This window comes from Calonectris borealis, chromosome Z, assembly GCF_964195595.1.
Source record: "Calonectris borealis chromosome Z, bCalBor7.hap1.2, whole genome shotgun sequence".
NCBI classification, from domain to species: domain Eukaryota; kingdom Metazoa; phylum Chordata; class Aves; order Procellariiformes; family Procellariidae; genus Calonectris; species Calonectris borealis.
Window position 1 is genome coordinate 83,056,392 of NC_134352.1, and position 106,012 is coordinate 83,162,403.

The window sequence follows — 106,012 nt, forward strand, 5'->3', positions numbered from 1 at the left end:
TTCTGCCAGAAGGCTATAAAACGCAACGTTTCTTAAAAAGGTTGTGACTCACATCAGCTTTCAGTATTTCAAAGGACACCGTTCTTTCCCCCCCCCGATGAAGAAGAACACAGATCACAACGAGAGGCAGCAGCAGAAGTGACTAAGCGGCAGGGATACGAGGAGGAAAGCAGGCACTGCAGCAGGGGTAAAGAACCAAAAGGGTTCAGTTTTGCAAGGTATTGAGCATGGTGAGGTTTAAAGCATGCGGAGAAACACTGAAGGCAATGGGATCAATGGATGCTTGAAGCCCCACCTCAATCAGAGCAGATCCAAGCAAACCCGAGAGCTTTGCTTCCATCCCAGTGGCACAGAACATGTCACTGCTGCCTGCATCCACGTGGCTGCTTCTCCCTGCGGAGCCCAAGCACGGCTCTGCTTGCTCCCTGCCCAGCTCCCAGCCTCCACGGCTCAAGAAACCAGCTTCAACACCAGGTCCTACGTTCACTCAGCTTCTCCCTTGCCAAGGCACCGGGAAGGCTCAGGGGTGGGAATTTGAGCCCACGTCAAGTTATCCCATACCGCCCTGATGACCTACTGCCTGCAGCGGAGGCCAGGCACCACCCCAGCCCCGTGTACCCAACACCCCAAGCTTCCCCCTTCTCATTCCAGTACCATCTTCAACAAGGACAGATGGACAACGCAACTAACTCCGCGCCCATTGCCCTAGCCCTGGTCTTCTGCATCCCCAGTTCAGTCCATTTTTCTCTATCCAGAAGAGCAAAAGCCATCCCAAAAGTTGCCACTTCCACTGGGGAGAGGAGATTTAAAGAGAAAAAAGGGGTGGAGGGGTGTCAGATCCACACTTTCCTGTAAATTCCTACCGAAGGACCAGGCTGCATTTCCACCCATCTTCTAGCTGCATGATGAGCAGCACGTCTTTGCTACATTGGCTCATCATCTGCAGAGATAATCATCCTTTTCATTAACCTGGCTGCTCCTGGGACTAGATCTTCCCCTGAAAAAGTGCTATAAACCGAGTTACAAGCCAAAGGGCTTGTTTAGGGAGCACTGAGGTGGACAAGTCTTCTGCAAATCATTTCACTTGAACTTGCCTTCTCTTTTAAAGGCTGGAGGAGGACCCAAGAGCAAACGGTGACTGCGCTGTGTAGCTGCATTAACTTAAGATGCACAAAAAGAGGATTTTAAGGTTGGCTATGAGAAACAATAAGGTCAAGAGGGCAGAAACATCAACTGCCTGCTGTCCTTGCTACAGCAGAGGTTGCTCATAGCGGACTATGCAGAAGAAAAGGTGGGCGAAAGAAGGGGAATCAGTTAGCACTTTCCACCTCTACTTCACTGCGTATCTCTCACTTTCCCACATACCCAGTCGGCATTTCCCTGGGGAATGCAGCCTCATGCACAAGCCTACGGGACATTGCGGAGCAGAGCCAACTGCCGAGGGACAGACCCGCTCCCGCGTGTGCAGACACCCTGCTCACGGGCGGGCCAAGGAAAGAGATTCTCCCACGGATTAAGAATAAAAACACCTCCTCCTTTGAAAAAACATATTAATTAATGGCATTCATTAGGGAGCTAGCCAGGAAAGTAGGTAATTTAATTTCTCAAGTACACAATGTCAGGAAAGATAATGGGCCAAAAGCCAGTGCTGCCAACAAGGTGAAGCCTCTTTCATTTATTATCTGAGAGGTGGGGAAGTCAAGCATGAACATCAGAGTGTCACTAGAGAAACCAGATACATTGAGCAAGTACTAAATTATCCAAATGAGTCCGTTATATCTATTGCTGTCACGCACCATCCGAGGGAGATGGGAAAAGTCTCCCAGCTCACCGGCGATGCCAGCGCTCTCCTGCAGGTGAGAGGCTTTGCTGGGACTCACACAGAGCGAGTCAATAATTTTAGAGAGAGGGAAAAAAAAAAAAAAAAAACAGAAAAACCTACCAGCCAGCAATTTGCCATGGGAAATCGTGAGCAAATAAAAATTCAAATAACATTCCTCTAGAAGATGTTGATACCCATGAAATGCTGATTTAACTAAGAGCTACAATCATTTTAAATCCCCAGACTAGTTTGCAGCGTTAAATGCACAGGGAGGCTGGGTCAGTTGGCCCTGCCAAGAGATGCCCCATCTGGACCGTGTTTGGGGAAACAATGGAAGAATCAGGCCAGGTGGCTTTCTTGCCATCATCTGCGTAAAAAGTGATAGCAACAATCAAGCTTAGTCATTTTGCTGTGCATCTCTGGTTTTCTTCCAGATGTATCAGAGAACCTAAACACAAATCAATCCTTACAGCAAGTAGTCAAGCCAGAAAGCCCAGCCACCCTCCGAACAGGTAATTTGGGGCTTGGGGAGATAATGGATTTATTACAGCACTTGCCCAGGCTGATTTAGCAAAGCAGGGCTAGAGACATGAGCAAAGGAACCCAATCTCACCCCCTTCCTCAGCACAAGAGTTGAGCGTTTGCACCTTGGGCTGACGTAGCCTTCCCTTTCCAGGGACCAGGCAGGTAACTGCAAAGCACCAGATTCAGCAGAGGGAGGCACCCGGCCTGAACTAGGAGGCTTATTTTGACTTAGGAAGGCACGGTTTCATTTCCAGAAGTGTTTTATGGGAAGAGCTTTTTAAAATTTTATTTATTTATTTTAAAATACAAACTTGGAAATGGCAAGAGACTACCAGCACAGTCTAGGACACCACGACTCTTTAATTGAGACTCTGGGAGAGAAGAAAAAAAAAAACATCGCCCCCTCCAGGTGTAGAAGGTGTAAAAACAGTATACGTACACCCATCTACTGGTTCCCAGCTCACCTTGAGGAGTCCAAGACAATGCTCTGGCAGCACGTCCTGCAGTGGTCAGTGGAAGCGAGACTGTCTCAAATCCAGCAAGTACAGGGCAGTTCCCATTCCTTTCCCACCCCTAGAGAAATGTAAACACTTTTTTTTTTTCCCCCTTAAAGATCAGCCATGTCAGTACATTTTTTTTTTTTTTTTAATTAACAACATGACAGTGCACCATTAAATTCTCCCAATTCATAAAAAGGACTCACTATAACACTATATCCACCAGGGGAAATACATTCTTTCATTTAGGACAGGTTTGAAATTACTTTTGGATACATCTAACCCCTTTAAAATTGGAATTCAAGTAATTTCACTGAAACCCTGTTTGGTTTTTATACTCAGGAACAGAAACCCTATTCAATACATACCTCCGAGGGAAAACATTACCGTTATCCAAAATGGCATTAAGATTTAATACAAACAACACAGTAGTTCAGCCTTTTAAAATTCAATAATGGCTCCTCTGATTTGACACATAGTGAAGCTGATTGCAGAACTACCATTAACTTCAGTGATTTGGCTGCAAGCTTCCTGACAAATTCAAAATTACATCCAAATCACACAACACCATTTATTATGATGTAAGCTATTATGCAGTAAATTAAAAATCAAAGCTAACAGATGTTTCTACAGCTCTGTTTACTTAAAAGTTACACAACTAAAGAACACCATTTTTAATTTTTTATTTAAACCTATGCACAGGCTACTGAATCCAAGTGCATTTAATATTTAATGCAAACAGTATGATCCCTAAGAGAATTCAGGGCTGCCAGTGAAGCCAGTACCACTGTTGACATTAGATAGCAGGAGTAAGTGTTTGCAGAGTTCACACCCATAATTGATGTGACGACAGTAAATATGCAGACCCCGATGCACGTCCTCCAACTTCAACAGAGTTAAACTTCCAAGGGGCAAGCCGGAATTTCTCTATCAGATCCACGTATCAGAGACCAGAAGAGCAGCAATAATTAAGGCTTGTTGTTGAATTTGGGGACGTTTGCAGCAAACGTGCCAATTCTGTAAGGTACCTTCGCCTCCCTCGCTAAAAGATAATGATCTAATTCAATAAACCCAGAAGGGCCCAAAAGCTCGGCTGCCAAATTGGCTCTGCAATGGTCATTGATTTCCTCTCCTGCACGCCCACAGCCTCCTCAAAGCCCGCGGCAGGGGCTGCCAAAACGTCTCTCAGCATCCCTGCGCTGACCCTCCTGTCCTGGGGGATGGAGAAGCCGCGTGGCCCAACTGCACCCACGCACGTACGCGGGCAGAAATTTCCTGGCAGCGATGCCCAGACACACCCGTGTTTTATACCTTAAATACCTTCCTGTGCTGCAAATGTTTTACCTTTTAAGACAGTCATTAGCAATGTAATCAGCACCAGAGAAGCCTCTGCGTACTCTGTTCCCAGATAACGGGGGAAAAATCGTTTTTATTTGTTATTTCGTATTTGCTCTGCAGTGACATGGGAGTTCCCAGCTGAGACTGGGTCCCTGCTGTGCTGAACGCTGCGATAACCACATCGAGAGGGAAAGTCCTTGCCCCAAAGGCTCTATATAGACAGGAGCTAATAGGAAAAGGGCAGGAGCACAGCCACGATGACCACAGCCAAGCTGGGGACACCTCCTGACTCCATTACCTGCCCTGCTCCAGTAATCACTGAGTCATCAGCAACAACATCCACCAAAAACCCAAAGTTTACCGTCTTCACATCTTCCTTGCTGCGTGCAGCCACCTGCACGTAGGGAAGCAGGCTTGGGGGGGGGGGGGTAATAGATGCTCTTCACAAACAACTAAAGAACTATTCAAGCAGTGGTGGCTCGTGAACAAGGTGATCATGAGCAAGTTTAAGGTTTTCAACATCAGAGCAGGGAGGTTCTCGAACAGACCCCCAAAACCAGTAGTGGGCACAAACCCACAGCTGGATTCAGCAGCAGCTTGGGGCCTTCCTAGATTAAGTATTTCATGGGTTAAGCTGGAACTAGACTTGGTGATGGTGCCTTGCAACCCTGAATTCTCCAAAATAATCACTTTGTGAGCAGGTGACGTTACTGTGGCACGTCAAAAAATAAATGCTTCATCGATGGCCCAGAGCTCATCGTCCTGGCATTGACTTATCAGTATTGTCTGTCTTGATGGCACTTCACCATTCCCAGGGCCTGATCCAGAGATCCTTTACACCAATAACAATATAGCAGCACTTGCCCCACCAGTGGACTTGTCCCCACCAATGTGTACCTGGTCACAGAATCATAGTCATAGAATGGTTTGGGTTGGAAGGGACTTTTAAAGGTCATAGAGTCCAACCCCCTGCAATAAGCAGGGACATCTTCAACTAGATCAGGTTGCTCAGAGCCCCGTCCAACCTGACCTTGAATGTTTCCCGGTGTCAGAGTCAGGTGCTCAGACAGAAGATCGCTGGCCCCAGCTCACCTACCATCAGCCAAAACCTTGCAGACAAACACTTTGATGCAAAGGCAGGTCCTTCACATCAGTAGCTCAGCTACCAAGCTACAAGTCATGCTCTTCCTGCAGGTCCAGCTGCTTCCCTGTGACATACATGCCCATACACCTGAACAGGGCTGCCCACGTGGGGCTCATCTCACCTAAATGTGTGCTATAGGTATCCACACCCCAGCAACCCACCCCACACCTCTGCCAGGGCTGATGGATGACTGCTAAGATGAGGTGCCTCCATACATAGGGATGAATCCCATCCAAGAAAATGCAAGGGTGTCCCTGGCTTTTCCAAACCCAGGAGATGTAGAAGTGCTAATGAAGAAATTGTGATGCTGTGGTCACCTCCTGACCTTTCTGCCCATCACACACCTTCACGCTGTTCTCCAACCTACAAGAGGTTTTCTGCTATTGCTATACAGATTGGCTCCTTTCTTCCTTTTTCTCATGGACAGGGTAATATCCCACCACCGATTCGAGGCAGGCAGCTTGCAGTAACAGCTCTGATCAGAGCCAGACACAGCTGTCAAACATATTCTATGAGGAAAGTCAAAAATCCTACAAATATTTTATATACATCTGTTAGCACCTGCTGGAGGACCCAGAGTGACAGAGCTACTTTCATCTTTAAATCCCAGAAAACATAATAACCAGCTCTTTGCAGACAGGGCCTCAGAGAGGGAAGGTCAAATGTCTTGCCAAAAGTCAAAGGGTCCTTTTTTCAGTGCATGACGCTTGTCTCAGCTGTTAAAAACAATCATTTCTTTGCACAGCACCTTGGAAGTGAAGCACACCAAATATCCGGCATCTTTTCTTTCAGATTTGGGTGTTCAGCACAATGCATCAGCCATTGATCGACCACAGCTGAAAATCCTGTGCCTTAACTCTGCTCTAGGAGAGATCAGAGAGGATGGAGAGCTGAGAACAGCTGCAAAACTGCTGGGGTTTTCTTTCCTTTTAAAATAAAAAAAAAATCAAAGCTTTGTTTTTGCAATCCTGTACAAACACGTGTGTTCTCTTCACCTTTTCACCCTTTCAAACACTAATCATCCCCAGGAAGTTTATGACGCAGGTAAAGGCTGGATTTCCAAGACCTGTTGTTAGGAAGCAACCAAAACAAGCCTTTTGCAGTGCTTTTCCAGACTGGAAATGCTATCGGTCCTACAAAACCCCATCCGAACAATGATATGGGATTTCAAGTGGTAATTGTGAGTCTGCTTACACACATGTGAGCTGAGTGGGTTTATTTCTTTCTTTTTATTCACACCAAATCTCTGAGTCACCCCGGTAGCATTGCCTACCTCTCATAATGCCATCCTCCTCCTCCCAAGGATCCTTATCTCGAAGAAGAACTGAGGCTTTGCACCACACAAACTACTCGAGACAGGCACTGAAAGAAAGTCAACTTTTGGCCAAAGTTTCTTCATTCAGATATTTTTTTCACCTCCATTCTTGTATCAGCGATAAACACATCACCAACAACAATTTTTTTGCTAAGAGAATTGGTTTAGAAGATTTCTGCCAAGGAGGATTAGAGACATTGTCACAAGCTGCCAAGAAACAAGAGTGCGAGTGTATATACGTGTGTCTGGGAAAGGGTAAAAGTAAAATAATTGCAGCTGAACTTGCCCAGATAACACCAAATAAATACAAAACTTTCTATTAAGCTGACATACAAATAGAAAAGCTCTCGGGGTTACAGAGATCCAGAGCTAGCCCAAGAAATATTAATAGCCTTTTTCTGTCTGTGCCATGGATTTACTCTCAGGCTGTCAGTGTTGATCTAGTTATCTCCTGCAGGACTTGCTGCTTGCTATACCTTATCTGAATACGGCTGTAAGTAGCTGTAAGCATGCAAATAAGCTTCTCCAAAATGCACTACACCAATTCCTTCCCCGAGCATCCTTTGGATTATTTGTGCATAGGTGACTCCATCCCAGCTGCACGAGTGGTCTCCATCCCATGATGGTGAACGAGATGCAAATGCTCAGGTCCACATGTAACGTTAGGGAACCAGATAACCAGCCTGTCCTGAACTTTATTTCTGAGCCTGATTGATTTCCTGCCCCCTCTGAAATCAAACCACCCTCCACCATTACAAATCTAATGATGGGCCATCCAGAGATAAAGCTCTGCTTCAAGACAAAACATGCTTGGCGACCTCCTGCCAGCAGAATGACCAATAAATTATATTACAGCACAGGTGAACAGCAATCCAAATCTAACATCTATTTGCACTGACACTTCTACCTCTCATGGTAAACAGCTGGATTTTGGATCCCAGGTCCTACTGCTCACGCAGCATTGAGACCACTCAGATTGGATGGCAACATTTATCCTGTAGTTAAACAGAGTTGTTTTTAAAAGCAAGGTTTCCAGTATTGGAGAATTCAGCGCAGTCACAATAATGGTTCATCATCTCCCCTGGTGAGTATCTCCCGTGTCTGACTTCAGCTTCCAACAACATCCTTTCTATTGATGCCTCCTGGATTGAAGCAAGACTGACTTTGGGTGCCCAGGAAGGCACCGGCACACAGAGACCATGCTGAGATCATAGAATCATAGATTCATTAAGGTTGGAAAAGACCTAATCATTGAGTCCAACCGTCAACCCAACACCACCATGCCCACTACACCATGTCCCTAAGCACCTCATCTACATGCCATCTATACCTCCAGGGATGGTGACTCAACCACTGCCCTGGGCAGCCTGTTCCAAGGCCTGACCCCTCTTTCAGTAAAGAAATTTTTCCTCATGTCCAATCTAAACCTCCCTTGGCGCAACTTGAGGCCATTTCCTCTCATCCTATCACTTGTTACTTGGGAGAAGAGACCAATCCCCACCTCACTACAACCTCCTTTCAGGGAGTTGTAGAGCGCAATGAGGTCTCCCCTCAGCCTCCTCTTCTCCAGGCTAAACAACCCCAGTTCCCTCAGCCGCTCCCCATCAGACTTGTGCTCCAGGCCCTTCACCAGCTTCATTGCCCTTCTCTGGACACGCTCCAGCACCTCCATGTCCTTCTTGTAGTGAGGGGCCCAAAACTGAACACAGGATTCGAGGTGCGGCCTCACCAGTGCCGAGTACAGGGGCACGATCACCTCCCTGCTCCTGCTGGCCACACTATTTCTGATACAGGCCAGGATGCTGTTGGCCTTCTTGGCCACCTGGGCACACTGCCGGCTCATGTTCAGCCGGCTGTCAACCAGCACCCCCAGGTCCTTTTCCTCTGGGCAGCTTTCCAGCCACTCTTCCCCAAGCCTGCAGCGTTGCCTGGGGTTGTTGTGGCCCAAGTGCAGGATCCGGCACTTGGCCTTGTTGAACCTCATACAGTTGGCCTCGGCCCATCGATCCAGATAAACCAAGGTGCTTGACTTGTTAGTTTTCACATTTTCAAGCTTTTCACTATTCTCGTTTGAACACTCCGATATTTTGCACGTTTGACATTGGGACTATTGCAGGGCCGTTGTATCGGAGCCACCCAGAAAGGTGTTCCCACACAGGGACCCCTATTTCCACAGGGACGCTTCCCACTGCACTAGGAGTTCATGGTAAACCTGCTTTCATACCTGTGGACTTGTTTCATGTCACTACATGTATTGAAGATCAGCAGAGAGATGTTTCACCCCATAAAATGTAAATTAAGAGCCAACTGAGTGTCTGACTCAAAACACAACCCACTGAGCCTCCTGAGAAGGTTTTGCACCAGCCCTGGCATATTTTGCACGCAGAAGTACCTGGGCAGAAATCCCCACTGCTCTGTGTTGTAGTACCAGGTACACGGGTGTTAAGAAGCAAACAAGCAATGATTTTTTTTTTTTTTTCATGCTATTAACTTTGAAATTAGATACCTGGAAATACTGTTTTAAGCCCAAGCCCCAACATCCACCGCAACAATCATAAATAAGCCTTGCGTTACTACACAGCTAAACTCCAGAAACAAGAGAATGACAGTTACTTGTATTTCCTATCTGCTAGGGGAAAGGGACAACATGGCAGGAGCGAAGAGAGCTTGTGTATATGCGTATATATATATACGCACACATATATATACACACAGAGACTATACAAGCAACAAAAGCACATACACAAATAGAAAGGAGAGAGAAAAGTAACCCAGCCCAGCCAGCACGGTCTTTGCAATGGGCTACAGCACATGAAGGACAGACGTGCAAGAGCAAGGCAGATGTACGATATCAAACAGGTGACATAATCTGCTACCAAAAAAAAAAAACCGTAGAGGGCACCTTTACAATAAAAGATGGAGAGGGAAACGGTATTTACCGCACATCCCGGTGTGGGAGTCATAAGTAAGTCATAATCCACGCTGAGATCGGCTCTGCCAACTAATTGAACTGAAAAGCCAACTGAAAGCAATCTCATTCCCAGCATTTTCTAGGGGGCAAAGGCTCAGTTCAGAAAGCACTTTTGCAGCTGATCAACTCCAAGCGTGCAGGGTAAAATCCTGGTCTTAGTGGCCAGCTCTTACTGAACCGGATTGAAGCAGGATTTTGCCTGTTGGACTTTATGAGTGCTTGGAGGCTTCCCTGAATCCAGACGGGAATTTCAGCCTTTTGCAGAGAAAGCATTTTGTGAAATTTCTTTCTATTCCCTTCACAAAGAAGTTGCACAAGGCCAAAATTTCCAAATCTTGGTGTCCTAAACTGAGGCATATTTTGCATTGTTTTCACCGGGGCTGGATAACTGCAGCTCCCACCTTCTCAGATCCATCCTGCCATAAGCCAGCACCTTGCAGCCAGGTGCGGTTCCCAGCTTTAGCATCTCAGGGGTAGCTTTTTGTGACTTGGTTTGAGACTTAATTTCATCAACCCATCAAAATAATTGATTAGCTCCTTCACTGCAAACCTGAGAGCAGTCTCGCTGGAGCTAGGACACACCAAACTAAACAGCCTTTTAAGTGTTATGGTGGATGAAGTTCACTGCTGCCTCCTTCGTGGGGAGTGTGATGCTTTTTGCAGCACATAATAACATTGGATATGCAGCCACTTAATGCATTCAGCTGTTCAACCAGAAGACAAACAAATTTTTTCCCCCTTTGTGTAAATTCTTCAAGTCAGAAGGTTTTCTGGAAAAATTCCCCAGGACATGGCTGACGGATGTTTTCTTCAGACAAAGGCCACCGGTGCCTGCTCGTCTCACTAGAAGAGAGAGCTCCTGAAGGGCTCTGGGCAGAGCTGAGGACATACCTTCCCCTCATTATCCCTTACCACAACACGGAACAATCACCAAGATATTCAAAACCCATCAAAAATCCCTGCCTCGGAGGTGATAAGCAACATATGATATTTTGTGGAATTCTTAACGTTGAGCTATCAAAAAACCCTCATACTTCATTTTTGCAACACACTTAACCAAGAACCATCATCAAAGTATAACTTTAGCTAATCTAGATCATGGCACCCCACCCACCACTGAAGGTCAGTGATTAAGACTATGAAACATTGTGCCTTCTCCATCATCTGCTTAGGTTCCAGGCCAGCAGCACACCTGAGATGCGCTTAAAATTAACTCTCAGACCCCAGAGTCCAAATTAGGGATTTCAGTGGTGACATTAGAGCTGTTCAAAGAACAGGGCATTGCTCCAAAATTCAACAGTACATTGTCTCCAACACATAAAGGAGAAATCATGCCTTTATTTGAAAGGCACATCTTTTCATGAGAAGCTACAAAGCAGAATAATTTAAATATACAGTTAATAAATGGCTTGTGAAAGTATAACTCTTCTCGGTCTTTTGACAGAGACTTTTAAGATTTACTAGCACACCACTTCATGTGCAAATAAAGAGAAATAAAGCAGAGAAAGCACAAAAAGGCTCCTCACCTTTTACCATTTCACCACCAAGATTTTCAGCACAGTTCAGCCCTCATTGCCAGGACCAGATCTTCAAGTCTGTATTAGCCTGCATTATTTCATTTAAGATATTAAATAATAAACCTCTTATTTCATACTAGCCTATGTACCCCCCCAATCATATGGATTTGGGGAAACTTATTATAACCATAAGCTATCAAGTCACCATGTAAGTTTTTATTTCCCTATTAACTTACGTAAATTCAGCTCCTTTGAGGGCAAAGCTGCAGCAGAGAAGTCAACAGGGCACTCTGCTACACTTTGCCCCAATTTAGGCATATTCTTACAGATACCCTCCACCTGTGCTGAACAGCAGCACTCATTTTTGATCTCATCTGTCTTCTCCTGCAGAAGACGATGTGGTGAGACTTTAAAAAAATGGTGCCAGTTTAGGTTTTCTACCTGACTGCAAAATATTGGCATCAGGCTGAAGATAAACAGAAGCTGTTATGACATTCCTTTGCATGCCTCAAGACTTTTCATCTGCATATTTTAACCACTTTCTCCTTACAGAGATAAAAGATTCTTAAGGGTTTGGGTTTTTTTTTTTCCCCTCTGTAATTATGGCAGAAAAAAAAAGGTCACATGATAAGTTTTGGATATATCTCAAATTGACACTGTCGGGGCTCACTTTCTGGAAGGAGGGGTAAAAGGAGTCTGTGTACATCTAGATTTTGGGGTATAAAAGACAGAAAGGTGAAAATCGTTACCCTACCAGCACACCCACCAGCAGACTGGAGATTCTTCCTCCACCACACGGCGACTGCTCTCATTCCAGAGGTCCTCAGCCGGTTCCCTTCTTCAGCTGCTGCTTGCAGATTGCTAAATGAAGCCACCTGGGAGAGAAAACGTTCTTTCTGAGGTCTCAGGTGTCCTCAGAAGATGAACTGGTCGAGGCAGCCAGGAGGGGAGTCGGGGTATTTACGTGCCCAAGACAGTCAGCTGAAAGCCCCGTCAGAGTTAATGAGAGCTTTAAAAAAATATGAAGCCAGCAAGGACCTATCGACCTCTGAGAGATGGTGGGGAGATGGTAACATAAGGGGGGAAAAAAAAAAAAAGGAGGAATAACTAATTGCATATCAAGCAGATGTTCTGCCATTGCAGGCTTCACCCATAATTTCATTTCTGCTATTTAACTCACCTTGACTTTCTCCATATACTGTGGACTAGGTCCATTTTATCTTTTCGTACAAGGGAGGAAAAATCCTCCCGTTTCTGACTTTTAACATGAGTAAAAAGAACAGTAAAATCCCCTTCTCAAGGCACAGACCAGGTTTGTTTGATGGAGTCTATCCCATACAACTGAGAATATCTTCAGTCCTGAAGTTAAATAGACCTTAAGGTATTTTTTTGCTTTTCAGCATTCAGACTTGAGCACAGATTTCCTCCCTCTTTCCCAAGCATTTTCTACTTGGGCAAAGGAACAAAGGACGACTGGGGAGAGCTGTGCCCGATGGCCAGCTTCACCCGCACTCAACCAAAGGGCAGGTCACCACTGCTTTGCAATAGAAACAAAATTAGGTCAGTGCAGAAGCCTTAGGAAAATCTGATCCAAAAACCCTGGTTCGAAGACACCACCTGCAGTTCTTCCTCAGGTCACAACTCACCAGATGCGCTTTCTTTTGGAAAAGGAAAAGTTTTCACTGTATTTAAAATACTACATAAAGAATTACAGAGCTGGTTTCATGAAGATCCGGCCATTGCTGCAGGTCAACAGCAAACTAGAACAAGTGATGTCTCACAAAGTCTCTTTGGAAGAGCAACCTTTAAGGCTTAATATTAAACTTGGAAGACATCAGACATATCGACCCTGCCACAGGGCTCTTCGGTGGGTGTTAAGGGAGTTTCTGCTCAAGCACTAGCTGGGATGGCTCTGCCAGCCTGCGATGCAGCATGGACCAGCAGGTCCCAGCCAGGCATGTTCACCCTACAGCAGACCATACATCAGAGGGAAAATATTGAATTTAAGCCTTGTTTCTCTTTACTTATTATGATGGCAAAGCACTTTTCCACAAATAGTTGTTTATGAACATGCCCCAGTTTTCGGAGCTTGTGTATATGTGAGCACATATTGAAGTAGTCTTTACTTTATTGTCCTTTGTAAACTCAAAAAGACAAACCTCGAAACAAATCATGGAGTCAGTTAGTGAACTGAACTCCTTCAAAGAGCTAAAAGACCAAAGTTTGCAGGCAGCTGGGAAATTTTTTGAGTCAGAAGTTCAAAGCCTATTGTTTCAGATCTAAATAATAAGTAAAGGGGGTGATGGGAGACATATTCCAAAAGTCAGTCTGAGTTAGACTTTGGAGGTTAATAAAGAATAAGATATATTGCAACATGGATTTCTAAAGAGAGAGGATGCCTGACTAAACTGAATTCTCTCTCTGCTGACTATCTTTTAAGAAATGAAAATGTGCCAGCTCTCTTATATCTGCAAGTTTGTTATGGAATAAGTTGCAATGTGGAAAATAACTTAATTCAGCTACAGAAGGTGTGGACTGATTCAAGCATCATTGGGCAGTGAAGGGGAGACAAGGGGTTTTGCTGAAAAGAACTCGTGAAATGGAAACCCAGTGTGTGTGTGTGAATGAAAGGCATGGACCTAATTAAAAAAAAAAATTACAGGAATCATCAATATGAAAGAAAAGTTCTTTTCATGCCTTTGGATGAAAGTATGCTCCAAGCTTATGGAGCAGCTCCAAGCACATGGGACCAGCGCCAGCCTGCCCACCTCATCCTTCTCACCTTGGGCTTCCTACCCGGCAGCTGACAACTGGGTTGGGTTCTTTTGCTTTTTTAGGTGTTTTTCATATCAGTCCCACTGAATGTGATAATGAGAGGAAAAATGCTACTCAGGTGCTGTGCTGCATTATTATCCTCATTGAATAATAAAATTTTTCCTTGAGAAAGTTTTAAATGTGGTTCATTTGGCATCCTTTTGATCTGGCAACAGTTACCCCTTCCAGACATATGTGCGTCACCGGAGAAAACTCCCAGAAAAAGAAAGAAATGTGGAAAAGCATGCAGACTACCCTCGCTCAAACCTGGGAGCAAGATAACGGTGGGGTGAAGGTGACGGTTCATCACACGACCAGCAAAGCCGTTGCAATCTTGAGCTGTTGAATTCAGCAAAGAGCAGAGGAACTGTGCTGCATCACCCTCATTTACACAGAGCACCCACCTAAATCCAAGCTGACTGGCTTGGAGACAATATCTTAGATATTTTGCCATTAAAACCAGACTTTCTGCATGGTTGTGAGCTAATGACCACGGGGAGCCAAGCTCTCTGCCTGCACAGCCAGGATGGGTGGCCCAGCACCACACTGATGGACCCACAAGTGCCGTGAGACTCAAAAAGTCTCACATACAGCCAGAATAGGGCTTTTTTGAGTAGCCTCCATCCGACACAAGCATCAGTTACCTCGAGCTATAATCAAACATCTCAAACAGTGATAGAGGTGATTGCCTCCGTGTGCCTCAGGGTTCCCTGAGTAGCACAGGTGGAGATACAGAATGGTGAAGGACATGTCCTTGGAAAGATAAAGGCAGGGAAGACATGTTTAGAGCAAGGAAAACAATGCAACGGTGGTGAGCAGGGACACTATCAGCCTCAAACATGCACAGGGCAAATTACAAATGATGACCAGAAACATCTCTGCACGGCATTCTGCTGCTTTCCTTCCCTGGGCTGTTCTTTGCCCAGGCTGGCCCTGCCTCCTCTCGCCAAGGGAATGGAGAGCTTACTACATTGATATTTTGAGCTCCCGCGCTCCCCCCAGCCCATTCCAGTCTGTAATTTCACTTTGAAGAAAATCAGAGTAATCTAAAATCTCACACCAACGGTTTTCTGCAGGGTGATTTTATTATATATACAATTTCTGGACTGTGGATTGCAAAGGTATTAACCAACTCTAGTGAGAGTTTGAAGACTGACGTTGCCTCAGTCACCGTTGACCCAATCATCTCTGGTGTGCGTGTCCTGCTCTGTTTTCCCTTTCAAGCCCTTCTCCTGAAGAAACACCTAGGAAACATGTAAGACATATCTCTGTGTTATAAATAAAGCAGCAGCATTAATACTTTAAGTACTTAATAACCATCTATCAAGATATGGCAATAAAGTAAATCAATACTCCGAAGTTCTGATTTGGATCTCACTTGCATTGGTGTTACAGGACTAAATTTATTGGTTTCAGTTGGGTCATTTACAGTCGAATAACTGAGGTTAGCCTGACCTGGTGTTGCTCTAATAAATACATTATAGTAACAACAGATCTGGAATCAAAAGGAGTTTGCCGTTGGTTGCAACAGTAGCATAGTCGAAATAATACATGGATATTAGAAAAGCAATTACGTCCCAATATCAGGGCCCAGATCATGAGCACAGACTGCCCTGCAACACAAGCTGGCTCTGTTGGGATGAATGCCCTTTCTAAGTTACAGCGTTACAGGGTCAACAAGATATTCATTTGGTTTCTGTAGTTATGCAAAACAGGAGACTGCTCCGAGTTTAAGGTCAGCCTGATTTTTTTTTTTTTTTTAAATAGATCTCTTAAAGGACATGAGTTCATCTTTCATGTCCTCTAAAGGACATTGTTCATCAAACAAAACCTAACCTTGGCATTGGACAGGCGCAGGATGACGTCTCCATTTGACTCTAGTCCCGCCCTGATGCAGAGGAGGAAGAGGAAAGGCAGGACGAGGCGCGCTCAGAAAAACTGCTCTCAGTCTGATGCCATTTTGGAGGAACAAAACTAATACCTGGCCTAAGCTGGTAAATTTGGTGCATGTTTCTACAAACAGAGCCCTGGCAAGGAGCTCACCTGGAGGCTTTACTCTGGAGATGCCTAAAATTAGGAGAGATTAATTTCATGCTAAGTATTGTTGCTTTGTATTTGCAGGAGGTGCAGACTCAACATTTCTGTCTCTGTTTTTCCATCTATAAACTGAGAATATGAATAATATACAGCTAAATTCGTTAATGCTGTAGGAGATCAATGGCCAAAGAGACAAGACAAGTTCTCACCTCTTCATTTGTCAGGCTTTTATAATGTTGGGGTTGTGTCTCAGATGGTCAACAAGCAAGACCTTGTTCCCAGCTTTGGACAAAGCCGTTTGCTACTTGGCAGAGATCTCATTTGCCACTCAAAAATGATGAAGCTTAACACGCTGAGATGAGCCACATCCAGTCTTCTTGTGCAAAGAGTATGATTAGGCTTAAAAAGAGACGGTCAAGGCTAACAACCCAACCAGACCCATCTAAGTCTCTGTGATTTATGGTTGGATTACTGGGAGACTTTAACACATGCCTGTCCTTTGTAGCAAGCCCCTTTAAATAGCCATAACCTTGGTATAAAATTATGCAGCAGAAAACAATAATTTTTTTTTCTCAAAATAATATTGGCTAGGATAAGGAGGCAGGGCCAAATTATTTTAACGTCTTCTGAAGCATCCACTGTAAAAACATATATTTGATTGCTCAGTGAATGCATCTTGTTTGCTTTTCCTGCTGGTTCTTAGTATAAAATTAACAAACAAAAGGCTAAGAGATGAAAAAGTTGTTAAGCTATAGGTTAATTAATCCCCAGAAATTAAATCTTTTGCTCATGCAGCTACAAAGTTTGCTAAGCATAAAAATACATTTTTCAAGTAAAAGCTTAGCAATACCTACTAAAAATTTGCGCTAGGGGTGGTCAAAAATACTCAGCAGAAGATGGAAATGAGCTGTGCCACAAAGACCCACAGCTGATGGGGTGCATTAAAGACCCTGCAGTCAGCATCTGGTGAGCTGGTTGAAAACTCAGCCAAAAAACTTTAATACTAAAAGCTTATAAAGACACAAACGCTTGCTACTTTTCCAACCGAATCATCAAGTTACATTCGTATGTGTCTTATCAGCCTCTTCTCTGCGACAAACAGTTTAGCGTCAGCCTGGCAAAGTGTCTGCAAATTCACTGGGATGAAAAAATATTAGGATAGCAGAGCAGTTATCAGGCAAATATTTAATATTTTGGGGTCAATATTGCCAATTGTCAATCATGTTGACACGATTTGGTATAGAAAGGGTTGTGTAAGCCCCCTGCCAGCCCTTCCCTTCCGCCTTCCAACTCCTGTGCTAAATTTCAATCAAGGCTGAGAGTGAGTCAGTGCTCCCACAGACCGTCTCTTCCTAGATAGTTCATGGAATATTTTAGGGAAATAAAGAGCTATTGTGGATAGTGCACGTATACTCGTGCTTTCATTATACTGCAGAACTTGCAAAGGGGAGAAATCCCAACTAAGGTGGCAGGTCTCCGGCGTCTAATATGGCAGAAAATCTGATTTAATCTCTTCTGTTCATGTAAGCATTTGTAACATCTCTGTGCCGGATCAGTCCTACAAGGTCTAAAATGGGATAAATATTAGATAAATACCACTGCTGCACTTATTTTAAAAAAATAATCTGCCCACCATGATCCATAAATCCAGAAGGTGATAATTTTCCTCAGCTCCACCGCTCACAAAACTGTTCTGGATGTATTTTAGATGTTTTCAGCTCGTGGACACGCATGGTTCCTCCTGCGGTGATGTGTAAACATTTAATTCTGCTAGCAGGCTAAATAAAGTGATGCCAGCAGGGTGTTTTTTATAGAATAAGAGGCCTGTGCAGACACAGAGTCAAGATCTGCTCTCTGGAGAATATTGTATACGTTGATTTTTACTAATCATTCCTTATTCAGGTGAGTGAGTCAATACGCTGATCAGATATAATCATATAAAGAGAAGCAGATAGTCTGTCTGTAACAGTCGATAAAGAAACACTGAAAGGCAAAAAGGTGTTTTCCTGCCAGTGATTTGAGATGAAACAACTCCAAACCTCCAATTAAAGCAGCTACTAGATATGAGTCGTTATGGTTGTCCTTCTCTATTCCTAAGAGTTTATAATAAATAAGAATGACAAATTAACATATAGCTCCAGGAGAAGTGAGTGGTTTGGGGAAATAAAGAGTGTTTATGCCTGGGTGAGCTGGAGGGTGGGTTGTACCCCTGCAGCCTACCTGTCTGCAGCGTGCAAGCGGACAACCCTGCATCTTCATTAGAAAAGAAGGTGGCTCGAACAAGACCAGGAACCTCCTGGGGTAGGTTGCAAAGGTGCCAGGCGAGATTGGCTTTTAAGTTTTTTTAGTGGCAGGCAGCAAGGCAGAAGATCAGACCATGTCTGGTTCTGGGGTTGGTCTGAGACTGGCGCAGAGTGATGGGCAGAGGCTCTGCGGCATCCTCCTGCCTCCCTTCTGCTGCTGGGAGAAAAGAAGCAGAGAAATCCCCCAGGCCATAAACAGCAGCCTGAAGATTGCTGTAGACCAAAATATTTCTAGGGTTATGTGGTCTGGCAGAACAAGGAGGGACCCCTCGCCACTTCGATATCATCTTGTAGAGAAAGCAAACAAGATTCCCAGAAAAAGGCAGGAGGAACAGTGAGACTCATCCCGCTTCAGCAAGGGAAGGGAGGTGGTGGGCAAAGGAGCTTGCACCACACTATGATATTCCTTTGAGGGGTTGGGACTGGACATGTCACCCATCCTAAATCTCAGCAGAAGAGAGGGCATGCACATGTCAAACCACCTGGTTATGGGGGGCTCCACACACATGGGGTGGACAGGGGGGAAAAGCCATCATCACCCCTGGGGGTCTCCTCCCGCAGATGGTAAATCTGGGTCCCACCACTTGTGGGACCTTCAGTGGAAGTGAGCCGGTCATAAAATGGGCATGTCAGGTAAACAGAGAAGGATATTCAGCCAAATTCCCTCGCTGCTCCAGAGACATGGCTATCCTTTCTCCAAAACATGTTGACTTTAACCAGTTTTATCTATGGGAAACTTGGATCATCAGAATTGGAGGGGAAAAGACACCATCTCCTCTGGTTGCAAAGATAGCACCAGTTCTGCATAAGTAACGGATACTCCATAAAGGAGAAAGAGAAATATCTGATGGTGGTTATTTTTTATTCTCACCATCATTCAAAGAGCCTACTCAATCAGTTTTCCACGTAGTGCGGTACTGCAATCCATCACTGTTGCATAACCTTTCCCAAATGTTGCTATGTGAAGCAAAGTTTCTGAGAGATTTATTAAAGCCGTGATTGAGGAGACACTTCTGAAACAAAAGAAACATTCTCAGTACACAGTACTTCACGAAACACCTATACGGGAAGTCAAAAATGCCATTAATCTTTTCAAGTGAAAGGGACACATATTCCATATTTATCATCCCGCACCACATGCTCACGGAAACATCCGAAGAGCACGGCATTAGGGACTCAAACATTTTTATTTTATCGCCTGATGGCATTTGCATTGAGCAGCAAAGATGGCAAATTATTTGCAAAACTATCAGACTCCCTCGGTGCCTCAGCACTTCTCAAGGGAAATAACGTGCTTAGAAACACGGATGTTACCAAGATTAACTTCCACTGCCCAAAAGGCATTTGCCTGCCTGACCTGACTGCAGCCCACACTTTTATCAAATGCCGCTAAGTAAAAAGGCATTTTGATGAAAACGCTCCCGTGAAGCTCCAGGCACCAGCTCAGATGCCTCGATGGAATTTCATTCACCTTGTCTGGGAAAAGGATGAACTTCATTTTCCAAAAACTGACTCTAAGTCCAGCAAGGCAGAAAGACTGCTAAAACTGACAGTGTGACAGTCCTGGCTGTTAGTGCAGCTGACAAGATCTATCCCTTGCAAAAATAAACAAAAGATGCCCTGTGAAAGGGAAACAATGGATTTGAGTCCTTTTTTCTTTCCAAAGATGCAAGGAAGCCCAGGGAAAGCTTATTTTTGTTGATGACTTTTATCATTCTCTATCAGACCAGTTAAACCCGGCCTGGCAGCAAACCTTGCATCTGGGAGATCCTTCATATATCAGCAAGTCTGGAGGTCTCAAAAGGCAGCACCGAATCACAGGAACCGGGACGGACAGGGGTCCAAGAGCCCCTTGTCCTTCCCCTGCAGGACCAGCTACCCCAACAGCAAGGACCTCCATACAACCTGATTTCTGACCCACTGGTGACAGAGAATTCAGTGGCTCCCCAGGAAACATTTTCCAGTGCCAAACCCTTGTTATCCTTCTGGTAAGTCCCTGCCAGGTGCTGCCAGAGGAAGAGGGGTTGCAGGCAAGGGATGGAGCGGGCAAAGAGGTCTCCATGGGCCCCAAGGTGCTGGAGGATGCAGGTGGAGAGGGGTGAGCGCCTGGAGGGATGCTGTCAGCAAGGAGGGAGGACATTAGTGCCACGGTGGTTTTCTACAGCTTTGGACAGAAAAGAGCAGGCGAGGTTTTCTGGACTTCCAATTTCACCTCCAGGAGTTGTAATGAAAAAACAAAGCTGGTGATGATGAGCTGAAATAACTGCCCGTTGAATTTGCAGGTTTGTGAAATGATATCCGACACATCCAAAGAGGAAAAGACGGTGCCGGTGTACTGGGTAAAATTGTGGGCTTAGGTGATAAGAATAATTTGAGCGTGTTGGGGGATGCGTACATCATTTATTCAAAAGCAGAGCAAGAAAAGGATTATTTTGTTAAATATTTCAGAGTTCTGTTTTGCATCTCTGCCTTTCAACCTACAGATGACTACTTAGGGCTATCACTGTTGCTATCGAACACGTAGTGAGACACCCTCCCGTAGCATTTCTGTTCATTCAGTGGTAGGATTTGAGGTCCGTATTGTTGTCTCTGAGGTCTACATAGCCATCTATTTTCTACGCCCCCACCTTCAACAAAATCCTCACGCTCCCAACTCTTGGTTAAGACCTGAACTTGCTAACTCAATAGTTTTCAAGTGTAGAAAAAAATTAGTGGGGTCTGAGTTTCTACACATAGGAAGCTTTGGCATTGACACCCTTGAAACCAGGGTGTCTTCTCCACCTGAAAAGGTGCCCAGGAGTTATACACACTTAATGGAGTATTCTCCCTCTCTGTGATGGATGAGAGCTTCTTTATGGATTTAAATGGTTTATTCCTCTAGTCAGACCCACTGGGATGGCTTAGAGATGACTGAAGCGTTAAAGCAAGAAAACAACTAAGTGATAAAAATTACCTGACAGCTAGCACTTCACCGCCCAGGAGTAGATTCTGCTTAGCAGTGCTCATCACAGCTCTAGAGCTTTTTTGGAAAAAAAAGAAAAAAAAAAAAAAGATAAATAGAGATTCATAAAGGTTTTCTTCCAAGAGGTGATGCCTGTGATGCCTGTGGTGGAAGAAGGGAGGTCAGTATCTCCCCTGGCTCCACCTAGCAGGTCCCACAACCCAAAGACATCTTGCTGGGTGCCCTTGGGAGAAAGGAGCAGCTCACAAAAGCAAAAGGAGTCACTTTGTCACAGAAGCACAGAGCTAAAATCTTGACAGTTGGTACCACACAGCATTGCTGAGGCCAAAAATAGGCACTGGCAATACCCGTTTGAGGGAATAGCAGCAGAAGGGCCATTTATTACATTCCTTATTTCTTCCACTCTTTCCCTAAGTATCCACTCCAGGGCACTGTCAGAGACAGACTGTGGTGAAACATCTCTGTAATTCACTACGGCTTTTTATCCAGACTTTCTCAGAGGAAAGGCTGGAAACGCCACGAAGGAAAATGACGGATGCTGCAGTCTTTAGGAAATGAACCATTCTTTGATTGCTTGCTCAGCTGAGCAATTTGCAGTGTGATAGACAGCAATTATATCATCCAGTGTCAATTTGTCTATTCATTTTTCCCTCTCCACATGTTTCCTCTTCTTGATTGAATAATCACAAACAATAATCACAAGCAGCTGGGGGAAGGAAGTACATCCATCAGTTTTAATGTCAGCAAGAATGAGAACTGATTCCTCTAGCACTCACCACAGCTCTGCATCTTCAAAGTCATTTACGTTTTCCTTATACCAATGCTATTATCAAGATCGTATTATTTCTATTACCTACTCCTATTTCAGTTTATAATCTAGGAACAACAGAATGCCACAGGAAAATACCCAATTTCAAAAAATATATGGTTGTTTCATCTGCTATTCTGTATTCCCACAAATATTTCTACATTTATGTTTTAATTCTCCTGATGCTGAGAATATTGATGGAAGTGTAAGCTTGTAAGACTGCGGCTAGGTAAGATAGACCAGACCCGAGGAAGGTGAGTTTATGTAAAGGGTGAGGAGAGTAAGAGGCAGAACTGTTAGGAAGGTGTAAGTAGGCAAAACCCATGGATTGCAGAGGCTTTTCAAACTTGTCTGCATACAGACTGCTACTTCCAGTAATAAATTACCTTATTGTGCCCAAATATATTGTAGTCTACAATCCGGAATGTAACATTGAACGTCCAGTGATAAATTCTCAATTTATATCATCATATAGCCCTATATATACTTTTACATATCTGTATACATAGATGATGTTATATCATCATATAATTCTACAGTGGTATTCTCTAGTTATACGAACCAATTTCTATCAGCTGAGCTTCCAACTCTCTCTGTTCAGAGACACAGAACAGCAGAAAATACAAAATGAGTTTGAAGGCACAAAAAGTGGCCCAAAGATTGCCTTTCCCATAAAACTGTTAAAGTGGTTTATTCAGTAGAATTAAATCATCTTGCAAACACAGTGACACAGACCAAAAAAATACCCTGATTACTGTTTTAGTTATGGCTTACATCAATTGATAGGCTTTCTATTACAACCATAATACAGCTACAGAAACAATAAGCAAAAATTACAGGGTGGAAGGTTGAAAAAAGAAACGTGAGTCAATGGACACGAGGGATTAACATCAGCATGAAGCTACCATGACTCCGCTTGGATTTCTCCACCCCCACCATCACCGCCTTACAGAAATAACGAACATGAAACAAGGTTTATTTTTGTAATAGCCCAAGCTCCCCTAGCGTGAAGACACACAGTTTTGCTCCAATATTTCCAAACTAAGCATTTGTTTTCCACCAAGTGAAAACGGGGAACATATTCAACAGGCAGCAGCTGTTCAATACAATTTATATGGGCTGAACGCAGAGGTTTGATCAGGGACCTCACGGTTGACAATAAGGAGGACCCAGAAATGAAGCAAAATTCCCCATGTCCTGTCCCAGACGGAGCAGGGACAGGCAGTTTTCCTCGCCTCTAAAGGGACAGGCTCTAGTGTCACACATAAGTGTGTATCACTTGGACAACACAGGGTTAACAAACAGGGATTAATTCGATTCTGCTTGCTCCCCACTACTAAAACGGGTATAACCGGAGTCTTCATAAGCCGTATGGAGCATTGGAGATACTTCAGTGTCTTGGTCCATCAGACAGTTTCGGGTAGAACAGACATTTCAAGAACTGGCCAACACAGTATCTGATTTTGCTGGCTTAATTTGTCACCATTTTACACGCTAACACATCTTAGAGTGGTTAGTACAGTTAAAAACGTACATCAACTTACCCAAAGATCAAACACCGAGAACATTTATGGCTTCTAAAAGGAAAGTCAGACATGTCGGTAACATATTTACAGCTTTCAATCCTTGAAGCGCTGAGGCAGATTTGTCTTTCTTTAAGTTTCCCACTATGGCCCAGTCCCACATTTCTGATGTTTCTCAGATGCTCAGGGCTTCGGGGAGCGTTGGAGATGCTGGGACTCAAGCTCTCTCACTCTAACGCCTAGCGTACATTTGGATTTCCCTTAAGTTTATTTTAAAAAGCACTTAAGTACAATTGCTTGTTGATTTTGAATACCATGCAAACAACACAGGGATGCCCAGCAGCCTCACCCACGTTAGACAGGATGATAAGAAGACATAAAATAGTCTGGGAGGGTTTTTTGGGAGATGCAGGTTATTGGCTTGACTTACAAGCATTGGACCCAACGTTTTTTTCTATTGAAGCCAAATATGAACGTTGTGCTGGCTTCAAAGGGAATGGGCTGAATCCTGCCTTGAACACATTCGTATCACTGATGAATTCCACGCTGGTATTTTAAAGCAAGCAGAAAAACACCTCTTTTCTCGAGGCATGTGATTCGCATACATACAGTTAGGTCCAGAGGGTTCATTTGTGATTTGACAGGGCGATTTACACTACCACGATGAAATGCTTTGCATAGATGAGTTTGAAAAGATGAAAAGTGCCAAAATCTGGAAGGGAGAGCGACAGTCACAACATTTCTGCTTCCAGATAAGTTTGTTATTTATGCACACCATTAAAAACACAGTATTGCTACTGCACCGTATCTACAATATTTTAAAAAATGTATCTGAAATCAAGTGAGTAAGAAACAAGAGGCTGCTCTTCCTGCCCATGATCGGGGCCTGTTTCTGGAGGCTTGCTCTGAAGTACATCAAACTTTCCACAGACTTCACTGGATTTTGGGAAAGGCCCTAAGCATAAACACCGACTCCTTTATTCCTAAAACCTCAGCTCACTCCAGTATTTCCCAGGGAATTTGGCCCTTAGGGATTGTGGAATTTTGCTATGTTTCCTTCTTCATATACGTGTAAAAGCTCCAAAGTCCTCTGCATGCTCGGATACAAGCAAGATGGGGGAAAGGACCATTTCAGAGGTCTCCATTTTCACTACCCAAGCTTGCGCTCTCTACAATCAGAGCTTTGCTGACAAGCCACCAGGCCTCAGAAGATTAAAAAGGACAGGTTCCCTCTCGCTCCACGTCTCAGTGTTTTATCCACTCCGCTTTCCCTTGCACGCAAACCAGAGGTTGCTCCTTCCTGCCATGTAAAGCCGAGCACGGGCAGTCCGCCCACGTAGCTGCGTCACCACCACTGTTTTTGCCTTCAAGGTCTGAGCAACATTTCTACTGATTCACCGAACCCCCACGGAGTGGACTATTCTTAGAGCTGATTTCCTTCCGTCTACTACATCTACCCATCCCGAGTGAACATCACCTTTAATTTATCATCAGTCGAGCCTGCATGGGGACAGCTTTTGTCAGGGACTAGGGGAGCTACTCCTGGCCGTTGCAAGCTGTGAAACTTCGTCTATCGTCATTATCATGTTACTCCACAGTGGTAAAGGCTCTGGACCAGACTGATGGTTGCAATCTCCCATATTCCCTTTACATCGCTTTTCCAGGCCATCATGGACCTACTCGCCATGGTGCCTCTCCTCCTCGAGATCACAGCAGGAGGAGCTGCCACGGCATGGCTCTCCCTTTGCAATTCATGAGCTGGCTTGACAACTCCATTGCAATCACAGAAATTATGCTAAAATATTATAATGGCCTTATCACCATTTAATCCATTCTGTCCAACAGCAAAGTTGGATTTCATAAATCAAAAGCAAGCGGCTAAATTATTCTGACTAAATACTTCCTTCCCTTTGACGAAAGCACTGGCAGATTGATAAGCCTCCTCTGTTGACCTGCCAATACAGGAGAAGCAGTCCTAGTTATGTTTTTCCGACTGAATTTGCATTGCCAGTGTATGCAGATCTCAGGAACTTCTTAAGAGATTCTCCTAAATAATATGAGGAGCCAGTGATTAAACCATAATATTATAATTTTGTCTCTCCCTGTCTCAGATTTCATATCCTCAGCAACAGAGCTGGGATTACAGCCGGAGCTCAGGATGTGGCACCAGACAGCTGACAGCGTTTCTTGTTGGAGAGATCAGATTTTTGTATCGAGGGATTTCTCCGGGGCCTGCAGCCTTTTCTGTGGGAGAGCGTGACATGCTATGCACACCCTTTACTTGCCCTAACAGTGTGCAGCAAACACACCCGGCTTCCTGACAGTCACTTCTTATCACTCAGGTATCCCATTGTTCAAAGAAGGTTAAGATTGGATATTTGGAGCTTTGACCGCATGGGAGAAGGGAAAACAAAATAGCCTCAAACTCAGACAAATTCTTGATGTCAAAAGAATATTTTCTTATGCTCGGTACACAAAAGAATGATGGCAGAAAACAAGCAGGGTCCTTCTTTCTGCAACAGCCCTTCTTTTTGTCCATTTAAGCAGGACGGGCAGAAGCTCAGGCTGGTCAATGCTGGCTCACCCACCCCACAGTGTCATTGCACAGGTAGTGACCCCCGCGTAGCTAAAATCTCCTGGGCAGTATTTATTTGCTACCCACGGAGAACAGAGCAGCAGGTAGGGTCCATCCTCAGACCTTGCTCCTGCAAGCTCTCACCACGCCATTTCCACCCGGCCCCACCGACGCTGTGGTACGGCAGCAGGAATCTGATTTTCCAGCGCCCAGTGCAAGGTAAGGAAGCCAAAAAATATCTGAAAGCTTCTGCATATGGCATTTCTGACAAACGCTGTAGTTTTTCAATCATTTTTTGAGCAACACCTGAAAAATGAATCAGAAAGTAAACACGCTGCAACATGCATTTCATCTCAAGGACTATTTTATATATATTTCTTTAAGTATCTTTCTGGCTTGCAAATCACTCCTTCTATCTATCTATACACCTATGTACACCTTCACAGACATGTCTGGGCTTGTTTCTGCGGTCTCTACACAAATAAAATACCCATCCACTTGAATGGGAGCTCTTTTCAGATAAATGTGGCAAAATTGGGCCTTTGGTGCATATGTGCAAGTATCCTGCACACACATTTTAAAATCATTAAAAAAATATAGTAGCTATAGATTTATAACTGATCAAAATCTAAACACAGTAAAACTGCACTTATTACAGTATAGCCTACGTGAATTTACATTGCTCACTTATATGAAGCAAACAAAGGAAAGGAAATGTCTGTGACCCTGTAACTACAGGTTAACTGTAATTACAGTTTTGCTTATCCTTTTGGCTGTCTAAAAAGTCCAAAAGGATTTTTGCAACTAAAAAGAGGGATTTGCACCATTTCTTTCCAACATATGGATGCTTCTCAAGTGCTTTCCCATCTTTTTTTAAGTATCTTTCGCAACATATCAGACTCCTTTCAGTTGCTTTTGTTCACTTCAATCACGATAGTAAAGAAAAATCCCTTACTAAAGAAGGTAACCTTAGCAAAGCAGCAGCAGCAAAGCAATACTGAAGTCACTACTAGTCCCATACTCGGTCAGAATAAGGAGTAAGGGCTCTAGGTACAGCTTCAGCATCATTACTGTTATCATAAAGCTTAATGCACAGCAAGATGGCCAACCCACCGGGTCACATTGCTCTCTAAATAGCACTTTCATTACAGCACTTCATTATCAAAGCCCTTTGCACATAAATTTACAAAACACAGCAAAGACAAAGATCTCTTTTGCATATTAAATCAAGGAAACCATTTCATCTACAAGTTCATTCTTAGCGTGCTGCATATTTCACAGCTAGCCGATACGAGGTGGTGCTCACTAACACACGGTATAACTCTAAGACCAAAAGCACGACACCACAAATATATAAAGCTTAAGCACAGGTCCTTCACCTACCCCTGGCTGGTATTTCCCAAGTGAGCTCTGACACCTTTATCAAGGATATGGGTTGCTTTTAAAGTAATCAGACCTCTGGAGTCTAGTGTAAAGTTAAGGAAATACACTCTCACATACCATCCAGGTCACTGCGGGTTAGTAGGGACTTTTGAAATGGTGACCATCGTGCTTCACTTGCTTTTTGATCATTTTATCTGAAGCATGAGCAACTTTCACAGCTCTCAGCAGAGCACAGAGGCTTTTAAAAGAAGCTTCGTGCATTCATGCATTACAAAATTAAAATCCAAGTCCAGATTTGGATTTAAACCCTCTCCCCCCCAAAAAAACCCCAGTATCCCTCATACAAAACTAGCACTTTAAACTCCAAATCCTTGATCAAATATCGTGTAACCTAAGTAAGACAAGACAAGGCACTGGACAACAGCCCAAGTGCTTCAGACTAAGAACTTATACGAGGAAACTCTGTTCATTTAACTATGCCAGCACAGCTGAAATGGCAAACCTCACCCTCCTGTGTACGCAGTCACACCAGTATAAAAGGGCATATACCAGCAGCCTACTACACCACGGTTCAGCAGCCAAAATAAACTCCAGCAATATGTGGCATCTTTTCTGCATCAGGATTTTGCCAATATAACTGTATCAGGTGAAAAATTAAGCTTGGCATAATTGACAGAGTTACATTGGTAACTTTTTAAAGAATACACCAGCCCTTTTACTATCCTAATTACATTCTCATCACACAAAAATGCCGTGTTAAGACATCTGACATCTTGAGGTGCATAAGTTTAAAATAAGCATCATAATCCAAGCCACAAAGTATCTTCACTGTATTTTAACTTCATTTCCTGCCAGTACTTATCACAGATACCTGACAGTATTTAACTCGACCTGCACAACAGTGAATCAACATTCAGACACTCTTACAAAGTCTTTAATAAAAATCAAAGCAAAAATGCCTTTTTCTATCTTATGCTGTGATATTTGAACCAAAACATCAACTCAGAAAATATAACTACGTAATCTCCTTGCTATTCAGCCCGAGAAAAGCTTGCAGAAGTGTGAAGGAGCATGTTTCTTCAATACGGACTCCAATCTGAAGCTGAGATGGTCACTGTAGGAGGAAGTACATACATTGCTCATGCGTTAGCTAGAAGGAGAAAGCATTACAGACTATGAGAAAGAAAACATGATCAGCAGAGGAGACCAGAAATGTAAGACACAAGAAGGAAGAAGAAAGAAGCTCTAAAACAATTGCACACCATGATCAACACAGTTACCTGTTGCTGTGAATGGGAGTTTAACATTCTCTTCTATCCTGGCTGAAAAATTTCCTAAAGTGATCTTGTTTATTCCTATCACATCTATCTGCTATTTTTCACCAATACTTTGTAACATTACAGAACAAAGACCTCAAGTTATATACTTCCCCTTAAAACTATAATGCTAAAGAGTATTTTCAAAAGCCCAAATGCCAGAGAACAGTGCTTTCAATAAAATCTGGCAATGCCCAAGGTACTCGATTCAGAAACCTATGTAAAGTCATACAGTCTCTGCTGAAATTCTCCACCACTGCTTTTCCTCAAAAGTTTGGTGCTTTTATTCATAGTGAAATGATAACTATATTAATGTGCTCTGTTTATCGCTAAACCTATTGGAAATGTGCTTCTTATCTGACTTGCTTTCCAGGGCAGTGTATACCCTGGGTCAGAGGAGTTTTGCTTCTCCCACACTGTTACGGACCCAACTCTGCTAGCAGGAAAGATGCTGGTGTCCTAGATCTTATGGGATGCAATGCCTTGAGGAAATTTATATCAAACAATTATTGCATAATCTCAGGGTGTAATAAAACCTCCTACACCACACACAGGCATCGAGTTCCTGTTACACTTTTGCGTCAGAGGAAGAAGTGTCCTTGTCAACAGCAGCTACAGGTCCCTGTATGAACCCGCAGGATCCCCTTGCTGTGCATGTGGAGGAAGTTGAAGATTTCTGAGGGCATAGCATGAAAACCAGGGCGAGGTTTCACATTGTCATAGTAGTGGTGAGTTATAAAAATCCCTGAGGGGTTCATGGGGAAGGCCCAAAAGCCAAAAAGGTGGACCTCTTCGCAGAGCTCCAGGGCAGCAGTCACCAGGATCAGTCCAGTGCTAATACGCTTGGCCCGCACCCCTTGGCCGAGCCAGTAGCGTGAGACGTTGATGAGATACTGGGGATGAAAGTAATAAACAGCTTGCTGAGATTCAAAATCATCCAGGACGTATTTGACCCGGATTGAGACATCCGTGTTGCGAGTGTTGTAGAAAGCTGGCAGCAGCACGGAAGCGTTCTCGTAGACCTGGAGCACGTTGTAGAAGGGTTTCCTCCATTTTTCCAGCTTATGAAATCTAAATGGAAAAGGACGCGAGTAATGGTCAGACCAGCGCAGACCCAGTCTGGACCCAGCAGACAAGAAAACTCAATGGGCTTTTACTGAAACATTTCTGATACAGACATAATTGAAAGGGGAATATATTTACATTTGTAGCTAAAGTGTCAACATGAAATGTAGGGCAAAAATGCAGGGGATAAAAAAATTTTCTCTCCTCTGCTGGCAATACATTCAATAAACAGCGGACAAACTTTGTAGACATTCCTGATCATGTCTCACTTCTCATTTTATTATGAGAAGTATGTAATTTTTCTAAGGTTTGGTTAGCTGTATAGTGCACTATGTAGTACAGAACTGTATAAAAACTGGCAAATAGCAAAGTAGAGCAAAAACATTTCTAAAATGACATTTTAATAACATTCAAAAGAAATCCACAATGCAAGCAAATGATTTTATGTTGCTCAAGAAAAGAAACACATTCCCCCAGCAAGAAAGGAAAGCAGGAATTAGCCCCATGGTCCCAAACCTGACAGCAAGGTGGCATTAAGGTATTAACAAATTTAAAATTAAAGTTACTCCTGGCTACAAAGTTTAACTGGCATTTTTTAAAAAACATATGACAATGTGTGCTACTTTATTTAAGTATTTAGGGTGGGAATCAGTTGCTTCCACCCTAATGTGTCCAAACATTTGCCTGGGGCTTGCCAGCACGGTACAGGACTTCCAGGGGAAGGATGGCTCTGCTGTTATAATTCTAGCTCATCAGCTTCCCAATTTCTGTCACTAATGTGCAGGTCTAAGTGTTTAACACATTTCTATAAGTTGTAACTGATTCCATATACTGAATAACTTCAATTCAGAATGAAATGTATGATTCATAGTGTCAGTTTAAAGTAATATTGGGAAAAAATTCTCTGTAACAGTTAGAATTAAGTGAAAAGTAGATTTGGAAAAGCAATAGAGAAGAAAATACAAAACCCAGAAATGACCTCTCAGTAATTATACTGGGATTGACAGTCACGACATCCGTCTTTACCCCAACGTCCGTGAAGTATTTCTCAGATATAGGAGGCAAATTGCATCTATAAAGGAAAGAAATTAGTAAGAAAGTTAAAAAAATTCCTTGCACCTTTTCAGGACTAGAACGCAGAATTGATTTAAGCATTTCTTCCAAGCAACAAATCTAGAAACAGATTGAGAATTTAAAATTGTATCAAAACATGTTGATGCCCAAACTGTGCATTAAAGTAACAAGTTCTTAGGGGCTGTATGAAGACCTCTCTTCTTCCCCGAGTCTGTGAGAGATGACCCCTTTTTGCAGATGTAGCCAATGCTCACTCATTTTGCTTCCTTAATAGCAGTTCAGCTATTTACTTTGGCAGTTTAGAACGAGAAATGGGATGAAGCCCCAAGGACAATCAGCCTATAAAATCAAATATTTCCTCAGCAAGAGCTGTGTTCAATAATTAATAGATAAACTATATCTATAACATCGCCTTTAACATGCTTTGGTTTATACCCAAGAGAATTTAGGGGAAATGCTCCACAAGAGACAAATCAGTCCAGTCCTAATTAATCCAAAACTATCTGCTTCCCTTCCTTTTCCCTTTATAAGTATCTCCCAGCGCAGTGTAAGAGCAGCAATTCTGACCACGGATTCACCAAAGGATGTCAAAGCTATTAGGAGCAAACTTGTAAAGATTTGCAAACCTTGACTTTGCCCAGCCTCCACTCACCTTGGCCTTGACCTAGATTCATCATCGCAAAAAATTTAGAGCATCCCTCAAGAGATGCTGAAGTAACTGAAACACTCACACATACACACAAGCTATCACACAAGCTTCGCTTCCATAGGAAACCCAGCTAAAAAAAAGCTTCAGCGTGCATTATAAGAGGCAACATAAGTGGCCTTGCAACTGGTTTTACACTCGGTTTAAGCTAGCGTTAGATATTTGCTAACATTTTGAAAATTTTTTGAAGTGATCTACAAGCTACAATAAAAGCCATCACTGTTAAGGTCCCCACATCTCAAAAATTCTGCTGTGCCTAATTCCCAAACATCTCCATATTTTTGAAGATCAGGGCTGAAAAGGAGAAAACTGTTAAGGTGTTTAGGGTAAGTGATGCTCAGTGTTTTCACAATACTACAGTTCATCATAATTTCTCAGTCACAGGGAGAGGGCGAGTGAGGGAGCAGAGGAACGCACAAAAATCCTCCGAAGTCCTTCTCAGACCCAGGAGGTTCACACCTACGTCCCAGAGAGTCCCTCTTTATCAGGTCAGAGAATTTTTTTTAGCCACCTCATCGTTCTCATAGGCAATGTTATTTCCAGCACTTTTCTCTGCTAGGTCATGCAACGTCCTTCTGAAGTCCTCTAGCATCCTCAGTTCCACCTAGCACTGGGCACTGTGCTCATTACATTATATCTGAAAAAGGTTTTCAAATATTCAGCTTCAATATTTTCAAACAGTAAACTCCCACCAGGATTAAGAAAGAACGAATTTGTTGAAAGTGATAATTCCTTATAAAAACTTTACAATCTGCATAAGCTGTAGTTTTGTCATAGGACTCCAAAAATCCATCACTGCAAAGAGACTAGTCCCATCTATAAATGCACCCAATGTTTCATCACAGATCTCCACTTCGGCCAGTAGATGGAGATAGACAATAACAACTAGTAAGTGCAATTCATGTGTGTGCATTTTATATATTCTATTGTAATATAATTAATTCCTATCAGAATTTATTTCATAGAAAAATCTTGGTTGCATCCTGCTGGCCACAAGCTTCCTGACAATAAAAGATTTTCCCAGGTGTCCTGAAGGTATCACTGAATGTTAGCAGTGCTCCATAGGCAGTTTTTGAGCTATTTTAAAGAATTGTTTTGTTGGTGACCAAGATGGTGATTCCTGGCAGTTTGGTGAACTGGTGTCAGACTGGAAAGTCCATGTGTTCAGACCCGACCTTAAACACAAGCTTTACTTTAAAATTGATGTCAGCAGACCTTAAGCTCTTAAACACTAGCATGTCTTTGTGCATAATGCTGGTCCCATGTGTTTCAGAGGTGGTGAACCAGGGATTTTTTTGCACAAGTACTGATGTACTTATTCATATTTCAGTTCAACTTAAGCCTCTACTTAATTACTGGTACCAAAAGCAATTTCTACGTTTTGTACTGATATGATCTGCTCTTTATATGCAGTTGTGGTACAGTTCAAGAAAGACCAACAGTGGTAAAGAGGGACCTCCACTGAAAGTTCTTATACACAAATGATGACATTTGCTGCCCATATTTCCACTTCCACTCAACAGTTTGTCACCTCCATGTGTAACATGTACCTTTCATTTCAACCATACTGATAGCTGTGATCCAGCACAATAGAAGGGAATCTACAATAACTATTTAATGTATATAGGGTACACTAGGCTTTTAAGAAGCAAACTACGTGAAGCCTGGACTGTTTCACAGATTAAAATAAGGCAATAGTTTTCTATAAAACAGGCATAAGAGGCAGACACAAGGGGTCTGAATATAATCAATAGCGAAGGCAGGACTGGTAAAATTTTATTTCTCATTTGATGCCAAATTAAATTAAGAATGCAATGAGCCAAAATCTGACCTAATTTTTGCTGTTATTTAATCAGAGAAATTCATTGATTTATGCACAGTTATTCTAAACTGACAGGAACATACCTAAGATCAGAAAATAGGCCAATAGAACTAAAAAGATTTTTCTTTCCTCAGAACGTGTCATGAATCTCTGAGCTAGCTGTCATATGCCATGACCCGGGAAAAGAGCTTAACAGGATTTAGAGAGGGATTAGTCATGCATATGAATAATTGTGGTGCGTTGACACTGGCTGGACGCCAGAGGCCCACCAAAGCCACTCTGTCACTCCCCCTTCTAAGCTGGACAGGGGAGAGAAAATACGACGAAAGGCTCATGGGCAAGATAAGGGCAGGGAGATCACTCAGCAATTAGCATCACGGGCAAAACAGACTCGACTTGGGAAAAATTAATTTAATTTATTACCAATCAAATCAGAGTAGAATAATGAGAAATAAAAACTTAATCCTAAAACACCTTCTCCCCACTCCTCCCTTCTTTCCAGGCTCAACTTCACTCCCGAATTCTCTACCTCCTCCCTCCCAGCGGCACAGGAGGATGGGGAATGGGGGTTGCGGTCAGTTCATCACACGTTGTCTCTGCCACTCTTTCCTCCTCAGGGGAGGACTCCTCACACTCTTCCACTGCTCTAGCGTGGGGTCCCTCCCAACGGGAGACAGTCCTCCATGAACTTCTCCAACACGAGTCCTTCCCACAGGCTGCAGTTCTTCACGAACTGCTCCAGTGTGGGTCCCTTCCACAGGGTGCAATCCTTCAGGAATGGACTGCTCCAGCGTGGGTCCCCGGTGGGGTCACAGGTCCTGCCAGCAAACCTGCTCCAGCTTGGCCTTGGCCAGCGGCAGGTCCGTCTTGGAGCCGGTGGCATTGGCTCTATCAGACACTGGGGAAGCTTCTAGCAGCTTCTCACAGAAGCCACCCCTGTAGCCCCCTTGCTACCAAAACCTTGCCACGCAAACCCAATACAATAATAAAAAGATCTTTCCCATATATATTAAGGATGATGAAAGTGCTGCTAAACTCGGTTACCCAGGGATGCAAGCTGCGGGACATCCCAGTCTATGCAAAACCTGGATAACTCCACATATGGTGGGGAGCACAATATGAAGACACTCAACCTTCAAAGTTATTCAGGTATCTCTGCACACCCTGGAGTCTACAGTACTGATCAATGTAACTCGTATTATCCAGCACTTGAGCCCCGCACCACTTCAGAAACACACCTCTGAGGCACGTGAGCTGCACAGCGTAGAGCTGTTAACATCTGGCCAAGCTGCTTGTCACACGACAGAGGTTGTACTTCAGGTTTAGAACTGCCCCAGAAAATTATGGCCACATTCACAAGACACTGCTCCTGGGCTAATGTCCACGGAACGATAAATCCACAATCTGAGTAACAGGGGATATCCTGAATGAGGACATCAAACTTTGTCAGTAAGTCAATGATTAACCACATGGAGTTAGGGAGAAGTAATTCCTCAAAGCATAATTTTAAAATAAATATTATACAGTGAGGTGGTTTTTTTGAAACATCGCTTTTTGTGCAAGAAGCAGGCTTAATATGGCCAGTTTGGCAAATCCCATGTTTCCATGTGAGAAAGAATAGCTTTATAATCCTTTACTTGTCATTAAAACAGGCAAAAAGAAAAATGGTGCTGTGGTGATTACCGAAACACGAAGTCTGCACTGTCAATTTCCCGGCCACATCTGCTGTTCTTCAGAATTCCTCCGTTCCCAACCACCGCGCATTTCTTAAACTGGGAGCGGTGGTACGGCATATCCTGCAACATCACAGCAAGGAAACAGTTAAATATCCCGAAACATGGAGGCAACAAGTCTCTTTTTTACTTTTTCCTTTTTTCTGTGCAGCTGCATCTTGCTGCAGATGCACTAATCATAGGAAGTTGACACTGGTTCTGGCCTGCAATATTCCCATGGTGTGCATAAACGGATGGGAATGTTTTCTGTGCAGTTAGAGATGCTATGGACAACTAACTCAGAGACAAAAAAAACAATAACCTGGTTTTGTCCAAACTTAATAATGGAGGAAGTCAGTTTAGAAACTTGCTTTCCCTTCTGATTTCCACATGAGGGCATGAACCATAAAATTAGTGAAGCCCAGGTGTTGCCTTCTGAGCTGCCTGCAAACTGCTCGCTCTTCAGGCTCTGATGTCCTGCTTTTGAGAAGTCTGCACACATAGTCCTGGAGCAGCTAGTAAAGCCCAGGAAATCTCTCTAAATCAGACAGCACGTTACAGCTATTTATCAGAACCTAACCCAAGTTTTAGTGCTTGCTACCACTAATTGTATTAATAGCATTAAAGATTATTAATTATGACTTGTACTACCAGGAGTGCCTAGAGCCTTTGGTCAGGAACATTTTTGGACTCGTGTAGGACACATCTTTCTGCAATCTTCGGGCAAAATTCTGTCTTCATATGCAGACATGCAGCTGCTGCCGAAGCAGGAGAGAGTGAAAATCTCATCTCTGAGAACAGAATTGGGCCATTAGAGTGAGAAGTGACACAGAACTGAGCCGCTCTACACCTTATGAATATGTAGAGATGTGCTTATATAAGCATGAGAGCGCTCGTTTTGGTACATACATATTTTATCAATAATGTCATACAGCAAACTACAGAGAGATGCGATAGTGGCATGACATTTCTAGGTGATTATTCCCAGGATCTTTCCATAGCATTCATAAGCCATGAGGCAAAAGGGTATGCAATTACACCTGTTTCAGAAAAGCAGCAGCTGTCTAACACAGAGGCATTATAGAGTTGTCTGTGCTTTATGCAGTGACTTCTTAACACAAAATGCCTCGGCAGTCCTGAAAGGGAGATCAGAAGCCAGGTCTCCATACTCAGCACAAGGCTTTTGCCCTTAAAGTCTTGCTCCCGTGCTTTCAGCCCTTTATCTCCTACATTTGCCATGCTGCAGCCTTGCTCCTAGGTGGAGGGTGGCTTTGGCCACATAGGTGTGAATCCCAAGGGCACTTTGGCATGGGATAGAGCCGGCAAAGCATCCTCAAGGCACACCTGGATAAATACCACAGCAGCTATAGGACACTTCTAGCAAAAGCGTAGGCGTCTAGTCTTTCATGCATTCATCTGCACAATCAGGCAGGGTTTTTTGAGGATAATACTCCTGGACTTAGATGTACCCATCCTTTGCACGTCTCCAAATGCCAACGTGCTTTCCTGGATCTGAGCCTTTCCCCTGCTCTGCCCCAGTTCCCCATGTGCACATTTAGATAACAGCACTACCCTAGCTCTTAGTAGTGCTCAGAAAGCAAAAGGATTAAAAGTGGTTAGACCCCGAAGGACAACATTAACGACAGAAATCTAAGTACTTAACTTGAATATTTTTCTGACTTTCTGAAAGGGATAAATTTCAGTTATCCCCTCCAAATATGCCTTTTCAAATTCATGAGGTGTGCCCCATGATAAATCAGTAGTCACATAAGCCCATTTCTGCATATCAGTCACTACGTGCAATGGGAATTGCCCACTGGTTATAACTGTGAATGACCCTCAGGTCAAAGATTATTTGCTGAAAAGGTTTTGAATAATCATTATGATGAATATATTTAAAAATTGTGCGGCCTTTTCACAGATAAGCTGCAAACAGAAATAAGTATAAAAATAGTTAGTCACTGTGAATATGAATTATAAAATAATCATGCCCCTAAATAAGCAGACGTACCCCAAATGTTGGATTTATTGTATGTGAGTATTGTACTTTTAAAAAGTTCTGATCAGTAAGTGCCTTTTTTATTCAGTTATTTCATTAGCTACTTTGCTGCTACATCAGTAATATTCTGCAGGAAAATATATATATATTTCACACTAGAGCAGATGACCACTAGAAAACATCTAGGATAATCAGCTAAAATATCATATAAAAAATTAAAATTTTCAAAGTATATGCAATGAAGTTTGTAGAAATGTTAAACAGCCAACTGCTAAATGCTTGGCTATAGGGTACCATCTAATGCAGCAAGTAGAGTGAAATTGATTCTGCAAATGGACAGAGGCATGACGCACCTTTGGAAACATTTTGAAGATTTCTTGGTTGATATGGAAGATTCCACTAGTATCCACTTCATATTTCAGTTTAGTTCCCAAGGGAGTATTTTTCTGAGTGGTGAACAGAAAGGCAGGGGCATTGCAACACCTCGACAAAGTAGACCTGTAAAACGAAAAAGAGAGAAATAAGATCAAGGAGCTGATAGCGTGCTTTAGGATTTGCAATTACTACTACTCCTAACAAGGCATTTTTCATCAAAAAGAAACTTTTTAGCTGTAGGAGGGGTAAAATAGTGGTTTGCTGAATTTTCCTTTAGAAAATTTCAGATTCAGTGAGAATTTCCTTGATTGAGGAACTTACGATAAAAAAAAAAAAACAAACAGAAGAAATGAGATCCCTGTACCTGTCTCTCCTAGGCTGCAGGAAATACATATGCAAATTCTGCCCTGCTCCAGACCCCAAAGCTGAGTTTCTACCCCCAATATCCTGCGGAAACCATCCTAATCAATTAGTCCCTCTCTGCTTTAGGGGTCTTCCACTTTTTGTAAATTATTTACTCATGACTGGGCAGGAAATGCAGGGGTTAAAGTATTCATCTCGGGATGTGGAAGCTTGGCAGGGCAGGGATTTAAACGCAGCGATACCTAAAGACACCACCCCACTTACCAAATTACTGTGGAGCATGGCACACTTTGATTACAAAAAAACTTTTAAAGCTCTTAGTTTTAACTTTGACCTTTCATATCCGTATCAGGAGGATGATGTGGCCCCGACAGATGGGTGTCAGACAGACTGGTCATGGCTACAACTCCAAAATCTCAGACAGATGGCCAAAATCTTCTTTGTCACTGGGACAAAATGGCAGGTATTCCAATGCAAACAAGAACAGTTTTGAAATCTCAAAAATGGGATTCACGGCATGAGAGAAAAAACATTCAGCTCTGATCCCCTTACCATAAGTTTCATAAGAAATTTAAATAGGAAAAGCAGCTTTCCAAATAGGAGTCCATCTCTTAGCTCCCATCGTTCCCTGAATGCTTTTCTCCTTTTACTGGTGGAACTGAAAACCCTGACTTCAGCTTACTCTTACTCCAGAGCTGGTTTGTTTCTCAGTCAATGCATCTTACACCTTTAATGAAAAATACATGTCATGGCAAATGCACAAACATGAAGACAAAGCCAAATGGCTCTCAAATAACCTAGATTAAATACCTTGCCTCTTGGGTATGTGGCCTCATTATGACTTGGAGGAATAAGCCAGTCTTCTTTATGGGCTTTATTACAAGCACCGGAAAGCAAATACAGAATTATGCAAACATTTCAGTGATGTCCAATTACTATTATATACTTGACTCATGCAGAATGACACAATATGATGATCAGATCAAGGTAGCAATTAAGACTGAATGAGTCAATTAATAATTTCTAATAATTAAATCATTAAATAATTAAAGCAGGTAGTGGGATTGAATTGTGATATTTGAGATATGAAAAAACTCTTCATTAGTTCTGCATTAAGGAATTGAAATCTTTAATCTAATGTCCAACAGGTTTTCCAGAGGCACGTTCCTTAATGTAAATGTCTGATATCTGATGGAGGAAGACTGTCAAGGAAATTGTTTTCCTTAGTCTCCAGATAAAAAAGCTAGTGTGATTTTTGTGCTTCCTCCTTCCCTGCTGCTTAAGTAGTTACCATTTAACTTTTGCTGGATTCTCCTCATCTCACCTGATGGTCCAGAACTGGCAAAGTTCAAAAGCCCACAACTCAGTGTTGTTAGACAACCACCTTTTAGCCTCCTACTAGTCTACCTCCAAACTCAGAGACTTTGGTCTGCTTTTAAGGGACTACAGCTTCCCCACACATTCACACACTGAAGTCTCTGTCCCATAAGACAAAAATGAAACAGACTTTGAACTTTTTTTTCCTCACTAGCACGATTATTGTTCCTGGAACCAGCTAACAAAGGTTAGGTTACATCTAGGTGCCAGTGGGAGTTTCTTAAGCAGTGATATATCAGTCAGGCAGGTATAGCCAGTGACGGAAGCCTTTCATCTCTTCTTTCTCTCAATGCATTGCCTAGGATGGAGAGGGGTTCTTTGCTTAATGTGCTGGTGTTGGTGGCCTGAGAGAGAGTGATGGTCCTCCTGATGGTCTTTAGATAGTCCTTTCTCTTTGCTCCCACCTCTGGGCTGGCCTCCATACTTCAATGTGCTCCTTGCACTCTGGGCACAATCATTAGTTCTCTTACTCCAAGCAGTCTTTAAGATAATAGGCTTTAATCCTGAATGGCTCTTGTCTTCAAAATGGGCTCTGATAATTGCCCATCAAGTAATTTCCAGAAAAAATATACTAAAAAAAATCTAAAAAAACTTACGTGTGGAACTCATGTAAAAACTGCAATGAGCCTGGGACTAATAATTAGTTATTTTTAAAGATGTTAATGACTAACTCAGCACATGCATTCTCACATTCTCTCATTAACTCGTGACAGCTATTTCCTGGAATCATGCAAGAGAATTTGGGAGAAAGTTGTGCGGCCTTATTCTAAGCAACAGCTCTGAATCATGCCAGTGACTTACAGACTTAACCAGACTATATTCCACCTACTCTGAAATAATGTGGTTTCTCTAGACCTACTCAAATATGGCCCTTGAATACACCAATATACAACATTCAAATATTGTTTTGGCTTCATCCTACTATTGCCTTCACAAGACCAATTTCAAAAGCTGTATCTTAAAAGGACCATGGAGGACCTTCAGCAAAGAGGAATTCACATGAAGAAAGACAGAGAACTACAGAAACAAACTGCAGAGGTCTCCGAAGACCAGAAAAAATATCTAGATAGTCAGGGAGTAACAGCTGAGAAGCCATTAAAAAAATGGAATTGATAAACAAGGTCTGGCAGTACCTAATACACCACAGGAAAAAATCCAGTTTAAGTATTTTGTAGGTCAAATTTGCAGTGTCACCGATGATATTACCATTTTACACCAACAGAGTTAGGTTGATGTATTAGGTGCAGCCATTAAGTCTTGGCTTCATCCTCACATCTGCCTGAATCATACCTGGCAAAGTCTTTCTCATACCAAATTCCCCTCCTTTCCTGGGAAGACTGTCCCACATGCCAGAAGAGCTCTCTTTCACTCTTTTTAAAGTAGAAAAAAGTCCATATTTATTCAAAAGGATGGTACTCCAACAGTGACAGTGTTATAGTGCTTACTCTTGCTATCCGTATGAAAGTTTGTTCTCTCTACAGGAAGCTAAACTCAAACTAAAGTAAATCTTACTCAGTCTCATTAATGTGGACCATTCTTACTTGAATAAATTAGCTTCTGTGACATTCATCTCCCATTTGCACATCTGTAGGCTCTTCCATCTGTCAAACAATTCAGTTTGTTTCACCCTAAAAGATAAAAGAAAAGAAAATAAAAATCACTTTTTTACAAGGGCTTCATTTCCTAAACCAGCTGCAGCCAGGGTACCATGTAGTAGGCTTTTGATAGGGCAAACCAGTCAGTCTATCCAGTGCCAAATTTATCATTTTTATTTCTTTTTCTGTCCAGACATAGCAACTCTAAGCCATATACTGATGGAGCTTTTCGGACGTTTGGGACTGATTTTCATTTCCTGATAGGCATTCTCCATTTCTTCAGGTAAAAATTGCAATATCAAGCAAGAAGGATCTACCTGTACCAAAGTCCGTCCACAGTCTGCTGGGAAGCTAATGAGTGTCTGGTAACTACAGCGGCTTTGGGGGGAAAAGTTGCACCTAGCAGAAGGGCCCAGCAGAGGGGGTATTGGAAAAGAGGATACTTCAGATAATTTGGCCAACTACCGTTATATTTGGGTGAGGTTATCTTAATCCGTGAGATCCTACACAACTGTTGGTAAATCCATTTTATAAACTGCAATAGCACACGTGTAAGGATAAGCATCTGAGACGGTAAGAGGACATGAAAAGTTCTTTACGTAAGGATCTCTCTCTCCTTCTCTGTTAGTAAATATACTTTTAGTTATATCAAAAAACGATACCCCTACTTCCACTAGGCTGATACAGGATGACACATTTTTGGTGATATCATTCCAACCACTTCTACCTTAGAGTTCATACATATTCTTCTGTATTTGGACAACAGAGATAACAAAGGCCTTGCAAATATCTAGAGCTAGGGAGCAATGTCATAACCTGGCTGGGAAATTTTGAAGTCTGAGATTTCTTCAAGTCTGATAGGTCTTAATGAGTTTTCTTAAGGCTTGAGGGCTTTGAATGTTTGAATAAAGCGAAGACTTTTAAGATAATTATATATTTAAAGTGAGTAGAACTTAGGATTTTCCAGGCTGTGGAAGCTACAGGAAGGAATTAGGTCATATTGTACTTTCTGTAGCCCACCAAAGCACATTAACTTGGAAATCTTCCATTACCGTAAGGGCTGACTTACTTAGGAAATGTAGCACATTAGAAGAAAGCACATCAGAAGAACACAGCATAGTAAAAGAGCTTAATGTCAAATGGCATCTATCGTAAAAGTAAGGCTAACTCTATCCAGCTGAGCAGGAGTCCACTACCTTCCATGTGCCATTGACTAAGATGAAGAGAAATGAGTAATTCTCTGTACCATCTGATACGTATGCAGAAAAGCTATTCAAAACTCCCCATCTTCAGCATAACGTTGGCAGAAGTGTCACATTCTCACCCCTTCTATTTATTTTTAAGCACTGCAAGTCAGCAAGCAGTGCAAAGTTGTTACTCGTGTATCCTTCATCCAGTATAAAATACAGAAGGCAAGGACATAACCTACATTTTTCTGTGCACAATCAGTGCTCAAAATTCATGCAGACCTGGAGCAACAAATCGTATTTGCTGTAGCCCTGATTGCTTAATGCTATGCGCTTGTATAGCTGCACTTTCAATTGAGATTCTCTGTGCACTTTACAGACCTTAATAAGCCTTGTGGATTGTTGGTAAGATTACTAAACCACTGGTTTTAGATATAGTAAGGGACTAGGCATAATCTAAGCACCTAAATTCAGTGCAATGCTGAAAATGCTAAAGGGCAACACAAAAATACCCTGCTTTGCTCTGTCCAATGAGCTCCATTGGCAACCTCACTTTTTTGCCTGATTCTGCCTGATTTTGCCTCTATGGCTTCATGGATGCATCTCATTTAACTCATTAGTTTTCTGACGTACATATAGGACCGCAAAAGACAAAATATAGATATTTTATTATTTCTCAGAATCGCATTTTCCTACTTCTTGGTGAGTGTTATTAACTTGTGAAACTCACTGCTGCAGGAAATTGTGGAGGTCAAAAATACAAACGGACTCAGAAAAGATCTAAACAAATTAACAGAGAGGTCTATTGTCCACTCTGACTACTGTAGTCTAGTCACCACCTACCACTCAGCAAATCCCCACGCCAGTATGTGTTATCAGGAAGAGCTAACCTTTTTCCTTCATTTCTTAGCCTTCACTGCTGGCCACTGTCAATGACAGAGCCTTAGGACAGATGGACACTTGCTATGAGTCAGTCTGGCTGTTCTTACTCTTCAATTACCCTCAGCAGAGGACCTGGAATATAATATTACAAATAATATTACACTGTATTTCATTCTAAACAGTGACACTGGGCCTGATCAAAATGCCTCAATGTATGTAAAATGCCTCCAGTTTTTTCAAATGGACCTCAGGTCAAATTCAAATGTGACTACTTGTACATATAAGACAACCTCAGGAATCCCTGATGAGATCCCTGTTGATGGGATCTCTTAAGCCTTGCATCTTTGACAATCTTATTGGAAGTTATCATTTTCATCCAGCCTGAGAAGTAACTTTCTAGCAAACATTCATTCATACTTACATAGACAAAACCTTCACTTCGATGATGTCCTGCCGTAATTCCAGGCATTTTGTAGAATTGTATTCCAAAGGCCCTTCATAAAACTCAAAATACCTGAAGAAGGAAAAGAAAAAAGATTATAAATAAGCCTTAGACTGGAATACTTGTCTTACACATCAACGGAAATTTGCTTAAAGTTTGTCATTTATGACTTCTGCCTAACTTGAGACTACATTGTCTGGCCCATACGCAGGTTATTACTTCGAAGGAAAACACAGATGTCATTGCTGATTGTAGAACAGCCACCCATGTCCAGATTGTCCATCTCGACAAGAGTTCATCTATTTTGTAGGCACCAGCAAGGACCAGCTACCTTTTCCAGCAGTCAGCACGTAGCAGCTGCCACTGAAAGTCAGGGGAAAAGCAGTGATCACTTAAGGAACATTGTTACCATCCTTTGGGCATCTGAATGTGCTCAGAGTTTAAAAATCAGTTCCTTAAATTTTGCTTTTAGGTGGAACACAAATTGCTGGAGATGACCTGGAGGAATAGGTATTACGACCAAGGCTAGAGCAAGTTATTTTGATGTATCCTTTAAAATCTCAGAATTCATGAGGCTGTAACTCCAAACTATCTTTTGAATTTTCAATATGAAAGAAAAAGACAAGATTCCTAGAAGAGCTTTATTTAAACCATCATTGGAAATGTAATATTTTGGGTTTGTGTCATTTTAAAATAACATCAAAATTCATGTTTGACCTGAATGTCTGTTCAGGTCTGAACATATAAGCCTTAAGTAGGAAAGCCTTGTTAGTTTCCTTAGCAGTTCATGTTTATAGTTAATAACAGAATTCTGGGGGATCCAAACTTTATCTGTTCTGGAGAAGTGCTAGGCGTTCACCTCCCAGGGAAACTGTAGGAAGGGAGCGTGTCCAGAAAACAACACCTCCAGGTATCTCCAACATGGCCTCCAAAGGCCAGAAGCATCTAAAACCAAACAGCTTCTGAATTTTGCCTTGTAAGTACATCCAGAAATCAATTTGATAAAGCAGGGAAGAGAGGAACCTATAGAAGGGAGAAAGGGACGCCAGTATGTGACTGGAAAAAGCCCAAGACCTTCCCAAAGCAATCTGCTACCAACTGGGAACGTTTCTATCCTGTCAAATGCTGCTTTAGGATGTGTCTCCTTCACCTCTTCCTGAGGTTCTCACCACCTCAGCTTTGCCAAATCCCAAACCAATCATTTCTGTGACCCAGTGAGAGGCACAAATCTTGAGACTGAAAGGAAGAAGGCCATGCCTAGAAGGTGGCAGGAGAACATCATAAATTCCTAATAAAGAAGTAAACTGATTACTGTTAGAAAAAAAACAATAGCTCAGCAATCTTTAAAAAATGTGACTATTTGGAAATGTGTTTGCATAGTCTTCAAGGCAACAAATACATTTTTATGAGTTTTGTAGAGGAAATTATATACTTAAAGCACTCCATAATCAGTGACAAATCTGGGAAAAGACTTCCTCAGCCTCCAGAAGGGAGATGAAGCTCATGTAACATGAACCTTCATCTGGTCTCTCACCAAAAGGCTTGGGCTCTTCTTCTAACTCAATTGTTCACCTGGACATTCAGCCTTTACCAAAGAGCAGCTGAAATCCATTGCACTGGCACATCTCCTGCGTGCTTGGCTTGTTGAACTGGAGCTGAGCAACTTGTGTATTTTGAAAGCTGCTCCAACTGAAATTGGATTAAGAGCTCACCTGGTTGCACCAGGCCAAAGCCCCGTGTGGAGGTACTCCAGATAAATTTCCAAAACTAAACTGAAATTTCTCTCTGTGAAGCCAACACCATAGGACTTCTTGCTGGTCACAGAATTTTACAGGAGTGAAGGAGTCCCCTCTGGCTACCAGTCCAGACAACTTTTTCATCCTCCTGCAATACCCATTTTTCTTACTGTATTTTGCAGTATCCATTCTTTACTTTGGTTCTTTGAGTCAGACAAGACTGGGACCCTGAATGCGCATGTTCTACACAATAGCTAGAGGCAGGTACACATCCCCACGCAACACTCAGCACGTTACACACCACTCCTACCTCTTTGCGTGTAAGGGGCATAGAGATGGTTATCAGCCTCATCCTCACCTTTCACCTAACACTGGATTTCAGTACCTTGTATATGCCTCAGGACGGATAAGAATGGCAAAAATCTAGATTAACATGTATTTTTATCTTTTCTGCGCACTTCTGGCTCTGCTGCTAAGTTAGAGAACTGCAGCTCAGATGTCAAACAGCACATGTTATCACGTGGGAATGCCGCAGCAGGGAAAAGCTGCCTTCAGCCCGTGGCACTGGAGACAAAGATGTCATTTTATGAAACAGATGAAATTTCCTGAGTCCCAGAGATTCCCTTTGATCATTCCCTGTTTACCCAATCCACAAACCAAAAACAGAAATAAAAAATGAAGGAGGCAGAAGGGTAAGGAGGAAAGGATTAGGTAAAAAATAAACCGCTTCTGGATCTGAAAGGAAATCCATGAGGCAGCATTGCATTTGTAGGAGAGTTATTCCATTAGCCTACAGCTTTGAAAAGTACAGGACTGTCCTGCAAGTCTCTAACTCTCACAATAGCTCCAGCTTTTCCAGCAGAGTCACTGGGAGTGTCAAATTCACCATTTGGCACCTTGTGGAAGTGCAGAGGAAGGACCCGTGAAACAGGCTGGATGACACACTGCCGATGGGACACGTGCCTCCTGCGGCAAAGGCAGGGGACACCGACGGCGGTGTCACTTCTGCACCGAGTGGGGAGAAGATGCTACTGGCCACGGGGTGAGCTTGACTGAAACTAACTCAGTGTGCCTGAGCCACTGAATAATCATCATGTGGGCTGTCATTCATAAGCTCTGAACCACATCTGAAGCAAACAGCCAGACACTAAGCCTCCTTAGTGTTAATGCTACTGATGCTGCAGCACTTAGGTTGCAAGTATTAATGATGCTACAACAGCACTAAGGAATTTGCAACACAGTATCTGATCAATAAACTGGAAAAAAAGAAAAGTTTCCTCTCTTTCTCCCAGGAGTGTTCATGCTATTTATTTGCTTCACAGCAATCCCCCTTCTGCTACAGACACCGAGGCAAATTAGCAGAGGCAGTCCCTGGAGCACTGGCCAACTTCTCCCCGCACAAGTGCTTCACGTTGTACTTTCCCAGCTTTTGCACAACACCGGGCTCTAGCACAAGGAACATGGGTTCCCTCAAGCCCTGCGGTTGTCCTTTAAACCCAGCTCCTCCGCTCGGCAGGGTCTGGTCCTGCTGGGAGTGTTTGGAGACCAGCCCCCCGCGCTCTCCCAGAGGAAGCATCAGTCTCACCCACTCCCTGGGCTCTGAGTGCTGCTTCTGCCTATTAACTCCCACTCTAAACCATGTAGTTCCCTGTGAACAAAGATACATCTGCCTGTCAGAAAGCTTAATTAGCACAAATGGAAACTGTCCTCCCCATCATCTTCCTCAGTCTGATATCCAGCTAAGAAGCAAGGGTGTAGTGCAGTTTAATTTAATTTATGCTCTTGATTAGTGACAAGTGACAAACCTGACTATGCTGCTTCTTTTGCTACGGAAAAGGGCTGTGTTTCAGCTTTACAAGAATGACAGTCATGTTTTATATCCATAAAACACAGTTGATATGTCACTGCCAGAATATCCTCTCCCTGCATTGCTTTCGCTTCCCCTGCTGAAATCTAAATAACTTTTATCCCTCAAAGGTCGCAAGTCTACAGGAAAACCAACACAAGAATTCATGATTCTTTACAATAGGGAACACAACTACAACCGAATCACAACAAACAGCACAGTTGCACAGGGGATTGCGTTTTCCCAGGGTACCGGCCACTACACATGACTCACTGTCCATTCAGGTCAATTGTAGCTTTCAATTCTACCACATTTATCCAGGATCAAATCCTGTATCTGAACACCACACAAGCTGCAAGAGCTCGGAGAGAACTCTTTTTTTATGACTCTCAGTACTGCATGCCCAGAAATGAGATGCTATTCACTCTGTAATTTTCCATTTTTGACTGAGACTTTCTTCTTTTCTAACCTTCATGTCTCCCATTGCAACCTCACTTCCAGCTGAGTAGCTTACTGCGCTCGCTAGTGAGAGACAGATTTGGTTTCCCAGTACCCCAGCTAACTCTTAGGTCTTTGATCATCTGCAGGCTGGCCCCTGCTTTGATCAAAAGTAAGCTTTTCTTGATCATGCTACATGAATTAAAAAGCCTGAGACTTCAATCCTGTCTTCAAGTGACTTGGATTGAGGCACTCATTTATCTGATATATTGAACAAAAGTTTTAAAATATAATTGAGTGTAATTGTCAGGCATCTTTTAAACAAGACCATTTTCTCCTGCACAAGCCGCCTTCCCGTTTTGCTCGTCCCTGCGGTGCCAGCTCTGCACTGTTTGCAGTGAGGCTGCAGCACTTACGCTGCAAGAGAGCAGAGTATCGCAGGAAGGATTCCACCTACCCTGCAGGAAAAACAAAGATCTTTCCAAAAATATACATTATCCAGTGACTAAGAAACGAGAATAAATGAACCAAGCCCTGCAGGCTTCTACTAAATACTTATTAAGAGAACTGTCCAATTAGCAGTGCCTGCACTCATCAGTATGGGCAGATCCACAGCCAACCTTGGGTCTAGATTCACCTTCCCTACGCAGGAACCTTGCAAGTTTGCCGGAGCACGCTCCCCAAGGCACGCAGGGACTCACACTCATCTGGCAGGGCCAGCATGGAATGTGTGAAGATCTCACATGGGATCTTCAAACCCATGTAGCAAAAATACTGCTAAGGTGGAACATATCATGGCTATAGGGCTCTGGAAAATTCATCCAAACTAGCTGTTGACTTCATCAGAGAGTCCATTGTGAGTGAGCCGCCAAATCCTGCTAGCCTTTGCTTTCTATTAATATTTCTATGCAACAACATCAAAAACTACAAGATTTGGTCAAAAGGTTTAAGGGCCCGACATCAATACAGTGATCTTTTTCCCTCAAAGAGGGCATCCTACCATTCTGCACAGCATATTCTCCTAAGATTACTTTGACCCCGTTTGGAAGGCATGATCCCCATTTGGCAGATGAAGAAGATGATGTAGAGGCTGATTGACAGGTAAGTCCATGGCAGGCAGGAACAGGGATCTTGGGCTCTGCTCTCATAGACTACACAATTACCACCAAGAACAAGAGCAGCCGCTGGAGTTGATGGAAATCATAATGACCTTTCACACTATACCTTGCAAAAGAAAACACCTGTGGACATACTGATATTAAATGAGATCCCCCTGCTCTGAGAATTGGTAAGTGAAGCAGAAATGTTTGATGCCCTTCGATTAATTTACACTTCACTAGGGCTGTGGCACAAAAAATCACATTGCTGCATGTGTTATTTCTGGTGTTTGAGAGCCTGCGTTGACTTGTCCACACCAGGATGGTGCTTGAAAGACTGAACTGAGAGAAGGTGCTGTGGGCACGAAGAAGGAGGCTGGAGAAGCAATAGTCTTCTCCTATACGGGTTGGTGAAACTATTTGATTACCTCCTCCTTGGAGACAACAAATATAAAAAAAGATGGTTCACATTCCCCCTGGCTACCACCTGCTGATGTCAATGTCACTGGCATTAACTGGTTTAAATCTTTTACCACCTTCATCTCTCATGCTACTAGATGTACTAGATGTCTAACTGATCATGAACTTTCAGTATGTGGCTGTAGCTGGGAACAAGATGTGTCATTATAAATATGTAAAAAAAAAGAAAATATAAGCAAGAGAAAATGGTCATACATCTTTGTATACATTATGTGGTAACAGTTCTTCTGAATTACTGCATCCAGTTCTGATATTTCAAGTTTGAGGGTTTGAGACACTGGTAAGAGTTACGAAAGGACCTGCAGAAAGGATTTGCGTTCCAAAACGTATGAGAGGCATATGAAGCTTAATCTAAACATATGGTGACTGCGTAGGGAGACACTGCACGAGGAAGCAATTGCTAGTAGCAGGAAGCTTGTCAATACAGCATAGCAAGGAAGGAAAAATTGTATCTGATGCCTGGAAGCTGAAGATAGAAATGGCATCTTTATTTCAAGGCTGGTTTTCTTTCTAGAAGAACCGGAATAAACAAACAAAAGTCAGGAGCTGGAATTGTTGTACAGGGACTCATGCTTCCCAAGAGATTCATGTAACTGAGGTTAAAAGCTATTAACTCATGAACCTCCTGATCTTTCACCTAGGACATTCTGAAATGTTTGGCTAGATTCGTCTCCTTACAGTGTCACAAGTTTTTCTGGGTTTTGGTAATAGATGGCATCAGAAGTGTCCATTCACCAAGACAAGGGCAGTTTCCCAAGATACCCTGCCTATCTTCCAAATGAAAGATTTTTACATTAAAAAAAACCAAAAGTGTTTCCACAAGCCAGACCTAAATTCGTAAGTTTGATCTTCCACAGAAGAGGAGTGGCTTTTATATTTCTGTCCTTCAAAAGCAGTTCATTGGTAGCTCTGTGTACCTCCCAAGTAACCTTAGAAAAGCGCATGCATCCATCTGTCATATCTCAGAGGTGCTCCTTTTCGGGATTCCTTATTTGATCTGGTCCCGTGACTTCACAGACAGTTTACACATCGGGACAGTTAAGATGATAGCTGTGATACCCCGAGGATATGTTTTTCATCATGACTATGAAAGATCCTGGCAAACTGGTACTGGCTGCTCACTGCCATTCTGATTTTGATCTCCTGTCTTCACGTCTCAACACACAGATCATTTGGGATTTCTTGGCTCTTCTGTCCAATGCCACATCAGCAGTGTGAATTGACCAAACACCCACTCCAGCCAATGCCACGTTGTTCCCTTCTCATCTGTTCACTTACTTGTGACCCACGTCTCCTCAAAATTTCAGTCTAATATACTACCCAATACAACTCTACTGCAACAGCTGTGGGTGTAACAGCAGGAGCTAAAGCAGAAACAGCCCTAAATGACATAGCAAAGTCCAGGCTACCTCCTGCAGTTTGTTCACCCACCTGGGATAAGCCCACCTTGCAGACCATACTTCTGAAGCAACACCACTACCCCATGTGCTTCCTGGGTCTTCTCTCACACAGACTGCCATGCATCTTCGTTTAGAGGTTTTCCCACTGTACAGTGTGTCACCCCTAGAATGATTTATTGGAGAGTATATTGAATTCTAGTTTTAGGGACACTTTGGTGTGTCATTTCTTTCACAGTCACTGTATCAAAACAAGATTGGCTTCTGAGAAGCAGCAGTGGGGTATGCTGCAGGGAGTCCTATTTTACCAATGTAATTTCAGAACTCTTCCAATTTTTAATAAACTGCTGTTTGGTTGTTTTAATCAAGACCATTTCCATCACTCTGATTGAAATAAGCTGCTGATGTTGTTATCCATATGACCACCTGGGAGGCATAAGAAAACACATGACAACACTTACACGTCAATAACATCTCAAAAAACACATTTTGGTTTATCATTGCAAGCAATGGCTTTTTTTTTTTTCTTGTGGTTCTCAAGATTTTAGTATCTTTGTATGAAAATTTCAGCACTGTGACTTAAGGAACATCCTCAGCTACTGTCCTGGCCAATGAGGTCTGATGTCTCAAGCCCTTACATTCATTTTTGTAAAATGTGTATTTGATGAATCCAATTGATTATACTTTCTATTTTGTAGTCACTGAGGACAAAGCTCCAGATTTGTCATACTGGAGAATTCAGTGTACTAATTGACAGGTCCAAAAGTATAAAGCTCACACATCCTCTTGCCCATCAAAGGCTTCTGTGGTCTCACCACCTAAGCCCTACATTGAACTTATCTTCAGCTCAGATGGACTGCAGGTGGCAGAGAACACCATAACCCAACTAATACGGCAAATAGATCATCACATCATTAAAGCAGCTTCTTGGCAAATGCTTTAAGCATGAAGTTGCAAAACATATTAAAAGGAGAACAGAGGAATCAGGGCTCTAGGAAGTAGTTTCATATATTACTTCTCATAACCAGCATCAGATAGAACCCTTTACCTGATTCCCCACAAGGATGTTGTAAGATTTATAATACTTAGCACACGATAAAAAGCAAAAGATAGAAATCTGAGCAATGGCTGATATGTAAGAACCAAAAATAAGCCAGTATTTGACAACTGGTTGACATTGCATCTGAATGAGGGTTTCAGAGAGCCTGCAGCCCATCTAGTCCTCCTTTAGTTGAAAGTACACATCCTATGGCTGTGGGGAGCTGTTGAGTGTTTCACTTTTACTCCTTGCAAGTATTCACAACTTCTTTGCTACCTAGAAGACCTGCAGCAATGCAATATGCATCGAAATGAAGCTTTTGGTGCCCCAAAAAAACCAGCAAATAGAGATCTCTGTCAGGCATCTACCCACAGCAATATTAGATGCCACAAACATGATCCACACTCTCAGTTGTACCACATACTGAGCCGAGCTCATGATATTAGCTTTTATCTCTGTGGCCTGGTTCTACGCAATCTGAAGAAGTGTCTTATGCACTGGGATGAAAAGCCTTGGTTAGTTTGGTTACTGCTGCACAGCGGGGCTGTCTGCAATGAGACTAGGGCTCATTTTCTGAAACTGTGTAATGAACTCCCCCTGGACAGTAAAAAACACTCCAGTTGCAAGCCACACTTTAACTTCGTACATTAGTTAAGGTCTGAATCAGTTTCTACTGAAATCAGATAACATGACATTCTTCGTTTTATTCCTTTTCATGCAATGTTTAATCTTCACTGTTCATTGGTTTTGATATAGCCACTACTCTCGTGAAGTCTGGCTGTCTTGCAATTCTAATGCACTTATTCTCTCAGTGTGCCTTTGCTTTGGAAGTCCTTCATTTTCATCTAATAAATCACTCTTACAGAATGAGTTGTCAATGTCTCTACACCATGTATTAAGTTACATGATTAAAAGATAAAAAGTAGTTATAGAATATACATGGGTTGATACCACATATGTATGAGTAAACATGTATCTATATACATGTAGATATATAAATGATATAAGCTAATGAAAAGCATATTAATATCTAGTTCAATTAGCATCTTTAAACACCAAACCTTTCACAAGGAGATCATAACACACAATAAACTGCAGAGCCACACAGTGAAATATATTTACTGTGTGTATGCTGACATATAATTAGTTTTGTGCACTTTAGACGTCTCTCTGGAGACACGTAAATATATACAATTAAAATAAGTCGGTAAAATGTAGTCTGCAAGTTTTCCATTTGGTGGGAAGAATTATTCATTAGAGGAAGGCTTGTTTTCAATTGATATCAACAGCCTGAAGTTGAGTGTCAGATTAAGACCCTCAGGAGATGTCTAGTGATAACACAGTAAGAAAGGTGATCAAAGGTAAACAGTAAACAATTTATGACATAGCTGTGCAGTTATTCACCACACAGTCTCACCTCCAGTCTAACCTCCGCATTTATACAGTTCTGTTTTATGTTGCTGTATTCTCAGCTTTCAGACAGTAGGCAAATGGATAAATAATATCTATAACACACTAATGTGGAATGCATGTTACAGCTAGACTTATCCCTAACTCAAAATCCTCATCTTCCAGTTCCGCAGTCATTAACATGACACAGTCTTTGAAATTTGCATCTTTTGTTGGTATTATAACCTTTGAAATTTATACCTAACTTGTGCAGTTTAAGCCTGTTTGTATAAAAACCACTTGCATCCTGAACCTCTTTGTCTTTGAAGGGGCTAAACGGATTGAGAATAGTACTGTCGTTCAGTGCCTCACAACCAGTATGTATTTGCAGTCAAGGGTTTTGGTTCCCCGTCCTGCAATCAATGATCATTCAATTGTCTCTGTCAAGGGTGCCTAGAGGGGAAAACCTATATTTATTAATTCTCTCATGTCTTCAAGAAGATTTCTGTCTTTGTGCCACATTCAGTTCTTTTATATGCCAAGTGCCTAAACTGAAGACTTTGCATATACAGACTATAGATGCATACACAAAAAAGACAACAACAGTAGAGATAGATAGATAGACAGACAGACAGACAGATAGATACACACACACACACATACATACACAGAATGAATCATTTTTCCCTTGCTCCCTTGCAGCTTAAGCTGGTTCTTTTTTATAAAGAACCTCAACTAGTTAAACCAGCCGAGTGGTGGGTAGCACTCTTACAGGATCACGTTACAGCGAAGAAGAGCTGTAACAGGAATTGCAGCATTGCTGCGGTTCAGTGAGACTGGATGATTTTTGGCACGTCTCTGTACTTCCGCTTGCCTTTGAAACGCTATCAGCTCCACAGCTGTAGTGGCGTATGGTTACCAAAATATACTGTGATGATATTTTAAACAAAATATGTAATTTATCCAAAGGGAGTTTTATTTATACACAGGTATTAAATGTAAGCTGCTTTCAATTATTTTATTTTTTCTTTAACTCACAGTCTTTCTAAGATTACGTTGCTATTTATTGAACTTGATACTACACGACTCAGGATTTTTAACCTCTACAACTGAGGTTCCAGGAAGATACCCCTAATAATCATCCCGGATTTATGCAGACGGCCTGCAACAGCCATGGAACTCTTTAAGCACAACTGCAGCCAGCTTCCTGACTATGCACGTGGCTCTTCATGACCCTTCAGATACCTGTCAGTCAAAAGGATCCTACTACAAATTTATAAGTACAAAAAGTGCAGTGGCACATCAGTGCTTCTCATGTTTTCAAAATACTGTAAATAAAGGAAAAACTCCGTTCTTATCTTGATAGAACACTTTTTCCTTACTAGGCCCTGGAAAGATTTCAAGTTAAACTAGAATACATATTCTTAGAATACATATTCTATTATAAAGAAACCCTCGGGCCAGATTCTCCAGTGCGGTCTGCGTGCATCAGTACTGTCATGTTGGGACATGGCCCACCCAAGTCCTGCTCTCCCACACTGCCACATATTGACACATAGCATTGGTGGGGGAATGGAAATAGGAGAGGCCAGGACACAGAAGTCACCCTCCTGCGTACTATATGGATGCTTATGGCATATTCCAAAGTGGCCCCAAGGCCTTGAAGGGGGAAAACAGCTCAGCATTTGGGCATCTCTGGCATCTTCTGTGCCATGGGGAGCAGCATCGAGCAGCCAAAGCAAGCTGGAAGTCTCATTTTTCATACAGCCTGTGCTCACATTTGTGGTTCATACAAAGAGAGAGAGATCTCTGTAGTCATTCCCTCGGGTGTTGGTACCTGGTGCCTGTGTCACTGCCACTCTTCACTGCTCCGTCATCCGTGAAATTAAAGGTGCCGGTCCAATTTGCCAATTCCTCTCCATTCTGCCAGCTAAACTGCAGCCCTCTAGCAAGAAAACGAGGCAGTTGATATTTTATATCATTCATTAGGTTAAGTCTATCAGCATGAGTTCTCATGCCCTTTTTCTTAACACAGAAATGTGACTACGACACATTAATCAAAAACAATAAAAAGATACCAAGAACCAGAAGACATCATCTTACTAGTGGAAACAATTAATTTTCACTTCCCATAGACTCTTCAAGTCCTTGGCTGAAAACAACACCAGACTCCCCAACCAAATTGGAAGGCCATAAACAACATACATATATGCTCATAAACAACATACATATGTGTGGAGCAAGGTGGAAATTTCATTCCCAGAGACGCAAGTGCAAAAAGCTGGAGATTTATGTGAAAAACTGCAGGACCAAAGAAGTAAACCCTCCAAACTTCAATTTTACATCTACAGTAGTTGTTAAACGTGGTGGGCATTGGGTCCTTTCCTCTGATTTGTTGGCCATGCCAGCAAAGGATTTGTCATTTGATGACTTCTCTAAGTCACACTATATTGCTTCTTTTCCCTGTTTGGGAAGATGACGTTTTTTAAGACAATGCATATCACAATCATCACAACTGCCTGTTTTCCAAACTTTCATAAATTCATTCCAAGACCCATGATGCCTGCAGTCTTCTGGAAACTCCACCTATAGTTGGGTAGAAATCTCAGATGTAAGCTTTAAAAAAGCTGGGTCTGAAGAAACATTTGACAACACAAGTCAAATCCTTCCCTTAGCTCAGAAGTCAACGAAAAAGATTCTCGCAGTTGTTATTTTTAATCTTCTCCATTTTAACCCAATTTCATGATTTCAGAAGCCTGGCAGCTGAGTTGTGAACATTTGGTGCTGCCAATACTGAAAATTAACTTCCCGGCTGGGCTGTGTGGGGACAGCCAGGAAGCAATCTGCCAGCCCGCTTTGGCCAAAAGAAAGGGCATCCAGGACCCTGCTAGTTTTCTTGGTCAACAGACTTATTACAAGGACTGGAGAATCTCTCAGACCACATCCATCCTCTAGGTTAATTGGCAGCAGTTACAAGCATAGGAAATTAAGAAGGAACAACATGGGACATTAAAATAAGGCCTCTCTGCTTCCTGCAGCAGGGAGTAGCTCTAAACAGCTCCAAAAACATATAGTAGGAGTTTATTTGTTCTGTATTGTGGAAATGTGTGCACATAACTTCTTGTTGTCATAGTTGTTTTAAGACAACCTTGTCTAACTTCGAGTATCTGCAGTGCAGGCATTTCCACACGAGCTAATTGTCTTTGTTCTTAAAAATCAGTAGAGATTGGCTCAGTACAGTTAGTTTAGGGAAAGATTCATCCGATCAAAGGCTGACTTTCACCCTAGGGCGAACCGATCCATCCCCCAAACTCTTCCTCCATCAGCAGTAGAGGGAGCCCAGGGTTGCTTGTAGTATGGGGAGGCATGACAGAAGGATCCCACCACCCAAGTGAAGTGCAGTACATGTCACCACAAACATTTTTTCTGACCTAAAACCAAGATATTTTGAAGGAATTTAAGAGTTTATTGTTGTACGTTTTGTGCCTTTTAATCTTTTTGTTTGGGGCTTTTTTTTATTGAAAACAGACTTTTTGGTAAAGTCATTTTGAAGGAGAAGGAATGCTGAAGAAGGTAGGGAGCCATTTCAACACTCTGAACTGAGGAAAGAGCTAGCCTCCTAAACTGCCCCCTCCCCTCCCAAGCTGCCTCCCACCACAAAAGGTGGGAGAAAAGCACTATGAAAATATTGAAAATCTTCCTCTGAATCTTTCAAATGCATTTTCATTTCTTGCATGTTCTCCAGTGGTCAAATTTTGCTTTTTCAAAGAAAAACTTTTTAAGTATAAAATGGGAACATTTCAAATATAGAAGCCAAATTTTTGCTCATAGGAGACCCATTCTGACTACTTCTTAGTTAAATACATCAATGCAATTCTCCTGTTTTCCAAAAAATCAGAACAAGTGGAAGAGACTATTCTGATCGTCATAAGCAAAATGAGATGATATCGCACTTACATCTGACATTCAGCTTGGAGAGAGCTACTTTAGTGATGAGTTTGGAGAATCACATCAAAGGGTGTATAGGTTATGCTATAATGGCTATAGGGTAATGCAGTGCTATGGCTTGTCAGGGAGTCCCATACCTTCTACATTGCTCTGACAACTTTTAATCAGCTGAGGCTGCCCAAGGTACGACTTCCAAGTAGAATATTGGTGTGAAGAAAATATGAGAAAATTCTCACTTTTACTAAGACACCTTCACTTTTAGGCTCATTGAAATAAACACTTATGATTCTCTCCCATGTACCACAGTCTAACACATTTTTTTGCCACACTAACTGGTATGGAAACATGTTTCTTTTGAATGTGTTTGTCTTTGTAAAAGGCATCTAAATATATGACCTTAAAAATATGTTTTAATTGCTAAGGGCAGCACTGAATGATACATGGGGAGAGAGAGTAGAAGTGTGGGAAAACTAAGTTGGAATTGTACTTTTTAATTGGATTTAAATTAGATATTTTGGGGCTTAGATATTTACTTGCAAACTGAAATAGAGAGCATTAATCTAGATAAATAGCTGGTGTCGGTGTGTCCTTCAGAGGTGAACTCTCCTAAAGCATAGCCAATATTCAGGCAGATGAAATGAAGAATTAAAACATTCAGTAAAGTCCTTTCCCTTTGTACATCTTCACTCCACATGTAACAGCTGGAAGAAAAGCTAAGTAAATGTTCAAAGGCAGAGGGGGGTGAATCTGTCCATAAAGCAAAAGAAAGGATAAAACCACTCTTTAATGCCCTCCTCTCATCAAGCCTTTTTTGGGAACAGTGTGTCCTGCAGCTGAGGCACCAAGTTTAAAGGAGGACATGCACATTTTGGGTAAGATCCAAGAGGAGATCAGGAAGACTAACACTGAGGAATGGTAGATATGTCTTATGATGAACAGCTTAAAATACTTAGCTTTGAAATGGCAGAATGGGGGATCTAATTGAAGCACAAAAATATCTAACGAGGGCAAGCAAGGGTCTGGGTATGACACTTCTACATGGTAAGGACAAAGTACAAAGTTGTGAGCTGAGCTTAGGGTCAGGAGCAAGCTCAGTGTCCGACCCTGAACCAGACAAGGAAAGGGGACCACGCAGTGCTCTTCTTCCAACAAACACGTACTCAAGAGGTTAACAACACATAGACTTATATATACACAAAACACACCACTGGAGAAACATTACACAGCTCATAGGACTCTGTGTCTCACTGTGAGTCTGCAAGACTGAGATCAAGCTGCTGCATTGCATTTTCTGGAGTGATGGTACAACAAACCTCTTCCTCCTGGTAAGAACAACTCCCATGAATAATGGTTTGTAGTATTAGGACTGAGTAGAAATCAGGGATGAGGCATTTAAAAACACTGACCTGAATTAATTCTGTTCCTAACAAGATTACTGAGAGTTTTACCATTGATTTCAATCAGCCTTGAGTTGGGAGATATCAATTTTAAAAATACAAAATTTTCTAATCCTCTCAGTTGTGAGTCGTAAGTGTTCACAAAAGCTGTCTGGCCAAATTTGCAAACAGCCTGAGAAAATAGAACAGAGACATGAACTGCTCCATCAGTATATTTCTTTGGCATACTATGGTAGTTAAATTCTAACACATTCACTCTCAGCAGTAAATACATTTTAACAGGAAAACAAAGAAGAGGTAAATTAAGCTTCTGTGAATCAGAATTGCAATAGAAAAGCACATGCAGGATGGAAACACAGAAAAGAAAGAGAAAAAGAAGCAGAACAAAAAAGAGGGTAAGGAAAGATTAAAAGAAGGGAAGGAAAGCAGAGGAAATGACTTAGACATAGAGGTTTCCTATGTAATTTAGACAGCTCATGTCAAAGAGTTTAAAAAAAACAAAAAGCTAATTTTAAGCCTGGGATCATTACCAATGATTACCAATGGTGGAACTTCGCCATTTGCTCAATTTGCCCTAATGTTATTTCCTTCTAAAATCAGTATGTTTCCCCAACGCGTGATGCTGATGATGACAAGGGAAGACTTTATAAAAGACGTAATAACCAGAAACACTCTTAGTGCAGAGATGCTATGTTTTGCCCATTCACTGTAAGCAAATTTCTCATCAAGGTTTATGGACATCATTAATCACGGGACTTACCCCCAACAAATAAGAGTATGAGCAATGTTGTGCCTTGCGTTAGAGAAGCTCCATTAAGTTGGAAGTCTTAGCAATAAAGACCTTGAGTTTCAGATAAATGTCAAAGCAATATTTTGATCCTAATTGGTAACTGTAAATGTTGAATCAGTATGTGGTCAAATAAACACTGGCGTAATGTAAGAATAGCGGGAGGGGGTGAAAAAAACAGAAAATTAACAAAGCAGCAGTAATTCTGAAATGCTTGTCAAGACCGGCTGTCAAGAAGCAGCAGGAAGCAAAGCAAAAAGCCTGTTGCCACAATCCAAACAAGAAACAACTCCTGCATAAGCAGAGGTTTTAATAGCAGAGGACGTCAAATAACTATGAGGTTTTTGAACTATAAGGCGAGAATGAACAAGTGGATAGATTGCAGCAAGAAGCTTCATATCCATGCTGCCATCACACTGAGATCCCACCTCAGGGGTGTCTCATTGCCTTTCTAAAGCGCGAAGGCAAGGTGAAAATTCAGCTCAGACAAGAAGGCAAGGCTTTTAAAAGGGAGCTATTCTACAGCTAATAAATGGAGAAGACCCAAAAGACTTTAAGCACAGTTGGCGGTTCTCTGTGGGCTCTAATCAGAGAGCCAGCCATGACATGTATGCAGCAGAATTTATTCAGGAGAGACCCACATGCTTTTCAAGGCATAAGAGCAGTTTGGTGCAAGTGGCTGAGTAACACAGAGAGCAGCACCTATGGGTAACTGGAGGACTGAGTGGCAATGGGGGCATCACGCAGGTGGTGTGAGAAGAGCACCTGCCAACCCATTCACCAAAAAGCACCAGTTCATCTCATTTAGTCCCAGCCAGCAGGCTATTTCCACTCATCTTTCAAGGTGACAGCTACCACTACCCCCACCCTGCATCTACCAGAGGCAGACTAAACCCAAAAGCAAGCAAAACCAGACAGAAACCAATGTCATTTTATACTGGTGAAACTAAGCCAAAATCTGACTCAGCTTGCTGGCTTACCACAGATGGTCAAACAAGGGGAAGCAGAGGAGTCTATAGACTCCTTCTTTGAAGGGGTGAAAGGAAGATACAAATGTCCCCAAGAGCAAAGCAAATTACTTCATTTTCTTTCTGAGCTCCCTCTCTTACTTGTCTTCACTTTTCCTGCTCTTTCTTTCTAACAGTTCTCATATTCCTTCTCCATATGCATTCTCCCTAGCAAAGAGGCCATTAGGAGGTAACAGCAAGCCCAGCTTTTGTGACTCCAGCTCCTGTTTAAGTTACAAGCTAATAGTATATACATTAATTCTGTATACATCATTAATAATTTTATAATCATATTTCTACAGGCCCGGTCATGGTGCTGCACTACACTGTTACATACTACCCAAACACAGAAGCCATATACAGTCCCTGCCCTGACAAACAGACAGTCCAGGCTACGTATAGGCTTCCTAAAGTCAGTGGAAAATCACTTACTTTCACTGTACCTCAGTTTCCCCATTTCATAATTCCTGTGCCCTTGAGAGGAGGAACTGAAGACTTCAGTGTTAAATGATCGCGCTACTCTCTTTGAAAATGGAAAGTGATGCCCCTAGCCTACTAACAGGGATGTCACAGAGGTATAGGAAAGTCAGATGGTTAATCTTGCTGAAGATCCAGTTCCTTCTTTCTGCAAAATAAGGCAAATATGACTCACTGTGTCCACAGGGTGTTTGGAAAATAAAACGAAAACAGTGGTACGCATGAATGACCTGCAGATGAGAGTGATTGAAAACACTCACTAAAATGGATCAGAGACTAAGAGGAGGTTGGGTAAGAAAGGGGAATATCAGGAGCCTCCAGTGTGACAGACTGCTGCACAAGCAAAGACAAGCATAGGAGCCAATAGAGATAACAGTAAGAGGAGTTTTGGAGAAAAAACAAGGATCCGGGTTTTTTTTTGCGCAGCCCAGAAGCAGCAAATTTATTTACACTGCACTTGAAAAGATATCAGAGGGGCTCGAAAGGAGTAAAGCATCCACTAGGTAACAATGAGATGCTGAGATCAAACCAACCCAGCAGAGTCAAGGCAGACTAGCCTCTGCATCCAAAAACTCCCCTTTCCTGACAAAAGGGCCAGACTAAGTCCCTGAAGACAATAAAGCTAGATGACAAGAGAAAGGCAAATGCTTACTTGAATAGTTTAATATCACTTCAATCACTCCAATCCATTTTGAAATAAATATTCAAGGCACAGCAATCTAGAAAGACCCAGCACAGATGAAAGAAAGAAATATAAATCTGCCTGTAGCAGTCCAGGACCAATTCACCTGTGCTATAATGCCAGAAAAATACCATGTGTGCGTGGCCTCTTTCAGTGGAGAATCCATGGGCATAACCCTACCAGGTACAGCACAAAGAAATAAAACATTTCAGGGACCAAGTCATGTACTTGAGCAAGATGTCGCCCTTCTTATGTGAGTCCATAATAAAACTCATGTTTGCATTCACCGGAAGCAGAGTTGAATCCGAGCAGTCCAGTTTAGAAAAATACTTATTTCTCCAGTAAAATTAGCAAAATGCAAGTTTTAGTCTGGATACATACACGTACGCACTTCTGCTCACTGCATTAACAGAGACCAATCTTTGCCTCAACGACCTATGGCTTTGCAAGTTGACTGACAGTGGGTAACTGCTGAGCTGATTGCTTGCTATCTTATTGGGAGAAAACCCTTAGAAAAGGTTTTGAAAATATGTGGGAGAGCATGAATGGTACATTCACAACAAAAAGAAGAAATGAAATAATATGGGTCCCGTGAAAAACAAAATATGGATGGAGAATGTGGAAAAGGGGGACGTCTGGTTACAACACACACGTGGCCATACAATACTGCACCAGGGACAAGCTTGGCTCTACATGTTAGAGGGAAATGGTAGTAATAAAGTGGTGGAGGAGTATATTTTGACTAGCACAAAATGCAAAATTGGAAACATAGGTGGGAAGCTTCTGGATTATAACCACTGTTATACAGAAAAAAAGCTTTGTTTCATGGAGCACATTTCACGTTTGGGTTAAACCTTGTATCGGATATTCACTCGCAACATCTGAAAAACCTGATCTAAAACCACTTCCCAAGAAAGATAAAATAGATTCAACACCAACATTCAACTAGTCTGCTTAAACAGGACAAAGTGTTAAGTAGGACATCAAGGACATCACAGGATACCTTTCAAAACAATACAATCTCTCCTTTTCTCATCTGTGGCTGGAAGATAAACATCCAAGGAGTAATAGATAATCTGTAGCAATTCTATTTGTGATAATTATTCATAATTAAAATATTGTTATTTGTAATAATTAGGGGCAACACAAGACCCACAACAGAATGAGTTGATATTGAGGCAGGCTGTGAACTTTTCAAGAAAAAAAGCCAATCAAGCCCCAAGCACAGAGGCTCACAGGAAATCCCAAATATTCTAAGAAAGATACCAGCAAATTCTGACATTTGAGGCAGTCGCTCAGTGCAAAGATACCTGACGCAGCATAGGTACCACAAGCAATCTCACCATAGCTTTAGAGATCAGAGTGAGCTAATTGCTTTGCATCTCATGTTTCCAAAACTAATATATTTGGCACCAGGTCAAGCGTCCCTACACTGCACTATATTCTCCGATGTAAACATACCCACAGAGCCCCAATTGCACTGAGGACTCATGTTGAAGACGATAAGCTATTTGGAGTCAATGTGTCTGTACTCAGTATCAGCCACAGGAGCAGGCAATACTCCCTCTCTCCATGCATAGAAGTGGAGGGAGCAATCTCCTCCTACCATTTATGCAAACCCTCCAAACTGTTGACTGTCCAAGATTTTCAACTGGGACTGTGAAAAGCCTAGCCTTGGCTGTATTTGTTCTTATGGAATGTGCCGTGAAACTACCAGTGACAGAGATTGCTTTTAAGGTTTTCATCATGAGAACTAAAGCATAAAACTAAATAAATAAAGAGGATGTGGACTATCTGCAGGGCTGGTGAAAAAGCAAAATGGATGCAAGCAACGGAGGCCAAGGATGCCTCAGAAAAATGAGAGGTTAAGTCCACAATTTGCCTGAGGGAGGCATGGACTGCTGAGCAATGAAAACACTTGAATTAAAAAATGAGAAATGAAATGAAAAAGCAATCAAGGGTAAGAATGAGGCACAGCGAAACTAAGAAAATACAAAGCTTTGCACAGCGATTATGTCTGAACCAAATTCAGCAAGTGTAAGAACGATCAGGAAACTCCAATCAGGGCAAAAATAAAAGACCAAATTACCAGGAGGTCTGCAACACTGGCCATAGAGGTCAGCAGTCACAGATGTGATTGCTCACAGCTGGGGTTGTGGGGGACACAGGTGTCGCACAACTCAAAACAAGAAGACTGGGTTCTTGATTTGGCTTTCTACAAATGTAGGTAAGACTGAACTTTGAACCTGCCCATACACATAAAGAGCAAACAGCCAATTTTTTCAAAATGACATAAACCAAGTTGATGGCAGGTTATAACAGAGATGTTTTTGAAAGAAATGTCACGGGGTTTAAACCACTTGGGATGAAAGGGCTTTGATTCACAGGTGTTGAATGCTGGGCATTGGCAAAACTCAACCATTACTTTGTCATACAGAGGCAATGGATCTGTGTAAAGTGCAGAAAGCAGAGTTAGGCTAGATATTCAGCCAAATATTCAAAAAGAGCTGTTTGAATGGACAGAAGTAGGCCTAGATCCCTGTACAACAAAGACTGAAGCAAGCTGCTACTGGGTATTATGTGAATTAGAATTAGGATTTAATTGTCTCTGTATTAATCAGTGAGGATAATGGCCACCTTTTGGCTGGTAAACAGGACACCTATAATTCACCACTCCAGGGCAAGAAGCTTCTGCAGAGCTCCCACAGCCCAACATGATTCAAACCCTAGGCAAACCAATGACTCCTGTGCGGGGTGGGCTTATGGGAACCGGATTAGGGACTGCCGGGTGGCCACAGCGAAAAGGGCAAGTGTCTGTATGTCACTCTGTAGTGACTCACATTCCCCATGGTTTGAGCTCAGGAAGGACCATGGTGTAACATACCAGGGAATGACATGCTCAGGATAATGCAGTTTGCACATGTAAAATATTGAAATAACTGACTTTAATTACCTTAATTTACTGTGATCTTGGGAATGGAGAAGGACTGGCAATTCACAGACTAGATCAGCAGGTGTTTTTGCCATCTTAACAGCAGAGGTGCAACACAACAATGCTAGAAATAAAGCAAGTCTAGCGGGAGCAGGGATTCAAACCCTGCCTGTTTTCTGCATCAGAGACATAGAGCACTGCCAGTGAGCTCAAGAGAGGAAATAACATACCTCCATGCTCTGGTACTAAAACTTCAGCCACGTGATGCTTTCCTTTAAAAGTAAATGAAAATTATGAGTGAGAAAAAAACTCCAGGTAGCAGAAGGTAAGATTTTGGTTTTGGGACACTGCTCTCAATAAAAGTCTCTGTTGCAGCCTGTGACAGAGCTGTGATTGTTTGCAAAGTTTTGCAGAGCTTTAATTCACATGCCACGTACTTGTGAGCTCTCTCCTTTTTTTTGATGTGGGGAGGCAGGAGCGTTATGTAAAGCAACCAACAGCAGCAATGAGAAAGGGAATGGAATGACCAGCGGGGGATGACTTTGCAGGCAGCTGAGTTAATCTATCAGCTCGCTGTTTGTTCTGCCTCCTCCGGCCCATTGCCATCTCTCCCCCAGCACAGGCTCCAGTGCTCCTCTGATCTCTCGGGGAGCTGGTTCAGCTCCTTGTCTTTGAAAGGTTAGTTAGGCACGATGGGGGTGCCAGCCCCCCAGTCCCCATCCCCTTGAAATGCGCTTGGGAATACCGTGTAGCATGGCTGGAGTCTCAGCTTCTCCTGCGACGCTAGACTAGATCCGGTCACTTTAAGGTGATGGCCATATCCCATACATACACCTACTGGTGTATATAGCTTCAAGACTTTGCTGTCTCCTGAAGCTTCCAGTGCTCTTCTCTGAAGAAAACCGACCAAAACCAAGATCGGCTCTGCAACCCCATCAGGGATTCAGCAAGGTGACTCACGGGTCGCATGTCATTTTGCTGGGATAATATTTCACTCTGGTTAGAAACCGAGGGGGCACAGAGCTGTGTGTTAGAGAGATGACTCACTAGGTGACCTTCAGCTTACGTCTCTTGGGAAAAATATTTACATGGAAAGAGACTTTTAATACTGGAATAGATGGTCTTAGGTTACAGTTAACATCTTCAGAGGGTGTTATGAACAGGCCAGAGGAGCACATGCCAGATATGGGGCAGGAGCTCTCAACTGACATGAGTTGGCTGTAGTTCCTCAAGAGCCCAGCCTAGAACAAAACACAACTCAGGCCACATGCAGCCTCCGTGTCCACATCACAACTACTGCTGTCGCTGGTGTAAGTAAGATATGATCTTGTCTTATAGCACAGTACTAAATGATCTCTCAAGGTGTAGTCCAGGTTTATCTTCTGTGGTTTATTCCTTATTTGCCCATGCTGTGCAAAAAATGATCATAAGCTGTCTTTTTTATGCGGGTGAGGAAAGGGGTAAAGATGTCTGGGGATTGATTTGCAACTGTTGAATAAAAGCTGCTTCAGAAATACCAAAATGGTGGTATAATCTCAACTTACGAGAGTTTTATATTAATTATAGGGTACACACACATAGGAGTGATGTTTTATTCTCATTTAAAAGATGTAAAGCTTCCCTGCATGGGAAGGTTTGCTGTTTCTTGCTGTGTGATTCTTTGAGTTATTGCATGTGCCCCCTCTGACAGACCCCAAGATAATCTTTGTTCAAAGTCTTTAATAGCTTTGAAAATGTGTTCTCCTCACGTGGCTGAAAAAAAAAAATAAAGGGGCAGATTCCCTTCTTCAGCTGACTCTCACCCTGTGCAGAAGTCAGGCTGTTAAAAAAACAGTATTTAGTGAATTCCCTGCCAATAGAATATCAGTATATAGCAAAGTATTGCTGTGATATTTTTCCCTTGCCAAAGCAAGCAAGGACCGTCCTATTGATCTCTCCCATGCTACAAGTTGGGAGCTCAAGACAGGGACCATGTCAACGTTTTTTACTGTAGTGGCAGTTTCCCGATGTGATCCAGGATTATTCCCTGCTGGCCAAACAAAAGCTCACAAAAAAAGGCCAGCCCTCAGCTGAGCATCTGATTCAAAAGAAAATTCAGCTGAAAGCCGAGCGCTGGAAAGATGAGTCAATACAAAAGCAAGCGGCAGCTCTGGATTTAAGCAGAAGTCCACAGCATTTAACCTACTTTAGCAGATCAATGCAGCAGATGTTTAATCATCACATTAATCCTAAAATAAAAATAATTACCCCAGAGAACCGTATTAGAGTCCCTTAATTATATCTCATTTTATCATCCTTTTTACTCAGGATCAGGAGCTACAGAGACCAGAGCTTCCCGATGTCATTCTCCAGCTTGCAGTTTAACTCTCATGTTAGGACTTTAGCTGCTACTATGGGGACGAGGTATTGGCCTTGCTGAGAGCACCCACATCCATCCCACTTGGGGGAAAACTGAAAAAGGGAAAAAAAAAGGTGGGCAGGATTCTGCTTTCCAATGACACGGTACAAAACAGCAGGGGAAGGAGCAGAGAACGTTATGTGGTGGGTGAAAAATATGTGAATACCTAGAAATTCAATCTCTACATTCTCCCCTTCTTCCAGCAATGCCAGAAGCTCATTAATAGCTCATTAAGGGGAAGAGAGGACTTGACCAGAGGCTGGGCCCCTTATCAAATTTGACTGAGCAGAGTTTATTTCCTGGAGCATCCTCTCCTGCCTGCAGACCTGCCATCCCCACAGCCAGGCTTTGGGAACATGTCCGTGGGCAAACGCAGGACCATGAGCCTTCATGGCACCCTCCGTGGACAGCTTCAGGTGGGTTTTTATAGCAATAAAACCAACCCATTCCCTGCTTGTAAGGGCAAGCTTACAGCCATATAGCTAACTTTTCCATCTTTCTCCCAGAAAAGGGTGCTTCTGTCCACACCACTTATTGGGACCAGTCCCTAGTCTATGCTGTCCCCTGCGTTGTGCCCAAGCTGCTTGTTTTAGGTCAGATTCCCCCTGCCTTGCTGGCCTTTACCCATTTCCACCATCTTCTTGCAGAGAAACAAGCTAGCCCTGTGTTATATTTAGGCTTAAATGCATTATACATTTACTGGAATAGCACTTCAGGGCAGTTTTCAGGTTTCTCTAAATACACGAGGGAATTTCTTCCCGCTGCCTTGGGAAGAGGCCCAGAGGCCTGTTACTGTTGCAGATGTTGGGATGCAAGCAAAGGCTATCGTAAAACAAGCAGCATGTTGAATCCTAGCGAGTAAATGGCTTTAGGATTAGGCAGCGTCCCCAAGCTCCAGCTTGGCAAGTGGCACCAAAGCTATAAATATCCCACTTCCCCTCTGCAAGGATGCTCTCCAAAACCACCAGCTCCACTGTGGTTCCTGGAGGTGCAAGCTATAACATGTCCAAGGTACCTCACAGCCGGCATCAGCTTCTAACAGGCGACTTAACACCGGAGGTTTGTGAAAGAAAAGTAATTAAAGGTTACAGCTACCCCTGCACGGAGCGGATTGGCGATCAAACTGCCCGGGAATGGTCACCATAAAGTACTGCAGGGCATGAGAGTGAGAGAGGAAAAGAAAAAGTGAAAAAGTACCTTCATGATAATATTATGGTAACGACGTAGGCTGCTATGTAAATCACCTTTCTATCATTAATAACTGACAGCCTGAGACTGCCACATTCTGCATTTTTATTGCCATGAAAGATGGGAACTACCACTTCCCAGCAGAAAGGAGTCAAAGCGCTTTTTCCCTGCACTGAGTGGGGGGGAACCCTCTTTGAGACTCTTTCATGTGATAAAAAAAAAAAAGGAAAAGAAACAAATCATTACAAGCTGGAATAAAAAAAATAAATAAACAGTGTTTTCCAGTCAAAGTGACAAAATCTATGCACATCTCCCTGCTTGAGCCCCTTTGATGGCAGAGTGCTCAGAACCAGACTTTCTCCTAGCAAGCCCAGGAATCGGACGTCACCCTTTTTTGCATTCCCTGCAGCCCACTGATGACAGAAGCATCTCCCAGGGCACGAAGCAGGACAGAGACTGGCCACAGAGATCACTCAGTGGAAGAGTTTTAGTTGCACCTTCTCACCATTTTATCTTTACTTTGCTATTTTTCATTTCAATCTATACTTTGGACTTATTTTTCATTGCTGTAATCCTGTCACAGTCATTTCAACTTAGAAAAACAAGTATTGGCAGGACTGCGAGGCCTTTAGGACAAATGGGAAAAACTGAGAAAATAAGGCAAGATGAGACCTGAACCGGTCATAAAGTCATCCTCTCAACACCAAGGCAGCTCAGTACCACTCTCGTCTACCTAACAGGTTCCTGAAGCCCCCAAAGATGGAGATTTTATACCTCCTCAGGTAGCCTTATTCTTTAAAAGTTCCCCTTCATGGTCAAAGCCAAATTTTTCCTGCTGCAACTTAAGCCCATGACTTCTTGCCATCTCATGAGTCTTCATGGGGATGTGTTTATTACCTTCCTCTTGGCAGAAATAGTTTGGGTGTTTCAAGACAGTTATCGTATCTCCCCTCAATTTTCTCCAAGCCAGACAAACACATGTTTTCTACACCTCTGCTCATTCTTGCTGCTTTCCTTTGGCTCCTTCCAACTGAGTCACATCTTTCTGGAAGTAAGGTGCCCAAAACCAGACGGAGTCCCCCAGCCAAGGCCTCACTGCTAAACAAGGCATACAAATTGCTCTGTGGAAAAACTACAACACTCCTGTCTATACATATTAGTATCATGCTTGCTGTTCCCCCCCCAGTGAGAAACATTTGCTGATTTGTCAGCATTTTGCTTGCTCTTGGCACAAGGCAAACAACTACCTGAGTTGCAAATCAGGCAAGAACCAAACCATTGATCTCTTCTGGCAAAATGCAGCTAAATTCCAATAAAAAATTCCACAGCAGCTGCCTACGCTACTGAAACCCACTTACCTCAAAGCATGTAAGAGAAACATTCCCCTTTATAAAATCATACAAGCTGTAACACCTTAAGCTAGATTTAAGTAAAATAAACTCTGCACAGGTCAAGGTTAAACACTTGAAGATCCCCACTGGTGTTTGCCATAAAAAGAGCAGTACCATTTTCAGATCAAAGACTGATGTGCTTTACAACAAAGCAGTCTCAGCAGTAATTAATGAGAATACCGCAGTGAAAAAATAAAGTGTTCTCTCCATTATTTGGAACACTAATATTGCCACTTTGATTTTAGGAATTGCATCCGCATGTTTGTTTCTAAAGACATTAAAGTTTAGACAATGAGCACGCTACCTTAATTCAACCTCTCAGGACATTTCAGTTTGAACTTACACAGGATGAAAAGTCTGTATGGCAGGGTCTGATCAGGGGCAAATACTCAGGTGGTACAAGTCCGTCTAAGTCTTAAGTTTAAGACCTAGATTTTTGCAACAGCTGAGGATTAAAACACAATCTAAGAAACACAAAAATCATTATATTCTGCCTAACATTCTCCTTTATTAATAATCTAACAGACATTACTGATGCTGGATGCACCTTCCTGGATTGACAAGATATTAATATTGTCAGCACAACACCGAAAAGTGGTTTGAACCAGTATAATGGTATGGCTGGATCTCTGTCTCCATTCAGTCCGATCAGACAACTTTTCCTATTCCCTCAAATCCCCCCTTACCTTTTGAGATAGTTTCTCCCATAGAGGATCTGCTGCAGCAAGGTGACCACGGCAAAGGCGCAGATGAATATGAAGAACAAAGTTCTGTTTCCCAGCAAATCCCTGCTTGAGGAAGGGTCAGTGTATCCCATCCTTATTAAAAGCCACTGAAGCTCTGCTGGGTAAAATTCAGTTCGTTGTCACCTTCATGCTGGGAAGCGGAGGGGAACGCTTGCTGGCTTTTCTCTGAGCAATCCAAGGACAAGGTATTCCATCGTTTGGCCCTTCTGCCCCTTCCTTGCCCCTTTTGGATGTTAGCTCCAGGATTGTGCGCAATGGCTTGCTTCCACGGTAAAGTTTCCAGGAGATTCAGACGTGGGTAACATCTAAAATCATCTCTCAGAGCTCTTTCAGCGCAGGCAGCCTGTGCTGTGCAAGAGGCATTCTGTTCCCTCTAAGCCTCTCTTGAAAACCCGCTGCTAGCAATTATCTACTTCAATCCCATTTTCATATTCCAGATGGGGGAAGCTGCAAATAAACCAGAAAACTGCAGCCAATGGCAAACACAGGGCTCCTGCAACCCGCGTTGGAAACACATAGTCGTCAGCTCTTCTTTGCTTCTGCTCAGTGATTCCAACAAAATGTGCTTGCAAGGAGACGTGACTGGGGTGTGCTATTATTGAACAAGCATGTAACGATCATGAGGAATTCATTCAGTCCCCTGCAAAAAACAACAGCAGCAATCTGGTCAGGCTAGCAGGAAAGCTGCATTTTGTATAGCAGCGTGCCGTCCGTACCGTGCCTTCGGTACTGTAGCATTTGCATGCAGAATGCAGTGCCTGTAGTCATAGACCGCTCACTATTTGGGCTCCTATATTTCCCCTGGTTATTCCTCCAGAGCAAGCATAAGCAAGGTCACTGTGCATCTCTTCAAGGACAGAGCTCTCAGTTCCTGCATGCTGATTTATTGGAGGCTCTGAGTAGCCTCACAGTCGCAGAGAGGGAGACTGCCTCTCAGTGCAGGCTCTAAGAACCATTCATTTAAAGAGACAAATATTCCGATTGTTCCTCCACCAGAAACAGTTCTCTTTTGAAAGGGCAAAGCAACAAGACCTTGTCCACGGCCATCATAACTCCTCTAAAAATCTCTCCATTGTCAGGAGAGGCTCAATTCAGCTCACAGGGAAATCAATGGGAGTTTTGTTGCCGATTTCACTGTGAGCAAGATCTGCCCCCAACCCTTAGCTTCTTAAAACAAGCTCCAATGAAAGCTTTATCCATGAATGAAACGTCCTGACTAGGAGGTTGTTTTGCCCCAATAACAGATGGGAAAAGGATTTTTACGACAAAATGTGGAAAAAAAAACCCCTTTGTCTAAGAGAATGGGAAGATTTTTTTGTGAATAAATTTTCCAACAGTTAAATCAGCATATGCAAAATGTTCTACTGTGCCAGCAGCCCAGCTGTGCAAAGCAGCAAACAGGGACTGTTTCTGCACTTTGTCTCAGCTGTAATTGGTGCTGCATGGGAAGAAGGGCCAAAGGTAACTTTGTGTAACCCTTTCAACCCAGTTCCTGTTGCCAGGGCTAGTCCTCAGCATGACCTACAGCAATTCAGGAAAGACAATCAAGGGCTAAAGCAGGCTTTGCCTTACCTAATTTTAAGCAACAAAAGTATCAAAAGCGTTTAAGGTAGGAACCTCGTCACCCTGAACTCCTGCAGCCCTTCAGACACCCTTGACTTTGCAGAGAAGGTGTAGGGATCCAGCCTCGTCCTTCTTCAGTCCCTTCCAAAGCTCCCACATGTGCATTGAACCCTGCTAAATGCTTCAGTTATCACCTGTGCATATAAAAAGTGTGGTCACCCCAGGTCAGATCAAAGATTATCCAGCCCACTGGCTTGTCCCGGATAGTGGCCAGTGATGGATACACAGGGAAAAGTAGAAGAAAAGGACAAAGACATACAGATACTTCCTTGGAAATGCTGTCCCACCATTTTGTGGTTCAGGGTCTTTCTGAATCGGGGGAAGAAAAACAATATTTTGGTTAGAAAAATAACTGAGTTGGATGTACTCATTTGTACTGTACTGGGACTAATACAAATACCAGGGACTGCAAGTTAAATAGCAAAAGCAGTTTGATTCCCTCTTGTCAAAGTCATCAGCTCTAGGGCCAAATATGTTTCTTTTAACAATCAGTTCATGTAAGCCCATATAATACAAGAGTGTTTCCATATAGGAACCGTACCATTTAGATGGATCTAACTGCATACACTTCTCAGTAACAGGAAAAGCAGTGTGGCCATCAGAAATCCCAGGTTGGGACCCAAGATACTACACTGGCAGATTTGTATGGGGAAGCTGAGAGGTAAGGCCTGTAAGGGCAGATGTGAAGGAAAAGGTACTTAATGCTTTGATTTACTGGATTTTTACTGATAGCTTTGAAAATCCTCTCTAAGAAATTTGTCTCAATTGCTCCTGGAGTTATTTTACAATAACAGCAAAGTATCAGAGAGCAGAATTTGGCTACTTGTGACCTTCTATGGGTGTGATGCCAGTTTTGCAGATTTTAGTATCGCTTAGGTTTTGGTGAAAACACTTTCAACCTTTCTTACTCTATTCCCCTCCATTCAAAGTTATTTTTTCTTGAGGTATCTGTACTGTAGTGCACCAAACTCATGAGCCTAGCAGATAATTTTCTCCTGGACTGATGGTCAGCCTAAGCTGCAGTAAACAGCCTGGAAGCGCCATGTACTCTCTTTGATTTTCTGTGTCCTCTCATCCTTCTGTGCTATATCGGAGCTGGCCAGAAGATACAGCACCTGAGAGGCCCATGTGCAGGAGAGCTGCACGCCTAAAGCAAAAAACAAAGTACAAAGATACATATTACAAGTGAAGAGGTTTTTCTGTGCCAGATCTTGTGCAGACACCGTTCCTTATGTCATATGTAACAGAAATCTGTTTGCTGCCTTCAGCCGAGTACTACAATAACACTGCAGAACTGGGAGCAGAGCAGCTCTGTGCATGCATAAAGCAATAGGATGTCTACCGAAAAAATTTCAAAGGACGCTAGGGTTGCCTGCAATGTTTGTTGTGAGTGAAAATAGTCACATGGTGCATGCAGAAGGGCTGAGTGAGCAATGCCAGCACTCCTTCCCAGGGACCCTTTGAGAGTTTGACTTGTCAACTACAGGCCTCCTTGAAAGCATCAGGCCTCTGCAGAGAACAATTTAAATTTGTTTTAATGATTTTACACCCTGCAATTAAGCAAGCAACGGGCAACAAAAGAGCCCCTCCAGATTTTGAGAAGGGCCTGGGGAAAAGGACATTTCAGTAAGTTGTGTTGCAAACACGGATTTGCTGGGCGTGACTGGGCCTCAGGTGCTGTGTACGGCATTGACTGCTAGTCACGCAGGCATTGACCCTGCAACGGGCAATGTAGCTACAATGACACTGGTAATATACAGGGAGTCCAGGCCACATCACGCTATACTCCAGTTAGCATCATGCCAGAGCACGGGAACCCAGTAAATAAGATCTCTTCCATCACCAGAGGGTCAAGTATCACTTAACTAGTATCAGCCACTCAAAATACCTCTTATGAGATGGTGAGAGAGAGATGGATAAGCTGCATAATACACACAAGCTCAGAAAGGGTATTCTATATTGTTTCTTGGAGTATAGACTTCAGAGGCTAAAGCAAAAGTGGCAAAATGGAACTGCTCATAGTCTGTCATAATATGAAGCTGCCAGAAGCAGTCTGTCTTTCACATTGCTGGCCTTTACTTGTTGTATGTGAGCTGCTTGATAAATATCATCAGAGATAATCTATCACAAGAAACTCCTCCAGTGAGACTCTGAGCCCTCGAACACAAACATGAATATGCTCCAGACAGTAATACCCTCCAATGGGAGTTCATCGTTTGCTCTCAAGTCCAAATGAAGAAGAACTGAATTAAAAAAAAAAAAAAAAGTTAAAATTGAATCTCAAAGACAAAGAAATCTTGGCTAACCACCAAGACCATGTTTGTGAAGCTCCACACAAGGAAAGCAAAAGGACAAAACCTGGTAGGAGTCAGACTCTACTTCTCTCATGCACAAGCACATCTCTCTCTCTGCTGAAAGGACAATATGCAGCCCTTATTTCTAAGCTGCAGTTTATTTTTTAATGCAAATGAAACAGAAAAAATCCTTCTGATGGGCAGGTCTGTTTGGGAATTTCCTTAAGTCCCTTTCACTGAACCTGTCATTTGAATCAGTGTTTGACTGATTATGCACTCTAATTTCAGCTGAAAGCAAGGGCATTTAGTGTCTCGGATAGCAGGATCTGTCTGTTGGTTGTTTAAATCACGGTATACATAACTGAACATGTTAAACTCACAGTATTTTACAGGTTCAGAGTAAAGCAAAACATGCTTCACATTCCCCTTCAGGACTTTTTCTCTCCCTGCCTGCTCAGCCACTCTCCACTCCTCTTCATAACTGTTAGGCAGATTAAAGAACTTCACACACAGCATAGCAGAATACTATGGGCTGTAAAATGTTTTAGTAAAACACTTTTTACATCTCATTCAAGTATCTATTTTTTCCCCTAAATTAAAATTAAATCAAGTCTATTTACAGTTTCCAGGATGCCTGTGTTAACTGCTAGATCCCTGATTCTGCAAAGCACTGGCACATAGGTATATGCCTGGAAGGTTCTGCTGAGTATGACACTCATAAACATATGCTTATCAATATTAATTATTTTGCAAATATAAAACATAAATTTATTAGCATAATCTAGTGTTTAACACGATGTCTAGTCCCCCATCACTGCCACAAATCCATATGTCTTAAACTGGAATATAAAAGGAAGCTGAAAGGAATCAACTAAGATGTAAACATTTATTTCCTCCTGAGTTGGGCTAAGCCACGAGGAGATGACAACGGCTAATTTGGCACCAGGCCTCCTACCTGTGGAGCTGCCTGAATGGGAGGAAGTGTCCTGAAGATAGCACACGGTGTGTACACTGGATATACGTTACATCATCTGTTGAATCATGACCAGTTTCCTTCCAATTATGGATCACATAGGCACTGGGGAAGAAATGACCCAGTGCATGAAATATCCCTTTTTTACACTGCTGAGACCATCTCTGTTGGAAAAGAAACGAGGTCTTCCTCCCGCTGATAGGAAGCTCTAATGCAGAGGCTGCCATGGCTATGGTGCTGTACATTTACTATTAACAGTTCCTCATAGCAGGGCTTGCTAAAACGTATAGCAAAGTGCAAAACTAAGCTGGGCTCAATGCTAGGGACAGCCTTGCTTCCCCAGTGGCGTTTCCAGACTCAAAAATATAGGAAATTTAGCGTGATTGTTATGATCCTGTACAGGCTCACAACAACCCTGCAAATAATTGAGAACCATGGAAGCTCAGTTTCTCTGCAGGGAAAAAGAAACAGGGCCAAATTGCTTTTACAGGGATCATCTGTTAAAAGCATTAGTTTGATTTCGGAGCACTGCATGGGAGCCCTGGATTTAGCACCAAATCAAGAGGACTGAGATGTTGGCAGAACCATGGCGGGGCCATGGCCGACACTTGCTCTCAGAATAGGAACATCATCCTCCCTCTACCCCAAGCAAGTCATAACTCCCACCTAGTTCATCAAAACCAAACTTATAAGCTTCTGGTGAAAGCCTGGAAAGTGCTGCAGTCAGTGGCACTCACTTTACAAGTTTAACGGCAGTTGAAAGTTTTGATACTTCATTTCGCTGAAAATATTCTAGCATTAACACTACAATGAACAAATATTTCCTACGGTCAGAATAAGGATCACACGTTATCTAATGCTGAAAAACCCAATTAATAACTATTTCACTATTTTAACAATACATTTTTACAGCAAAAATAAAAATGTTAATCTGAGAGAATTAAAAAAACTATAATATAGCATATAAAGTTAGATTTAATTCACAGAGACAATGAATCTGATCTTGGAATACATTTTGCTGTGCCAGTGAGTAGGACTAATCAGAATGGGGGTAAATATGAAAAAGAAAATATTCCTCTGAATAATCAGCTAATTAAGTATTTCAAAAATTTTACACTATGCTTATAATCAAGATATAGCAGACACCTATTACAGAAAATGATTTAGGGAAAGTTACCTTTGCCTTTTTACAACAGTTCTGAAGTGATTTTGCTTTCGAAGGAATGAAGTATATTCCTCTTGAATTAACCATCAGCTTCAATTCACATGAACTTTCAAGCAGTCCAGACATTCAACTTTCAAACCATTCTTCATGATGTCCTCCTACAGCACTGATTACATTACTAACTATACACTGTAGGCAACAAGTGTTGGCTTGGGCAGTCTACCAGTTTATCTGAGCTACTCTTCTAGGCAAAGCCAATATGTTTTCAGATGCATCATGATTTTATAAATAGTCCATGCTAGTCCATGCTTAGTTCAGTCCATGACAAAAATTATAAATTAAAAAAAAATCCAGCTGGCTTCTGCGGTCTTCAAAAATCCCCACTCTTCCTGAAATACATTTTATTTCGCTCTTCTGGCACTGTGGAAGTGCTCACTGGAAATCTGGGCAACCAAACCTGAAGAAAGAAATCTCTATCCCTACAGTACTGTGACTAGGCACATCTTTCTGCCCCTCCTGTGATAGCGTGGATTCAGCTTTTAAGCTCTTCACAGTGTCCGGTCTGACCTGCGTGTGGTTACAGAGATGGCTATTAATAAAACTGGCGACCCTTTCAAATTCCTTCCTTTGGATCTGCGATCTGCCATGAATTCCTGGGTCATGTTTATCTGTATTAGGGTAGCAAATAGAGACCACTCCTGGAACAGGACTGTGTTAGACACTGCGGCTGGGCATTAGCAGAGTTCTTTCCATGAGAATTTATAATTTAAGCACGCAAGAAGGAAAGGTGAAAGAGGGATTTATTAGCCCCTTTGACAGAGAGCAGGAATTGCAATTTAGAGGTGCTGCTTGATAGCATGCAACCTGCTCAGTTTGCAAACATACACTAGGATGCCAACCCAAGGTGACGATGGTCTTTTTTGCTGATAAACAAGTCTAGGAGTCCCGAGGGGACAGCCAGCCACCCCGACGGAGAAACTCATCTGTAGACAGGGCCTGGATCACCCCTAACCTCTACCAGCAGTTTGAGCTTTGCTGGCTCTGTGAACGTAAATGTCACAGCACTATCACAGGCAGTGCTGACATGGGCACGGAGATTGAGGGCCCAAAGGGCAGCCAAAAGGGTGTTTAAGCATCTTCCTCCTCTTGAAATTTTGAGAGTTAAATAAAAATCTTTGTTTGGCTCTTGGCTGCAATGAATTGTCCAGGGCTACGATTCAGATAAGGACTTACAGCGAGATCTTAAACTCAGCCAAAGCTTGGGGCTAGCTTGGGAGTTGTTCTGACCTGAACACGGCATAGCCCTTGGGGAAACTGCAGCTACTCATGACCCGTGAGCCCCATTACACTGGCATGAGTCTAAAACCACTCCCCAGGCTGAAGGTATTGATCCGTGCTTTCCGTGCTTACGCAACCAAACATGCCACAAGCACGGCTGACATACTTTTAAAAGAATCGCTAGTTATCACTAATGAGTGTCTGACCAGACTTGCGTCCTCCACAACACACTGCCAAGAAGAAACCCCATAACTGATCGCATTGACATTTGCTATATTCCACCTACTTCCAGTGCTTACTTCTCTCTAGCGTAGGACCGCCAGTCCAGCCTCCTTTCCATCGGCCAGAAAGTTTTGCACATTTATCAGCAGTCTTTGGTAGTGGTGTTGACCTTTTGCTAGAGCTGCAACAGGTTATTTATTTAAAATAGTTGACAGATAGTACAGCCACTCGGTTGTGTTTTTTCTTTAAAAACCTAAAATAGGGAAGACAGAGTGGTAGTTCACCCACAGCCTATTATTAATCTCCAGTGCAGGGAGTTGTGACAGCATCTGGCCTACGGGATCCAGTGCTCTACAAGCAGGCATTAAAGAAATGCCTTTGACAGGGAGAGACATCCCCAGGAGAGCTCTCCTCTGAGGAAAGGGAAGCACAGCATGGCATTTAGCCAGAATAGGGTTTTTTTTGCAGAACGTACCCATCATCATCATCTTTATTTAAACTTAATTTTCAATCAGCTTTTTTATTTTCTTCCAGGTGTATCCAGCAGCTCCTCTGGAGCTAAGAAGTTTATGTATGGGGTTTTTTTCATGCAGTGTGGGTAGGAAGGTATGTGGGAACTGTAATTCAGTCACTTTAAATCACATGAAGCTGAAGTTTGAAAGGAAAAATAATAACAAATGGTTCAGATTGTCAGGCTCAGTGCTATGCTCAATCAATTAAAGCTTATTTTAGCATCAGGGCAGTTTATTTTTAAAAAGTTCTCCTGGCACTTTGATGCTTTCATGTTACTGTGTAGCTAAAAAGGTCTTGCTGGGAACAAATTACTCTTGGTAAAGCATTTTCTGAACTGCATTTTTAGTTTCTGTCAAACAATAAATAAGATCCACATGAGCAAACAGCAGCAGCAAAATAGCTAGTGGCAGTGAGAGAGTAAAGCTTTGGACCTGAGTAAAGGAGGAAGATAAATCTGGGGCTCAAGCACAGTAAAAACATGGTTGTTTGGGCTCAGATTCTACAAATGTATTCTTCAATGCATCTAACTTCCAGATGCGATTCAGTATGTTGGGATATTAAACAGTGAAAAGTCACCAATGATGGTATTCTACATCAGATAGTTGTTTTTTTCACAATCAGTTTAAAATTAGATATTGTATCTGCATTTTGGATCTTCATTTTGTGACGTTTTCTTGGCTTCCCATTTCACAGATGTGGATGGCACAGGAACAGCCAAATCAGTATTCCTCTTTTGCAAGCCATGAAGCACGTAAGAAAATGAACCATGATGCCAGAATCACACTGAAAGTTTCACAGGTCCAAAAGTTGGCTAATTGATGAGAAAAGCTCTTCCCTGATGTGGTAACAAAAATCATAACTAGTACTGTTTGTGGGTCCTTGCAGTCTATGAGAGTAGCTGGCAAACAAGAACAGTGCTGTGAGTTCACCTCCGTTGGAATCACAGACAAAATATTTGCTTAATAAAAGGGGCAATAATCACACTAAATTCTCCATTTTTTTTTTACTGTGACAAACAAAGGGATTATGGAGGATATATGCTATACTGTTGCATACTGTCATTATAAACTGATTCAACTTTTGCTCTAAGGTTTACCAGACAAAGAAATTAAAAGAAAGGTGGAAAGGGTGTGTGAAGACTGTTCCTTACCTCTTTTTAATTTACAGATTTCTAGCTTCCCAGCTTCCCACTTTCTCTTGCTTTTCCTCCTTAGGCCTGGAGCCATCCCTCACAATACACTGCCCTGGGTAGAGCTTTTCCATTCACTTTTCCCAACTGGAAAAATGCACCATACCAAATACAAAGCCATAGGGAACTTAAGGCCTTTCAGAGCAGCAGGGAACTATAGCATGGTCATCAATTTCCTTCTGACAGCTTATGTTCAGGTGCTATTCCCTCGCCTTGGATACCACTACAGGTTTGGCTTGGAAATCCAAGGAAGCTGTAGTTCAGATCTATACATATAGCATCCATTGCTTTGGGCCAAGGAAGGACATGCCTTTTTCCTTAGCATTGCTCCTTCCAGTTGATGAAGCAGAGGAATTGGCTGGCACTGCAAAAATCAGTGCTTTCACAACGAACATTGTGCTGTGGCACATGATCTTAGTTTAGATGGTCACCAACTTCACAGGAATACATATCTTGCTCTGGGCCACACACCTGGTTAATCCCTGCATGCTCTGACCGGCCCTACACAGAGCAAAGTTTGACTTTGAATGTTAAATACATACTTGAATTCACCAGCTGCTGCATGGAATCAGCACATCGCCCTTCCCTAAAATATGCAAGAAAGCCATTAACTCTGCATTTCATGTCTGTTGCCCTCCCTTGCCCACTCTCCCATCAAAGCATGTCTGTGCTCCAGAACTTAAGTGATCCTGTTAAAAGTACTATCTTCCCAGCAGCCAGAGAAAACTTACAGTTCAACGATATCCATCCAAGCTGACTTCAGCTCCAAGTGTTTCATACCCCATTGGTTTTAATAGGTTATTAATATTAAAAGTAAGAGATTTAATTTAAAAAATCATAAACATTTTGCTATTTTTGCAGAACTTTTTTAACGTAAAACCCTAAACTTCTTCCCAGCAGGTCAAAAGCCGAGTTCATGCTTATCCTCATCCCAGGGGGCACAACAGCCCTAACTATCATTTGCTAATTAGGAGGAGGTTTGGGCTCAGGTCCGTGTTTTACCAGGCTTCCATCATGACGTAAGGCAGAGCTACACCACAATGCTGAGATCTCCAAGCTGGCTTGGGAAGGCAAAACGGCACTTGTGAGAAAGCACGGCTGCTTCCAGCACTTCAACTGTGATATCTGCATGGTGTGGTGGAGTCATCTACCGCTTAGTCACCTCACCTTACACTCCATATGCTGCGCAGATGAGTATCTTTACCCTCCTCAGCATCTCTTTCCTCATTTCTGAACTAGCAATCATAGAATTTCTTGGCCTTCCAGGTGTATTGCAGGAGTACACGGACAACTGTACGAAGCTTTCCACTTACTGCATAAGGCAAAAAAACTCTTCTGCCTTTTAACGTATGACTTCGTCAGTCTGAGGACTGCAAGAGCAGGATCCACCTGACTGGGCAGAGGATTCAGTTCCCTAAGTGCTGCCATCCTGAACTACTTGACATGCCCCAGGATCATCTGGTTAAGACAGAGAAGTATCTCACACAGCTCGTGGGGACCCTGCTATAGTGGCAACCAGGAAATCTAGGTATTAATAGCACTAAACATAGATGTACCTGACTCCCACCACAAATATATGTGCCTACAGCCTACCAAAACCCTCCATGCAGTTAGCTGATATTTGGTCAATACACTCCATGAAGACTAGCAGTCCTTTTCATCCTAAAGAAAATTTCTAAGCTATGTCAAATGAATCACATCCTAAAAATGCCTTTGTCTTTCCTGACTAAAATGGGAGCTTGGGATGACCAGTTCAGTTGCAGGTATCTGCATGGTGGATGCCTAAACGTTGATAAGAGGGTCAAGTGTGAAAACAGCATGAAAACAAGTTGAAGTTAACGCCAAGTAAATACCATACGGAAGTGAGATATGAAAGTTTCCCCCTTAATATTTAATCCGCTTTTCACTTCTGTCCAGTGAAACTGTCACAGAAACTCACATTTCCTGCAGTCACTGCCATTGAAGGGGGACAAAGCTACAGAATTTCACCTAGATTTCCAGTAATATTCTGGTGCTCTTTTTTTCTCTTTCATAGTTACTGTAGATGATCATCAGCAAATGAATAAAACATACTTTCATGCGAATGAAACAACACGTGCCAGCTTTGCTGCTGGCATTCTGTGCACATGACTAGCACTCCCCTTTGCTAACCCTTCTTCCCACTTCTACTGTTAACCCTCCTCTCACAGTCAAAAGACTCGGCAAATCTGGGAGTCGTGATATTTCTTCCCCCCCAGTAACATTCAAAAATGGTCTGGGGTGAAGAGAGGGGGGAAGTTACATTTCCAGACAATATAAGAAAATTCCATACTTTAAAATACCATTTCTCCTAGAACTGAAAGAATTTAAAAAGTAACAAAAATGAAATAATTTGAAACTATTAAAAGAAAATGCCCAGTTATATAGCACGTAGATTTTGGAAGTCCCTGCCACATGGCAAAATGCTTACTGAAATTCAAAAACTCCTTTGATGACCCATGCAAAGGCTAAGAGCATTGACAGCTTCACAGATTGCGTCCTAACACCCCAGAATCACTGTGTGAGCCACCCAAAAATGCCTCAGCTAGGCTATTCTGTAATCATCCGTCAGGAAGGTGGGAGATAGAAACAGCTTGCATGACCTGAAGCATTTATTATTCAACATTCCCTTATTTTCATGTCCTTCGCTAAGATGCCTGACCTCCAGGTTCCCCCACAGGGATGGCAGGAAACGGCAACAGGAATATAAAATGAAAAAATACTCGTATTTGCATAATTTGGCCCCTGGATGAAATCTGAGAGTGAAATCAGGGAAGCTAAGGATTTTAAGAGAATCTGATTTTTAGGTTATATTTCACCCTTTGGTCATCTCACTTGGCTGCAGACTAAATACAATAACAAATACAGCTTACTGGAGCTACAGTTCCTGGTACACTGCTTTATTTGCTATGAACACTTCAGGAAAAGGAATTAAGATGCCTACAAAAGAAATCTTCACTTGCTGCACCATTTGAAGGTTAGCAGAGAAACCCTCAAACAACAAGCAGCTAACGATTGGGTAAATGCCAGATTTCACTGAGTTGTGCCAGGGATGTATTTGGCCGTGTATTTTTCATTTGTACATCCCCCATAAAGTTGAATCATCAGGCAAATTCTGTATTACTGCTTAATCAGAACCTAAGCTAGTACATGCTTAAATCAATGGGAAGCAATCTTGATTTCCAGGGGAGGAAGCAGAATCTAAATCACTTTATTTTCAATTCAGACTCACTTTTTTTTTTTTCTCACAGCAAAATCTACTGTGCCAATGGCTTTAACCTACCCCTGTTACCATCAGTAATAGAGATCCTTAATCCAGCAACTGGCCGAACACCCACAAGCTCTTTTAAAGCCCTAGGGAAAGCTTAGAGCAATCCTGGGAAGCATCCAGTATCATATTGGACTGATATGTAGAATAGCTATTTCAAGCTTTTTTTCCCCTATTTGTTACCATGCCGGATAAAAAAGGCATTAACTAATTATTTTAATTGCACTTTTTGTAGTATTTCTCATGGGACCTGGACTGCAGCTGCCTCAGCGTGATCCCATCTGGCTGGGGGATGGAAAGCTATTATAAAATGTGTTTTCCCCAGAGTGAATAGGACTTTCTGCTGCAGCTGTCTTTATGGAGGTGGGGGAGCTATTGGAAACAGGTGTATGGCACATAAATGGTCCCTGGTTTGAAACTATCTAATAGACTCCAGCAGGAAAACTTCAATCAACTCCACAGGATCAAAACCAGCCTAATTCCCACCCCCCTTTTTTTGCAGGGGGTGGGGGGGAACATACAATGATTAGTTTCAAAAGAAAAAATACCTTTGTGGGGCTGATGTCTTGAAAAGGTATTTATGGCTTTCCAACAAGAATTTTATTGGTTTCTGAAGGCAAAATATTGCAACTTTTTTGAGCAGTCGTGATCTTGCAGGCAATGAATTATCTGCAACAAGATTAAGATCACTTACAGAAAAATATGCTGTTAGGAATGAAGGAAAACACCCCCACACAAACCTGATTAATCAAGTACAATTGGCAGCAAGCATAGAAGAGAGTGTGTTCTTTAAGAGACATTTTTTAGTGCAGATGAGTTTTTGCTTGGCTCCAAGTGACGAAGTCATGTTTTCACTACTCCCGTTCCTGTTTCAGACCTTGTCAAAGGCTCTGTCAGTACCTTAAACTCCACATGTCCTGACTCATTTTTCTTGGGCTCCAGTCTTTCACAGATGCTTGGTTAGAAGTAAGAGGGAAGGTAAGCGGGATCTTCATTGGTCCCAACCAGGCTATCGCTGCTAAGAATCTGCATTGCCCCCTGAAAATCCTGCTCACGTTAAAGATGAGCTACATCGGTATAACAGGCGCTGAGCTGGGTATAAGGCATTCCCAGGAGCTGGTCAGATCCTGTTCTCCAGAGGATCCATTATAACATAACCTCCTGAACATGCTACTGGGAACCTCTTTGTTCGCAACTCTTTTGGGGTGGGTTAGAGGGTGAAGTTTCGCCCCCCTCACAGTTAGAATTTGATAGTCAGAAATAGATATCGCTCCTTCTCTTCTGATGTTAGGGAGTTAACTTTTTTTCCCCTGTGTTATTTTAGCTCCTTTTCTGAACATATAACAGATGTGCCCAGAGCCCAGAAAAGGAGCTTTGGGAAACATTTCTGTTTTTTCACTAAACAAATTCTGACAAGTCGAACATCCAAAGTACAACAGCTCCCTTCCCCTTTCTGACCTCTGCCTCCCAGCTTGGGGAGGCTGTCAAAGGCCTTTTCTCCTCCCCTCACATTTTCTGCATCTGCAGCCCGGTCTGTGCACTGTGTTACCGCTCGCATGCTACCCTGGGGCAACACAGCATCTTCTGACTCTGGAAAACACTAAATTATACCATTTTGGGTACAGAAAGGGTTTTCTTTGACTCTCCTACATCTGCGCAGTTGCTTAATGAAAGTGCAGCATCTAGTCTAACAGGTCCTAATTTAAAAAAAAAAAACAACCCACACTTTCTCAAATGTTTCCAACTAGCTGTTCCAGACTACATTATTTTACGGAAATGTTCATGGTGTGCCAGGACAGAATGATTTTTTAATGGCTGAAGATAACACGAAGCTGCAGTATTACAAGTACTACAACCTCGCCTAAGCTGGTATTACCAATGGAAAAAGCAAACTTGTCTTGCTCTCTGCTACGTGTCTTTGCTTGTTGCACTGCTCCTTCCCTTGTACAGCATTAGTGTTTGCACAGATGTGTCGTGACTATCAAAGAGGTAATCTAGTTTAGAATAAACCCAGCAGAAAAAGAATTTAAAAGGTTAGTTTTCACGTGGATCAGCTTCCCAGTCCAGATTCACTGCACAAGCACACAAACACTTCCAAAAAATAGGAGAGGGGTTGCTATACGGGAGGCATGAGCAGGGAAACTGGAGATGAAGGGGTGAGAAGAACGAACTCTTTTGGCAGCTGTCAGCTGAAAGTGTTTGCAAAATGATGGCCTGAATAAGTGACTTGTGGCATTCTCAAGCAAGCCCTGCTGAAATCTTTGGACAACATCATATCATGTCTCTCTCTATTTTTGCACAGCACAGGCTGATTTTCCAACAAAATCAGTCTGTTCAAGTAGGCAAGAGGATAAAGACATGTCACACAAGCAGCCAGGACAAAAAAGCCTAAGAGCCATGTAGAAATGGGGGATTTTAACCGCAGGAGAGCTACTGCCTCACCATGTAACCTTGGGAGAGGCGCTTGGCCTCGATTTGCCTTAGCTGGAAAGCTGCTGGGGAGGGACGTGCGGGTGCACAGGCCTGACAGCGTGATGCTGAGGCTGAGCTAGGCTTTGCTGGATGTTGTGTAGCCGCTCGTGGGCAATTATGTACAAAATCACAACAGTGACGCTAGAAAGCTCCAGGCATCTTCATCAGATTTTGCTGGCCATTAATCCAGCAGAAGGTTGCTAATGGCATCTGATCGCTTTCTTTGTGCTACTGCCATTTAAGGTCACTCTGAAGGACATAAACTCTTCTATATTTTACAGTGTGAGATTCAGGCAAAATAATAACCATGGGTTTCAGAGAATGAGTTCTCAAAATGACAATAAACTAACGAGATGTGAATTTTATTTTTTAACTCTCCAGCCATGAACTGAAAAGGAATAAACTCTTGAAAAGCAAGGATCTCTGATGATAAATGAAATACCACCTACTGAGAGCGGATGAAGAATTCATCCGTGACACTTCCATTACTAAAATCCTTTACAACAACCCTCTGATTGAGAACCCCACAACTGGAAAGCTCTACTGCTGTGCAGCTCTCGTGTGTCCAGCTGACATCCCTGCACATGGAGAAGTGCACACCATCCACCGGGGAGTTCACAACATGCCAGTGTACAGCAGAGATTTTCAATACCGGTCAGAGAGGGATGTACCAGCACAGGAGTAAGGGCAGCCAGCAGCGTGCTTCACATCATCCATGCACAGAGAAGACCAGACCTGCCAGCTCCAGCTGGGCAAATTTTCAACACCATGAGTTGTTACAAAGCTTCAGAGTCTTTCAGTCCAGCCTTTGGAAGATGATTTTTAGTCAGTGTGGTTATGCAGTGGTCAGTGCTGGCTATGGCGGGTTATTATGATTTGTTCCTTCCCAGCAAAGATAACAGACACATCATTCATTGCCTGATTTGAAAAGACCTCACACAACAACCCAGAGCCATTGACTTCAACTATTGCTCAAGTGTTGCTCTAACGTCAGAGGGTAACAGCTCTCTCTCAGAGTCAGGAGAGTCAAGTATCACATGCAAAAAGAGCAAAAATATAGCCAAGCTAGAGGGAAAGGAGAGGCAGGACCCTGCCTATCTTGACATTTCGGCAGCTCCTTACAACCTCAACGAAAGAGTTAATCCGACTCAGAATGGATGGTGAGCATCACCACAGGGTTAGTTTCCAAAGAGATGTAGCTTCCCTGTGGCTAAAGACAGTGATAATGAGATTGTGTCACTCAGCATGCGTACCACTGCCTGCCTTCCCGTTTGTCCCCAGGAGGGGTTAAGCTAGAAGCCCAGATTGATCCCTCCTGCCCTGCATAAGGAAAACTCTGCAGGAGTAGGTGTAAGAAGCTAGGAGGGTGTAAGAACCTGGAAGTCAGAGGCACCAGCTAAATGGCATGAACCAGCCAGACTGAAAAATCCCACATTCTATGGAACAGCTCCAATACAGGACTACGTTAGGAACAATGACTCAGCTCTGCCTAGATCTCTTAAAAACACATTGAAAACACATTTTAAACCACATTTTAAAACACTTAAAAATTGGCTTTTTTTATTACAGACTAGTGAATGTCCGGAGGGAAAACTAACCAGCTTATATAGCAAGTAAGTCTCACTATTTAAGTCAAACACAATTTTTCATGTGGCTTGCAGTCAAAGGAGGATCCAAATGGTGTACTGAATCCTCCTTCACAAGTGCATAGGACAGCAGTGCATTTGAGAGCAAAATTTGACTGGAAAAAAGGAGTGAACTGGCCATTTCAATCCCTGCTGTAAGCATTTGTGATTAACCACAGCTGATGGTTTTAGAATAGTAGGTCTGAGGATTAAAGTATTATGTAGGCTGAAAACACCACGTCACATCTCTAAAATTACTTTGCTTTGTATCATTTAATACTCTGCATACTCTTAGGATCACTTCTTAGGTCCTTATTCACTAATGGGAACCTCCACCTCAAATCTAGTTAATGTTTAGGGTTACTCACTCACTCTCAGAGGCTTTTATAAGAGATTCTGCCTCCTGCTCTGTTTTATCGTATTTTCTCGTTTGCATTCTTCAAATCCTACCTTAATGGTTTCCCTGGGAACCAATGAACGTCCCACACGTAGATTAAGAAGAACTACAAGCCCTATTTTTTCTTTACATGGATAATTCTTAACACAAAATAGTAATGCAATGTCCATTCACTGAAATATCTTAAGTGTAAATATACCAGACTATCAGACTACCTTCTGACAAAAAAATTGCATAAAAATGTACCCAGCTCCTAAAGTTCATGATCCAAATGTCCGCTTTTTAATGTCCAACTTCCAGAGTTCAGGCACCAGACTGCTTTACCTGTGGGTCTTTGCACTGTTTACTGCAAATAATAGAAACTAAATTTTCTGAGTGTCACATTATACAGAAAGAGAAAAAAAAAGCGTATTATATTAGAAGTAGCAAATAAAAAGTCTGATTAATGCTCAATCTGGATAGCATTAATTACATATACATCTAATTAAGGATATACATTGTGCTTTTTTTGAACTGAAATTTTAAAAAAATTAAATCCAGCTTCCCTTCTGGAGGAAACGTGCACTGGCTCTTGCTATGGGCCTGCTCAGAACATGTGTGTGGTGTGTAAAATGCAGAATTCATTTGATTGAATGTTAGCTCTCTCAGTAGTAGATCTCTAGAAGAGCTGTTCAGCAGACTCCTGCTATAGCCAGCTGTCCTGGTTTTGGCTGGGATAGATTAATTTTCTTCCTAGTAGCTGGTATAGTGCTGTGGTTTGGATTTAGTATGAGAATAATGTTGATAACACGCTGGTGTTTGAGTTGTTGCTAAGTAGTGCTTACGCTAGTCAAGGGCTTTTCAGCTTCCCACGCTCTGCCAGGTGCACAAGAAGCTGGGAGGGAGCATAGCCAGGACAGCTGACCCAACTGGCCAATGGGGTATTCCATACCATATGACGTCATGCTCAGTATATAAGCTGGGGGGAGTTGGTTGGGGAACAGCAATCACTGCTCGGGGACTGGCTGGGCATCGGTCAGCAGGTGGTGAGCAATTGCATTGTGTATCACTTATTTTGTATATCCTATCGTTGTTTTTTATTATTATTATTATCATTATCATTATTATTATTTTCTCTTCCTTTTCTGTTCTGTTAAACTGTCTTTATCCCAATCCACAAATTTTACTTTTTTTTTTGATTCTCTCCCCCATCCCACTGTGGGGTGGGGAGTGAGCAAGGGCTGCATGGTGTTTGGATGCCTGCTGGGTTAAACCACAACACCAGCAGATGAAAACAGGCACCTCCAGAAATGTTTCATTGCTTTTTAAGCTAGACAGACTGGCAAATCAGCCATTGGGTTGGCTTCTCTCTCCCCACTGACTACAGAAAGTGTTTAAATGACTAGCTTAGACTAGAGATCTAGCTTCTTTACAACTAAAACTAGAAGAGATTAACCCATTAATTAATGGATATTTCCTTGTTTATTTGTATAAATAGATGCTAATTTATGCTCCCACCGTCTTCCTCCTTGTACGTAAGAAAAATTCCATGTAAATAGGCATAGGAAGTGACGCTGTGCACGTGACCTGTTGTGCTGTGGCCATGTTGGTGCAAGGTGGTAACCTTGCTTGTGAATATTCCTTTTAAAAAATCTCTCATTTAAAGGTTTTTAAAAAAAAAAAAATTTTTTTTTTTTATTCAAAGCTCACCAAAGACGATGCAGAAACTACTACTAACAGTCTTGAACTCTGGTTCTTTACATTACTGAAAAGTGAATAAGGCCTCATTTACTTCTTTTTGACACCTCTGTAGCTACTTTGACTCCTGCTCAATACCAAAATAAGGCACCATGAGTTTACACAATGATGCAGAAGAGCAGATATACATACATACATATACATATATATATATGTAGGAAATACATTGCAGCCTCCTACAGCCTCCTCCATTGCTATGCGCCAGGGTTCACCTCAGCCTTCCTCTGTCTTTGCAGCATGGTGGCTGGGCTGAGCTCAGTCCTCTGGTAAGGGAACTCCCATGCCCCTGAACCTCCAAGCTGGTGTGATGCCCACAGCACAGATTTATCTGTAGAAAGCCCTGTCCCCAGGCTACGGGCAAGTTAAGGCATCCAGACATAATGTGACTTGGTCAAGACTCCATAATGTGGAAGTGGCAGAGCCAAGACTACAACACCTAACATGGATTAAACCCGATGTACAGATGACATTGTCACTCATCCAAACCATCTTCCTTCCTACTTATATCTCTGTTTTAATTTCTCTCCTCTTTAAAAAGCGTTCTAGTTGTTATTGGTAGGGAGAGAAACCAAGAAAACAGGATGCTTTCATCTAAAGGTCATCATTTAATTTAAATGTCACGATTTAAAATTTCATCATCACTTAAAAACTCCTGGAAGAAAGGAGAGGTATCAAGTTGGAGAACCTTTATGGAATGAATGGTGAACACAGAAGAACAGACTGGAAGCGTCAGTACTGGCCAAATACTCTCTGAATATGTAATGGGAACTAAGATCAGGGTGACACATCTACCTGGCTCAAACCATGAGATTCCATGGCTAAACTGGGATTGAAACTCTCACACGCATAGAGCCAAAAACTTATACAATCACAGATTAATTTATGATGGAAGGAACTTCTGGAGGTCGTCTAGTCCAAGCCGCCACTTAGAGCAAGGCCTCCTCTGAAACTGACAGGTTGCTCGGGGCCTTCTCCAGTGAAGTCCTGAGTATCTCCAAGGATGGAGGTTCCACAGTCTCTCCTAGCAGCCTCTTGTAATGTTTGAATGCTCCCAGAAGTCCACTTAATAAATTCGCTTTGACATTCTACAAAACTTTAGTGATTTGTCTCATGACAGATTTTCTTTCTTCTCTATCTATGTAGCGCTGCCAAAAATTAATCAACAGTGAAAAAAATCATATAAGAAATAATTTGCTAAGTGTCCCAGAAAATCTTACAAGTTTCAAGGTCTAGGACCACAAGCAATTTGCATTCACCCCTAACTGAAACCATTTTTTTTTGGTCACATAATGAAAAACACTGCAGGTGGGATTCATTTACCTAACTAATAATACCTCTCATTCTATTCTAAGCCTTCAGAGATGTCAAAAGCTTAGATGAAAAGCACAAGGAGCCATGGCAGTTTTGCTGAGCTCAAAATGTTTTGCAAGAAACAATATTCCTGGTTTTCATGTGATTTTAATTCCAGAGCATAGGACACTAAAAGCTGTGGATACTCCAACATATAACATAACAATATTTCTGGGTTTCATCATAAAGAATACAAACATCTTGCAAAATAGATCTACTGAGGTGTGAAGGGGATAGATATCTACAGTACTTTCAATCTGCTCTTTGAAACTGATATATTTATTATTAGCTTTCTAACTAGAAAGTATATCAATTTCAGCTGCAGGTCTAGGAAGCTGCCCATGCTAAGAAAATTCCAATGGTTTTAGTCTTATTTCCAAAAATTAGATATCCATTGAACTGGAGGTTCTTAATGTATATATGGTTATCTTTACATCAATAAGTACAAACATAGACATCTGCTAAAACTGAATAATACTTGCTTTTCTTTCCAGAACAGAACGTTGCACTCTAGAAATTTCACAAACTACGTGACTCAAGCAAGGAAAGAATATTGATAGATAAAAGCCCCTGAATAGGATACTGAAAAATATATCAGAATTGAAATATTAAAAGTAATAGAAATTTTAAATTGACTGTAAAAGAAATATGATTGAAAAATAAGAAATTGCTTTAAAAGAGGAGATAGCAGTTAATAGTTCGGGAACTACAAAACACTGAATGCTTGCCAGAATCACATGGAGCATACAGTCCCTCCAACAAAGATGATCATGCACAATTTTTACATGTAAAATCACTTAACGGGATATTAACAGAAGCAGCAGCAAAATAGAACTGATAACTGAGCACATAGTTCTCACATTACCAGTAAAAACAGGCCAACAGCTATTTCCTTCTCAGATCTCGAGTCAGGATATATATAACTGAGTTCACAAATTGGGACTGCTGATTTGCCCAGTGTTATAGGTCCAAAAAGAGGCATTTTGCTAAAAGCACACAAGTAGCTAAGAATGCAGAAACACTGTCAGTGTTCAAACTTGTCACACAGAAAGATGCTCTTCTAACTTAACATTAAAGGGCAAAGACAGTAGGGTAAGATTTCACTTCAGAGGTTGTATTTCTCTTCCTGTTATTGAAAAAGAGAGCTAAAAGCTCCTCAGTGGGTCTACATCCTCGCTGGTAAAACCCAGAGAGACCCAGTGAGATTTTTAGTAAGCTATTTTTCTTGTACTAATAAAAGCTAATGTTCCTAACAGAGACTGTATTGACAGTTATAAGCAATAAATTTAAATATTTTACAACAATCCTTTTCACATCTTAATACCCAAATAGTAAGAATCATACTCTTGAGAGCTTTGTAAGGCAAATGCATCCTAATTCTTTGGGGAATCGTTGGAAAGTTGATAAATGAATGCTAAGGGTTATAACTGATGATGATGATGTGCAAATGCAATAAAAAGTAATTTTCTTGATCTGTGGCTCTGAGTCCCATTAGAACAATTCACCCGACCTGCAACACCACCTCTGGTACCCTCTTTCCCAGTGATGAATATGATTACATCTATATTTTGTCACTTTCAGTGACCTAATAAGCCTCCCATATCCCAATTTGAAAAATACCTTTTAAAGAAAAGCTGCCCTGAAAAGGAGCTAGAGGTAAAATTAGCAAGCTGACATTCCCAGAATTCAATAAAAAGGGATTATTCTAATTAAATCCTATACCAATACTGTCTACGGTACGAAAGCTGTACTGATCCAATTGTCAAAGCTCTAGACAGACCATTAGACTTGAGCTCTAAAAGCTATCTGGCAACTTTGCAACAACTTAAGGTTGTCCCTTCCTTCGTGCATGGCTCCCCAGGTATCATCCAGAGTATATCATGCCTATAGGTCAGAGAATGAACCTATTTAATGAGATAGACTGTTTTCCATTTTTCCAAGTTTCTTTTTTCATGTAAATCCTGGAGGTCTTTTTCCATGTAAATACTGGCTGCATCTCCTTCATCACATACAGTGTAGTTGGTGATAGATAGCAAATATCACACAACCTTTTACTGAAAATTCCCTGGATCTTGGGCAACTTAATATTTTCAAAGTACTTCTACATCCTTTGAGAGAAGATGCTATATAAATGCAAATACTGACTACTCCCATTTTCTCACTTTCCCTGACAGGAAAACACTGCTGTTTTTCAATACTTCAGAAATACACACTTGTGCCTGAAATATGAAGTGGACTTCTAAAAATAAGTTAATATTACAGTAAATAGAATAACAGCCAAGAATAAAATCACTCTGCAAAAGCAGAGATTTAGATCTGGAGGAAACCAACACTGGTGGTCAAAAATACCTGTAGTCTTTAAAAACCTTAGTCAAAAATAGTTGCAGCCTTTCCAAGCCAGGATGCATTCACATATTCACATGCTTTAGAAATCTTAGAATTATTCTAGAAATAGGTTTAGGTGCTTCTGTACATTGATCCTAAACCTAGCTTATTTTGTCCCTGTCCAGTACAAAATTTGGATCATCTTTGAGCAAAAATCCAGTTGTTTGGTTACTGTTAATTTAAAATACTACAGCTAATTACTCAATCAAATACCTCATTCTGATATATCTGTGAAAAAGTCTTTCAAGAAGGTAGTTATGTACATAACCACCCTGGCCTTCTGCCCAGAGGCAGGGTGCAAAACAGTGCTGAGCACAGGGCTGAATGGGTGGCTGGAGAGTCCTTTAGTTCTTCAAAGCAAAGCTGTAGTAGGACATGGGTGATGCATCACACCTCAGTAGAGCAATTAATTGCAACTACTGCAGCCTGTGTTTGTGGTTTCTGCATTTCTGCAGGAATAGCCAAATATATTCTTTTGTGCCCATGACACAAGTGCAAAATGAAACAAGCTGCATTTTCTCCATTGGAGTTTATCTTGGAAGTCCTGGTCCATCATTTTTTGAAATCGTGGCTTTTATCTTTTTCTCTTTTCTGTGATGTTTCAGCACTTTTAAAAACCTTGCATGTAATTAGAGCGTGTAATGTCAGAGAGGTTCAGTGCTGCTAGCAGCCTCCCCTGGATGTGACGGGAAGATTCATTATTGCAATCTCTCAACATATTGGTGAATAGTGGATACTAGATCCTAGAAAAGAGATTTATTTGGAAACAGGAAATATGATCTTAAATCTCTTTCTTCAAGGGCAGAGTCGATGTCACGCTTGTAGGGTCAAATGCTAAGATACAGGTTTCTTTCTTTTCCCATTCCCATCCACATACTGGATGATTTGCACTGCTATTTAGTTTAATGGGGTCCTGAATGACCCGCAGCCTCAGCAAATGCCCTGATCATTCATCCCTAAAACTCATGCTCATGCTCAAAAGGCTATTCATTTGATTAACTTGGCAGCATCTGCACAATGCTCAAATACTATTTAGGTAGCACAGGAAAAAACACCCTGCAACCCCAGAGAAGTCAAGTTGAGGCAAATCATATCTGAGTCAGATTTAATAGGACTTAATTTGACTTCAGATTTGTTTACACTTCATCACACAGTCAGTTTCCATTATGATCCCTCTTTATTTCCTACTTGTATAATTCCACACCATTCTCTTAATGTTTGAAACTATTACGAGAGTTAAATACTCCAAGATTTTTTGGCAACTATGTTCAGTGCAGGTGTTAACAGCTTGCTAACAAATCTAAAAGAAGCAATCTAAAGCACACATGAAGTTCAGCAACTAATTGCAAGTGATCTTTAGCTTGCAATCCCCCCTCCCATAACACGCATGCATCTTACAGATGTGCCATGCCTGTCTCTGAACTCTCGTTTTCTTCCATATAAACATATTTTACTTTAAAAAAAAAAAATCACCATTTGAAAACTAATTCTTTTGGTTTTGGAGTTGATTCACAATTTTTTTTAACACATTTTAGATTAATGCAGATCACTGTGGAGCTAGATTTCCCGTAAAGGAAATGTGCTGTAGAGAGAACAGCACATACCATCTGCAAGAAATACAACCAGACCAGGAGAGCAGCAGCAACCAGATGTTTTCCAATCACATTGCTCCTTATTTTACTGTGATTACTTATTTACCTTCTACACATGCTGTGGCTGCCCTCCTATTATGCCAGATTGCCCCTTTCTCTCTGTTTCTCCTCCACTGCCACTCATGGACTCCTGCTTCTTTCGTTCTTTGAATCGCGGGCTGTCCCCCTCTTTCACCTCCCCTAAGCGTCAAGCCAGATCCAGCCTTCACCTCTGCATCACAGACAGCTTCCACCAATGCTGGGTTTCAATTTCCTCCCGATGTCAAATTTCAGCCCAGCCCACGAAACCCACCCCCTTGCCTTGGCTCTTGCATCATGAGCTGGAAAACCCTCCTGTGCTCAAGACTTTGTAAGGGATGTTTGCAGGGAAGCAGCAGTTTTATTCACTCCGTACTTTATGTCCTATTTCTTTTGCAGCTTTTCTCTCTTACGTGACAAGAAACAGCTGTTTGTGTTAGGGAAGCCTCTTTCCTGAGCTAAATCCTTGCCTTTGCTGGAAACAGCTCTTTCGGTTGCTCCAGTGGCACTGAAATACCCTGGAGTCAGTAAAACTTCTTTAAGAAGCATTTCTACTATCAAGCTTTATTTTTGTATCTAAAAGAAGCATTTAGACTGTCTCTGAAGAGGTTTATTTCTCTTAAAATATGAACAAGATTCCAAATCTAAAATTCTAAATCAATGCAACTTTTTATAGGTATGACTGCTGAAAAGCAAAAAAAGGGGCAGAAGACTTTTTTCCTGCATAATTTCGAGTCAAACACTGAATCTACAGGTTAATCCTGCAAACTGTCTCATGAGTAACCTGACTCAAACACTGACCTGTTTGGGGCCACTCACATGAATATAGTGGTAACACAAAATAGGCTAAAATTTGCGGAATCTGGGCTATTAGATTAATAGCTAATTGAGGCCAGGACTGCCTGCTACTGTTTGTTTAACACACAGCACAAAGCAGCTTTCTGCTCCTGCTAAAAGCCTCCAGGTAGATCTCCAGTAAGACTGAACAACAACAGATTGCTGATGACATCTGGAGCAATGTCCCTGCCTTATCAACTCTACATCACATTTTACACCTCGAATCAGGTTTGAAGTTTTAAATGTGCAAGCTTGGTTAGATACACTCACATAGATAAGATAATGGGCAAGAAGTTACATTGCAGGACTTCTCCATTTCTGGTACAATTTGCAATCTCTGTAATTCTGTCATAACTTACCAGTTTACTTGACATTCCCACTTAGAGAGTGCTTTCCCCAAGCTCTTGGCAACTCATTCTGTTTAAAACACACAGCCATTAAATCTGGACTCTAACGCAGTGAAATTAATGACCACACCATACTCCAAGTTTCCCGTTCTGACTGGAACTCCCAAGCCAGATACATTTGCGGGATTCCCTGGGAGAAAAGGGAATAGGAGGGACAAAATATTTCTCTGCCACCCAAGTATGCACTCGATGGAGAAGAGTTAGTGGTCATAAGAAGGTCCCAGCACCCAAGGCCCCACAATAAACTCACCTCAGAGCCCTACAATTTATGGGAATGCTTCTAAAGATTTCTCATGAAAAAGTTGTATTTTATCAGAATTGTGAAGTTTTTCTACATACATTTCTCCCTGTGCTTTTACTTCTTACTGTGTTTACACTTACAGAAATTTGACTTCACCCTTTAATTACCACCACTATTGCCAGATAACAGTGGGCCAGCAGGAGATGGACAAAAGGGATTATAAACTCCTTAAGGTGACATTTCTGAAATTTTCAGAATTTTGTTCCCTCCCACAAAAAAAGGCAGTAAAAAGGAACGGGAGAACAATGTTTTCATCAGATCCTGAGAATCAAGGAAAAATGGCAAGTCCAGACTAGGTATCTCGAGAGTGATTATTCACAGAGAGATATCCCTCAAAGAAGCAAAGAAGATCAAAAGACATCAATGTTGAAAATGCTGTAAGATACATAAACAGGCTACTGAAGAGATCTGGTGCTTATAAGCAGGGACAAGATGAGGTCCTACTGCTTCCAAAGGACATTGTTATCAATACAGCCGTGTCCACTGTTACCATTAGAAAACCTTGCTACCTTCTTTTGCTCTGGTTGTGGAGCAGTACTCTGACCACAGAGAAAAACATTGAAATACTAAACACAATAGAATTATACGTAGAGCAGATGGAGTGTGCTAAGAGAGCGTGCACTTGCTGGGAAAGCAAGATGATGCTGCCATTTGGCTATTAATGTCACAAATGACATTCCCATAAATGTTGCCAACTCTGCTTTGCTCAACATTTGTGAAGTAAGAGAAAGTATTTTGTCTAGAATAAGAACACAGCAATGATGATGATTCCCAGTTCATTCAACCAGTATATACAGGTGTCAACAACGGCACTGCAGCAGGGCATCTGATGAATGCTCTGTGTGCTACTGCCAAGTCACATCGGGTGATGCTCACAAGTGACTGCCTGGAAGCGCAACCCAGACTCCACTTTATAACAGAATCTGTAATATTTATTTTGTGTCTACTGTGCATGAGTTTGAGTTAGTTTGCATTACTTTGCATTTTCAGCTTCTGGGGGCAACAGGCAAGAAGAAGATAAGAAAGCAAGGCAAGGCAAGGCAAGGAAGAACAGAGATAAAGGCACAGCTAGTTTTAGGAACGTAGTGAACAACTCAGTATTTCAGCCCTGTTACTTACAGCGGAACTACAACCACACTGGAAAGCTGGCAGATTACAGCCTTGCTCAAATATGCATCTACAACTTCCTTTCAGCCACGCTGGCAAACACAGCTTCAGGTTGCTAACTTTTTGGTCACCACAATGCAGAAACCCCGTGGTGTAGAAATACTCTCAGTGGCATAGGTACAGGGAACTTTGTAAGGGGTTAATTTTGCTCTAAGGGATTTTGTGCAGATAGAAATCATAGAGGTCAAAAGCCTAATAGGATTTTTAAAAAGGATTGGACAATGCAAATACCCACAGTTACGTTAGAGATAATAGCTCTAGAGATAATAATGATATGTTTTAGGAGACATAAAACCCCCTCCAGCTTCAGAATAGAAGCCAGCCACTAAACTGCTTATGATGACAGACAAATGTCCCTGCATGGGCTTCTTATTTCAAAACTGCCAAGTGCCAGAGATTTATGCCTTTTTCCTCAGAAGCTGCAGGCAACAGCCTCACTCAGAAACTGTATCGTACGCTGACCTGATACTGAAGGATGATACTGAAACAAATATAACTACTTCTACTTTTTGCTATAATCTCTGATTACACATGTATCTGAAGCATTTCAGTGGATTCCATACAAATGAAGGCCCTGGAGATGTGAAGCTCTCTGTGTAGTCCTAGACATTACTGGCCAAGCACAGGAGAACAGGATGATAGGAACTCAGGTTTTGCTAACACTTCTGCAGCATCATGCCCCAAAGAGTGCACTGAGAAAGTTAAATAGTAAATAATAAATTCTGAAATGCAATATTTTCCATGCAGTCGCCTCCAAGGCTAGGAAGGAAGCCCTAGGACAAAGCCAACTGCAGCTCAGCATTACTGCAGGGGCACAAAAACTGGCTGAGGACCAGCACTGTTTTTCTTTGGAGCAGCTATCGCTTCAAGATGGGGAGAGATTCCTTCTCCTGGAATTCCAGCATCCTAAAGTCTCCATTAAGGCCATTGAAATCCAAGCCTCCATAACTACTTCTACATTATAAAGGTGGTTCAGACAATTAGTGAGGAAATTTTTCATACCTCTTCTCTGTTTCTTCTGGGGTTCTCTCTGAAGTGGGACCTGATCTAATAGGTAGTTTTGATGACGGAATCAGCACTCTATTCCTAGGCACAAACAGAGTAGTTGAAAATAAATTAGAATTACCATATTTGCCAGAGAAGACAAGAGAAGGAAAATTCACAGTCAGAGCTGGAATATTATTGCACCATATGCTTTCCAACAGCCAAGCACAACAGGGTCCCTCCACAATCCTTGCCTTACTGCGCCCTGTTGTATTTCCACCTGGAAAGACATATGGCAGTGTGTAAGAGAAATTGTTCCTTTTTCTTTTTTCTGATGTTAATGTAATTTCCCATTTTCAAAGGAATATTTGATTATGAAACAGGCTCAGGCCAAGGGTAAAAAAAAGTTGCTATCTGTTCCCACTGTCATGGTTTAACCTGGCAGGCAGCCAAATACCACGCAGCCGCTCACGCACTCCCCCCCGCCCCCAGTGGGACGGGGAGAGAATCGGAAGGGTAAGAGTGAGAAAAACTCGTGGGTTGAGATAAAGACAGTTTAATAGAACAGAAAAGGGAGAATAATGATAATAAATAATGATAGAATATACAAAATGAGTGATGCACAATGCAATTGCTCACCACCCGCGCTGACCGATAACCAAGTAGCGATCGGTACTTCCTGGATCACGCCTACCGTTCATATACTGAGCATGATGTCACATGGTATGGAATACCCCATTGGCCAGCTGGGCTGGCTGTCCTGATTATGTTCCCTCCCACCTTGTGTACCTAGCTCAGTCAGTAGGCACGGGAGCTGTCCTTGGACTAGGAGGGCACTTAGCAACAACTGAAAACATCAGTGTGTTATCAACATTCTCCTCATACTAAATCCAAAGCACAGCACTAGGAAGAAATTTAACCCTATCCCTGCCGAAACTAGGACAGTATCCACCCCTTATTCCATACCATTTACGTTATGCTTAGGTCTCATATTTTTCGATACCTTTCAATTAATCACCACTATCTTTTTTATATATATACATATATAATACATATACCTACATATATACATATAATACATATACATACATAAGTTGCTATCTGTTCCCACGAATGACAAAAACAGGTTTATTGACCTGTTGGCATTATGACCAAATAAAAACTTGAAAGAATGGCTTGGATTCTACTTTGTCTCATGCATCACTGACAAAATTGTCTGCTCTGCAGAAACCTGATGCCTCACAGTTATGTCAGGGACTCTAAAGAATACAAATTTTATTTTTCAGCTCTCAGGGAACACTGGGGGAGAGAGACATTATAAAAATAATCTTTCCGCTTGTAAAATGAAAAATATTGCTTTGCAAAGAACTGACCATGAACAAATGTTCAGCACCACAACAGACACTTTTACCCCTGATTACAGTCAGTTTTTATAATGCCATTTTTTACTGTGAACACATTCACCATTACAGTAAACTGCTCATGACTGTTGCTAGATGAGGGAAGAAATTATGTTAGGAGAAGAATGAGAGACTACACAAAAAGCTCTTATAACGATCCTATCATCACTCAGATAAGCAGAAATATTTAACAGTGGTGTTATTGTAGCAGTAATGCTTTTCACCTCCCCACAGTAGCTGAGAGAGTTGTCTTGGATCAATTCTGCTTGAAAAGGGCTATACTGAGTCACCTTTTCCAAAGAAAAGTGCATAAAGTTGGTTATTACAAGCCTCACTATAGTTGTGATATGAGAGAAAGATGGTGAAACTCTGCATTTGCTTCATCAGCCTGGATTAATATGATTATTGTGGAGGGTTGTTCCACAGCCACCCCCTGTTAGCGAGGGTGCCCTTCCTCCGGTCATCTCACACTGCGCCTAAGCCCTGTGATATCCATTGCCTCAAAGGGGCACATCTGCCCTGGCAAGGCTGTAGTCAGAGATAAAGTTTGAATGCCCCAGGCAGCTGATCCAACTGGGCTTTGAAGGGTCAACTCCTCCGTCCCAGACTTGAAAGTGCTCACAGTGGTTTTACCAATGAAGGAACCTGCCAGGTCTGGCTCAGGCTGGGAGCTTTCAGTCTTAATCTGTTTGCTTCCTGAGTAATAAAGATCCAGAGATTCCTTAGAGACTTCAAACCCTGTACACGTGGGTTCACCGAGACTGCTCGTTCCTGATAGAACTTCTTGAAATTGTGTTTACTTCCGCAATGGCTTTGCTCAGGGCAGCCTTATTGCATTGCCACTTGGCCTATGCCATTCTTTTCAATCAATTACAAAACATACCCTGCTCCCAGATAAACAGATGTGACCTTTTCACTGCAATTTAGCAGATGTTCTCAATGTAGCAAAGTTACCAGAAAGCTGAGTGGCAGCCCTTATTTAATTCCCTGGAGAAAATCTGCCTGCATTCTTCCTGAAGCAGAAAACCACTTCATTCCTTGCACTTTCCCTTCTTCTTCATTCTGTTTTACAACCAGAATTGAATGAACACTACGACTAAACTTTCTTGAACCTTTGATAAAACATAACTACTTCTACATCCATATCACCATATTTAATATTATAACATAATTTAAAATAATCATACTGAATTATAAGTATTGTAATGATAAATTATGCTAAGGTGGGGAAGCATTATTAATTTCATTCCCAAGCACGGACCTCCTGGCAAGAGATTATGTTATTTTCCAGCAATGTCTTTCATTTATTTCCCAAAGTTGGTTGCCTTATTTATGAGGCCAACTCTCAACTCTAAACGAACTTGGTTCAGTTATGTTCTTGTTCATTTGGTATATGTAGACAAGCAACTGTGTTTCACTAGCACAAATGATCACATGATCCATTTCAAATTTACACTGGTCTTTGCAAAATGTTCATTTTTACAAGTTGGGTTTTCAAAAACAGTAATTTGGGGCCAAACTATTTCAAACCGATGACAACAGCAATCTCACTGATTTAAGGAGAAAAGGATAAAGGCAACACAGAGACAGTACTTTTGAAAATCATATGCACTGCTTGTATGTGTTAGTATCAATACTAACAATATATTTTTGCAAACCATCCAGTGAAGGAGCTGAAACAATGTCTGTGGCATAATCTACTAGTCATTCAGTTACAACAAACCACAAGTGATCAAAAAGCTGAAATGCCTTCCTGAAGTGCCTGTCTCTCTTCATTGCTAAGTAAGGCTTCCAATGTAGATATCTCTGTTAAATGCCTAATATTTTGTGAGATGGACCCAGGCATGTCTGAAGTGCAGGCAAAATCTGAAGACACCACTTGACTATAGCCAATGCATAATATAAAAAGAAAAATAGCTAAAGAACTCATCAGCTTTCTGATTAATAGTTTTAAAGGAATTGCATGCTGTTAAGAAAAAGTCTATGAGGAAAAGAAAAGTTAAAGTCACACTTAATGTATAACTATATACACTTGATTTTCTGAATTTCAAGATGAAATTAAGTTTAGTGGGACAGTGTCGTGGTTTAACCTGGCAGGCAGCCAAATACCATGCAGCCGCTCACTCACTCCCCCCGCCCCCCAATGGGACAGGGAGAGAATCGGAAGGGTAAGAGTGAGAAAAACTCGTGGGTTGAGATAAAGACAGTTTAATAGAACAGAAAAGGGAGAATAATGATAATAAATAATGATAGAATATACAAAATGAGTGATGCACAATGCAATTGCTCACCACCTGCGCTGACCGATAACCAAGTAGCGATCGGTACTTCCTGGATCACGCCTACCCTTCATATACTGAGCATGACGTCACATGGTATGGAATACCCCATTGGCCAGCTGGGCTGGCTGTCCTGATTATGTTCCCTCCCATCTTGTGTACCTAGCTCAGTCAGTAGGCACGGGAGCTGTCCTTGGACTAGGAGGGCACTTAGCAACAACTGAAAACATCAGTGTGTTATCAACATTCTCCTGGTACTAAATCCAAAACACAGCACTAGGAAGAAATTTAACCCTATCCCAGCCGAAACCAGGACAGACAGTCAAGGGTTCAAACCCACAGGCTGCTTGAGATGAGAGGTTACAAAGTTAAAAAAACCTATGGCAACAAATTAAGGAAACTTTCAGCTTTAAAAGCAGTGCTACCCTGGAAAATCCCAAAAGCTGGTGGAGAAATTATTCATTGCCTTTCAAAGATTATTATACCATACAGCTTCAACTTACAACTAGTAGGATTTTTCTTTACACAGTCCTGAAAATCAACACAAATTTTAGACTTTTCTACTCTTTACAAGGTTTACTGGCATCAGTATTTGTCAGGTACCTTTTTGCTGCCATAAGCGCATCCCTTACAGGTTTTTATTCATATAGAAATATTGTAAAGCAGAAGATTCACAGTGGTATTTTGAGACCATGGCAAATGGTCCGCTGCTTGCTTGATGAAAAATTTGCAGGACTGGTCCCTGTTAGTGGTCCAAAAATTATGTAAATCATCAGTTGTAAAGAAGCAGTTGCCCCATCAGGCATCTTACAACAGCAAAAGCTTTTGTTGTAGAGCGGCTTAGTGATGAAGTTGCATTGTTTCCTTCTCATGCATCATCACTAGAAATCAGATCCAAATAATTAATCTACTGAAACATGCATAAACCTGCTGTCTTCAGAGGATCCCCTCAGAGGTGTTAATGGTAGATTGAGAGAAGTGCAATTGGTAAATAAAACAAATAGGCTACAGATCAATCTCAGTTAACTGCAGTGTCTTAACAGTACTAAGACTGCAAATGAGAAAATATTTTAGTCAATACATTTGAACAAGACACAAATAAGATTCTAGATTTACAGAACAAGCTAAGGTGGTGGCTAAGTTGGCTAAGGTGGTGCCATTCTTATCCAGGCAGGGTTCAAATTTGAACTGTTCTGGGGAAAAACCTATATACAGGGGGACCTATATAAGCAGTCAAAGACAGACTTGAGCTCTTCAGATGCACTCAAAACTCCCAAGATCTGAGGCAACAGCATCGTGGAAGCTATACAGTAATGATAATGAAGTGCCACCCCTGAGTTAACACACTCCCTGAGAAAAGACAGACATTATTAGCTCAAAACCAGACCAAATGGGCTATCTGGCTTTCAGGTCAGGGCTGTCTTCTGCTTGGCTAACCTGGATGATAGCCAGAGAAGATCTTGCCTGTCTACACAAGTCCATGTACAAATAACCTTTGATAACATCCATCCTCCAAACCACTGAATGTTATCAAAATTAATTTGTATAGACGATGGGACCATTCGGCTCAGATACAGCCATGGAAAACCATGCACTACAAAGCAAGCCAAACCTATCTGAACGGAATAGAAAGCAGAATCTAGACCAAAGTGCATCAGGCACAACATAGGAAAAACCTATGCACGCGTATGAAAAAGAGCAGATCCAGAACAAAACAGGGCAAGTGAAAATGGATTAAAAACTCTGACAAACACCGGAAGCAGGAAATGGCTCCTCCTGTTCCATCATGGCTTCTCCTGCTGCACAGGTATTAATTAGCAAAGCAATCTTTTTCCTGTTCCAATACATTTTACTGAATAAGGACTCTGGCTCTTTGTACCCTCAATACAATGGTGAAGTAATACTGGGTACAGTTTGGACCAACTTCTTTTCATGAAGCCTCAGCTACACTTTTACAAAACTCTCTTTTCAAAGTTTTCCAAACCTCCAAAATTTGCTACAGTCTACTGTTATTGACACTGCTCTAAACACAGAGCAATTAATCACTTAGATGAAATCATTTATCTCCTAGGCCATATCACAGCATATGAAAAAAATTCAAGTCGGTGCAGAAGGCAGGTGCAAGAATAATATATCACTTCAATTTCACTTATGCCCTTAAAATGTGCTGAATGACACACAACCCTTGGGCTCAGCTATTAGGAAGCATTTCTTTACCGAGAGGGTGGTCAAACACTAGAACAGGCTTCCTAGAGAGGTGGTTGATGCCCCAAGCCCATCACTGTTTAAGAGGCATTTGGACAATGCCTTTAACAACATGCTTTAACTTAGTCAGCCCTGAATTAGTCAGGCAGTTGGACTAGATGATTGTTGTATGTCGCTTCCAACTGAAATATTCTATTCTATTTCTATAGGAATAACTGTCATTCTTCAGGCACAATTTAGTTGAATCTGTTGATTGGTTTTAGTGAAGTTACAACCAGAAGGGGTTTAGTACAGCACTCTTCATATCCATGGCTGAAGGTAATGCTGTGGAAGAGAGAATAAGGACAGTAATTGCTCCAGAAATATGAAAGAAGGCTGTGCTCTTAGCAAAAAAAAAATGTGGGAAGAGGAATGGTTAGCACCTGTAAGAAGATTTTTGTAGGTAGTGTATAGGCTGAAAGAGACTTTGCATAAAAGTTGTTATTTTTAAATGGAAAGGAGGTTGTGTAAAGAATAAAATGCCCATAAAGGTGGCAAGCCAGTAAACACTGAAGGTTTTTTTTTTCAGGGAGCCTATTAATTTGGAATCTATTCAACAGTTTTATAAGGTTTGTTTTCCTGCACAGATTGGCACAAATTGGAATGCAATAAAAGACAGAGGAAAATAAAGTTAATTTCAATGATATTTATATGATCATGGCTGAGCACCAGCTGTACAAAACAGTCCTAAAATTGTGTGTGTGCATGCACACAGGCACAAGGAAATGTTTTGTAATCAGCCATCAGGTCTTCAGAAGGAACTCTCCATGTTGACAGAGAACTGTGCACAGAGCTGAAGTTCAGTCTGCGTGTGGAAGTCCGTATGAGTGTGCCCCATCCTTCAGAACAAAACAACGGTGCTTTTCCGCTGTTGTGACACAACCAAGTTGATTAAAGGAAACTATTTTATGTCTGCTTCACAAGCCCTGGAAGATATGCTAAAAGAAAAATGAGCCTTTGTTTAGAAAAAGCTTGCCAGTGAAGTATCTGGTGAATATTTCCTCTTGTTCAGGGAAAATAGATGAATAAAACGGCACATGTAAAGTCACAGGGACTGAATGGCAAGAAGCTCTCAGCCTTTTTCTTTCTTGGTCAAGTAAAGGACTTTGGTTAAATAAATTATTTTGGTTCAAATACAAGGCAGCAAAAGCATTGGGCTTACAGTCTATTCAGTGTGACGTTGCTAAGCATCTGGCCGAAGGAGGTCTGGAGCTCTCAGATCTAGCTTTTCCTGTGTTATAGTATTGCTTTGAGGAGTGCGGTGCGACTAATACCTGCTTTTTGATAAAATGAGTAATGCCTTTGAGGCAACATGTAATTCTGAACTCCTGCTGGCCATTTGAATGGCTGTTTAATAAAAAAAAAAAGTGCAGGCCAGAATTTCCTAATCACATTCCCACTTTCTGCTCCTTCCTGAGTGCTTGCTGTTGCTATTTTGGTATCTTAAATGTATTTGTATGAAACTTTATCTAATTGAGTAAAATCATGCAAGTTCTCCTTGGGCAGAAGCTCTGTTGAAAGTAACAGGACAGTATTTTTCCACGCCTGAGGCTGGAAGTGGTTTCTGACAAGGACCATTCATTCTCTATGGCTGATATGGCCATTTACTCCATCCATAGTGCTTTATATATGATAATATGGTTGTGTAATAGTTTGATGTGATATTCTTCTTTTCCGATCTTCAATTCTTCGGAAGTTCTACTGTATAAATCTTCCTTTGGTTTGATCCCAGAAGTTGGTGCCTTCAGTGAAGGCATTCATGCGCTCACTCTGTGCTTGACAATTTAATTACCTAATATTTCTAAAAGACATTTTCGGGTGAAAGTCTGTATTAAAAATGTGAAGTGCTGTTATTACTTTAGTGTCTTTCATGACAGCAGGTTATTTTTACAGGCACGCGATGTCATCTTCGCGTTTCAACGGGGAACCGATCAGTCATTTAACCTATTTTTAAAAGTAACTAATAAGGGGTTATGGCACCGAGCCTGACTACCTGTTCAAAGCAAGCAATCAAACCTGCCTCTCTGCTACTAAACATCCTAAGAGGGAAAACCTACCGGGACGGTCCTCGCCGCAGCAGCAGAGCAGTAAAACCCCTCGGCATCCCCCCGCAGGTCTCGCTGAGGGGAAGGGACGGGACTCCGCCTCACGTTTCCCTCAGAGCTGACAGAACCTGAACGAGCGACGGAGAATTAGCGTGATGGCCGGAGTCGGGACTCTCTTCCATCTCCACACAGCACGCAGTAACCTGGACTTCACAGCCACGGGGCTATCGCGGGAGAATTAACGAACACAGGGACACCGTAAGCCCCTTGGTGGCGGCGGTGCCCGCGCCCAGCCTGCCACCGCCTCCCCGCGCCCTCCAGGGGCTCCCGTCCCCTCACGGTATC

At 42.0% G+C, this 106,012-nt stretch overlaps 1 protein-coding gene across 2 annotated transcripts; it reads right to left on the reverse strand.

Annotated features, from left to right (window-relative positions):
* Positions 1-28,345: 28,345 nt before the first annotated feature.
* On the reverse strand, positions 28,346-70,712 carry LOC142075432 (alpha-2,8-sialyltransferase 8E). Of its 2 annotated transcripts, XM_075136747.1 has the most exons (8): positions 69,765-70,026; positions 54,709-54,816; positions 43,429-43,521; positions 40,885-40,971; positions 37,582-37,726; positions 35,201-35,313; positions 30,895-30,987; positions 28,346-29,921 (listed from the first exon to the last, which is right to left on the reverse strand). In XM_075136747.1, the coding sequence occupies exons 1-8, from the start codon at positions 69,893-69,895 to the stop codon at positions 29,453-29,455; spliced, it is 1,239 nt and encodes a 412-aa protein (XP_074992848.1). In that variant the 5' UTR covers positions 69,896-70,026; the 3' UTR covers positions 28,346-29,452. The 2 variants fall into 2 exon arrangements, with proteins under 2 accessions (XP_074992848.1, XP_074992849.1); XM_075136748.1 differs by lacking the exon at positions 54,709-54,816 and having other exon boundaries at positions 69,765-70,712.
* Positions 70,713-106,012: the final 35,300 nt, after the last annotated feature.

Coding starts and splice junctions, on each gene's coding strand:
- LOC142075432 (XM_075136747.1), bottom strand. CDS start 69,895: ATGGGATACACTGACCCTTCCTCAAGCAGGGATTTGCTGGGAAACAGA. Junction 54,817..69,764: donor GGGAGAAACTATCTCAAAAG/GTAAGGGGGGAT, acceptor TTTTCTTGCTAG/AGGGCTGCAGTTTAGCTGGC. Junction 35,314..37,581: donor TCTTCAAAATGTTTCCAAAG/GTGCGTCATGCC, acceptor GTGATGTTGCAG/GATATGCCGTACCACCGCTC.